Genomic DNA, 144,179 nt, shown 5'->3' with positions numbered 1-144,179 from the left:
GGACTGGAAAGAAGGCTGAGTGCCAAAGAATTGACACTTTTGAACTGTGGTATTTGAGAGAACTCTTGAGAGTCCCTTGGACTGCAAGGAGATCAAACCAGTCCATCCTAAAGGAAATCAGTCCTGAATATTCATTGGAAGGACAGATGCTGAAGCTGGAAACTCCAATACTTTGGCCACCTGATACGAAGAACTAACTCATTGGAAAAGACCCTGATGCTGGGAAAGACTGAGGCAGGAGGAGAAGGGAACAACAGGGGGTGAGATGATTGGATAGCATCACTGACTCAATGTATATGAGTTTGAGCAAGCTCTGAGAGTTCGTGATGTACAAGGGACCCTGGTGTGCTGCAGTCCATGGGGTCACAAAGAGTTGGACATGACTGAGCGACTGAACTGAACTGAAGACGCTGGTGCTACCATCCTGTATCACAAATGAGACTAGAGGCACAGAGAGGCTGAGCACCTTGCCCCAGGTCACACAGCTGGTGATACCAGAGCTGAGAACTGGTCCACTGTGGTTGAATCTGGAGTCTAGATGCTGTTATGACCTGAGGGAGCAGCAAAGACAGAGTGAGGGAGAAACAGATGGCCCAGACTTAGCCAGGCATACATGTATGCACACATATACACACATGTGCACATGACCTTCGCCTTTGAGGCTACAAGGAGTCAGAGGAAACCAGAGGGCAACCAGGAGAGGCCAAAGGAGGGTGGAGGTCTATTAGGAGGAAAGACCATACTTCCCAGGGGACCAGGGAAGTCCCTTCTTTGGTGAGTCTGTCTCAAGCCCTAGATTCCTCTCGCTGGACCCAGGAACTGACTGTGCAGTGACCTAACTGAGTTGACTCCAGACTTATGCCTTCCCAGTGGTTCAGCTCCCACTGGACCCTACTGCTCTCAGTAATAAGGGGGGAATGAGATATATAGTCTGGGCTTCAGATTTGTTTGGAGACAAAATTTATTAAAACAGGAGTACAAAAAACCCATGAAGGGAATTGGCATGAACATCTCCGGAACACTTAAGAAATCATCTGCTGTTTATCTACCTCCTCTCCTGTCATGAAAGTGGAAGGTCTGTTTAATCAATTAATTCTGTGCTCATCACACTCTTTCTTTTAAAAAAAAATGTATTTATTTGGCTGCACTGGGTCTTAATTGCAGCATGTGGGATCTAGTTCCCCAGTCAGGTATTGAACATGGGTGTTTGCATTGGCAGCATGATGTCTTAGCCACTGGACCACCAGGGAAGTCTCTCATCACAGTCTTGGGGAGTGTAACGGGTCACAGACCTCCTCTGAGGCCCCCTCAGAGTTGAAGTATGTGATGGCTACAGTAATCCTCCTGTGGCTAAGATGTGGTTTATTGGTAATGACTTACTCAACTTCCCTGCAAACATAGGGCTTCTCCCCTGTGTGTGTCCTCTGGTGTCTGATGGGAGTTGACTTCACACTGAAGCTTCGCCCACACTCCCTGCAAACATAGGGTTTCTCCCCTGTGTGTGTCCTCTGGTGCTTGATGTGACTGAAGCCTCACTCACACTCCCTGCAAACAAAGGGCTTCTCCCCTGTGTGTGTCCTCTGGTGTCTGATGGGAGTTGACTTCACACTGAAGCTTCGCCCACACTCCCTGCAAACATAGGGTTTCTCCCCTGTGTGTGTCCTCTGGTGCTTGATGTGACTGAAGCCTCACTCACACTCCCTGCAAACAAAGGGCTTCTCCCCTGTGTGTGTCCTCTGGTGCCTGATGGGAGTTGACTTCACACTGAAGCTTCGCCCACACTCCCTGCAAACATAGGGTTTCTCCCCTGTGTGTGTCCTCTGGTGCTTGATGTGACTGAAGCCTCACTCACACTCCCTGCAAACAAAGGGCTTCTCCCCTGTGTGTGTCCTCTGGTGTCTGATGAGAGTTGACTTCACACTGAAGCTTCGCGCACACTCCCTGCAAGCATAGGGCTTTTCCTCAGTGTGTATCCTCTGGTGTGTGATGAGACTTGACCTATCCTTGGAGTCTTGCCCACACTGTCCATGCTTAACTCTTATAATTCTTAAAACTCCTGCCCCCATACATAATTTGCCTGTGTCCTCTGTATTCACTTTCTGGCCTGTGCTGGGCTCTTACATCATTCTCTTGCTTACCCAGGTATCCCCCATTTGTCCTTTGGGTGAGTAGGAAGAGGCCCTTGAAACTCTCCTCAGCCTTACGCTTTTCAGCAAAGGTTGGGGCCTTTCCTTGACCTCTCGATCCTCAGGTTTGTCACTCCAGCTGTGTGGATCAGAATATTGGTGCTGATGATTTTGATTGCCTGGGCAGGAATCCTTTGTTTGGAGGCGGTCTCTTGCAGATGTTCTCAGGAGGATCTGAGAGGGGTGATTGTGTTCAACATGTTGGCTGAGAAATTTCTGACTGGAGAAGGCCAGGGAGCAGGAGGCACATGGGTGGATTTTGGGCTTTGGTTCTGCTGAAAGAGGAAGCTTTTGGTCAGGTAGCTGGTTTGTCATGGTAAAGCCTGCCCCACTGATCATCTTAGTGCTGACAGTGCAAGATCCGTCTCCCACCAAGTGCTCCTTTACAGTCCACTGTTCCATTCCATTCTTATTCTCTGCATCTTTTACAGAAATCCAGGAAGCCTGTGTCAAGGACCTTTTCTACAAATCCCCAGACTAGGGACCTTCCAGTAGCATCAGAGGCAGTGTCTCTCCTGATAGAGGTGGATCTGCAGGGACCTTTCCCTACGTATAAGTATCTGAAAATTCATGTCACAGTGGTCACAGGTATTTTATCGTACTGAGAGATAAGACTCTTGATGACTTAGGTGGAATCATCCTGAGTGGCTCCCTGTGAGGGGAAAAGGTCTATTTAAGTTAGGGGTGCTCAGCCTAGAGCTCTCTGAATATGGGAGGCAGCATAGGGGGTGATGCTTTAGCATGTGCAAGTAAAGCTGAATTTGAGGGTCCTCATTCAAAGAGCATCTTTTGTGTCTGGGTCTCTACCTGAAGTGGGATTCAAACTGGATGAGACCGAGTGGCCCAGGTCCCATAGACAAGAGGTCTCTGGTTCCTGCTGCCCCCATTGGTTCATGAATTGCTTCTCTCTCAGTTTTCCATAAATCATAAAATGAAGATGTGTTCTTTCTCAAGCCTCATGAGTATTCATACCTCATTTATTTAATTCAGTCTAGTCCATTTAACGGAGAAGGCAGTGGCACCCCACTCCAGTACTCTTGCCTGGAAAATTCCATGGATGGAGGAGCCTGGTAGGTTGCAGTCCATGGGGTCGCTAGGAGTCAGATACGACTGAGCGACTTCACTTTATTTTTTCAGTTTCCTGCATTGGAGAAGGAAATGGCAACCCACTCCAGTGTTCTTGCCTGGAGAATCCCAGGAACGGGGGAGCCTGGTGGGCTGCCTTCTATGGGGTTGCACAGTCGGACACGACTGAAGCGACTTAGCAGCAGCAGCAGTCCATTTAAAATGCACTAGGAAGTCCTATTTAAAAATACATCTCCATCCAGACTCTTCACAACCTGCTTGCTGCTGCTGCTGAGTCGCTTCAGTCGTGTCTGACTCTGTGCGACCCCATAGACAGCAGCCCACCAGGCTCCCCCGTCCCTGGGATTCTCCAGGCAAGAACACAGGAGTGGGTTGCCATTTGCTTCTCCAATGAGTGAAAGTGAAGACTCTCAGTCATGTCCGACTCTTAGCGACCCCATGGACTGTAGCCTACCAGGCTCCTCCATCCATGGGATTTTCCAGGCAAGAGTACTGGAATGGGTTGCCATTCTTCACGCCCTGACTCCCAGGCTTCTTTAGCCAGCCCACTGTCCCCTCTCGTCTGGCAATGAACTGACCTCTGAAGGGATTCCCCACTGCTGTCTCTTCCCAAAAATGAACCGAAGCATCATCTTAGAACAGAGAACATGCCACTTGCAGCTGAAAGCTGCATGGTTGTTCCATGTCACCCTGGAAGATTCCAGGTGCCTGCAAATGGACATGGGCCCTGAGGCTTCCATGTTCCATCCATCCTCCTCCGTCTCCCTCTGTACTTCTTCCTACAACCACTGGCATGGCCTCTCTTCCCAGCCCTGGGGCTATGGCACTGGCTGCTCCCCTGCCTTGACTCCATTCCCACAAGTGTTACCTCTGGAGAGACCCTGCCCCACCATCCTCTGCCACACCCCACTCGCTGCTCACACTAATCCGAGGTCCTTTTCCTGGACTGGTTTTTCTCATAGCAACCAGCAGCCTGTCTGGTATTAAGCATATGTTTCCCCAGAAGGTTGTTCTATCTATTTCAGGGCATGGCGCCCAGTCTGGCACAGAGTATGAACTCACATGACAATGAACTGAAACAGTGACTGAATGCAAATTAGTGTACACATGTCACTTAGAAGTGTGGAGGAAATGAGGAAGAAACAGCTAAAGGTGAGAGAGCTGGTAGGTGCTAGAAAATTTGCTTTCTGCCTCTAAGCCTTTCAGCAAAATGTGATGTCATGTATTTTTTGCATGACATATTAAAAATGAGAACAAAAAGTTTTAATATAATTTTTTCCTAAAAGTCATATGAAATGAATCAATTTCTGAGGCATTTTAATTGAGACTTGACTGACTTTACACTGGATTGTACTCGGCTTCCGAGCCAGACCAGGGAAGCTCCCTAAGATGGGGTGGGGTGCTTGAAGAGTGGCACTCACCTCTGCTGGCCATGAGCTCACTCTTCCACCTGCTGCCACACTTGATGCTGAGCTCTTGGCTGTACTTGTCCCCATACCAGACCAGCAGCTCACAGCCTGGCCTGAACACCGGGCAGGTTTGGTAGAAGATCTGCCGGTGACTCAGGAAGGCTACCAGGTTCTGCTCCTTGTCGTCCCGGGCACAGTTCACATACCTGGGGTTGAGGCTGGGAAAGAGAAACCACAAGTGATGAGTCCCCTCCACCTGTCAGACCTGATCCCGGCTCCTGGCCTTCAGCCTCTGAGGCCGCCACAGCCCCCACCACCCCTCCTGGGGACTTTCTGTTCACACTTTTGACTGCACCATGTGAATTTCTATCTCCAAATCCTATTTCCGGTCCTATTCCTGGCTGGAATGCTTTTCTCTTCTTACCTAATTAGCCATTTTCCAGAGCCCAGTTCCACATTTGTCTTCACCTGGACTGACCATAAGACTGGTGACCGCTAGCTCCTCTAAACTCAAAGTTCTCTTTCATTCCACAGAACTTGTTACTTCTAGGCTAGCATGCAATCCTTTGCACTCACCCCAGCCTGCCTTCTTTTCCGAGGCCCTCCAGTCTCCCCACATGCATACAGGGTCCCATTCACTTGCCAACCCCTTCCTGTGGAAACTTGGAGCGTGCTCTGACTTAGCTCGAGACACAGAACAGTAATATTCACTTTCTGCCTCCCCTGATGAAAGGCCCTCAGAGAAAGGTCCTGACCCCCATTCCTTCCCAGGCCTCAGGGCCCACTTCTCACTAGAGCTTAGCCTGGGGAGGTTGCTTCCCTCATGGGCTCAAGGTCCCTCATGTTAGGTTATCCTGGCACTGTACAGTTCTTCAAAAGTAGAAAAATTAAAGTTACATATTCCTAAAATCAATTGGTTAATTTCCATCTGAAGTGTATCCTCCAAAAGGACATGGGTTGTGTGATCTGCTTCAATAATGAACTCTACTGTTTTGGAACACAGAAAGTGGTTGGTAAGGGTCAGTTAGGTGAGTTAAAGTGTCCTTGGTGACTCCAGACTCCTCAAGTTGTTTTCAAGTACCCCAGTTTTGTTGAGCATAGAGACTTACATTTTGAGGGCATATACTACATTTTTATTTCTTTCATTCTATTATCTTTTGAAAGGAAAGAACATAGTATGGTGGAAAAAGAGGAAAGATGTGAAAGCTATTGAAGGAGGCTGGTTGAGAAGGAAAGGGGTGTGGGCTTGAAGGAGGAGCGATCTTCATACCTGCAGGCTCACTGTACTCACCTCATCCATTTGGCCCAAGATGTGTCCTTTCCATCCACATACTCATAGCAGTTTCTCCCTTTGGTGATCTGAGTGTCAGAAAAAGGGTTAAAAACTTTCTTCTCTATTTCTTTTTTGGTGGGAGGTAACAGAAGAATTATTTCCCTCTGCTATCATTAGTGCACTTCAGCCCGCATGAATTCAGTTGTCAGTTGTGACCACGTGGTAAGCTCCTTAATCATCACCTCCATGTCCGAGTCTGTTGGTGCACTCAGGGCAAGGACTCCACATGGGAGAAGCCACTTCTGTGTGCCTGTACCACTGTGCTCCCACCTCTCCTCTGATCTTTAGATAGAAGTCCCGTGTTCACACACAGTGCACACAGTACACAGGGCTGGCCATGTTATCCTCATCCACGTCCTCACATGTAGACATGAGCTCCCCCGCCACATGCACCAGTGATTGGAGGTCAGAGGACAGGTGATGAGGGGTGTTCTCACCAGCCAGGAGTATCCACTGTTGGCAGCCTCTTCATCGTCTATGATCTGGCCCTTGTAGGAGCCAAAGCGCGGGCCCAGCAGCAGATCAGACACCTCGTTCCACACTCCAAGTGCAGCCTCAGGGATGCCTGATGGTCTGATACTTAACCCAGCAGGCAGACTGAGGGCTAAGCGATTGGCATGCCCCTTTTCCACTGCACAGTCTTTTACAAAGGTCGGGAGCCCATGAACAGCACAGCTTTCGATGAAGTTCTGACACTTCTCACAATCTGGAGGCGAGAGCAACAGGGATGAGGGGAGGTATAGTGATGTTGCTGGTCATAAAGAACTTCAGAATGAACCGAGGTGCTCACGGCATTTGGCCTTGATCCTGTACCCCAAGTCATAAGAGGAAAGGGATGATTGGGGGACCAAATGGTGAGGTTTTATTATTGTGCCAAGGCCTCATAACTGCTTCTCTGTGAATGGGCCCGTGGTGTCCCTCACAGAGGTAGTTGTCATCCTGGGGCTCACTGACCTCTTGGAACACATGGCTTGCTCTTTCTCATAGACTGTACATCTTCACTTCATGCTCCTTTCAGATGGACCCATGGGGTCACTCACAGAGGTGGTCGTCGTCCTGGGGCTCGCTGACCTCTTGGGACACATGGCTCGCTCTTTCTCGTAGACTGTACATCTTCACTTCAGTCTCCTTTCAAATAGGCCCATGGGGTCACTCACAGAGGTGGTCGTCGTCCTGGGGCTCGCTGACCTCTTGGGACACATGGCTCGCTCTTTCTCGTAGACTGTACATCTTCACTTCAGTCTCCTTTCAAATAGACCCATGGGGTCACTCACAGAGGTGGTCGTCGTCCTGGGGCTCGCTGACCTCTTGGGACACATGGCTCTCTCTTTCTCGTAGACTGTACATCTTCACTTCAGTCTCCTTTCAAATAGGCCCATGGGGTCACTCACAGAGGTGGTCGTCGTCCTGGGGCTCGCTGACCTCTTGGGACACATGGCTCGCTCTTTCTCGTAGACCGTACATCTTCACTTCAGTCTCCTTTCAAATAGGCCCATGGGGTCACTCACAGAGGTAGTTGTCGTCCTGGGGCTCGCTGACCTCTTGGGACACATGGCTCGCTCTTTCTCGTAGACTGTACATCTTCACTTCAGTCTCCTTTCGAATGGGCCCATGGGGTGGGCCACAGAGGTAGTCGTCGTCCTGGGGCTCGCTGACCTCTTGATACACATGGCTCGCTCTTTCTCATAGGCCTGTGCATCTTCACTTCAGTCTCCTTTCTTCTGAGTTCTGAGTTGGAGAAGAGAAGCTGAGCAAGGCTGGTGGGGTCTGGAGAGTTAGATCCTGTTTGATCAGAAACTGTGATATCACCCACCTGTTCATCTGTATACTTTGTTAAAAATTTTTTTACATTTATTTAAAAATTTTTTATGTATGTATTTTTATTTGTTAATGTTACGTTATTTATTTATTGGCCGCACTGCATGGCATGTGGGATCTTAGTTCCCTGACCTGGAATGGAACCCAGCCTCCTGCAGTGGAAGCATAGAGTCTTAACCACCAGGAAAGTCCCTTCTCTATACTTTGTTTTTTCTCCCTTTCAGAGAGACTGAGGCTACACACTGACTTTAAAGATGCCCAGTTTAATATTAGCATCCTGTACTTCCTGTTAGTAGGTTTAATTTCCCAACGTCCTTACTTAGAAAATAGTTCACAGACACATCTACTCAGAAAATATATGTTGAGGGTACATTACAGATAAGGCATTGTGCAGAGGCCTGGGCATAAACAGTAACAAAGCATGGCCCTATTATCACAGCTGGATTTATTGAACAACTTCAATGTGTCAACACTTTTATATTTAACTTAATGCTTTCAAACACTTTTCAGTGTGTTTGAAAGCAATAAGAAGATTGCTTATCTTCACTTTACAGATAAGCAGTCAGAATCTCAGAAAATTTGTAAGATTTTCCTTTCCAAAGGCCACAGTGCTACCTTTAGGTCTCAGATCAATCCAGCTTAAACCCACACCTACCCAAAGTCTACCCTACATACCTGGGCCATAGTTATTAGCCTTTCTAGAGGAATTAGAGGAAGTGAAGTACCCAAATTATTTCCTCTTACCCACTTTTTGTCTAGGGTGCTATTCAGAGGTACTTGCTTCTCTGGGAGGGGGCACTGTATCTGGGCCTGCTTGGGGCCACTTGTCTTCAGCAATTTTGATGCTCCTGGCAATTCCTTCAAACTAGATTTGTTACTTACTAGTGCCCTGGACATTCCCTTCTGTGTGAGAGTCACATAGTAAAAGACAACATACATTTCTTTAGTTCTTTAGGACTTTATGAAATGTTTTCCCAAGCATGATTTTAGTTAATACTTTGACAATTCTTGGAAATATCCAGTGTTGCGAGGGGAGGAGGAGTGGAGAGGGGGTCTGAACACTGGAGTGTAAATAATAAGTGGGTAGTGAATCAAAACTAGAACTCATATCTTAAAGTTCTTTCCCTTCAACTTTCTCCATAAAAGTGAGAGCAAAGCAGGGGGAATAGCTGGAGAATCAACAAGGTCAGGAAAGAAGAGGGTAAGGGCTCAGAGAAAACTGGGGTGGGGGTGGGGTTTCTATTAAATAGTGCCCCTTTGATGAATGAGGAAGTGTGGAAAAGTGCAGAGGGGACAGAAAACATCTGGAAAATGAGGTGATGAAGCAGTGAGATTGGGAAGAGAAAAGACGATTGGCAGAAACATATATAGACAATAAAGAAAATAAGCTGAAAGTTGCAGATTGCCATGTCCTAGAGACAGTGTTTGGAATTAAAGTAGCTGGTCCCATCCATTCTGCTTGAATAAGGTTGTACAACTAGCTGGTTTTCCTCAGTTTCCTGATCCATAAATTGGTATACATGCTAATTCTTGATGTTATAGTGCACATGAAGTTTAATAACATTCAACAAAATATTCTGTGAGCTATTTGATACAGTATGAATGTGAGAGTCCATCCCTGCTATCAGTTTACCCCCTCAGCTGTCTCTGTATTTGAAGTCTTGCTCACAGATACTATCTTCAGCATTTCTTCACCTTCTTCCTCCTAGATGAATGTTTAAATGTGGAGTCACTCATTCAGAAAACATTCAGGGGGCCCTCAGGGGCTTTTAGCTCGGCCTGAACTTCTAAGAATTAACAGGTATGGGCTAGGCTCTCAAATCTTACGACACAGGGGCAGGCTAAACAAATGATTCTGTTCGGTAGTTAGAATAGGAAAAAGGAGTCCAGAATGGCGATGGCTAAAAGACAAGGAAGGGAAAAGCCCACGAAAACAGAACAAAGGAAGGTGTGAGGACCTCAGGTAGAACAAACAACACTCCTGGCTAGCCCAAATTACATAGGGCAGGCCCAGGGAGAGGAAAAAAACATATAAAAAGAGGAGCCAAAGGGCTGGAGGGTCTCTCTCCCCCCTGCGCTCATTCTCTCTCTCCTCTTTGCATCTTTGGGTCAGCATGCCCTCACGCCTCGAGGATGTATTTTCCTATTATTTTCTAAATAAAACTGAGCTGAAAAACAGAGCTGTAACACTGTTCTGTCCAAGAGCTATAACACGGTCTGTCTGAGAGCTGTGACATGCCGAGGGCCTTAACGTCCATTGCTTCAAATTTTTGTTGAGATGAGACAGAACCAAGTTTCCTTGCTGATCTCTTACACTCCCCTGACATCTATGGTGCTGTGACTTGGGTTTAACCTGGCTGAAACAACCTCAGCGCAGTCCCCCGCAAGAAGGAGGCCAAGCACAACAGGAGCCCAACTTGGCGAAAGCTCCTGAGGTAGAAGCGGAATGCGAAGAAAACCCAGCACAGGGGAAGTGACAAGAGGCCCATCGTACTGGAAACCGGGACAGCAAAAAACAAACTCAGCAGAAAGCTCACGCGACTCAGTCTCAGATTCCAGAAGACCTCCAGTTAAGGTAGGAGATCCTCGCTCCTATGGCTGGAGGGACATATGCCTAACAAACTCTTTAATTCCTTTATAGTCTCTTGTTTCTTGTTTCCTCACTCCCCCCTCCCCCCCACCTCCGCGAACAGGTGGGTGGCAGTGGGTGCAACTGACAGACTCTGGAGAGGCTACTCCTCAGCATGTCCCAAAGGCACTACCTGCTGAGCCCCAGTAGCTATTACCCAAGCCAGTGGGGGTTCTTCCGTCCTTAATCTTTTTTGTGCCAAGGATCAGGCCAGTGAAAGCTGTGAGCACAGGTCAGCTATTTAGCAGATTTTCCGGCAGGCTATGAATGGGATTCCTTGGCATATTTTCCCCACTGCTTTTTCCTCCTGTCCTTTAGCTCTCTCTCCCAGGACTTGGAGCCCAGCAAAAACCCAGGATGCCTGGCTTCAGGACCTAATGAAGCTCAGGCTCTGATGTCTCATTGCAAAAATTCAGTGAGAGACAAAGTGATAGGTAAGAGGTGGATTTGTTAAGGTTTAGAGAGAAGCACACTCTGCAGGGTGTGGGCTATTGCAGAGGGCTCTGGACGTGGAATGGGGCCTGGCTAGGTTTTGCCAGCTGATTGAATTAAAATGCTAATGAGTGGGAGGATCATCCCAGCCATTGGGGAACCACCCACTCCTCTGTCTTTTGACAGTGCCTTGGAGCTGTCCTGCCACCTCTGGGTGTGTCCTTTAGTTTACAGATCGGGGATTAAGGTTTGCTTGAATTTGACTTGTCATCTTGGACCCAGTTGATTTCAATCCGTTTATGTTATGCCCTTGTGCTATGTTATTCTTTCAAAGGTTGTGCCCTGTCCCCTTCCCTTCTGTTTCATGCTTTTTTCCTGAGCCCCATCCAGGCCCACAATGTTGCCTCTACAGTCTTCTGGAGGGACAGCTAGAAAATAGCTAGCCCTTGGGAGGGAAATACTGTATAATATCCAGTCCTTCTGGATATTCAGCCCTTCATCTTCCATGTTTCCTACAACATGTGCAACATCAGCATTTCTTAGTGAACCTGCTAGGGTGGGAGACAGGCAGACAATGCCTGCTAGAAGTCCATCAGTTGGCATTCCTTCAAAGGCAATTGGGCTTCCAGGGATAATGTTTGCCACTTTGGGAGTTAGCCCTGCAGGCTGTTTGGGCCCAAACTCTTATCACCCTTCTCCTAAAGTTATAAACATACCCCTGGATCAAATCTCCACTCCACTTTTATAGAACATCTGGTCTGTTGCCTCTTAACAAATTTGTTCTTAAGCCAATTACTAACTCCTACAATCAAGACCCTGCCCCCTTGTTGCTCCACGCAGTCTATAATTAAAACACCTTAATGCCCCTAACAGGGCCAGATAATCCACTCCTTTGTCATTACTTCTGTTATTACATAAAGTGGGTCTATGACAACAATGCTTACCAGGGGAGACACCCTTACCTGCTCTTATGGAGGACTAGGGGAAGAAATCAATGGCTTAAATCCCTTAGAGTAGTAAAAGGATAAGGCTTATGACTGTTTCACTGTTTCCCGGTCTCAGGGCATAGGCTTGGATTGCTTTACATCATGATATCTATTCCCGTCTGAACAAAATGAGTTAAAATTACAACCCCTTAATCCTACTCACCACTGGTCATGCTGGAGACCTTGGGGACGCCCAACTCCAGTCCGGGGGTCCCAGGAGGTCAACCTGCCTCCACCTGCCTAGGGGTCTAGTCCTTGAAAGGTGGTTACACCTCAACCTACTTGGGGATCCGCCAGTCCAGGGGTCCTGGGAGGTCGTCACGCCTTGATCTGCCCAGGGACCCAATTCTCCGGAGGCCAACCTGCCTCTACCTGCCCTGGGATTCGATCTCCAGGAGACTGTCATGCCTCAGCCTGCCTGGGGATCTGCACCCTGACCTGGGGATGCCTGGCTCTCAGGTTGCAAGACTACTGGGTAAGATAAGCTTCAGAAAGACCCATCCCTAAGGAAGTCCACCCATGGAAATAGAAGGAAGCCTATTACTTGTAGGACTGTGCCCAGTCTCAGCAATAACTCTGGAGCCCAATGAGTTAGTCTTCTGGAAAGACTAAAGAGGCCCTCCAAAAGTTTACCAATCTGCACTTAGACTCTTATGAGGGACAGGTGATTTTAAAGGACAAATTCCTGTCCCAATGTGTATCAGATATCAGAATAAAATTACAACAGCCACAGCAGCAGGACCCTGCTTCCTCTTTAAATGAGATGGTCCACACAGCCAGCAATACCTTTTATAACAGAGAACAGGAGAAGGAGGCCAAGGCCCAGGAGATGGAGAGAAGGAAAGACAAGGCATGCCCAGATGCTGGCCGCCCTCCAGGGAAGCCCTGTGGCAAACCCTGAGTCCTTAAAGGACAAGGCATGAGGCGAATGCCTAATCTGTAGACAGGTAGGGTATTGGGCCAAAGAGTGTCCAAACCGTTAGAAGTCTCCTAAAACGGTTTGCTACAAATGCCATCAACTGGGACATTGGGTGGCACTCTGCCCTCGAGACCCAAGAGCCTCAAGGTCAAGCGCCAAGCCTTCCCTCATGATGGTTCAACAGGACTGAAGCAGCCCGCTCCAGCCAGCCCACCTGTCACACATAACGATCACAGGGCTAGAGCCCAGGGTGCAACTGGATGTGGCAGGTAGGTCCGAGAACTTCTTGGTTGACATGCGGGCTACCTACTCTGTCTTGATCTCCTACTCCAGAGCCTTCTCCTCCCAAACCTGTACTATTTTGGGTGCTACAGGAAAAACTACTAAAAGATTCACCCGAGCACTTCTTCGTTGCTGGGATGGACAGATATTTTCCCACCAGTTTCTGGTGGTCCCTGAGTGCCCTACTCCCTTATTGGGAAGAGATACACTCACTAAACTTGGGACCACCCTTGTGATGGGAGGCTTTTCAGCCCCTAGAGCTCTACAGCTTCTGGTTGCTACTGAAGAACCCATTACACCCTCTCCAATAGAGAGGGACCAAAAACTATGAGAAGACAAAATTAACCCCCAGGTGTGGGTCGAGGAGACTCCTGGACAAGCTCTCCAAGCTGAACCGGTCATCATTGTTCTCTGAGATCCCACTCGGTTTTCCAACCGGAAACAAATATCCCCTCAGAAGAGAGGCTCGGGAGGGACTACAGCCCTTAATAAATAAATTCCTTGTTTGTGGGCTATTGGTACCCACCAATCCGCCATGTAACACCCCAATCCTCTCAGTAAAGAAGGATGGAACCTAGTGAATGGTTCAAGATCTCTGGATCATAAATGAAGCTGTAGTACCCCTCCATCCCACAGTATCCAATCCCTATGTAATCTTGGGAGAAATCTCACCCAGTGCCAAGTGGTTTACAGTCTTGGATCTCAAAGATGCATTTTTTTTTTTTTTTTTTGCATACCACTAGCTAAAGAATCCCAGTATCTTTTTGCCTTTGAGTGGGAGACCCCAGGAAAAAAACATCAACAGATGACTTGGACAGTATTACCTCAGGGGTTCAGAGATAGCTCCCACCTGTTTGGACAGGCCCTTAGCAGGATCTCCTAGATCTGGACCTGGGACCTAAGGGGAAAATATTATAATACGTAGATGACCTACTAATCTGCTCTCCAGATGAGAAAAATGTCCAACAACATGAAATTCAGGTTCTAAACCTTTTGGCAGAGAGAGGATATAAAATCTCCTGTGCTAAGGCACAGATGGTCGAGACAAAGGTCACTTACCTGGGAGTTCAGTCCAGGAGGCTGTCATCTGATCGGATACAAGGAATCCTCCAGTTGCCCTCCCCCACAGCTCGAAAACAATTGCAATCTTTCCTGGGGCTAACTGGGTATTGTAGAATCTGGATACCCAACTATGGTCTAATTGCCCAGCTTAAAGGGACAGGATGATTCAATCCCACTGATGTGGGGAACTCCTCAAAAGAAGGCAGAGGCTACACTAAAACAAGCCTTAACTCAGGCACCTGCCTTGAGGTTGCCAGACCCAGAAAAAGCATTCCAACTTTACGTCCATGAAAGAGAGGGAATAGCCTTGGGAGTGTTAACTCAAAGGTTGGGATCTGAGCGCCAGCCTGTTGCTTACTTATCCAAGAGGCTCGACCCAACTGCCCGAGGCTGGCCCCCCTGCCTTCGAAATCTTGAAGCTATTGCAATCCTGATAGAAGATGCTTTAAAACTCTCTTTTGGGGGCAAACTATTTTTACCAGCCACCAAGTGAAACAACTCCTAAATAGAAGAGGCCATTATGGATGTCTGATCAAAGAATCCTCAGATATCAAGTAGTGCTGATGGAAAGTCCAGGTCTCACTATATCCCCTTGTGAGGTTCTTAACCCAGCTACCCTCCTGCCTACCCCCAAGGGCTCTCTCCCCTTTCACTCTTGCCTAGAAACCTTGGACCACTGGACAAAACCCTGAGAGGGATTGGCGGAAGATCCTCTGACCAACCCTGAGGAAATCCGATACACTGATGGAAGCAGCTTTGTCTTGGATGGAAAAAGAAGAGCAGGATATGCAGGTAAGTCTCCAATTTTGAGACCATAGAGGCTAAGCCTCTGCCACCAGGTACTTCAGCCCGATCAGCTGAGCTCATAGCCCTGACTCGAGCTTTAGAACTGGGAAAAGGAAAAAGAGTAGCTCTTTACACTGACTCCAAGTATGTCTTTCTGGTGCTACATGCACCTGCTGCTGTTTGGAAAGAAAGGGGCCATTTGACCAACCGAGGGTCCCCAATCGAATATGGTGATCAGATTCTTAGGCTCTTGGAGGCAGTCCATATGCCCACTGAGGTTTCAGTCTCCCACTGTAAAGGACACCAAAAAGGGAGCACAGAAGTGGCACGAAGGAACCAAGCAGCTGATCAGGCAGCTAGGAGAGCAGCATTACAGGACGATGACCTAATAGGGGTGCCACCTTAGTTTCACAGACAAATTTGCCAGAAACTCCTTCATATACTGAAGGTGAAACTCTTAAAGCTAAGAGTGAGGGCTTTCAAGATCATATGGAGTGGTTGCAAAAGGAGGGACTCTGTTTTCTGCCTGGAAACCTCCAATGGAAGTTGGTTAACTCTTAAATGCCACCATTCATTTAAGGGAAAAGGCCCTCCAAAGATTACTAGAAAGGTCCTTCAGAGGAACAGGCTTCCAAATGACTAAGGCAAGTGGTCTCCTCTTGTCCCACTTGCCAATTAAACAACCCTCAAGGAGCTCGAAGACCCCAGCTGGCCCAGCCTGTCCAACGACGTGGGGCCTACCCAGGAGAGGACTGACAGATGGACTTCACCCAGATGCCAGTTTCTCAAGGGTATAAATACCCATTAATCATGATAGATACATTCACAGGATGGATTGAAGGCTTTCCTACCCGGACTGAGAAGGCTGAGGAGGTGGTAAAAAAAAAACTGCTCCATGAAATCACTCCACGATTTAATCTGCCCAGGTCATTACAAAGTGACAATGGGACATCATTTATTTCTAAGGTCACCCAAGGGGTCTCTAAAGCATTGGGCATTACTTATTATCTCCATTGTGCCTGGAGGCCTCAGTCTTCATGAAAAGTAGAAAGAGCCAACCAATTCTTAAAATCAGTGATAAAAAAGATAACCCAGAATACCTCCCTGGGATGGAAGCTATTTATCAATAGCTCTCCTCAGTACTCATGTTGCTGCTAAGGAACAGGTTGGTCTTAGTCCTTATGAGATGCTATATGGGAGACCTTTTGTTTATGTCAATGACCTCTTCCTAGATCCAGAGGCTCAGACCCTCCAGTCTTATACCACGGCCATTGGGCAATTCCAACAGGATATACGCTTGTGGGGTGTGAACCAAGACCCAAAAGATTATAAGGAGTCACCACTATATGCTCCAAGGACTCAAATCCTAATTAAAGTCTGGAAAGATGGGTCCCCAGAGGCTCAACTCCAGCCCACATGGAAGGGACCCTACCCTGTAATACTTTCTACCCCCACAGCAGTCAAGGTACCAGGACATGACTCCTGGATTCACTACTCATGAGTCAAGCTGTGGAAGAAAACAGAAGAGGACACTCAATACACCTGTAAGCCCCTGGGAGATCTCAAATATCAATTCAGGACTACCAATGAGTGCCATTCTAATGAGCACCCCAAAAATCTGGTTTCTGGGGATAGGATTTCTCAGGACAGCTCTAAAGAGCCAACACAGCTTGCCATGGGTTGAATCCAAAACAGGAGATAGATCTTCTGATCCCTGAACAAGGAGGGACTTGAGCCATCCTGGCAGTGGGAATTTGGAATTGGCTAATGCCCCTACTAGTCCTTGTTATGCCATATTGATGCTGCTTATGATTGTTCGATGTATTATCAATTGTCTAACCTGTTTTGTCTCTGCCCAGGTCAACAAGCTACAACATGCAGTGCCAGTTCAACAAAGATAGAAAGCACTACAGCTGACCACGGAAAATATCACTCACCCTTAGATGGACACCGCTATAAGGACTCTGAGGCCTGAGACTAGCAAGAGGGGGAGGCCCAATACCCCTCGCCGTCCCAGTTCAGCAGGAAGTAGCCAGAAAGACCGCGACGCCCCTATTCCCAAAGAATTGGGCCTCCCATCTCTTGAGGGGGGAATGTTAGGTAGTTAGAATAGGAAACAGGAGTCCAGAATGGCGGTGGCTAAACGACAAGGAAGGGAAAAGCCCTCAAAAACAGAACAAAGGAAGGTCCAAGGACTTGAGTGAGGACCTCGGGTAGAACAAACAGCACTCCTGGCCAGCCCAATTTACACAGGGCAGGCCCAGGGGGAGGAAAAAACATTAAAAAAGAGGAGCCAAAGGGCCAGGAGTCTCTCTCTCCCCGCCACGCGCTCATTCTCTCCCTCTCTTTGCGATTTTGGGTCGACATGGCCTCATGCCTCGAGGATGTATTTTCCTGTTATTTTCTAAATAAAACTGATTTGTAACACAGAGCTGTAACACTGATCTGTCCAAGAGCTATAACACGGTCTGTTTGAGACCCAAGAGCTGTAACATGGTCTGTCTGAGAGCTGTGACATGCCGAGGGCTTTAATGTCTGTCACTTCAAATTTTTGTTGAGATGAGACAGAACCAAGGAGACTACACTCCCCTGACAATTCCACGTATAAGAGTTGCCTAATCAGAGCTCAGAGGAAGGAGCTGTTTTGTCCTCTTTTTTTATTTATTTATTTATTTTATTTTAAATTTTATTTTATTTTTAAACTTTACATAATTGTATTAGTTTTGCCAAATATCAAAATGAATCCGCCACAGGTATACATGTGTTCCCCATCCTGAACCCTCCTCCCTCCTCCCCCCCCATTCCATCCCTCTGGGTCGTCCCAGTGCACCAGCCCCAAGCATCCAGTATCGTGCATCGAACCTGGACTGGCAACTCGTTTCATATATGATATTTTACATGTTTCAATGCCATTCTCCCAAATCTTCCCACCCTCTCCCTCTCCCACAGAGTCCATAAGACTGTTCTGTACATCAGTGTCTCTTTTGCTGTCTCGTACACAGGGTTATTGTTACCATCTTTCTAAATTCCGTATATATGCGTTAGTATACTGTATTGGTGTTTTTCCTTCTGGCTTACTTCACTCTCTATAATAGGCTCCAGTTTCATCCACCTCATTAGAACTGATTCAAATGTATTCTTTTTAATGGCTGAGTAATACTCCATTGTGTATATGTACCACAGCTTTCTTATCCATTCATCTGCTGATGGACATCTAGGTTGCTTCCATGTCCTGGCTATTATAAACAGTGCTGCGATGAACATTGGGGTACACGTGTCTCTTTCCCTTCTGATTTCCTCAGTGTGTATGCCCAGCAGTGGGATTGCTGGATCATAAGGCAGTTCTATTTCCAGTTTTTTAAGGAATCTCCACACTGTTCTCCATAGTGGCTGAACTAGTTTGCATTCCCACCAACAGTGTAAGAGGGTTCCCTTTTCTCCACACCCTCCCCAGCATTTATTACTTGTAGACTTTTGGATCGCAGCCATTCTGACTGGCGTGAAATGGTACCTCATAGTGGTTTTGATTTGCATTTCTCTGATAATGAGTGATGTTGAGCATCTTTTCATGTGTTTGTTAGCCATCTGTATGTCTTCTTTGGAGAAATGTCTGTTTAGTTCTTTGGCCCATTTTTTGATTGGGTCATTTATTTTTCTGGAGTTGAGCTGTAGGAGTTGCTTGTATATTCTCGAGATTAGTTGTTTGTCAGTTGCTTCATTTGCTATTATCTTCTCCCATTCTGAAGGCTGTCTTTTCACCTTGCTAATAGTTTCCTTTGATGTGCAGAAGCTTTTAAGGTTAATTAGGTCCCATTTGTTTATTTTTGCTTTTATTTCCAATATTCTGGGAGGTGGGTCATAGAGGATCCTGCTGTGATGTATGTCAGAGAGTGTTTTGCCTATGTTCTCCTCTAGGAGTTTTATAGTTTCTGGTCTTACGTTTAGATCTTTAATCCATTTTGAGTTTATTTTTGTGTATGGTGTTAGAAAGTGTTCTAGTTTCATTCTTTTACAAGTGGTTGACCAGATTTCCCAGCACCACTTGTTAAAGAGATTGTCTTTAGTCCATTGTATATTCTTTCCTCCTTTGTCAAAGATAAGGTGTCCATATGTGCGTGGATTTATCTCTGGGCTTTCTATTTTACAAGAATGAGCATTTGAAATCAGTTCCAGGTGGTAAGTTTCTACTACCTATGTGAAGTCCCTTCAGTTATTCTCTTCACATGTTGTTTTTCAGTCATAAAATCTGAGGCTTGTCAGAGTTGGGAGTTGATTCCTCTTTCTTACTGGAGTAGGAGGCTCTGAGGTTGGGGATCCTATCTCCTTCTTCATCTTGGACCACCTGCTCTATAAATTTCACTATGTATCTGTAAGCTTCCCTTAGTTGGGTATCTTAATAGATCCCTCACTTTAGCACAGCACAAAAGAACTGAGGTTGAAACCATCCTCAAATGAATGATATAAAGATGTATGAATAAGACAGTGTAAACTTTATAGAATTATGGAAGTTTTAAGCAGCTTGTAAGGGGTTTAGAGAAGGTGCTTTGGATTAGACTGCATGCACTACCAGTGATACTGTGATCTCAGGCGTATAATCAAACATTTCTTTACCACAGTTTCTTGGTGTATAAATGGTGATAGTTAGAGTACCTACCAATAAGTACTGTAGGATTAAGGTTTAAGTTTATTCAGGTAAAATGCTTAAAGTTTGAAATAACTGTGAAAATAATGTAACAATGCTGCTGCTGCTGCTAAGTCACGTCAGTCGTGTCCGACTCTGTGCGACCCCATAGAGGGCAGCCCAACAGGCTCCTCTGTCCCTGGGATTCTCCAGGCAAGAATACTGGAGTGGGTTGCCATTTCCTTCTCCAATGCATGAAAGTCAAAAGTGAAAGTGAAATCTCTCAAGTCATGTCTGACTCTTAGCGACCCCATGGACTGCAGCCTACCAGGCTCCTCTGCCCATGGGATTCTCCAGGCAAGAGTACTGGAGTGGGGTGCCATTGCCTTCTCGGAATGTAACAATAGACAGCCAATTATTGTTGCTATTCTTCAGTTCAATTCAGTTCAGTCGCTCAGTCTTGTCTGATTCTTTGTGAACCCATGAATTGCAGCACGCCAGGCCTCCCTATCCATCACCAACTCCCAGAGTTCACTCAAACTCATGTCCATCAAGTCGGTGATGCCATCCAGCCATCTCATCCTCTGTCATCCCCTTCTCCTCCTGCCACCCAATCCCTCTCAGCATCAGAGTCTTTTCCAATGAGTCAACTCTTTGCATGAGGTGACTTAAGTATTGGAGTTTCAGCTTTAGCATCAGTCCTTCCAAAGAACACCCAGGACTGATCCCGTTTAGAATGGACTGGTTGGATCTCCATGCAGTCCAATGGACTCTCAAGAGTCTTTTCCAACACCACAGTTCAAAAGCGTCAATTCTTCGGCGCTCAGCCTTCTTCACAGTCCAGCTCTTATATCCATTCATGACCACTGGAAAAACCATAGCCTTGACTAGATGGACTTTTGTTGGCAAAGTAATATCTCTGCTTTTTAATATGCTGTCTAGGTTGGTCATAACTTTCCTTCCAAGGAGTAAGTGTCTTTTAATTTCATGGCTGCAATCACCATCTACGGTGATTTTGGAGCCCCAAAACATAAAGTCTGCCACTGTTTCCCCATTAATTTGCCATGAAGTGATGGGACCAGATGCCATGATCTTCGTTTTCTGAATGTTGAGCTTTAAGCCAACTTTTTCACTCTCCTCTTTCATCAAGAGGCTTTTTAGTTCCTCTTCACTTTCTGCCATAAGGGTGGTGTCATTTGCATATCTGAGGTTATTGATATTTCTCCCGGCAATCTTGATTCCAGCTTGTGCTTCTTCAGCCCAGCGTTGGTGATGATATCAGACATTGTGCTAAAGACAGCACAGGAAGGCAGCAGACTCTAGGATCTCTGTGTATTCTCCTGTTCTTACCTGTGATTGGATTCATGAGGAGGATTTTCTTGTCAACAGGATTTGGGAAATACCTTCTGGTGTTTACTGTGCTTCACTCTGAAGGTCATCCAAGAAGGTTTACCTAAAAGATGATGAGAATCTGTTTTGGTTGGTAAATATTTCCAAACTCTGCATTCTAATTAAGAACACAGAATTCTGAGCCAGAGAGTGACAAGGACAAGGATTTACCAAAGGAGGAATAGTAAGTGATTTTTGTACCATCAACTATTATGCTTCCACTAGGAGCATCACACAGTTTTCTTAAGTTAAAAAAAGACAAAACTTCATCTGTGCTTCATCTGATAGTCATAAACTATCTAATAAATTTACTAGCCTTTCATGACTAAAATACTCAACAAAGTAGGAATAGAAGGAAGTGACCACAATATAATAAAAGTCATATATGAAGAGTCTACCTTTAACATCATAATCATCAGGGAAAAGCTGAAATCTTCTAAGATCAATAAAAAAGGCAAGGATGCCTGTGCTCAACACTTCTATTCAACATAATAGCAATCCTAGCCAGGGCATTAGTTTAGAAAAGGAAATAAAATGCTTCCAATTTGGAAAGAAAGAAAGAAAATTATATCTGTTCACAGAGGACATGACTTTATGTGTAGCAAAATCTTTAAAATTCCACAAAAAAACTTGCACAGAAACTTTCAGGGTACAAAATCAGCATTGAAATATCTTCCCATGCATATTTGAATGGAAAATTCATTGTTCACTGACCATTCCAAAATGGAAAATAAGCAAGCAGTCTTATTTATTTATTTTAATTTTATTTTATTTTTAAACTTTACAACATTGTATTAGTTTTGTCAGATATCGAAATGAATCCGCCACAGGTATACATGTGTTCCCCATCCTGAACCCTCCTCCCTCCTCCGTCCCCATACCATCCCTCTGGGTCGTCCCAGTGCACCAGCCCCAAGCATCCAGTATCGTGATTTTTTTAAAGCTATAGTCAAGAGCTAAGTTTAAATTTTTTTAAAAAATATTTATTTCTTTGTGCCAGGTCTTCATTGTGACATGTGAGGTCTTTAGTTGTGGCATGTGGGATCTAGTTCCGTGACCAGGGATTGAACCCAGGTGCTCTGCATTGGGGGTGTGGAGTCTTAACCACTGGACCACCAGGGAAGTCCCAACAATCTTATTTATAATAGCATCAAAAAGATGAAATAATTAGGAGTAAACTTAAGGAGATGGAAGGCTTACACACTGAAAACTACAAAGTATTGCTGAAAGAAATCTGACACAAGTAAATAGAAAGGCATTCCGTGTTTATGGATTTTAAGACAATATTATTAAGCTGTTCATCCTACCCAAAGAAATTTAAAGATTCAATGCAATTCCTATAAAAATCCCAATGGACTTTTTTTTTCAGATATAGAAAAATCCATCCTACAGTTAATATGGAATCTCAGAGGACCCCCAAATAACCAAAACAATCTTAGAACAGCAAAACTGGAAGCTGCTGATTTCAGAACATATTACAAAGGTTGAGTAATCAAAAGAGTGTATTGCTCAGTCATGTCTGACTCTTTGTGACCCTTTGGACTGTAGCCCACCAGGATTCTTTGTCCATGGTATTTTTCAGGAAGGAATACTGGAGTGGGTTGCCATTTCCTTCTCCAGAGGATCTTCTTAACTCACGGACTGAACCCGTGTCTCCTGCATTGAAGGTGGATTCTTTATCTGCTGTGCCATTGGGGAAGCCCACCGGTACAAAGACAGACTTATCAATCAATGGAACAGAAGAGGTAGCTAGAAGTAAATAAACTCTTGGATACATGATCTAATGATCTTCATCAAAGGTGTCAAGACAATGGGGAAAGCTTAAGCCCTGTAATGAATGGCACTGGGAAGCAAAATATCCACATGCAAGTAATGAAGCTCTTGCATCATGTAGAAAAATCAACTCAAAAATGTAAGACTTGAAATAATAAGACTCTTAGGGTGAAACGTCATGAATTTAATCAGTAACAATTTCTTAAATATGATACTAAGTGCATGTGTATTAATAACAAAATTAAATTAGACAAATGGAACTTATCAAGCTTAAAACTTCTGTGCAGCAAAGGAGACAACAGAATGAAAAGGATGGTAGAAAATATTTGTAAAATATATATCTGATGAGGGGTTTATAAGCACATACCTATAACAAGGCTGCATGTAAGCTGGGAAGAGAACTTGATTAACCATGATGGCACCCTGATACCGAACTTACATGCTCCAGAATTGAAAACAAGATCTTGAATAAATATATGCACATCTATGGTCATTGCAGCATTATTCACAATTGGCAAGATGTGGAAGCAACCTCACAGTTCACTGGCGGATAAACAGATACAGATTATATATAAAATATATACATAGTATACACACATCACATAATGGAATATTTTTCAGCCTTAAGAATGAAATTCTGTCATAAGTAATATATCGACATAATATGTTAATCTCTTTCCTATTCTAAGAGATTTAACCCAGTGACTGAATCTCTGTGAGCTTAGTATTAGAAAGTTCTTTGGTGAATTTATAGTTTAATTAAGGTGGCTTTAATTGCCCTTTCATTAAGAGTGTTTAGCAAAAATAATCATTTTTTAAAAGAATGATAAATTTTAAACAAAACTATTGAGAATTATACTGGAAAACCTATACATCCACCTTCATTCAGGCTTACATCAATACTCTGTCACAACCACTTCAGGTCTTTTGATTTCTATTTCAGAATTCAAAAATAAGATAAAAAAACTAACCAGCACACAGTGCAGCCACCTGCCAACCCTTACTCCTCTGGTGCTGAATTTGGTACTACTTATTCACATTTAGATTTTTTAATATTCTCCTTTTTTTTATTTGCAATATATATTTATTTATTTTAATTGGAGGCTAATTACTTTACAATATTGTATTGGTTTTTCGATACATCGACATGAATCTGCCACGAGTGTACTCATGTTCCCTGTCCTGAACCACCCTCCCACCTCCCTCACCATACCGTCCCTCTGGGTCATCCCAGTGCACCAGCCACGAGCATCCTGTATCATGCATCGAACCTGGACTGGCGATCCGTTTCACATATGATAATATACATGTTTCAATGCCATCCTCCCAAATCATCCCACCCTCGCCCTCTCCCAGAGAGTCCAAGACTGTTCTATACATCTGTGTCTCTTTGGCTGTCTCGCATACAGGGTTATCAATTGCCATCATTCTATATTCCATATATATGCGTTAGTATACTGTATTGGTGTTTTTCTTTTTGGCTTACTTCACTCCGTATAATAGGCTCCAGTTTCATCCACCTCATTAGAACTGATTCAAATGTATTCTTTTTAATGGCTGAGTAATACTTCGTTGTGTATATGTACCACAGCTTTCTTATCCATTCATCTGCTGATGGACATCTAGGTTGCTTCCATGTCCTGGCTATTGTAAACAGTGCTGTGATGAACATTGGGGTACATGTGTCTCTTTCAATTCTGGTTTCCTCGGTGTGTATGCCAAGCAGTGGGATTGCTGGGTCGTATGGCAGTTCTATTTCCAGTTTTTTAAGGAATCTCCACACTGTTCTCCATAGTGGCTGAACTAGTTTGCATTCCCACCAACAGTGTAAGAGGGTTCCCTTTTCTCCACACCCTCTCCAGCATCTATTGCTTGTAGACTTTTGGATCACAGCCATTCTGACTGCCATGAAATGGTACCTCATGGTGGTTTTGATTTGCATTTCTCTGATAATGAGTGATGTTGAGCATCTTTTCATGTGTTTGTTAGCCATCTGTATGTCTTCTTCAGAGAAATGTCTATTTCTTTGGCCCATTTTTTGATTGGGTTGCTTATTTTTCTGGAATTGAGCTGCAGGAGTTGCTTGTATATTTTTGAGTTTAATTCTTTGTTGCTCCATTTTTAATGTATAAATAATTATATATATAATATATATATATATGTGTGTGTGTGTCTGCTGCTGCTGCTGCTAAGTCACTTCAGTTGTGTCCGACTCTGTGCGACCCCATAGACGGAAGCCCAGCAGGCTCCCCCATCCCTGGGATTCTCCAGGCAAGAAGACGAGTGGGTTGCCATTTCCTTCTCCAGTGCATGAAAGTGAAAAGTGAAAGTGAAGTCGCTCAGTCGTATCCGACTCTTAGCGACCCCATGGACTGCAGCCTACCAGGCTCCTCCGTCCATAGGATTTTCCAGGCAAGAGTACTGGAGTGGGGATATATATGTCTTTCTATATATAATTTGTTTCAACAAAAGGTCTCATATTTATTACTGAGCCAAAGCACCAGTGCAGAAACACTGACACAAAGAGAAATAATTTTTTCAGTGAAACGAATGGATGCATTAATGATGTTTTCAGAGTGATATGGTAAGATGCAAGTGACCTTGACAGCACAAATATGTGTGCCACCTCATGTGTGGCTCCTTATAGACCTATAGCTTTGTTTTTCTGCAATGTCTTCTCTTGGAGTTGTATCTGGTTTTATTACCAGTTTTCATTAGAATCCATTAGGGAATGGCATGATTCTGCTTTTGTTTTTTGGTCAGGTATCACTTGATCCTGAAAGTCTTGTGAGAAGACATGGTGAGGAGCAGAGTCAACTGCACATAAAATGGCAGAGAAGGGGAGGCTAATTATTTTATGTACTTAAAAACTTCATATAGATAGTCTCACTGTATAATATACTGTTCTGCATCTTGCTAGTTTTCTGAAAATTGTGTTTTCTTTGCTAATGCCTGAGCTTCAGCTAAGACATAAACCCAGGTTGGTTTCAGGAAGACACCTCTAAATCCTCCTGGCCCCTCACCTTGCTGCCTTGGTGTCCGTTCTTCATCAGAATCCTCACTGTCATCTACCTGGGGTTTGATGACCTGCCTGCAGTGATGCATGAATGCTGGTCGAGTGCCCCTGAGACCCAGAAAGAAGCAAAATTTTTGCTCTAAGAAGGAAGAACAAAGCATAGAGGCAATGGAAAGTGTCACAAAGTCAGGGCAATTAGTAGGGCTTGGAGAATCTAGAACAGGGCAAGGGGTGAGCTGTGCACTGCCAGGGCCAGCCCTACATTGATAAAAAAAAAAAGAACAAAAATTTCCTCCAGGTTAGTCTCCACACAAAAGGAAACTGTGAGCAGATGTAGCCACCTAAGAGAGGGCCAAGTTACATGGAGACTGAAGACCTGTTTCATGTTTCCCAGGCTCACAGGCACCCAGAATTTCCTGTTACCTATAGTAATCAGTGCTTCACAGTTCCTTTTTGCATTCCTATAATGGATTTTTTCCCATTCTCCCATCTCTGCCCATTCTTCCTTGGAGAAGTATATGGAAATGTCTTTGAAAGCCTAAAGAAAATAATAGACTTCATCAGTGGCTTACTAATATAAGTCAGCCCTTAGAGCTGGGCCTTCTCCTCTACCTATGTGCAGGGAGTAGCCTGATGCCACTGGGTGTCTGTGAGACAGGGATGAAGACTTTCCTTACTGACTGCCGTGCTTAACTCAGCAAACACTGAGCATTTTCCTAACTCTCCCTGACACAAAACATTTGACGATGCTAGTATCCTGTTCTGCCCCACTCCACCCTACCTGTTCCAGACAGGGCCAGGCACTCCCATCCTGTGTATCTTCACAGAGAAGTTCACTCAGCAGTGCAGGCAAGCAGTCTATGGTCTTCAAGGGACCAGCTCCGCATCCTTCCTATAGAGCCGGCTTACAGCCTGGCTTTGCCACCTCCACCTCCACTCTGTTCTCCCAGCATCTCCCTCAGTGCTCTCCTCTGGGGATCTGTAAGGGTTCATGGCCTTGGGTGCCTGTGGAAGAAGATGCTGAGATAGCCCAGACCACTGTCCAGAGCCAGGCCTGTCTTCCTTTGAGTGTTTGGGGCAGGAAGGTGTGGGGAAAGTCAGGGTGGGGGGTCTTGGTGGGATGGACGAATCCTGACAGGCTGTGACAGACCACCCTAATGTGAGCTAGATTTGGTTTCTTTGGTTCCCCTACAACTTGGCCCCTCTGAGGAAAGGCACCAGGGGGGATGTGTCTGTGGGTGACGGAGGGAGTCCTAAGGAGACCTGGAAGTTCGTAACTGCTGGACTGATGTCAGGCTGAAGTTAGGGCTCTGTTCCAGTGCAGGACAGGGAATATTTTTCCAAGAAGGGGTTTGGTGGCTCTCTGCCTGGGGACTCTGGGAAAATCTGAGCATAATGTGTGTTCTACATCTAAGGGACAAATTGCTTGACTTGAGATCAGGGTCACAGGGCTGGGGGAACCGGGGTTCCTCAAACAAAGGGGATTGGGGGGGGTCTTTTGGCTGATGTAGAATGCGCAGGTTGAGAGAACTTGAGATCTCTGAGGCTGAGGAAATCGGGGGTTTCTCATAAAGGAGCTTTAGGTTTCCCTCCTACAGGATAGTTAGGGTCTTGAGGATGAAGGGATTAAGAGTTCCCAGGCTGAGGTCTTCAGGGACTCTGAGATTAGGGGCATTTGGTCTCTCTGCGGGTGCCATTTTTAGGGTGCCTCAGGCTGAGGGGAATTGGGGTTAGTTCAGGTATTTAGGGATCTCAGCACTAGGGCATTTCTTGTTTCTGTGGGTGAAGGGACTTGTAGTCCCTGAAGCAGACGAGATGCGAGCTCCCTTCAGGTTAGGACGTGGGTTCCTCAAAGCTGTCGGGATTTGGAGCCTTCCAGCCTGGAATTTGCAGAGAAGGCAATAGTAATCCACTCCAGTACTCTTGCCTGGAAAATCCCATGGATGGAGGAGCCTGGTAGGCTGCAGTCCATGGGGTCTCTAGGAGTTGGACACGACTCAGCGACTTCACTTTCAATTTTCACTTTCATGCATTGGAGAAGGAAATGGGAACCCACTCCAGTATTCTTGCCTGGAGAATCCCAGGGACGGGGGAGCCTGCTGGGCTGCCGTCTATGGGGTCGCACAGAGTCGGACACGACTGAAGTGACTTAGCAGCAGCAGCCTGGAATTTGAAGACGTCAGGCAAAGGGTTTACGAGGGCTTCGCAGGGCGCGTTCCTGTCAGTCTCCCCGCTGTCCTCCGGCGCTGGCCACCCCTGTCTGGCAAGAGCTCCGCGATAGGCGTCATCCAGTCCTCCCCAGCTGAGGCGAAGCGAAGGGCGAGCAGCTGGCTTGTACAGCCGCGTCAAGCACAAGCCACCAATCGGCGTTGCGACCGAAGCAGGCCAGCCAATAGGAGCCGGGGACGTGCGGAGCGCACAGAAGGTCCCGCCCCACCGATTGGGGATTGGCTGCTCTGGGTCCCGAGCTTGTCTCCGAGACCTCCAGCGCGCAGGCGCATCTTGGCAGGTTTCATAGCTTGTTTTCAGGCTGCTCCTGCTACTACTATAGTGACTATAGTGAAGTCGCTTAGTCGTGTCCTACTCTTTGCGACCCCATGGACTGTAGCCCACCAGGCTCCTCTGTCCATGGGATTTTCCAGTCAATAGTCCTGGAGTGGATTGCCATTTCCTTCTCCAGGGGATCTTCCCAACCCAGGATCGAACCCTAGTCTCCCGCATTGTAGACAGACGCTTTACCGTCTGAGCCACCCGGGAAGTCGCTTCAATCGTGTCCGACTCTTTGTGACCCCATAGACGGAAGCCCACCAGCCTCCCCCATCCCTGGGATTCTCCAGGCAAGAACACTGGAGTGAGTTGCCATTTCCTTCTCCGATGCATAAAAGTGAAAGTGAAGTCGCTCAGTCGTGTCCAACCCTTAGCGACCACATGGACTGCAGCCCACCAGACTCCTCCGTCCACGGGATTCTCCAGGCAAGAGTACTGGAGTGGGGTGCCATTGCCCTCTCCGTGTTTTCAGGCAATGCGTTTTAATCTTGCACTTGAAGTGGGCGGTGCTTCCTCAGGGTGGATGTTTTCATCCGGTGCCCTGAATTAGAATCTTGGCTCCAGGAGACTGTAGTCGTGCTCCTGAACTTTATCCTGGCCCACCTGTGCCCTACCTTGTAAAATCCAGTTTTGGCAAGAATTGTAGGTGATGAGTACTGTTTTATTCAGGTGACAACTGTGTAATTAACTAAATTATGAAACACGAGAGAAACAGCATTTGGTCAAAGATTTAAACGCAACGAATGAAATGGTAAGTATATTGGAAAAACGTGGAGGATTTTTAACCTCAAAGTAGAAGTGGCACTGATGAGTAATCTGTATGTTTAATATAGGTATTAAAAGTCTTCAGAAGTGAGATATAAATAAAACCCCAAAGCCCTGCCAGTGTTTTTCTATAGAACAAAGCATTGAATTGGATCTACAGAGGTGAGTTTTCTTGAGACCTACTGGCTTCAGAAGATAAAATAGGGACACTGTTTCTGGCCCTTACATATCTTTTCTCACAGAAAGATAACATGATTTCCATGTATTGGAAGCAAGATGACTGACTAGAAATTATCAAGTGGGGCTGTTACAGGTAGGGGACCACTTCTAGGGCTTGAAACTGGGCTCTTGTCTAACAGTCGGAAATGAATTGTGCTGACAAAGCAAGAGGTTTTATTGGGAAGCGGCACCTGGATGGAGAGCAGTAGGATAAGGGAACCCCAGAGAACAGCTCTGCCATGTGGCTCGCAGTCTCAAGTTTTATGGTGATGGGATTAGTTTCTGGGTTGTCTTTAGCCAATCATCCTGACTCAGAGTCCTTCCTGCTGGTGCACGCCTTGTTCAGCCAAGATGGATGCCAGTGAGAAGGATTCTGGGAGGTGGTCGGACATGTGGTGTCTCCTTTTGACCTTTCCCGAACTCTTCTGGTTGGTAGTGACCTATTAGTTCCCTGTTCCTTACCAGGATCTCCCATTGTAAATCAACTCATGCAAATGGTTATTATGGTACCTGGTCAGGGTGGGCGGTTTTAGTCAGTGTGTTTCCCCTAACAGGGCCACAAGTGCTGGTTGGGAGTCTGGATGGAAAGATGTTACTAGGAAAGGGGGTTTGCCTCTGGGTGGTGTTGAGCCGGAAGATACAACCCAGCCAAAGCTCATGGGAAGGAAAGGTGTATTACTTGCAGAAGTATGGAGAATGCCAGGGAGCTTTCCAGAGCAATGTCTCTCCGAATGGCAAAATTAGGGAAGCTTTAATCTATGGGAACAGGCATGTTGAGGTTTCCATTGTGGCTCAGATGGTAAAGAATCCGCCTGAATGCAGGAGACCGGGGTTTGATCCCTGGGTCAGGAAGATCCCCTGGAGGAGGGCATGGCTATCCACTCCAGTATTCTTGCTTAGAGAATCCCATGGACACAGGAGCCTGGTGGTCCATGGAGTGGCAAGGATTCAGACACGAGTGAGTGACTAAGATTTTCATTTTACCGGTATGTTCATGCAGGGCCTCTGCCCATGGCAGAGTCCAAGCTTCAGTTGATTGAAGTCTTGAGAGTCAGAACCAGTCACCATCAGCATGGATTACATTCCAGCTGATCTGGTCTTGATATAGGTATAGATATCTGTTCTTCATAATCTTTCCCCTTTTAAGTTATTACAAAATATTGAGTGTAGTTCCCTGTGCTATAGAGTAGTCATTGTTGTTTATCTGTTTTACTTTAATTTTTTTAAATGTTGATTTTATTTGTTTATTTTATTTATGTTTTTGGTTGTGCTGCGTCTTTGTTGCTGTGCACGGGTTTTCTCTAATTGCAGTGAGTGGAAACAATACTCTTCGTTTTGTTTCGAGGATTTCTTACTGCTGTGGCTTCTCTTGTTGTGGAGCACAGGCTTCAGGGCATGCGGGCTTCTGTATTTGCAGCACGTGGACTCAGCAGTTGTGGCTCCCAGGCTCTAGAGCAAAGGCTCAACAGTTGAATAAGAAGCCCTCACACTGCAATGAGAAGCCCCCGCTCTCCTCAACTAGAGAAAAGTCCATGCAGCATGATGACCCAGCACAGCCAAAAGTAGATAATAAGTAAATAAAATTATAAAACAACAACAACAGGAACCCACAAAAGTCAGAGCTGGTATCAGATAGCCTGGTAATTAGGTCTGGTTGTCTCTGGTTTATTGCCCTGTGGCCTTCTTTCTGAAATGCAAAAAGAAAACTACAAGGGGTGGTCTGCTGTAAAGGTAAGCACCAGGTTGTAAGTAGCATGGAGTTAAAGGAAAATAGGTGGAGGATGTAGCTCATGCAGTTAGGGGACAGAAAAGCAAATTTATTTGCAGACTACAGATTAGGAACAGTGAAGTAAAATCTAGGAGGGATCAGGCCTGCTCAGTGTTCTCTTTAATCTTCTTTGTTCTCAGGAAAGAAAAGAAAATCATTCCTCTTTTTTTCTTTTCACTGTGACATTGATGGATGCAGCTTAGACCAGAAGGAGCGGCCTTCAGGAGCCCAGCTTCATTTTCCTGTTTCTTTATAAAAGCACTGTAGCAGAGTTTGAGACACCACCAGGAGAAAAACAGAAGTTTAATAACTTGTATATGTCATGTGTATAAGGGAGCTACCCAGGAAACCTGAGTCACTTCCTGAAATGTCCAAAGCCATCACCTCAAATACCATTTCAGATAAAAATAAAAGAAAGACCTTGGGGAAGGCGGGGAGCCCATTATGACAGGTTATCATGCAAAACACAGTAAAGAAGCATATGATTGTTGCAGATTTAAGTCTGCATTGATAAGTTCTTTGGGTTTTAATTATCCTTCTATTTTTGGTGCAAAGAGGGTAAGCCCTTAAATATGAGATTTCTCTTTTGTAAATATCCTTCACAAAAGGGCAATCACTTCTTAGTTTTCTGAGATTCCTGTTTTTTTTTTTTTTTTTTTTTTTTAGACTGAATAATCCTTTTGCCAGATAGGCATATTTTGGGGTGGCATATTCTACTCACCTTGACATGGATATACCCTACTTTGCTTATGCATTCATCTGTTGAAGGATATCCTGTTGTGTTTTTTTTTTTTTCAAGATTTTAGCTATTATGAATAATGCTGCTGTGCATAATTCCATCCTTGTTTGAATTTGCGATAAATTTTCAAAGCAGTTGAGTCAATATTGAAATCATAATTGTTGGATTACATTGTTTAGCTTTGGAAAACACTGCCCAACTGTGTTATAAAGTGGCTGTATGTACATGCCAGCAGCAGTGAGGGAGACTTCTTTTTCCTCACCCTCCAGCAGTTGATATTGTCATATATATGGAGTTTAGCAGTCCTAAAAGGTGTGGTGTGATATCGCATGATTTTAACTTGTTATTCCTTAATAGTATGATGTTTTTAAAATCTAATTCTTGTAAGATATTTACTATCTATATATCTTTTTTGGCCAGGTGTCTGTTCACATCCTTACTGAATTTTTTATGGGGTTGTTTTAGAGGTCTTTATCTGTTTTGAGTCCAGACACTTTATTAGGTATGTAGTTTACAAATAGTTCTCTCCCAGTTAATGGTTTGTTTTTTGACCTTATGAATCAGGTCTTTCAGAGTAGAAATATTTAATTTTATAAAGTCCACAATATTTTTTTCTTTTATGCACTTGCTTTTTGTGGGCTAACCTCAAAGCTCATGATCTGCAGACCAAAGCCAAGGTCATGAAGATTTTCTTCTTTGTTTTTCAGTAATTTTGATAGTTTTGTATTTTAAAGTTTGTGTTTATAGTCATTTCATTTCATATGGTTTCCAGTTAATTGTTCTGTAACAATTTTGGAAAAGTCATGGGCCGTTTGGTTCTGTTTCCGTTTGATTTTCCCCAGTTTCGTGGAGGCAGCAGAACTGCCCCCAGGGGGCAGGGCCTCCGCTGAAGGTGAGGGTGGCTTGATCTGCGCTTTCCCATTGGCTGGCAGGGAACCTGAGCCCACCTCCTTGAGTCGCCCTGGGGATGTGCATTCTGCCTTTGGACTTGGCTCCCAGCACAGCTGATGGGAGTCCCATCTCCTGAGAACCTGCCCTGGCTTTGGTTTCTGGAACTCGAGGGTGGGGGTAGTCAAGTCCTTGCTAATGGGAGCCAGGATCCCTCAGGACCCACCAGGACTTCAGCTTTGGGACATTGTGGGGTCCGGTTCACTCAGACAGGAGCCTGGTCTCCTCAGGACCTGCTGGTAGGTGGTCCTGCTGAAGAAAAAGGTGAAGAAATGTGAGGAAGAGTGGGGGAAAGGTGCTTGTGTGTGGTTGACTGCTGAGGAGTGTCTGTCTTCAGAGGGCCGGGTGGGGAAGGACTTGGTGTGGAGAACCCAGTGTATGGCCAGTTTTGTGTGTGTGGTGTGGGCAAAGTACAGTGCTGCTCTTCAGCATGTGGTGCCCAGTTTTGCCAGCACCGTTTATTGAGGGGACTTTCCTTTCCCTGGTGTATGTCTTTGGCTCCTTAATTCTTGTGAGTTAACAAGAGTACCTGCCCTTAGAACTTTTCTGGGCTCTCTATCCTGGGCCTCTGGTCTGTGTGCCTGTTTTTGTGCCAAGTCCACACTTCTTTATGGTAGCTTTGTAATGTAATGTGAAGTCTAGAAGTGAGATGCTTCCAGCTTGTTCTCCTGTCTCAGGTTTGCTTTAGCTATTCTGGGTCCTTTGTGGTTCCTCACACATCTTAAGATTGTTCTGTTGCTATGAAAAATGTCATTGGAATTTAGGTTGTTGTTGTTTAGGCGCTCAGCCATGGCGTGGGTTGCCTTGCTCTTCTCCAGGGATATCCCGCACCTATCACCCTCCAGTTCTGCATGAGCTACACTCTGCATCTATTATCTTTTAATTTTATGCTAGTCACATCCTGATGCTTAACTTTACAGCACTTTCTCTGTTAACACCCCTTGTAGTTTGTTTTTCCCTCTTTGCATTAAGGAAAGAAAGATGTAGTGCAATCCACAAAAGACAATGGACCTAACTACTGGGACAGAATCCCAGACCCAAGTTACCTGAAGCCAGCCTATTGACTGTTTTGAAACAATGCAGAAAGAAAGAATACAGGATCCTTACATCTTTGCTCTTTATCTCCAACCTCTGACTGTGAGCCCCGACTATATCATCTCCTTGATTCCCCATGGCGGGGGCACAGTTCCTGAGGCACGGGCCTACTGTGTTCTCTACTTTGCCAGCTTGGGGATTAAAGCCATCTTTCTATTTCCTCCAAAAAAATTTATTTCCACAAAGGTGTAAGGATCATGTATTCTTTTTCCTTTTTGCATTGTTTCGAAACAGCCAATAGGTTAGTTCTGAAAAGAAGAAAACTTAGTTATCAATTCAGACTGTAGATTAGGAACAGTTAAAGTAGAAAGGGACTCAAAAGGCAAAAGAGAAAAAGAAAACTCTTATTTCACTGCAATGTAAGCAATATCTTTAAGCTTGCTGTTGTGGGAAATGGCCACAAGGAGGCAGGATTTCTTCATGCCCTACTCCTGTTACTGCAGTAACCAGAGCCTCAGGATTACTCCTAGGTCGCGGTTGTAAAGAGTGGCATGTGCCAGAAGAAACCATCAAAAGTTGTGTCTCATTAATCCTTGGTTTGTTTGTTTGTTTGTTTTTTCATTTAATGTTTACCTTTTTTTGGAGGATAGTTGACTTACGTGTATGTGATTAAAACAAGGTATGATATTACCACAGTACCTAAGGGGCTTCTGAGGTAGCTCAGATGTTAAAGAATCTGCCTGCAATGCAGGAGATGCATTTTCCATCCCTGGGTGGGGAAGATACCCCTGGGGAAGGAAATGGTAACCCACTCCAGTATTCTTGCCTGGAGAATTCCATGGACAGAGGAGCCTGGTGTGCTACAGCATATGGGGTCACAAAGAGTAGGACACAACTTAGTGACTAAACAACAACAACAACAATAATCCTGGCCTGGATTCTTACAAAAAACTGTGAATTGGTCTCTTCAGCCTTTGTATGTTCCAGTCCCCCACACTTAGACACCCTTGGATGCCTCTTCCCACGTGTCATTTTCTGCTCAAATATCTATAATGGTGGGACTCTATTGTCTGCTCTTCAGCATCCCTAAGGCCCAAATCTGCTCCCCTAAGAGTCTGTTATGCTCCAAAAAGCTGGCTCACTCATCATTTGTTAAGTACACATATTGCTTTCTCTTCTTTGGAGCTTTGTTTATGCCTGAAAATGTTCTCTGTTCTGCATTACTACTGTTAAAAACCTTACCTATCCGTTTCAAGCTTTAACCATGTTCATAATTCTAATTTCCTCCTACCATCTCCCCACTCACACCAGACGGCTCGCTCTTGAGTTCTCTTAACACAGTGCACTCCTTTGACCATTTCCTTCTTGTTTGTCTTTAATTATCTGCTGCCTTCAACCATTTTTCCACTTTCAACTGGATTTTAACCCTACTTTTGAAAGGGGATTACATTGTCCTCAGTTTTGGACCATCCAAACCTTCCATCACAATGCTTTGCAGGTCGTGGACATTCAGCATCCCTCACATTGGAGAGACAGTAACACCAAGTAGGAATGTATAAACTGTAGAGTCAGGTGGACAGGGATTCCAGTCTCAGGGAAATTTCTCAGTAGCTGTGAAATTTGGGCAAGGTAGTTAACTTCTTTGAGACTCAGATTCATTTTCTATGGGCATAGCATTGTATCTGATACACAGGAAAATACATGTAGAGTTTAACATTTATTAAGTATCTAATATATGGCAGTGGCAAGTGTTTGTTTCATAGAATTTTTCTTCTGGAATACCTTTAATTCCTTCTAACTAAAGACATTTTAACTCTCTCTTTTTTAGTCTTACTTATGCTTACAATAATTTGCCAGCAAGGCAAAATTGGCACAAAGAAAGCCATTTTATAGATAGACCTGATATTGTATTTACAATAAGGTCTATGTTTATTTTGAAAATACTGTGAAGTGAAAGTCGCTCAGTCATGTCCAACTCTCCAGGCCAGAATACTGGAGTGGGTAGCAGTTCCCTTCTCCAGGGGATCTTCCCAGCCTAAGGATCTAACCCAGGTCTCCTGCATTGCAGGAGGATTCTTTACTAGCTGAGCCACCAGGGAAGCCCTGAAAATACTGTAGTACTTGTCAATTAAATAGATTCACGTATATTTATTGAGCACCTGTTTAGCATCACTGTTGTAGGTATTGGGGATACTGCAGTGAATAAGATACAGCCCTTGCTCTCTACTTTCATTCTAATGTGTGAAGTGATTCCATAGACATCTAAGAAACATGGTGAAAAGCTTGTGTAAAATGGGGCCAAACCTGCTTTTTAGAATCCCAAATTCCATTTTTGGGTCATAAAACTCAATTGTTATGGCAGTTTTTGGGGAGTCCAAGAATGGTTACCTGGATTTTTATTAATCTTTTTTCTTTTTCCTTTTGTAAATTGAAGTGTAGTTGATATACATTTGTTACTGAGCCTTACCGCAGTAAAACCAACTACTGACACCTGGCTGTGGTAAAGGAAAGTGCAGCGTTTATTGGAAGGCACCATACAAGGAGTCTGGGACAGCTACTGCTTAAAAAGCCTGCAATTGCCAATGGGCAAGGTGAGGTAAGCCAAAGGGTACATGACCACCCCATGCACAATTCTCCAACTGGTTAATGGCGAGGTAACAGGGTGCATCACAGGAGTTAACTTAGAGTTAGGCATTGTCCTTAAGCATCATGGACTCAATGGACATGAGTCTGAGCAAACTCTGGGAGATAGTGAAGGACAGGGAAGCCTGGTGTGCTGCAGTTCAAGGGGTCACAGAGAGTCAGACTTGACCAAGCCACTGAACAATATTAGGCTCCAGTAGACCTGGAGGCTCGGTACTCTGGTCATGAAGTAGTGAACTAGTTAGCATCTTCCACCTGGAGGTTTTAGCATCTGTAAAACTACTCAGGAAATGTACTCAGCTGCTACCATCTAGGCACTTATCAGAGGAGCTAAAGCAGAGGATATGGGTGAGGGAGTCTGTCCCTGGGAAGGCAGCATTTGGTTTTGCTTGGGTACACATTATGCTACAGGTGTGCAATATCAAGAGTCACAATGTTTAAAGGTATACTCCATTTATAGTTGTAAAATATTGGCTATATTCCCCGTGTCTTGTAGCTTATTTTACATAATAGTTTGTACCTCTTAATCTCCTACCCTATAATGCGCCCCCCTCTTCTCACTGGTAACCACTAATTTATTCTCTAGATCTGTGAGTCTGCTTCTCTTTTGTTATATTCAGTAGCTCCTCATATTTTTTAGATTCCATTACAAGTGATATCATGCAGTATTTGTCCTTGTCGAACTGACTAATTTCATTTAGCATATGCAGGGTGTTTTGTTACCCAGGCTTTTAAAAGCTAGGACTCAAAGAAGCAATGTCGTGGAGGCAAGCTGAATATGTATTTTTTCCTCTGGTCAAAACTAGGTAAATCTTTAAGTCTTTGTGTGTGGCAGCTGGATCTGCGCTTTTTTCCATTCTATTCAACTAACCTAAAGTAGTTGTCAGGGAGTGAAAGTTGTTCCTTGCTGGCACGTTGACAGGAGCTCCCAAAACACTGACACCCTTCCTTTGTAGCCACTTAGGTGAGTCCTGTCCATAGCACAAGGGTGCTTAGTCCTCTGCGCCATCCTGGGAGCCCAGGTCGAGTATGGGGGGGCGCCCAGGTCGAGTATGGTGGGCGCCCAGGTCGAGTCGGGAGGAGCTGGGGGCGTGGAGGGCGTGGTTGGGGCGGAGCGCGGGGCGTAGAGGGCGTGACCTGAGTGTGGTGTGGGTGTAGTGGGCGTGGCCAGGGCGGAGCGCGGGACGTAGAAGACCTGGCCCGGGCGGGGCGAGCCGCAGTCTGAGTGCTCCCTGGAGCCTGCAGCATCTTACTCCGTAGAGGGTCGCCGTGAAGATTTCGAGGAGCCCAAGCCGTCGGCTGCCTCAGCATAAGCCCAGGCCGCCGCCGCAGCTCGAGTCCAGGTACACGCGATGGGAGGTCCCGCATCCAGGTGCTTGCGAGGCGGTTGCACTCCCCGGGCCGCCGCCTCTGCGCGCCTCCTACACCCTCCCGCGCCGGGGTCCTTGGCTTTCGGAGCTTCAGGCCGTAGTAGCCTGCCGCAGCTCCATCCGGACCTTGGCGTCGGCCCCCTCCCGGGACTCCTGCGTGCTCCGCGGCGCCCGAAAGCGGCCAAAGCGCCCCAGAGGCAGCCCCCTGCTGCAGATCTCCCACCTGAGCCTGGAGGCAAGCACAGAGGAGGGAGAGAGAGTCATAGTGGCATCACCTGGGCGCCCACCTTCTGCGCTGGGAGAGGCGTTCCGTGCCGCACCCCTCCTGGCCACCAGCTAACTCGCAGAGGAAGGGGAATGGATGCTGTTTGAGTATTTTCAGCTGTCTGCAAAGCTGGTAGATGCTGTTGTTACCCGCCAAGTCGAAGGGAATTCACTTCCAGCAAGACATTAATTAAATCTGTTCTCTGGCTATGAGCGTGTTTTTTTTTTGTTGTTAAAGTTTTAATTTTTAATTTTGGCCATGCAGCGCAGCTTGTGGGATCTTCTGTTCCCCAACCAGGGATTGAACCCTGGCTTCTGGCAGTGAAAGCACTCAGTCCTAACCACGGGACTACCAGGAAATTCCGTCCCCTCCCTCTGCCTTTTTTTTTTTTTTTTAAAGAGTTAGATCATTTGCAGTGAACTTTGAGTGATGGTTTTAGTTATTGAATTAGGGTGGAATTAGTGGTGATGGGGAAAGAGTTCGCAGGGTGAAAAAATAGGAATACTAATAATAATAGAAAAAGAGGAGGAGGAGGAGAAATAACTTTTCTTTGCCGTTCATTACTTGCCAGGCACAGTTTTAAGCTCTTCTATTGATTTGTTTCCTTGGATGGTAAGGATGGGAGTTTACTGAACTCCAAGATGGGCTGAAACACAAGTTGTGAGAATTGAGACATCTGGGAGGAGGGATGGAGATGAGTCATAGTGAAACGGGGATAAATGATGAACCAGGGAAAAGAAGGAAATCAGGAGAGTGGAAATTTGAAAAAAGATCTCGGGGTTGGGAATGGGGATAAAACATTCAGAGTACATGGAGTAGCTGATTTGAACTTTGAGATTTCTGTTGTCAGGGGTAATTGGAGGATAAGAAAAGAAAGAAAAGATTTGAAGGGGGTGTTGTATTCAGTGATAGTAAAGCTGGAAAACCACAGGAGAAAACTGCTAAGATGCAGAGGAGAGGAAGATGGATCAGGCAATGCAGATAGGTTTGAGGGGATGTCACTGCTGCTGCTGCTGCTAAGTTGCTTCAGTCGTATCCGACTCTGCGACCCCATAGACGGCAGCGCACTAGGCTGCCCCGTCCCTGGGGTTCTCCAGGCATAACACTAGAGTGGGTTGCCATTTCCTTCTCCAATGTGTGAAAGTGAAGTCGCTCAGTCGTGTCCGACTCTTAGTGACCCCATGGACTGCAGCCCACCAGGCTCCTCCGTCCGTGGGATTTTCCAGGCAAGAGTACTGGAGTGGGGTGCCATTGCCTTCTCCGGGGGATGTCACTAATGGAAAACAAATTCAGAACATGGACTCTGTAGGGGGCTAACTAGGCAGACATCATGAAAGTCTGTCTACTGACCTGGCTTGCATGGAGCTCTGGCAGAACCACTGTAAGTGTTCCTAAGCCAGGGTAGAGTTGAGCTGTGGTTGGCTCGTGGGTGGGAGAGTTGGTTGACAATCAGACAGGGAGGAGACATATAGGTGGGTTTGATTTATCTGCTTTTAACCCCTTGCTAGTTGTAAATGAGAGACCAGCTTTTTATGTGTGTGAAATGAGTATTAATTAACAGCAGGTAGCTCTGACTCTTATTTTCTTAAACTGAGAGCATCAAAAGTCCTTTTGCAATGACCTGCATTATCCCCAGGAAGCTCCATAACTCATGTCCCCAAGCCTTGCTCCTTGTGCCAGGAGGTTTAGTGGGGCTGACTGGCAAGCCCCTCAGGAAAGCCTATGGAGTTCAATGCTGACACTGCATTTGGTGCCACTGTTTAAGCCATTTCACTGTGTGTAAAGGTCCATTCATTTACTCTAATGTGTACTTTCCAAAGCTTTTATGAGGTGGTCTCTTGAGATTTCTTATTCTTCCAGGGGTTGATGCAAAGTAGTTTGGAATATATCCAAAAATCAGTAAGTGGAAGAAACTCCATAGCTGTCATTTTTTTTTTTAACAATCTTTTATTTTAAATTGGAGGATGATTACTTTATAATCCTGCAACGGTTTCTGCGATACATCAACATGAATCCTCCATAGGTATACATATGCCCTCTCCCTCTTAAAAACCTCCCTCCCCATCCCACCCCTTTAGGTGTCACAGATTGGGTTCCCTGTGTCATACAGTGAATTCCCACTGGCTGTCTATTTTACGTATATACAATGCTACTCTCTCAATTCTTCCCACCTTCTCTTTCCCCAACTGTGTCCACAAGTCTGTTGTGTATGTCTGCGACTGCATTGCTGCCCTGCAAATAGGTTCATCAGTACCATCTCTCTAGATTCCTATATGTGCGTTAATATACATTATTTGTCTTTCTCTTTCTGATTTACTTCACTTTGTATGATAGGCTTTAGGTTTGTCCACCTCATTAGAACTGACTCAAATGCATTCATTTTTATAGCTGAGTAATATTGTGTTGTATATTTGTATTACCACTTCTTTATCCATCCATCTGTTGGTGGACATGTCCTAGCTATTGGACATACTATAGGACATGCTTCCATGTCCTAGCTATTTTAAATAGGGCTGCAATGAACACAGAGGTACATATCTTTTTCAGTTATGGTCTCCTCAGAATATATGTCCAGTAGTGGGATAGCTGGGTCATATGGTAGTTTTTTAAGGAATCTCCATACTGTTCTCCATAGTGGTTGTATCAGTCTGCATTCCCACCAAGAGGGCGAGAGTGTTCCCCCTTTTCCACACCCTCTCTAGCATTTATTGTTTGTGGACTTTTTGTGGATGGCCATTCTGACCAGTGTGAGATGGTACCTCATTGAGTTTGGATTTGCATTTCTCTAATAATGAGCAATGTTGAGCATCTTTTCATGTGTTGATTAGCCATCTGTATATATTCTTTGGAGAAATGTCTATTTAGGTCTTCTGTCCACATTTTGATTGGGTTGTTTGTTTTTTCTGGTATTGAGCTTCATGTGCTACTTGTATAGTTTGGAGGTCAGTTCTTTGTCAGTTGTTTCATTTGCTGTTATTTTCTCCAATTCTGAGGGTTGTCTTTTCACCTTGCTTATAGTTTCCTTCATTGTGCAAAAGCTTTTAAGTTTAATTAGGTCCCTTTTTTTTTATTTTTGTTTTTATTTCCATTACTCTAGAAGGTGGGTCATAGAGGATCTTGCTATGGTTTATGTCAAAGACTGTTGTGTCTATGTTATCCTCCAAGAGTCTTACAGTTTCTGGTCTTACATTTAGGTCTTTAATCCATTTGGAATTTATTTTTGTTTACTTTGTTTTTGTTTGGTGTTTATGGTGTTAGGAAGTATTCTAATTTCATTCTTTCACACATAGCTGCCCAGTTTTCCCAGCACCACTCACTGAAGAGACTGTCTTTTCTGTATTGTATATTTTTGTCTTCTTTGTCAAAGATAAGGTGCCTGTAGGTGGGTGGATTTATCTCTAGGCTTTCTATTTTGTTTCACTGGTCTATATTTCTATTGTGCCAGTACCATACTGTCTTGATGACTGGAGCTTTGTAGTGAAGTCTGAAGTTAGAAAGTTTGATTTCTCCAGCTCTATTCTTCTTTCTCAAGATTGCTTTGTCTATTCAGGGTCTTGTGTTTCCATACAGATTGTGATATTATTTACTCTAGCTCTGTGAAAAAATACCATGGGTACTTTGATAGGGATTGCATTGAATCTATAGATTGCTTTGGGTAGGATAGTCATTTTCACAATATTTATTCTTCAACCCAACAACATGGTATATCTCTCCATTTGTTTGTTTTGTCTTTGATTTCTTTCATCAGTGTCTGAGTTTTCTGCATACAGGTCTTTAGGTAAGTTTACTCCTAAGTATTTTTTAAATTAAATAATTAATTTTAAAATGAAACAAAGATGAATATTTGTAATGATAAAAGGAACAATTCACAAATAAGGTATTCATCATAAACTATCAGACAGCTAACAACAAAGAAACAAGGATACACAAAGCAAAAATCAGAAGAAATATAAGTGAAAAGAAAAAAATATACAATCATAGGCATATTATCATTTTGCTGAGAATATTTTATCAAGTGCAGAAAAAAGTAAGAAGCATCTTGAATTATGTCATTAATAATTTAAATATAATGATTTCTATTTATATTAATCTTATAGCCTACACAAATAAATTTCAAATTTTGTATCTCATACGTTGTTATTAGGTGTCCATAGGGCATTTTGAAAAACTAGCCAAAATAAGCTGACTAAATTTGAAAATGTGAAATTCTTTTTTTTTGTAATTCATTTATGCCAGTACACTTATTATTGGTTTTGAAATTTCCATTATATGTTATTGTAAAATATTGACTACAGTTCCCTGTGCTATACAGTTAACCTTTGTTGCTTGTTACATGTCTATTTTTTAATTAGAAATCGAGCATTCTATTCATAGTCAAACAAGTGGAATCAAAATGTCATAAATTTTTTAGTTAGGCAAAAGTTCATAAATTTTCTAAATATATATATTATGCATATTATTAATATGTATGCAAGGGCTTTTCTACTATGCTTGATAAAGGCTTGAGAAAGAATATCAGAAAGAGAGATAGAAAAATTGGAAAACATAAAGTGAATGAAATAGGAGCACTGAATATGAAATAGAAAAATTAAACCAAACTAGATAAAAGTAAAAGATCCTGATATAGTCCAGGGGCTTTTAAACATGGCTGCTCATTAGAAATATATCTGGAGCTGTGCTGAAAAAAAAGCAGTATATGGGCATTTGTATTTTTCAAAAAATCCCAAGATAATTCTGATATGCATATGGATTTTCAAAAGTGATTACAGGTTTTTCTATTAAATGGTAGTTTTGGTGATACAGAATTCTGTTATTTTTCTGTTTACCAGTCCTGATACAGTGGTATTAAGTGAGTGATCACGATGATGTGATCACTCACCTAGAGCCAGACATCCTGGAATGTGAAGTCAAGTGGGCCTTAGGAAGCATCACTATGAACAAAGCTAGTGGAGGTGATGGAATTCCAGTTGAGCTATTCCAAATCCTGAAAGATGATGCTGTGAAAGTGCTGCACTCAATATGCCAGCAAGATTTGGAAAACTCAGCAGTGGCCACAGGACTGGAAAAGGTCAGTTTTCATTCCAATCCCAAAGAAAGGCAATGCCAAAGAATGCTCAAACTACTGCACAATTGCACTCACCTCACATGCTAGTAAAGTAATGCTCAAAATTCTCCAAACCAGGCTTCAGTAATACGTGAACCGTGAACTTCCAGATGTTCAAGCTGATTTTAGAAAAGGCAGAGGAACCCAGAGATCAAATTGCCAACATCTGCTGGATCATGGAAAAAGCAAGAGAGTTCCAGAAAAACATCTATTTCTGCTTTATTGACTATGCCAAAGCTTTTGACTGTGTGGATCACAATAAATTGTGGAAAATTCTGAAACAGATGGGAATACCAGACCACCTGACCTGCCTCTTGAGAAACCTGTATGCAGGTCAGGAAGCAACAGTTAGAACTGAACATGGAACAACAGACTGGTTCCAAATAGGAAAAGGAGTACGTCAAGGCTGTATATTGTCACCCTGCTTATTTAACTTATATGCTGAGTACATCATGAGAAACACTGGGCTGGAAGAAGCACAAGCTGGAATCAAGATTTCCGGGAGAAATATCAATAACCTCAGATATGCAGATGACACCACCCTTATGTTAGAAAGTGAAGAGGAACTAAAAAGCCTCTTGATGAAAGTGAAAGTGGAGAGTGAAAAAGTTGGCTTAAAGCTCAGCATTCAAAAAATGAAGATCATGGCATCCAGTCCCATCACTTCATGGGAAATAGATGGGGAAACAGTGGAAACAGTGTCAGACTTTATTTTTTTGGGCTCCAAAATCACTGCAGATGGTGACTGCAGCCATGAAATTAAAAGACACTTACTCCTTGGAAGGAAAGTTATGACCAACCTAGATAGCATATTCAAAAGCAGAGACATTACTTTGCCAACAAAGGTCTGTCTAGTCAAGGCTATGGTTTTTCCTGTGGTCATGTATGGATGTGAGAGTTGGACTGTGAAGAAGGCTGAGCACCGAAGAATTGATGCTTTTGAACTGTGGTGTTAGAGAAGACTCTTGAGAGTCCCTTGGACTGCAAGGAGATCCAACCAGTCCATTCTGCAGGAGATCAGCCCTGGGATTTCTTTGGAAGGAATGATGCTGAAGCTGAAACTCCAGTACTTTGGCCACCCCATGCGAAGAGTTGACTCATTGGAGAAGACTCTGATGCTGGGAGGGATTGGGGGCAGGAGGAGAAGGGGATGACAGAGGATGAGATGGCTGGATGGCATCACTGACTCGATGGACGTGAGTCTGAGTGAACTCCGGGAGTTGGTGATGGACAGGGAGGCCTGGTGTGCTGTGATTCATGGGGTCGCAAAGAGTCGGACACGACTAAGCGACTGAACTGAACTGAAAACTGGAGTGTCTGTTTCCCCCAGTCCTGTGGAAGTCATTGTAATCAAATCCTGCTGGCCTTCAAGGTTAGACTCCCTGGGCATTCCCAGTCCCTTTGTCCGATCATTAGGTTGGGAAGCCTGACCTGGGGTTCAGAACCTTCCCAACAGTGGGAGAACTTCTTTGGTATTATTGTTCTCCAGTTTGTGATTCACCCACCCTGCGGGTATAGGACTTGATTTTATTGTGATTGTGACCTTCCTACCATCTTGCTGTGGCTTCCTCTTTGTCTTTGGACGTGGGGTATCTTTTTTTTTTTGGTAGGTTCCAGTGTCCTCCTGTGGATGGTTGTGATTTTGGTGCTCTTGCAGGAGGAGAGTGCAAGTCCTACTCAGCCATCTTGAACTGGAAGTCTACTCCTAAGAATTGTATTCTTTTTGTTGCAATGGTGAGTGGGATTGTTTCCTTAATTTCTTTTTCTGATTGTTCATTGTTAGTGTATAGGAATGCAAGGAGTTTCTGTATATTAATTTTATATGTGACTTTACTGTATTCATTGATCAGTGCTAGTAATTTTCTGGTGGTATCTTTAGGGCTTTCTATGTAAAGCATCACGTCATTTATGAACAGTGAGAGTTATACTTCTTTTCCAATCTTGATTCTTTTTATTTGAATACTAGTGGCAAGAATGGGTACCATTGTTTTGTTCCTGATTTTAGAGAAAATGCTTGCTGTGTTTCATTTTTATTTCAAAAGTAACTAAAAAAAAGCACAATGGAGCAAAATATCCTAATATTGATGGCCTCATTTTAACAGCAGAGACATGAAAAGAGGGCTTTCACCATTGAGAATAATGTTTGCTGTGGATAGACCATATATGGCCATTGTTTTGTTGAGGTATATTCCTTCTGTGCCTACCTTCTGGAGAGTTTTTTTTTTTTTTTTTATCATAAATGGGTGTTAAAGTTTGTCAAAAGCTTTTTCTGCATCTATTGAGATGATCATATGGTTTTTATCTTTCAGTGTGTTAATATGGTGTATCACATTGACTGATTTGCATATATTAAAAAATCCTTGCATCCTGGGATAAACCCCACTTGATCATGATGTATGATCCTTTTAATGTGTTGTTGGATTCTGTTTGCTGGAATTTTGTTGAGGATTTTTGCATCTATGTTCAGTGATACTGGCCTATAACTTTCTTTTTTTGTGGTATATTTGTCCAGTTTTGGTATCATAGATTGAGTTTGGGAGTTTTCCTTCCTCTGTGATTTTCTGAAAGAGTTTGAGCAGGTTAGGTGCTAGCTCTTCTCTAAACTTTCAGTAGAATTCGCCTGTGAAGCCAGCTGGCCCTGGCCTGCTGTTTGTTGGAAAAATTTTTTATTATAGTTTCAATTTTCATGTTTGTGACTGGTCTGTTCCTATTTTCTATTTCTTCCTGATTCAGTTTTGGAAGGTAAAAAGTTTGTAAGAATTTGTCTCTTTCCAGTTTGTCTATTTTATTGGCATATAGTTGCTCATAGTATCTTATTGATCCTTTGTATTTCTGTGTTATCTTTTGTAACTTCCCCTTTTACATTTGTACTTCCTCTAACTTCTCCTTTCTCCATTTTATTGATTTGCATCTTCTCCCTCCCCCCACCCTTTTTTTCTTGATGAGTCTAGCTAACAGTTTGTCAATTTTGTTTATCTTCTCAAAGCACCAGCTTTTAGTTTTATTGATCTTGGCTGTTGTCTCCATTTCTTTTTCATTTATTTCTGCTTTGATCTGTATGATTTCTTTCCTTCTAACTTTGGGGTTTTTTTGTTTGTTTGTTTTCTAAGTGCTTTAGGTGTAAGATGAGATTGTTTATTTGGTAGTCTTTCTTGTTTCTTGAGATAGGTTTGTATTGCTATAACCTTCCCTAATAGTATTGCTTTTACTGCATCCCATAGGTTTTGCATTGTTGTGTTTTCATTGTTAATTGTTTCTATGCATATTTATATTTCCTTTTTGATTTCTTCAGTGGTCTGTTGGTTATTGAGAAGCATGTTGTTTAACTTCCATGTGTATGTGTTTTTTTAAATAGTGTTTTTTTTTTTTTCTTCCCTGTAGTTGATGTCTAATCATATTGTTGTGGTCAGAGAAGATGCTGGAAATGATTTCAGTTTTTAAAAATTTACCATGGCTTGATTTGTGGCCCAGTATCTGATCTATCCTGGAGAATGTTCCATGTGCACTTAAGAAAAAAGTGAAATCTATTGTTTTTGGATGAAAACAAATATCGATTTGTATATATCGATTAGGTCCAACTAGTCCAGTGTATCATTTAAAGCCTGTGTTTCCTTATTTTCTGTCTGGATAATCTGTCCATTGGTGTGAGTGGGGTGTTCAAGTCCCCCGTATTATTGTGTTACTGTTGATTTCCCCTTTCATAGTTGTTAGCATATTGAGATGCTCCTATGTTGGGTGTATATATATTTATAATGGCTTTGTGTCTTGTAACGGTCTTTAAATTTTTTTTATCTGAGATGAAATTGCTACTCCTCTTTCTTTTGATTTCCATTTGCATGGAATATCTTTTTCCAGCCCCTCACTTTCATTCTGTATGCATCCCTGGGTCTCAGGTGGGTTTCTTGTAAACAGCACACATAGGGGTCTTGCTTTTGTATACATTCAGCCAATCTGTACCTTTTGGTTAAAGCATTTAGCTCTTTACATTTGTGGTGATTATTGGTATGTATGATACTGTTACCACTTACTGTATCATTTTGGATTTGTTTTTGTAGGCCTCTGTTTTTGTGTGTTTCCTGTCTAGAGAAGTTCCTTTAGCATTTGTTGAAGAGCTGGTTTGGTTATGCTGAATTCTGTTAGCTTTTGCTTGTCTGTAAAGCTTTTGATTTTCTTTGAATCTGAATCCAGATCCTTCTGAATCCAGATGGCTGGAAAAAGCCATCTTGGTTGTAGGTTTTACTCTTTCATCACTTTAAGTATGTTCTGCCATTCCCTTCAAGCCTGTAGAGTTTCTGTTGAAAGATCAGCTGGTAGCCTTTGGGGCTTGTGTTCCCTTGTATGTTGTTTGTTTCTTTTCCCTTGCTGCTTTTAATATTTTTCTTTGTGTTTCATTTTTCTTAGTTTGATATGTGTCTTGGCATGTTTCTCCTTGGGTTTATCCTACATGGGACTCTTGGGCTTTGTGGATTTGGGTAGCTATTTCCCTTCCCATTTTAGGGAAGTTTTCAACTATAGTCTCCTCAAATATTTTCTCATGGCCTTTCCTTTTGTCTTTCTCTTCTGGGATCCTTATGACTCAAATGTTGTTATGTTTAATGTTGTCCTGTAGGTCTCCGAGAGTGTCCTCATTATTTTTTATTCTTTTTTGTTTATTGTGCTCTGTTTCAGTTATTTCCACCATTCTGTCTTCCAGCTCACTTATGCGTTCTTTTGCCTCAGTTACTCTTCTGTTGGTTTCCTCCAGTGAATTTTTTGCCTTAATTTACTTATGTTTAGTTGAAGGATAATTGCTTTATGATATTGTGTTGTTTCTGCCATAGATTAACATGAATCAGCCATAGGTAAACATATGTACCCTTCTGCTTAAAAACCCCCCTCCCACCCCTCACCCCATTCCACTCCTCTAGGCTGTCATAGAGCCCTGGTTTGAATTTCCTGAGTCATACAGCAAATTCCCACTGGCTGTCTATTTTACATATAATAGTGTGTATGTTTCCACACTACTCTCTCCATTCATTCCACCCTTTCCTTTCCCATGCCCCCGTGTCCATAAGTCTGTTCTGTATGTCTTTGTCTCCATTGCTGACCTGCAAATAGGTTCTTCAGTATCATCTTTCTAGATTCCCTATACATGTGTTAATATACAGTATTTATTTTTCTCTTTCTTACTTTACTAAGTATAATAGGCTCTAGGTTCATCCACTTCATTAGCACTGACACAAATGCATTCCTTTTTTATGGCTGAGTAATATCCATTGTACACATGTATCACAACTTCTTTATCCATTCCTCTGTTGATGGACGTTTAGGTTGATTCCATGTCCTAGCTGTTGTAAATAGTCCTGCAATGAACACTCGAGTACATGTGTCTTTTTCAACCATGGTTTCTTCAGTGTATTTTTTATTTCAGTTGTTGCATTGTTGATTGTTTATTCTTTAATTCTTCAAACTCCTTGTTAAACATTTCTTGCATCTTCTCTATCCGTGCCTCCATTTTCTTTCCAAGATTTTGGGTCATCTTTATTTTCATTCCTCTGAATTCTTTTTCTGGGAGATTGCCTATTTCCTATTCATTTGGGTTGGAGAAGGGTTCTTTATTTCTCAGTGCTTCCATTTGTTAGTTTCTAATTGAAAGCAGAAAAGAGACAAATATAATCACTGATCATTGATGAGAGTCTTTCCCAAACTCACCTTATTTGAAATTTCTGGTACCATCACCACTAGGATCATCCTCACCATTAAGATTAAAAAATCTCTTTCAGATAAATTTTCCCAAGATCATGTCATGATGTTATCTCCTAATTCATGTGTTCACAAACATCTTTTGCATTGAAAAGAGAAAGTGCCAGGATAATCAATATTGCTTTCATTATGCAAATAAAAGTTTTATAGAGATAAGGTTGTATGGAGATGAAATTAACTGTGACAGTTCAGGAGGAGTTTTACAGGAAAAGAAGATTAACATGTTAGGTCTTCAGTGGCTATCTTCACTGATGTGTATAATGTTGGACAAAATGAAATCCCTATGTGCCCAAGCTCAGTGGAGGAATGTTTATTGAGCCATAGAAATTTGAGTAGGGCATGTCTCTCTAGTTTATGACAGCCCATTTTCTTTTCTCAGTGTGAGGATAAATGGGTCTGTTCTTGTCTAAATTGGAAGTCATGTTAATTGTTCTTTTTGATTTTTTTATTATTTATTTTTTGTATACTTGTTAAGAAACTTGTATAGAAAAAAACGTGTTACCTGTTCTAAAGTAAGTTGCTATTATTCTTCAGGCCATAGTAGACTATAACATTTTATTTTTTTCAGATATTTATGTGTACGAGAAAAGGGATGATTTTATATAGAGGGAGACCAGATCAAACTTAATTTACTGGATTCTTCTACAGAGGCTAAGATGTGCAATCTTTTACTGCCCAAAAGTTCTATTTTCAAGCTTGATTTCCTTTTGAATGATTTTTGCAATGATAATACAGAAAAGTTATTTTGTGTATTCACTTTTTTCTTCTTTTACTCAAAGGAAACAGATGTCTAACAAAAATGAGTTAAAGCTGAGCTACAGTGCAAAAAATAGCACTTAGCACAGCAAAGGGAACATTGGAAACAGAAGGAAGAGGAGAGGAAAAAGGACGATGAGGAGTGGAAAATGAAGGAAGAGGAGTGGAGAAAGATGAGAGAGGAGAGGCAAAAGAAGAAAGAGGAGAGAGAAATGAAAGACATAAGTACTGGGTGCTGCAGTGTTGTAGGGGGAAAGGAAAACCACTCGATTCCGAGAGGCTGGTCAAATGGATAAAGAGAAGCCTGTAAAAGAATGCCTTTATGATACCTGAATAAAATGAGTGATGTCTAACATACTCAGAGTAGTAAGGGCATTGCCATCTGCTGTGTACTGGTCAGGTACCACATAAATTTTAGATAACCTTTGGTCTAGAGGTCCCCAACCCCAGGTTTACCCCAACCCCAGATTTCAACAGAACTCTGAAAATGGTCTGCGATATCTCTGTGTTTCACCATCTCAGATCCCTATGCTTGACTTGGGAATAGCAGTGTGCAGTCATGAGGTTTAAAGAAGTTAGTCTTATAAAACACTCAACAATACCTGGGATATAGTTGCTCCTTAATAAGTGTGAAGAATCTGCCTGCAGTGTGGGAGACATGAGCTCAATCCCTGGGTCAGGAAGATCCCCTGGAGGAGGAAATGGCAACCCACTCCAGTATTCTTGACTGGGAAATCCCACGGACTGGGGAGCCTGGCCAGCTACAGTAAATGGAGTCGAAAAGAGACATGTCTGAAGTGACTAATACTAGTAAGTGTTAGTGTCATGGGAAGGTTTTAGAAAAACGACTGGCCACAACATTTTAGGAGGAAAACAGAAAATGATGCAGTGGACTACCATGATTTCCTGAGTGTATATTTGTCAGAGTAAATAAGAAGTCTGGGTCTGCTGAAGGGAGAGCTCTATTTCTCTCCCTTAGTGAGAGTGGGGATAGTATAGCAGACCCTGCCATAGGAGACATGACATCTAGAAGAAATGTTAGTGATCTTCCTTTGAGGCCCCTCTTCATGCCAGCAAGGCAGCAGAGACCCAGAGTGGAAGTGGAGCTTTTCTGCCTGCAAGACCTGAAATCCAGGACTCTGCCTTTTTTTTTTTTTTTTTTTTTCTCATCTTTAGACAATTTAATAAGCACACTATAATGGAAAAGTCATTCTTTCTAAATCTTCTCTCAATTTCTCTCACAATTTCTAAAGAAATTATAAACTATATTCTTTTTCTGTTATATTCTAAAATCTTTTTTAAAATTTTTTACTGAAATATGGTTGTTTTATAATGTTGTGCCAATCTCTGCTGTACAGCAAAGTGACTAGCTATACACATATAGACATTCTTTTGTATATTCTTTTTCATTATGGTTTATCACAGGATTTGCATTATAGTTCCCTGTGCTATACATTAGGACCTTGTTTATCCATTTGGAATGTAGTCATTTGCATTTAGCAACCACAGGCTCCCAGTCCATCCCTCTCCCTCCCCTGTTCCTCCTAGCAATCACAGTCTGTTCTCTTATGAGTCTGTTTCTGCTTTGTAAATAGGTTCATTTGTGCCATATTTTAGATTCCACATTCAGTGATATCATGTTATTTGTCTTTCTGACTTATTTAGTATGATAATCTCTAAGACCCTACATGTTGGTGCAAATGGCATTATTTCATTTTTTTAATGATGGAGTAATATTCCATTGTACACAGATACCACATCTTCTCTATTCATTCATTTGTTGATGGACAGTTAGGTTGCTTCCATGTCTTGGCTACTGTGAATAGTGCTGCTATGACCATAGGGGTTCATGTATTTTTCTGGATTATAGTTTTATGTTGGGTGTATTCCCAGGAATGGGATTGCTGGATCATATAGTAATTCTACTTGAGTTTTCTGAGCAAACTGCATACTGTTTTTCATGGCAGCTGCATCAGCTTACATTCCCACCAGCAGTGTCAGAGTGGAATCCAGGACTCTTGGTTCTCAGTTCAGTGCCTTTCTGTCATAGCATGTTTTTTTCCCTTCTATCTCAATCCAAAAATAGTTTATTTTTTAATTCTCCAATTTGTTGTGACAGTGTAGAAATAGCCCACATCTTGTACAAAAACCAGATGCCACATGAGTAGTTTTCTAAGCAGGACCGTTTGTATAGTGTGATATGCTATGTGTACAGACAGCAGACCTGCTTCCCTCCTCAAGAGTTTTTCTTTAAAGGATGAAAGAATGTATTTTGAAGACTTACAAGCTAAGTGCTATTTCCACTATAAGGCTAAGAGACCAAGGTAAAAAGATGTTTTCTAACAAATTATTTTTTAGTAAAGTAAAACATAATTGCATTGCCCTCTATCCTCCTGGCATTCTCTTGGTACATTACGCTTTGACTGATGCCATGGTTCATTTGCCCTTGACAGTGAGCATAATGCTTTTCTTTGGAGATATTTGCTGTTGTCCATGCCATTTCCTTCCCTAGATCTTCCTGACCCATGGATCGAGTCCAAATCCCCTGCATTGCAGGGAGATTCTTTATCATCTGAGCCACCTGTGCCTTTCTGCATAGGACATACATGATAGAAAGTTACAGAAAGTTATAGATAATATGCCTTAAGTTTATTCAAAAGGAAAAGACTAGACAGATCTTTTTCTGTTCCCTGTATATGAACTTCATTAGAACTTCTCATGTTCATTACCACCAGCACCCTGCTGTCCTTGAAAGGATGAAGAAAGGTCAGATTTTGTTGTTGTTGTTGCTGGAATATAGAAATGGTTTTGTCATGAGCACCGGCACTGGGTTGCTGGTAGTTTAGATGGTGGTGTTGTAAAGGAGCTTTCTGAAGCGGGTATAGCTGGTGGGAATGTCCCAAAGAGTATATAAATCTTAGATTCAACAGCTATAGAATTACAATTTCCAAAGGCAGAACATTTATTCATTGAACACATTTCTTATTATTTGAGCATTGACTTCTAGATGTGAGGATCTAATGGTAAACAAAGTAAGCATGTATCTGCTCTCAGGGAAGCTGACAGTCCGGTTATGGCTTAACTCTTCACTGTCGCATGTGAACTCTTCACATGCTATTCCATATTGGCTTCCTTGGGTTTTTTTTTTCCCCCTTTTGTATTCAGTAGTGACAGTGGTGATTCCCTTTTCTGTCATCCCCCTGCCCCCTTTTCCTTCATTCCTTCTTTCAACTTTACGATAGGTGAATGTTGATATAGATCCTTACTCTGCGAGGTCCTCCTTCTTATTTTAGTTCTGTCTTTGCCTCTGTTGTATGCATAAACTTTGGAACTTTGTTAGTTCAAATGTTAAAATTGGGAAAGTGAACATTCATATCTTCCAAGATTAAACTGCCGTTTCAGAATTCTTATGGATTACATGAGAGAGCCTGCTTCTTCTACCTTATCAATCCGCATAAAGGGAGTTTCTCTGATGACAGGTAGTCTTAAATACCTGGGTGTATTCTAAGCCTGTGCTGAATAGTAACAGAGCCCAGCACTATGTGCAAAGATGTGTTTTGCTTGTGGTCAGGGTGTAGGTATACCATCTGAGAGTCAAAGTTGCGTGAACTCGTTCTGCTTTAGATGCCACCATGGAAATTATGCTTCACTGCTTGACAATGTACTTTGCACTCCCGAAAAAGATAATGGGTCTGTTAGGGAGTCCAGTTTGCCCCTGGGGAGGAAGGTGTGACTAGTAAGTGGATAATTGGCTTTTGACCACAACAGCCTCACTCCTGGAAACACACAAAGCCTTGTTGTGAGGTGGCTGCATGTCAAATAGAATGTTACGTGTTTCAGATGTGGGGCAAATGCTTTAAGTTGTAACTGTGTTATGAAAAAGAAAGAAACCTGAGTATTTAATTCCACTCCCCACCCCCCCAATTCCACTAGTAACCTTCTTTAACCTGTATTTTGACTTGTTTCTATCCTATAAAAAGACAAACCAAGCACAGGATGTTACTGTCAGAGGCTTACACACATGTGTTTTTAAGGCAGTGTATTCTTAGTGGGAAAGAATGTCTCTCTTCAAACTAACTTTCTGTTTTATATTTTTCTACATGCATAATTTTCTCGTTTGAATTAATATGTGTAATGAAAGCCTAAGAAAATTAGAGTTAAGTAACATTACTTACACAGTATTGTTCATGTGTCTTAATAAACATAATTTGGATTTGGCATAATCCCAAATGTGAGCCATCAATATTACAACACACACTCATCATGAACTAGTAATATGTCTTCCCAGAAGGGACATGGGATCTAAAAAATACCAGGCAGAATTTTTGTTTAAAATCCACATCCCAGTTAGAAAATTTTTATCTCGACGGTTTCTTCTGAAACTCAGCGAGGAAAACTCTGGTATCAGGGGTAGAGACAGGAAAAAGCCTTCAACCCAAAGAAAAGTACTGGATTAGTAATTACTAAATGGAGCAGTTACAATGTTTTTTATCCTTTCTACCCACGATTATATCTATTTAGGACTTTTGCCTGGTCTCTGCAGCCATGCATTTATCATTTTCAGTTTCATCCAGGAAAAGCATACTTTTAGCTCTGTTATGCACTTTTCTCTCTGGCATTTACTTTTGTAGGCTGATACACAGCAGACGAAAGAACAAGTTTAGGATGACTCTGACCTGGATTATAAACACTGAGAGACAGAGGCCCTGCTGCAAAGTATGGCAGTCTGTCTGGAGCTCCCTCTAGGTACTTCAGAATGCTTTGTGTTACTGTTTTCTCAGATTTGACTTGCGTGTGATGTACCATGGGCTTCCCTGATAGCCCAGCTAGTAAAGAATCTGCCTGCAATGCAGAAGACACTGGTTTGATTCCTGAGTTGGGAAGATCCGCTGGAGAAGGGGTGGGCTACCCTCTCCAGTATTCTTGGGCTTCCCTTGTGGCTCAGCTGGTAAAGAATCCACCTGCAATGTGGGAGACCTGGGTTCGATCCCTAAGTTGGGAAGATGCCCTGGAGAAGGGAAAGGCTACCCACTCCAGTATTCTGGCCTGGAGAATTCCATGGCCTGTACAGTCCATGGGCTCACAAAGAGTGATTGTACTATGTCCAGTGTTTACTGTTCTTTTACATCTTTTTTTGTTTTCATATTTTAAGAAATACTTTGGCTTATGGTCCAGGTATATTTGCTTTTGAAATTGAGGGGCAGAAGGAGATAGGAGGACAGATTGTAGAGTTGCTGGCAATTTGCTGTTTATTGGCTGATGCCCTGGTCAGCCTTCTCTATTGTGTTACTATTAGAGTATCTTATACTTGTTAAATGATTGATGTTGTTGTTCACTTGCCCAGTCTGGTCTGACTCTTTGCGACCCCATGGACTGCAGCATGCCAGGCTTCCCTGTCTTTCACCATCTCCCAGTTTGCCCAAGTTCACGTCCATTGCATTGGTGATGCCATCCAGCCATCTTATTTTCTGATTCTCTCTTCTCCTTCTGCCCTCAATCTTTCCCAGCATCAGGGACTTTTCCAATGAATTGGCTATTCACATCAGATGATGTAAATAAATGAGTTACCCCATGGTAAATTCAAGAAATCTTGAATAAAAATGTTGTTTTTCATTTCCATTGCTGAATCCCAACCTCTCTCTGCCAGTGTAAATACTGTGAATCTGGTTATGAATTTCATAACCACCACAGGCATAGAGTGATGAAAAATAGAATGCTCAGTAGGAAATTTGAAGGAAAACTTAAAATGCTGACAGATTAGCAGCTAATTAACATGTTTAAATTTCTTTGACTCTGCTATATATCTTGGCTTCATTGGCATCTTTACTGCAGCACCCTTCTTCTAACTCATTATCCATTTCCTCATTTTATCCAGAGTTTGGATATTGAGCTATTTGTTTTATTTATGTTGAAGGTAACTTGTTCATAATATGTTTCTTATGTCACTTAACCATATATCGCTCATGGATAAGCTATTTTTTTTTCTTTATCCATTTGCTTTTCATACATTTCAGAGTAATCCTAGGATGTCTGTAAAACTATATGATATCCAATATAGTAAAACAAAAGCTTTAAAAGTAATACATACAAATAAAAACAGTATCAGATTTCCTTTTATAAATGGTTCATCTTTTAATTCCATCATTGGCTTTTATATTAAAATAAATTTTCATTTATTTCCATAATTACTTAAATTAACAATAAAAATTATCCTGTCTACAATAAAATGGTGTTCATATCAATATAAATAAGAAAAAGCTATATATAATAATAATATAAATTATTTCTGAATATCATTCAATACATACACACAAAACTAAAACACCATGGAAAAGCATTTTAAACCTCAGTTTTTAGTAGGTAAAATCATATCTATAACAATGGTATCATAAACACCAATGAGATGTTGATTGTTTTGTTAGCTTCCTTGTGGTATGGAAGAGGTAAGCTGTGGGATATTTGAGTGATGGAGCTTCTTTGAGGAGCTGACAAGCCTTTTTATTACTTAGTTGCAAGTGATAACATATTAGACACTGTTCAATTATATTTTTGCTTCAAAATAGTCTTTGAAGTTCTGTTGCAATGTGAACACTGGTTAAACACAACAGTAGAATATCTTCTCCCCTAACCTGCATAATGGAGAAGGAAATGGCAACCCACTCCAGTGTTCTTGCCTGGAGAATCCCAGGGACAGGGGAGCCTGGTGGGCTGCCGTCTATGGGGTTGCACAGAGTCGGACACGACTGAAGTGACTTAGCATAGCATAACCTGCATAAAGCCAGCAATTAAGCCTTAAGAGTAAAACAAATGAAACATCCTTAAACCATGATCAAATTCTGAACTATCCCTGCATCTCTGCCAAAGGGCCTGGCTAGGGTGGACCCCATTTTCAATTTTTATCCATGTCTCTGACCTACCTTCTGACTTACTGCAGAGGGTAATCAGTGGATTAATTGTAGAACCACATGAAAATTCCTGGTATCTTAACAGATCCGCCATTGTGTTATAGGATTTAGACAGAATAGTTAAACCCTTTACCTTATGAAATAAAGGAAATTGCACATGATTGAAACCAAATGGGAATCTGCACTGTGTACTGAGGTTTCTTTCTGCCCATATGTCTTCTTTGGCATGTATGATACTGAAAAGCCATTTTCCTCTGGCCTGGAGCCGCCTTAGCTGTTTGGTGTAGCTTCTATGTGAAGGACATTTGGCTTGTATTTGAAGGATAGAGAAAAAAATGTATTTGCATTTTCTTTAGTGTTTTCCTTTTCTTACTCTTGTTGTCAGATTTCCAGCCTGCGCTGACCTTGATCTGTGAGCTTGTTTCTCCTGTCTGCAGAATGGCTGTTCACCTAGGTGCACACGGCGGTGCTTTCTAGAACTGCCAGCTGCGAAGGAACACAATTCCCAAGCACAGTAAACAGCACAAGGGGATGAAACTAAGTGTAGAATAAAGCAGCCTGGCATTTTGCTTTGTTTTGAAAGAGATTTTTAAATGACTGGGTTCAATATTTACCCTTGTCTCTGTCACTTAGTCTCTCAGCACATGCAGTTTATCCATGGATGATAGACTTCCCTCCAAATACAGACATAAAACAGATTAGCTGACTCTCCATGACTGTTCAAAATTGCTTATAATCACTTATTTCATAATCTTTTAAAATTTTATAGACACCTCGTCTTATGTTTTTTACTAGGTCACATCTAGACTAACAAAATAAAGTGGAGAATTAGAATTATCTGGATAGTTGATGCTAGAGATGGATTTGCCTTGAATTATCTGGGTAACTGCTTTGATTTGCCACTTTACTTTGTTAAGGTGGACATGGCCTTTGAATCTCTAAGTTAATTCTGTCTAAACTCATTTCAAATTTTAATTTCCAAAATATGAAAAATGCACTTGACTGTTTTCCTTTTCTTTCCTCTTTTTTTTTCAGTTATCTCAGTCTCTCCTGGCTACACAAGCACTTTAATTTGGGCATGGCTGTTTTGATTTGTCTCACACTGCTCTTTCCCCCAGTGTGGTCACTGAATTTTTTAACATGGGATTCCTGTTATTTTCATTATTTAGTCCAAATCCCTGCATCTGTATCCTCGAAATCAGTGATCACTCCCAGTGAAGCTGGAAGCCAGGACTCAGGAGACTTGGGACAATTAACATGGTAAGAACTGTCCCTTCCCAAAGGCCATGATGGGATAGTCAATAATACAGAATGCTCAAAAGGCCTGAAAAGCACACCATTCTGTTGTACATTGTTAACTGTGCATGCCTCTTCACCTGTCAGTCATTTATGGTTATATTTATGGTGGACTGCTGTTTTTGGTGGCATAGCATCAACTTTGAACCCTGGAAGTGATAAATTTATATATCATTCTCCCCTGAATGGGCTAATTAAACCCCATGTGTCTTGTTTGACAAACACAAACATACTTTTTAGCTTAGGTCTTAAAGAGAGCAGGGAAAGACCAAAGATGAATGGACTATATATTCAGTTCAGTTCAGTCGCTCAGTCTTGTCCGACTCTTTGCGACCCCATGAATCACAGCACGCCAGGCCTCCCTGTCTATCACCATCTCCTGGAGTTCACTCAAACTCACGTCCATCAAGTCAGTGATGCCATCCAGCCATCTGTCGTCCCTTCTTCTCCTGCCCCCAATCCCTCCCAGTATCAGAGTCTTTTCCAATGAGCCAACTCTTCGCATGAGGTGGCCAAAGTACTGGAGTTTCAGCTTCAGCATCAGTCCTTCCAAACAAGACTATATATTCAGCTGCTCATTATTCTACTTTGGTTTTGGTTTCCATGTGAATCTTTATTATGAGAACCCAAGATGTTCTAACCCTAAATTTAATTTTTCAAAAGTCTTAATTATTTGCTCAATGTGAAGTGAAATGAAAGTCGCTCAGTCATGTTTGACTCTTTGAGACCCCATAGACTGTACAGTCCATGGAATTCTCCAGGCCAGAATACTGGAGTGGGTAGCCTTTCCCTTATTCAGGGCATCTTCCCAACCCAGGGATAGAACCCAGGTCTCCCACATTGCAGGCGGATTCTTTACCAACTGAGCCATAAGGGAAGCCCAAGAATACTGGAGTGGGCAGCCTATCCCTTCTCCAGCGGATCTGCCCCATCCAGGAATTGAACCAGGGTCTCCTGCATTGCAGGCGGATTCTTTACCAACTGAGCTATCAGGGAAGCCTATTTGCTTAATAGAGTTGGCTAATTTGAAAACTCAGTCCCCAAAGTGTTTTTATTGTCATTACTAATTGTTATAATCATCAGGATTGACTGCTCTGTTTTTTGTCAATTGCCAGATTTTTTATTATCGTAGGTATATTCCAGGATTATGTAATTCATTTCTCAAAGCGGGAATAGACATTCTCTAATTTGACCACTGAGGGGACATCCAAAGTGTAAAAATGTGATAAGAGAAAGGAGAAGGCTCATAAATAGGTGTGGAGTCATGAAAGCTTCCTTAATCCAGGTGCCTTCAGCAGGATCCCACGTGCTGTGCCCATGGGCAAGAGGTAGAGGTGAGTGGGCAGTGGAGCCTCTGGCAGTAGATTAGCAAGCACTCCCTTGATAAAGTCAGATGTCTCCTCACCGCTCAGGCTGGTTGAGCTCAGGTGGGAACAGGGACCTAGTTTTTCCAAATCTTTTCATTTTTCATGAGAAGCTAAAAATTCAAGTATTTATGCTGCTGCTGCTGCTGAGTCGCTTCAGTCATGTCAGACTCTGTGTGACCCCATAGATGTTAGCCCACCAGGCTTCCCCATCCCTGGGATTCTCCAAGCAAGAACACTGGAGTGGGTTGCCATTTCCTTCTCCAGTGCATGGAAGTGAAAAGTGAAAGTGAAGTTGCTCAGTCGTGTCCAACTCTTCGCGACCCCATGCCCATGGACTGTAGCCTACCAGGCTCCTCTGCCCATGGGATTTTCCAGGCAAGAGTACTAGAGTGGGTTGCCATTGCCTTCTCTGAAGTATTTATGCAGTAGTCTCTTAAATGTTAAAGACTTGTTAGGAGGAGTAATGGGTTAGATTTGGCTCGAGTTGGCACTTTTTGGCTTCTCTCTTTGACTTTGAATTTTCAAAATATCTTAAAATATTTTCATAAAGTTTCAATGAAAGAAGCATCATCACAGCCCCACCATTCTAACAAATCTGTCTTTGGCTTGTCCATGTACCTTCCAACCTTTAGCTGCCCACATGCATTTCTTGCTACCGTATATGTTCTTGGAGAAGAAGTATACAATTCTGCATTTTTATCTTTTCACTTAACACATTATTGTAAGCATGATCTTCTGTCGTTTTCAGAAAAGTCTATGTGATTTGGGGAGATAAAAATATAGAAACGGGAGTAGTATTAGCTTGTACTACAGGGGTTTTTGCTTTCTGAAACCAGCATGTAAGACTGAGATGGTCTCATCAGTATCTGCCTGTTGGTGTATTTCAGACTTGAGTCTTTGGTTTTGACAGGGCCTTTTGAAACCTGTGGACACTGCTTTCAATTTGATAAAAGTGAATGTAGAGGCTCTCGTGGGCACCAGGCTGGTTTATATTAGTCGCCTTTGTGATTTGGGGTAGCACACGTTTTCTGTCTTTTTTTTTTTCTTGAACAGTTCAGAAGGTCATTGAGGGGGAAAAAGGCATAATAACACTGAGTGATGCTTAGTGTCAAAGGTGCCATTGGTACATTTAGTGCTATTACTGACTTCATAGTTGATGAGCCCGTTTGGAGACTTCTAGAGGAAGCTGACGGGTGCTACTAGCACTCTAGGGACAACAGCAGTGTTTCCTTCTGAGAGAACTTCATTTCTTTCCCCTTACGTGATATTTTTACTTAACCACCTTGGAAGAGGTGCTGTCTACTCCCATCCTACTCAGACTCCACAAACTCACTTCAGTTCTCTGTAGGAATGTTTTGGCAAGAGTAGGCAACTAGAAGTCACTGAGTATATATATCTTGCTAAGTGCAGATTTCATAAAAATGCGAGGCAATTGACATTGAGGAAATGATGATTTTTTAGAAAAATTGAGCACAAAGTTGGCTCAAGGAGAAGGCATTAAGAATAGCTTAGTAAATCTTGTCCCTGTTTTGAACTTAGGAACATTCCGTGCAAATTTATGTTTTTGTTTCCATAATATATATATGAGAGTTCAATTTCAGAAGAATGTTATATTTCAGTTTTTAAATTCCACTTGAAATGCCTTTTTCTGTAGAAGAAACATCTTTGAAAATAGTTACTATTAACTCTAACATTTCATAAAACATGAGACTGAGAGAAGAGCTTGGTAATTCCTAAGAATATAACTCTGTCATCATAAATGTGCATATTTGTGTAGAATTTGGACTTTTTGAAAAATGGAATATCTTTCAGACGATAACTCAGAACCAAATCAACACGTCTGGTTCTACCTAAAGGGTACACATAAATTCTGTCATTCATTTGCCAAAGTTTCAAACCAAAATTGCAGTTTCTTTTCAGAGCCAAAATTGCCAAACATTTCTCATATAAACCCTGGAAGTGGGGCATTTGGAAATTGTAATACTTAATATGCCCTTTTATTAAAAAAAAAAAGGTTAGTGCTTTAAAAATATCAAGTATAACAAAAATTTCTTTTATTGATTTTTAAGAGCAGTTAAGTAAATTTGCTAAATTGAGTGAATAGATAGTAGATATATTTAATAATTTTTCAATTATACCAGTATGATTTAATTTCTAAACTTGAGTGTCATAATTTGTGTTCCAATTTCTGCTTCTGTTGTTACAGCCTACTTCTCATCTATAGTTGACACTTGTGGTACTTTTCTCTTTCTTGTAATTAGTTTTGATAGAACCAGTTAATCATTTCTCATTGAAACATACTGAACAAAGAACATTTCTTGGGTTTCAAAAAAGTCTATTAATAAAAAAATTTGAAAGACTGGTCTTACATATAAATATCAACGAAAACATTCTAAACATACTATTTGCAACTGGAATCCAAAGCAATATTAAGAAGATAGAATGTTATGCTTAATTGGGACGGATTCAAAAATTCGAGGATATTTTTGTACAGGAAGATAAGTTACCTTAATTCAGCACATAAAAAAGTCAGAGAGGGAAAAGTAAACATTTGCAGTATATACTGAAATGATACTTTCAAAATATAAACATCTGGTCTCATATTTTTAAACTTAGTAAACTAAGAATAGAAATGTTTTTCTCAGAATGATAAAGAATATTAATTTCAAACCAGAAGCTTACATCTTTTATACATGAGAGTGAAGTGTTGGCACTTTATAGATCTTAAAGAAAAATTGCTTACATTTAGTTGAATACATGTCTCTCTCCTTCGGGAAATGACAGGTTCCTTAAGAGCAGGGAGTGACATTTGTAGTTCTGTCCTATAGTAGGTATTTGTTAAATGTTTGTTGAAAAAATCAAGTATCATCCTACTTTTTACAGATGAGGGCACTGAGGTACAGAGAGTAAGTAATTTTCTCAGGTTCACACAGGTTGTAGCTACAGTGCTAGGATTGAACCAGGGCAAGTTGATGCAACTTTCCCCAGTCGATACTTTAGCCCTGCATCATCTCTAACAAAGATTGCCATATGATACATGACCTACTCCATATGGCTATTGCTTTAAACAAATTAATATCTGTAAAGCACCAGGAAAGGAGTCTGGTATATATTGAGAATGTGTGAGTTTTAGCTGTTACTGTTTGATTCATCCCTACCCTTAATCCCCAACCTTCAGATACTCAACCAGAAATGAATCCATTTAAGTGATAACCATTCAGCCCACATTTATTTTTCTTATGCACAAGGATGCCACACTAGGGCTCTTCTCGTGTTTGACGAGATTCCTTAGGCTTCCCAGTGACAAAGCTAAAGCAGAGACTGCACTGGCCGGTAGAAACTAGGCGAGTAGTGACATCAGAAAGTTCACCAGGGCACAGCCTATGCATTGTCCCAAACCTGATACAAGAGGAAAACTTTCAAAGATAAAATATGTATTGATGTGATAACATATTGTGGAGTCTCTTATTACAATAACATCCATCCCATAATAGCCTTAACATAATAGTTAGAGGGAAGATGACTGATGTTTGTCTTTTGTGACAAGAGGACTGGGTGGAAGGAGAGTAATACAGTGATACAGTTTATTTCTATCTTCCTTTTGGACCATCTATGGCCTTAACACCATCCCTCAGTTCTACTTTCCGATCAGTCAGGGACACTCAAGCTCCCCTGCATTTTATTTGTAATAGTCTCTTACTATAGGAACAATATCAATTCATTTTATACAATTAGAAAATATAGACAAACAAAAATTAAAAAAATCATATTCCTACAATCAGAGAATATGCACTCACACTCTTAATAGCTTAGTGTATATTCTTTCACACAATATATATGTCATCATGTAAATGACAAATGATATCATACTGTACAAACTGTTGAACTTGCTTTTCTATTCAAGTATCTCTATTTTTCATTTCAGTGCATTTTCATCTTATCTAGTGTCTGTATCATCTATACATTTCCCCAGTTTTTCCCAACATAATCCTATTATATTTAAAATTAATTCCTGTTCTTTCTCTGGAGAGGTGGGGCCCCCCTAAAGGGAACTTTACAGAAGTATGCAGTGAGTGGATTGAGGGAGGGTCTTTCTGGCTTCCAACTTCACTAGGTACACTCTAGATCAGAGTTGGAACAGATGTCTGCTATTCTCTGCTCTTCAATTTGAACATTAGGCCTCCATACAGTCAATATTAAGCCTTATGTAGACACAATACTTTGGGTAAAATTCAGATATTTGATAAACTCTGCCTTTCCCTGATCTCCTAACTGTTTAGTGAACTATGAACTCAAGAATAAGGCAATTAGAATAATGTATCCATGATCAACTTGTATTGGCTGCACCTATTCATCACTTTTGTCTCGTGATTTGAGGAGAGGAAAATGTGCTCAGGGGCCACGTGGGCTTAATGCCCAACAGAAAGTCCTTAGGACCTGCAACTTCATCCACAGTTGGGACTCCATTGGATTCTCTGAAACTACATGTACCTCAGATTATTTTTATCTCTTTTTGGTGGAAACATTGCTATCTTTTAAGGTGCTCTGATGAATCAGAGGCTAAAGGGAAAACCTTAAGGAGGTTATAATAAAGATGAAAAGGTACGGTAATGCAAAACCTTGGGGGAAATTTAATAAGACTATTAAGATTTTGTATATATGGAATTGCTTGAATGATCTTTATGTAAAGAGCAGTTGACAGATGCTCCCAGCTAATTGGGCTTCAGGGAGACTGAAATCAGTGGATTCAAGGCTGATTAGAAGCCAGTCTCTTTGGAAATTAAAATAAAGTGTGTATTACTGGGTTTTATCTTTATGTAGCACATGGACTGATGAATTAAAAACTGTTGCTGTCCTGTCACTCTGTCTCAGGCAGAGAGCACTGTGGATACCCATAGGGTTACAGTAACAGTTGGAGCATCTGCTTTTAGCAAGGGGTTGCTGAACTTCTTCTAGAGAGACTGCTTGCTTGACCACAGGTCCTCTGTGGTCAAGATCTGGGGACATACACGCTTGCTGTCTGACAGGAAGTCTTATTTATTTATTTTTAAATTCAGCTCAGATGGACTTCCTGTATGGCTTAGTGTGGCCCATGTCTGAACTCCAGGTTAGGGTTTTGCTGTTGGCCAATGGAGGGAAGTTTCTCACACAGTAAATTAAGAAAAAGGCTTTTTAAAAAGTTTTTAACAGTAAATACTTCATTGTTCCAATTTTATTCCTGACATCAGAAAATCTTGATCATCATCACTGCCCATCCAAAGTAAGGAAATCCTTGAGGTTGGGAAGCAACATCAATGATTCTGAAAGATTGAATGATATGATGGATTTCTAAATGTCCTTATTATTCAGTGTATTACTTTTGGAAATGGCATTTAGAGAAAGTTTGGGGATGATACTCTTGGAGATGATCTGTTTGGCATGATGCTCTCATTGGCCCAAACCATTTTGTCCAATTAGTGACTAGTGATTTGTTCGATAGAGAAGACACAAGCAACAAGAATCCAGGAAAACTGTAGAACTGGGAGGAGCTCAGTACCCTACCCTCAGGGGGGTCTCTCCACCCTAAATAGAAAGAAGAAGAATGAAAATGGGCTCTGATGTGGTTGCTTCAGGGATCAATAAAAGTTGCTAAGCTCATTTGCAGAGAAGGTTACTGGACTTCTCTTTTATTTCTCAGCACAAGCTAGCAGTATGGTAGTCATCTTTCCTAGTTTAATGGAAAAATAATTGACGTATATCACTCCTTAATGTGCACAGCAATCGCTCTTCAATATGCACAGCACGATGGTTTGATTTACATATATTGTGAAATGATCTTCACAATAGGTTCAGCTAACATGCACTATCTCATGCGTGCTAAATCACTTCAGTCATGTCCTACTGTTGGTGACCCTGTGGACTGTAGCCCGCCAGGCTCCTCTCTCCATGGGATTTCCCACACAGTGCTGGAGCGGGTTATGATGCCCTCCTCCAGGGGATCTTCCTGACCCAGGGATCGAACCCACAGCTTTTATGTCTCCTGCATTAGCAGGCAGATTCTTGACCACAAGCACCATTGTCTCATATGGATGCAATAAAAAGAAAAGAAAAAACATTTTCTTCTTGCAGTGAGAACTCTTGGGCTTTACTTTCTTAGCACCTTTCCTGTATGTCATATAACAGTGTTAGCTTTCATCATCATGTTGTATAGCATAGCCCTAGTACCTAGTAGTAGAAATAGTACATATACTTCTGCTTTATTGACTATGCCAAAACCTTTGACTGTGTGGATCACAGCAAACTGTGGAAAATTCTGAAAGAGATGGGAATTCCAGACCACCTGACCTGCCTCCTGAGAAGTCTGTATGCAGGTCAAGAAGCAACAGTTAGAACCGGACATGGAACAACAGACTGGTTCCAAATTGGGAAAGGAGTATGTCAAGGCTGTATATTGTCACCCTGCTTATTTAACTTATATGCAAAGTATATCATGTGAAGTGCCAGCCTGGATGAAGCCCAAGCTGGAATCAAGATTGCCGGGAGAAATATCAATAACCTCAAGATTTGCAGGTGACACCACCCTTATGGCAGGAAGCAAAGAACTAAAGAGCCTCTTGATGAAAGTGAAAGAAAAAAGTGAAAAAGCTGGCCTAAAACTCAACATTCAGAAAACTAAGATCATGGCATCCAGTCCCATCACTTCATGGCAAATTGATGGGGAAACAGTAGAAACAGTGACAGACTTTATTTCCTTGGGCTCCCAAATCCCTGCAGATGGTGACTGCAGCCATGAAATTAAAAGATGCTTGCTCCTTGGAAGAAAAGCTAAGACAAACCTAGACAGCATATTAAAAAGCAGAGATTACTTTGCCAAAAAGGTCTGTCTAGTCAAAGCTATGGTTTTTCCAGTAGTCATGTATGGATGTGAGAGTTGGGCTATAAAGAAAGCTGAGCACCAAAGAATTGATGCTTTTGAACTGTGGTGTTGGAGAAGACTCTTGAGAGTCCCTTGGACTCCAAGGAGATCAAGCCAGTCAATCCTAAAGGAAATCAGTCCTGAATTTTCATTGGAAGGACTAATGCTGGTATGGATGTAAGAGTTGGATTATAAAGAAAGCTGAGTGCTGAAGAATTGATGCTTTTGAACTGTGGTGTTGGAGAAGACTCTTGAGAGTCCCTTGGACTGTAAGATCAAACCAGTAATCCTAAAGAAAATAAGTCCTGAATATTCATTGGAAGGACTGATGCTGAAGTTGAAACTCCAATACTTTGGCCACCTGATGTGAAGAATTGATTCCTGGGAAAAGACCCTGATGCTGGGAAAGATTGAAGGCAGGAGGAGAAGGGGACAACAGAGGATAAGATGCTTGTATGGCATCACTGACTCAATGGACATGAGTTTGAGTAAGCTCCTGGAGTTGGTGATGGACAGGGAAGCCAGGCGTGCTGCAGTCCATGGGGTCGAAAAGAGTCGGACACGACTGAGCAAATGAACTGAGTACCTGATTATCTTACAACTTGATTTTGTACCTTTTGACCACCTTCATCCAGTTTCGCCTACCCCCACCCTTTTCCTCTAGTAACCACAAGTCTGATCTCTTTTTCTATACATTTGTTTTTTTGCATTCTACATATCATTGAGATTATACAGTTTTGTCTTTTTCTGTCTGATTTATTTCACTTACCATAATGTCTTCACAGTCCATCCATGTTGTCACAAAGAGGAGGATGTCCTCATTTTTTGTGGTTGAATAATATATATTTGTGTGTGTACTACAATTTCTTTATCCATTCATGCATTGACATCAGCATATTCAACATAGGCTTTCTTCAATGCAGAAGCGAGTCTGAAAATTCTGGGACCATGTGATGGCGTCATGCCATCCAAGACTGAGTTCTTCACAAGTGGCTTGTAGAGGTGAAGAGAGTCGGGCAGACATGCCCTGATTTATTCTCTCATTTTTTTTTTAAAAATAAAGAAAGTAAAAGCTATTTCTTAGAGAACCAACTTGCTCTCACACTTCTCACCTATCTTCAGAAAAGGCAAATAGGGACTGTTTATTTGTTCAGTTGTTCATCACATTCATTCAATAAGTAGTGGAGAATTCATTGTACAGCACAATAAGGGCTAGACCTCCAAGGAGAGCAAAGATCAAGGAATTCTTCTAAATTTCCAGTAAATTGACATATTTAACTTGAAGCCATCTAAAGAAATGTTTCTGTGAAATTACAGCTCTCAAATATTTGTACTCAAAGAGGTGAGCAATAATGTAACACCCCACTCCAGTACTTTTGTCTGGAGAATCCCATGGACGGATGGTGGGCTGCAGTCCATGGGGTTGCTAGAGTCAGACGACTGAGTGACTTCACTTTCACTTTTCACTTTCATGCATTGGAGAAGGAAATGGCAACCCACTCCAGTGTTCTTGCCTGGAGAATCCCAGGGACGGGGCAGCCTGGGCTGCCGTCTATGGGGTCGCACAGAGTTGGACACGACTGAAGCGACTTAGCAGCAGCAGCAGCAGCATGGGAGAGGTGCTTTTGATTCACTACTACTGTACCTAGAGTTTTGACACATATTAGGTCCTTTGTAAATAGGGGAGGAGAAAAGGGGGGAGTGCAGTGTAGACTGTATGTGAAGGGAAATGGAGGAGGAAGAGGAAGGGTGTGGGGTATAGACTGTATTGAAGGGAAATGGAGGAGGAAGAGGAAGGGTGTGGGGTGTAGACTGTATTGAAGGGAAATGGAGGAGGAGGTGGTGGAGATGGAGGAGGGTTGTGGGGGTTGAATGCATGTGAAGGGAAATAGAGGAGGAGGAGGAGGTGGAGGTGGGTGTAGAAGCATGTGAAGGTGGCCATAGGAAAAGAGATCTGCATCTGGGTGGCAAGTATGGTCTTTTAGATAGCTGAGATTCCTGGCTCCTGTATCTGGTGGCTTCTATTGAGTTTACTTGGCAGCTTATTAGAAACACATACCTAAGGCACAGGTCTGAGTTGAGGTCTGGTCACAGCAATTTTATGATGCTTTCGGGGTTTGAGGACATGTTTGGGGGAACCATTGATCTGATAAAAAGGACAGAAGGTCTGAAGGAGGATTGTCACATACAGAAGGAAAGATGTACAAGATGAGGAAGGGTGAAATGGCTTTGATGTTACATACTGATATAGCCAAAAAGCATGTGAAAAGTTAAGACTTAGAGTTCAAGGATGTTGAGGACTGGAGTTATCTTTTGCAGAAGATATGTGGACATCTTTGGGATCACCTACAGTTAGAGTATAGAGGTGAGAGGAGAAGAAATAACTCTGGTTGGGGGAGTGTCTGTCTTTATGGGGATGGAAAGAATAAGGAGCCTTCCAAAATTATAGCGAGAGGCAGAAACCACACAGAGTTTTAGGGTCAGGAACACTGAGAGAAATACCATGCTATGAAGGAGCCAGTGGTCACCACAATCATAGAGATCAAGTGTGAGAAACAGGAACAGACCTTGGGATTTGGTGACTTGGTCATCATTTTCACCATCATCATTTCTGTTATTACTGCTTGTGCTATTTTATTAATATTTCCCTAGGCTGAGTTCCTAGAAGTGAAGGGAGTTCTAGAGTAAATGTTGTGTTTGATTCTTGCGCCATGTTGGCATACTGCTTTCCCAAAGAACTTAGTCATTTAAAAATGCCACCAGCAGTGGATGAGAGTACCTCAGCCACATTGAGCACCAGCATTACAAATGACAGTTCTTAATTACTGCCTTCCAAGTATTTATCACACATCTCTTTCTTATAACCAAAACCAAAAAAAAAAAAAAAAAGTTAAGAGCAAAGATGCTCTTTAAAGGAAGAATATTAAGGCGGCCTACTCTGGAGTCTAAAAATGATGGGAAGAAGAGTGGAAACCACCACTGTGCTGCTGAACAAGAAATTAACCGCTCCTCTGAGAGCAAGGTTACACAACACAGACATCATGTCTCTTACTCCAGGTTATACTTTCAACAGAGGGCCAAGGCTTGTTTTGCTTTGTTTGTTTGGTTTGACTTTTCACTTCCCTTTATCTAATCAAGTGAAGCTGAGCAAATAAACTTGAGCCAATGAGAATTTTATAGGAGACTGGATAGTGATGATTAGTAAAAGATTTTAAAAAACTTCTGTTCGTCTCTCAATAGGTCACTGCTAGTTTGAAGAATTTTGATGTTTTGCCTATTCTTTTTCTTTAAAAGAAATATTGAAAAGCAGATGGTTCCCTAAATTACAAACTGTTACATGGTAGGCCTTTTTAGATAAGATGCCAGAGGCTGTATTGTTTGGCGTATTTAGGGTCAAATAAGTGAGTGATCCAGAAAAGGCGATGGCACCCCACTCCAGTACTCTTGCCTGGAAAATCCCATGGACAGAGGAGGCCGGTAGGCTGCAGTCCATGGGGTCGCTCAGAGTCAGACAGGACTGAGCGACTTCACTTTCACTTTTCACCTTCATGCATTGGAGAAGGAAATGGCAACCCACTCCAGTATTCTTGCCTGGAGAATCCCAGGGACAGGGGAGCCTGGTGGGCTGCCGTCTATGGGGTCACACAGAGTCGGACACGACTAAAGCGACTTAGCAGCAGCAGCAAGTGAGTGATCATTTTCCATGGTGCGGTGAGCTTCTCTACCTAGAGTTTTGAAACTAAGTTGAGAAATGTGACCTTAAACAGTGTGTCCAGAACTGCCAATCCATTCATGGGAGCATGGAGCCATGGTAATGTCAGATTAGCTAAGGAGTTACTGAGTTATTCAGGATCTGTGCAAAGAGCAGCTTCTGTATAAAAGAGCTCTTGTAGAAGTATTTTAGGGAAGTTGAAAGCCTCTATTCCAGTGTTGTGTAAAGGGATAGCACTTGGATCCGCCAAGATATGCAGACCCTAAGGCTGGCCCAGGAGAGACCCAGAAGTGGGGACATAGTTGGAGAACATACCTAAGGGGAAGGTCTTTGCCATGGAAGGGCCACACCTTCTGGCCACACTTTCTGGACTAGCTAGGGCTGGGAACAATTGTGCAGTACTCAGATCACTTCAAGCTAAGTTTTGAAAACTGAGAAGGTTCACAGTAACAATACTTTTAATTAAAGGAAGACCAGGTCATCTGTCCCAGGCAACCAAAACCTACCCAAGGGCCCATACAAATGATGAGGAGTGAGTCATGTTTTACTGTCAGAGATAATCTTCCAATCTACTATTTTAGAGAATCAGTTTAGAGCACTCATAAGTCTGCATTCCCTTGATTTTTTTTGAAATAAGTATAAGCTTTATGATAATCAGTGAGAAAGATAAAAAGTAGAGCCACTACTCTGTGCCAGGCACTGAATTAAATACTTTATGAATATTAGCTTCATTTAATCTTCACAACCATTCAGTGATATGTACCCATTTTGCAAATGAGAAACATGAGGGGTTTGTCTCTTGTCCAAAGCTTTTACATACCATGTGACTGCTAAGGGACAATGCAGGGATTTGAACCCAGTTTCTCTGAGCATGTGGCTTAACCAGTATGCTGTGCTGCTTCACTAGCTGGTTTCAATTTTCCATGGTGGATTACCAGATGAAACTGGCTGGTCACCCAGCAAGACAGGCCAACAGCTTATGCTTGCATGTTATGAGCCAGAGGCGTGGAATCCCTGGCTGCAAGAGTAGGTTTCTCTTCACTGGACTTTGGAGAGCTTTGGGTCTCACTGATGCCCTTGGATGTCTAAACTCCAGGGTGATCTCTCCATGCCATATGTGAGCCCAGTTTGAAGGGATGAGGGAGCATCACCACCCCATGCTTCCTTTCCGTCTCTTTGCCTGAGATAAAGATCAGCCTCTTGGGGCCTCAGAAAGATGCTCTGGGCTATTAGATAGCAGGAGAGACTTTGCCTCAAGCAGTCCTGGGGTGTCTGCAGATGCTTCAAGAAAGACCCATTTCAGGAAGATAAGCTTACTTCTCTGATCCAGGGAGAATTTAAAATAATACTGAATTTCTTCCTCTGAAACCTTGAGCCTTTTGCCTCGTTGGTGATTTTGTTTCTAGTACCTTTCGTGTGTTTTCCCCTAATGCTGTGTGAGAAGGTTGCGAGGGAGTTCTGGGTCCCCAGCCTGACCCTCCTGTATGTTCTGTGGTCCAGACATCTGAGTGAGGGAGGGCACATGGCCCAGGCCTGTGTGGAGCGTAGTGGGGCTGCAGAGACAACCCGGTGGGCTTGTTCTCTAAACCAGCCTTTGTTTGTTTTTCTTCAACCCTGTGCTCATCTCAGGTTTCACCTCAGTTATTTTAATGATTCATAGAAAAGAAGAAATTTTTGTTTTCCTAGAACGCTTGGGAAAGTATACATGAAAATCCCTAGCTGTGGTATGTATTTTCATTTGTTTTATTATTACTGTGTACTGGAAAAAATATAATGTCTGTGTCATTACTAGTAATAACTTTTTTTATTAAATGTTTTTATTTTTTAATTTATTTTTTAATATAAATTTATTTATTTTAATTGGAGGCTAGTTACTTTACAATATTGTATTGGTTTTGCCATACATCAACATGAATCTGCCACAGGTGTACTCGTGTTCCCCGTCCTGAACCCCCCCTCCCACCTCCCTCTCCATACCATCCCTCTGGGTCATCCCAGTGCACCAGCCCCAAGCTTCCTGTATCATGCATCGAACCTGGACTGGCGATTCGTTTCACATATGACATTATACATGTTTCAATGCCATTCTCTCAAATCATCCCACCCTCTCCCTCTCCCACAGAGTCCATAAGACTGTTCTGTACATCTGTGTCTCTTTTGCTGTCTCGCATACAAGGTTATCGTTACCATCTTTCTAAATTCCATATATATGCGTTAGTATACTGTATTGGTATTTTTATTTCTGGCTTACTTCACTCTGTATAATAGGCTCCAGTTTCATCCACCTCATTAGAACTGAATCAAATGTATTCTTTTTAATGGCTGAGTAATACTCTATTGTGTATATGTACCACAGCTTTCTTATCCATTCAGCTGCTGATGGGCATCTAGGTTGCTTTCCTGTCCTGGCTATTGTAAACAGTGCTGTGATGAACATTGGGGTACACGTGTCTCTTTCAATTCTGGTTTCCTCAGGGTGTATGCCCAGCAGTGGGATTGCTGGGTCATAAGGCAGTTCTATTTCCAGTTTTTTAAGGAATCTCCACACTGTTCTCCATAGTGGCTCTACTAGTTTGCATTCCCACCAACAGTGTAAGAGGGTTCCCTTTTCTCCACACCCTCTCCAGCATCTATTGCTTATAGACTTTTGGATCACAGCCGTTCTGACTGCCATGAAATGGTACCTCATGGTGGTTTTGATTTGCATTTCTCTAATAATGAGTGATGTTGAGCATCTTTTCATGTGTTTGTTAGCCATCTGTATGTCTTCTTTGGAGAAATGTCTGTTTAATTCTTTGGCCCATTTTTTGATTGGGTCATTTATTTTTCTGGAATTGAGCTGCAGGAGTTGCTTATATATTTTTGAGATTGTCAGTTGCTTTGCTTCATTTGCTATTATTTTCTCCCATTCTGAAGGCTGTATTTTCACCTTGCTTATAGTTTCCTTTGTTGTGCAGAAGCTTTTAAGTTTAATTAGGTCCCATTTGTTTATTTTTGCTTTTATTTCCAATATTCTGGGAGGTGGATCATAGAGGAAACAGGATAGTCCCCTAAAGGTCCAGACAGAGCAAAATGGTGTGTGGTGGGAGGGGATGTTGGGGATTGGGGGGAATGGGGGTGGAGGATGGAGCTTGTTTTCTGAGCCTGGACTTCTGTCTCCTACCATTGGCTTTGGTTCTTCTTGTTCTCAGGCCTTCATACTGGGACTGATGCTGTTGGCTTCCCTCATTCTTTGGCATCCAGGTTTGGAGAGGAACCACACCACTGGCTTTCCTGGACCTCCAACTTGTAGACAGCAGAGCAGCTCTGGGACTTCTCAGCTTCCAACATCATGTGAGCCAGTCCCACCTAAAAACTCTTTCTCTAGCTGTCTATATGTACCCTGGGATTTCTTTGGAAGGAATGATGCTAAAGCTGAAACTCCAGTACTTTGGCCACCTCATGCGAAGAGTTGACTCATTGGAAAAGACTCTGATGCTGGGAGGGATTGGGGGCGGGAGGAGAAGGGGACGACAGAGGATGAGATGGCTGGATGGCATCACTGACTCGATGGACATGGGTCTCAGTGAACTCTGGGAGTTGGTGATGGACAGGGAGGCCTGGTGTGCTGCGATTCATGGGGTTGCAAAGAGTCAGACATGACTGAGCGACTAATCTGATCTGATCTGATATGTACCCTATGGTTTTTTTCCTCTGGAGGATACTAATAGAAATGCTTTTTATTTTATTTTTAATTAGAGGATAGTTGCTTTACAATATTGTGTTAGATTCTACCATAATATGAATCAGCCATAGATATACATATGCCCCCTCCTTCTTGGACCTCCCTCCTCTCAGGTTGGTTTATTTATCTTCCTTGGTTCTTATCTTGTCACAACAAAAATATGGAGCAATGGACCAAAATGTATAGTACAACAGACAAGTGAAAGCTCAGTTCACCTTAAGCATACAGAGCTTTTATTAGGCTGACATTCCCCAAAAAGTCCTTCTCATCCTTGCTGTCAAGCTGTCTCGGCTTCCTCCAGTCCCCCTCCTTTTGGTTATGCCTGGTGCAAAGTAGGGCTTGTACCCACTACCAATCAATGAAAGGGAATATAAATGGGCATACGCTCAAGGCCAATTGACAATTTCAAGTTGTATAACAGCAGGCTGTGTTGTTTATGTCTTCCCATAAGTCCATCTGATATAATTAGATGTAGAATATTCATGAGCTCTTGATGCACTCCTAACTGCCTAAGGTTATTTGGAGAAGCCCCTGTGGTCATTTTGTATGTACTGTGTGCCTAGGGCCTTGTTCAGGAATTGAAAAGTTTCTATGGTTATTTTGTAGCATATTTGTGAGCTCTCCTGGGTGCATCTGGGATGGAGTTTAGAGATGGCTTGCATCCTTTCAGCCAGGCCTCCTCTAGGTGCTCATGTCTAACTTTGTACCTGACACTCTCACCTCCAATCCCATCCCACCCCTCTAGGCGTCACAGAGCACCAGATTAGAGGTCCCTGTGTCTTACTGCTAATTCCCATTGGCTCTCTGTTTTACATATGGTAATGTGTTCAGTGTTACTCTTTCACTTCATCCCTCCCTCTTCTTACCCCACTGTGTCCACAAGTCTGTTCTCTGTGTCTGCGTCTCCATTGCTGCCCTGCAAATAGGTTCATCAGTACCATCTTTCTGGATTCCGTATATATGCTTTAATAGATGATACTTGTTTTTCTCCAACAACTTATTTCACTCTGTATGACAGACTCTAGGTTCATCCACACCACTGACTCAAATTCATTCCTTTTTGTGGCTGAGTAATGTTCCATTGTATATATGTATTAATACCAGAACTTCTTTATCCATTCATCTGTTGATGGACATCCAGGTTGCTTCCATGTCCTAGCTGTTGTAAATAGTGCTGCAGTGAACACTGGGGTACATGTGTCTCTTTCAATTATGGTTTTCTTAGGGTAGGCATATGACCAGTAGTGGGATTGTTGTGTCATAGGGTAGTTTATGGAGCTTTCCAAGTGCCAATGCAGGAGACAGAAGAGACGTGGATTTGATCCCTGAGTTGGAAAGATCCTCTGAAGGAGTGCATAGCAACCCACTCCAGTATTCTTGCCTCGGAGAATCCCACGGACAGAGGAGTGTGGTGCCCCAGTCCATAGGGTCACAGAGTTGAACATGACTGAAGCAACTTAACACACACACCTGGTAGTTTTATTCCCAGTTTTTATTTTTATTTTTTTTTGAGTGATAAACTTTAATGACTCAGAATGTCATGCTGTCAAATTGCAACACGTTGAAAACAGATTTATAGCATTTCAAAGGCTTCTGATGAAAGGAGCCTGCATGCATGCTCAGTCATGTCCGGCTCTTTGCGACCCCCTGGACTGTAGCCCACCAGGCTCCTCTGTCCATGGAATTCTTCAGGCAAGAATACTGGAACGGGTTGTCATTTCCTCCTCCAGGGGATCTTCCTGACCCAGGGATCAAACCTGCATCTTCTGCATTAGCAAGTGGATTTTTTTTTCCCATATTCTTTTTTTTGTTGTTGTTAATTTTATTTTATTTAACTTTACAATATTGTATTGGTTTTGCCATATATCAAAATGAATCTGCCACAGGTATACATGTGTTCCCCATCCTGAACCCTTCTCCCTCCTTCTGCCCCATACCATCCCTCTGGGTCATCCCAGTGCACCAGCCCCAAGCATCCAGTATCATGCATCGAACCTGGACTGGCGACTCGTTTCATATATGATATTATACATATTTCAATGCCATTCTCCCAAATCATCCCACCCTCTCCCTCTCCCACAGAGTCCAAAAGCCTGTTCTATACATCAGTGTCTCTTTTGCTGTCTAGTATACAGGGTTATTGTTACCATCTTTCTAAATATTCCCAGTTTTTAAAGGGATTTCCATGCTGTTCTCCATAGTGGCTGTATCAATGTACATTCCCACCAGCAATGCAAGAGGATTCCTTTTATTCCATACCAGCTCCAGCACTTATTGTTTGTGGATTTTTTGATGATGGCCATCCTGACTGGTGTGTGGTGATGCCTCATTGTAGTTTTGATTTGCATTTCTCTAATAATGAGCAATGTTGAGCATCTTTTCATGTGTTTATTGGTCATCTCTATGTCTTCTTTGGAGAAATGTCTATTTAAGTCTTCTGCCCACTTTTTGATTGAGTTGTTTGTTTTTCTGGTATTGAGCTGCATGAGCTACTTATATATTTTGAAGATTAGTCCTAGAGATGCTTTTTAAATTTTCAAATTTCTAGATTACTTTCCCCTTAAATTTATTTTGTCAGATTGAGATTGAGGTCACAATGCTTTTTGAGTCTGTCTTATATAGAGAGACTGAAATATTCTTTGGTGTTTGGTAATTTTACACTATTATATATTTGGTAAGAATACTAATGTATTTTCTATTAATAGATAAAACCTAGCTTAACTAATTAATCTAACATTCCACAGATTGTCTTTCTAATGTCACCTGTTGAATGGATGGGCTATAAACTAAAATCTCTGATGAAGTGTGTTTTCTCAAGTTCTCTTTGTCTTTTCTCAGCAGACATTGAAGGATAGGGTGGAATGATATGGAGGTTTAATCCAGTGGAGATTATCTGATCATGGTGAATAAATTGCTCAGAGTTACTTCCATAGTTAACCCTCTTTAATTTTTCCACTGTCAGTAATTGGGTCTTTTTAGTGTCAACTGAAAAAAAATGCACAACTTGAAAGTTGAGACTTATGTTTTATCTGGTGGGCAAAGCTGAGAACTACAGATAACTGAGGACTGCTCCAAAGAGGCAAGGAGGGAACCAGGATATATAGAAGTTTCTGCAATAAAAACCACTTAGTTGGAACATGAAAAGATTGCTGTTAATAAAATAAAACCAGATGTCTGAAGGTAAGGAATTTAGCACTTTTCTGTGTATGGGATGATGCTCTCTGAAAACATTCCTTTACTATACACCTCAGCCATCTGGGGCCAGTAGACTGTGTTTGGCATCCTGAGTCTCCTCCAGGTACCCATCGTAGTGGCAGCGGCGGCTTCCATTAGATGTAGCCCAGTGTATCCCCAGGTCATCTGACTTCTTTGCAGCTCATGGGCTGTAGCCTGCAAGGCTTCTCTGTCCATAGGATTTCCTAGGTAGGAATACTTGAGTGGGTTTTTACTGAGAAGTGCCATTCCCTTCTCCAGGGCATCCTCCCAGATCAGAGATTGAACATGTATCTCCTGCATTGACAGGCGGGTTCTTTACCACTGAGCCACCAGGCTTACGTAAATCATTTTACAGATATAACAGTCTATTACATGCTGATGATAACTTGATTTTTAACCTCTACCTCCCCTCTCACTTTTTATGTTTTTTTGTCACAGTTTACCTTTTTATATCATGTATTAATTAACAAATTTTATGGCTATAGTTACTTTTACTACCTTTGTCCTTTAACGTTTATATTAAGAGTTAAATGATTAACACACAACCATATTCAGTATTAGAATATGCTGAATTTGGCTACATGCTTATCCTTATCTTCTTTATCTACCTGCATCCTTTGTTTTCATAGGAGTATAATGCCCTTTCATGGCAACTTGAAGAACTCATTTCAGTGTTTAGTGCTAATGAACTCCCTCTGCTTTTCTTTGTTTGGAAAAGTCTTTACCTTACCTCATTTCTGAGAGGAAAATTTACCAGGTAAAGTATTCCTTGTTGGCATTTTCAAGAGTGTTTATTAATATTATATCTACCCATTCTGTTCACCCGAAAACTTCCTGCTGAGAACTCAGCTTCTAGGAGTACCCTCATATGAGATAGACTTTTTTTCTGTCTTGTTGATTTAAAATTCTACCTTTATCTTTTATTTTAGACAGTATTATCAAAAAACAGGACAAGATTGTTTTGTATTGAAATTTTTGGGTAACTTTTAGCTTTATAAACTTGGATATCAAAATTTCTCGCCAGATTTGAGACGTTTTCATCCATTATTTCTTTAAATATGCTTTCTGACTCTTGTCTCTCTTCTTCTGAGACCCTAATACTTCTTAAAATGTTTTTTAATCTAAGGGATTTTTAATCTAAAATCTAATCTAATTTTTAATCTAATGTTCTTAGTCTAAGGAAATTATAGAATAATTCACAGATTTTCACTCTTCATTCATCTTTCTTCTTTGAATGAATGATTTCAAGCTCCTATCTACTACTTCACAAGTTTTCTTCCCCTTGACCCATTCTGCTGTTGATGTTGTCTATTGCATTTGTAATTTCATCCACTGTATTCTTCAGCCTAAGAATTTGTACATTTTTTTTCACAATGTTTTCTTTCTCCCTACAGAACTTCTCATTTGTTCATGTATCATTTTCCTGATTTTGGTGAATTGTTCTATGTTTTTTTTGTAGTTTATTGAGCTTCCTTAAAACAGCTGTTTTAAATTATTGGGTAAATTGCAGATTTCCATTTCTTTGGGGTCATTAGACACAGTTATTGTGTTCCACTGATGGTCATGTTTCCTTAAAGTTCCTTTTTTAAAAAGATTTTTTAACTGAAGTATAGTTAACATACAGTATTATATTAGTTTGGGGTGTACAGCATAGTGATCCAACATTTTCATGTATTGTGAGTTGATCACCATTAAGTCCAGGAGCCTTCTGTCATCATACAAAGTTACTGCAGTTTTACTGACTGTATTCCCTATGCTGTACATTACATCCCAGTGACATATATTTTATAACTGGACCTCAAATTTTCATATTCCTTGAAGTCCTGTGTTGCTGTTTTCACATCTGAAGAGGAGTGACCACTTCTAGTCCTTACTGGCTGACTTCAGGAGAGAAACACCCTCTGTGGGCTGTGCTAGGAATTCTCACATCTTTATTGTGGGGACGCCTGCTCCACACCTCCTCTTGTGGCAGAATGCTGACGCACACATACCCTCTCTGGATCCTGCCAAGCCTGGCTGAGTGCTGACAGAAAGGGATGCTGAATGGTCCAGCTGGTGGTTTCTCCCGGGCCTGCTGACTCAGGTAGCTTTCTGTTCAGGCTCCCTTACTCCCCAAGTGTGTTCTCACAGCTCTCAGCATGTGCACAGGGAGGCAGGGGGCGTCAGGTGGGTGCTCTCCAAGAGACGAGGTGTTGAGGCAAGGAAGAGATTTTAATCTGGGAGCCAGCTGACTGGGAAGATGGCAGGCTTGTGCCTCAAAATAGCCATCTTGTCTGGGCCTGGTTGCCAGGATCTTTTATGGATCAGAGATGAGGGGGAGGTGAGGAAACAAAGTAAAGACTATTCAGTCTTTGCAAATGTCCCCTAGAATGGCAACCCTTAGGCAGGGGAATGTGTTAGTTTCACTTCCTTACAGTCCTTCACAGGTGGGCAGCTCAGGTTATCTCCCTGAGGCAGGCCATTGTGTATAACAACAAAAAAGGGTTAAAGTCACAGAAGCAGATCCAGTGTAAATTTAAAATGAACCCTTCTCCATCACCCTTAGTCCTGAGTTGTCACCTTGGGGATTGTGGGGGCAACAGGGGAAAAATCAGACCATTTCTCATACCCTCCTCAATGGATCCAGCATCTGATTTTCTGTCCAGCAGCGTGCTGGCACCCACCGCTGGACTCCAGGCCTCCCACAAAGGCTGTCTAGTCTGTGGGTGTTTGTCCAAATCAGTTTTCTTTCTGGGAAGATAGTAACCTGTTCCACCATTTTGATGATGTTGCCCCTCTGCCTTCTGATTTTTGTTGAAAACTGGACATTTGAGTGCAGCAATGTGGTAACTCTGGAAATAAGGGTCCCACTCTTCCCCAGGGTTTGTTGTTTACTGATACTGGTTTTGTTCTAATTGTTCCTCCGTGCTGAGGACCAACCTGAGATGTAACCTGAAGATCTTCTCAGGTCTTTTCTAAGACTTTGGCTTGTGTGGTCGCTTCCTATTTTTCCCCATATAGACATTTGTTTTTGAGTTACTGTCCAGTATCCTTTATGCAGGGCAGGCCTAGTGTTAAACAACTCTCTGTTTTGCCATCTACAGGATTCTTTGTTGACGTGTTTTTCCTTCAGGGCTTTAAATCAACCCACTGGAGACACTGTCTCCTGGTTCAAACTTGGGAAAGGAGTATGTCAAGGCTGTATATTGTATTCTGCGTATAAGTTAAATAAGCAGGGTGACATTTGAAATGCTGGGCTGGATGAAGCACAAGCTGGAATCAAGATTGCTGGGAGAAATGTCAATAACTTCAGATATACAGCTGACACCACCCTTACGGCAGAAAGCAAAGAACTAAAGAGCACTTGATGAAGGTGAAAGAGGAGAGTGAAAAAGCAGGCTTAGAACTCGACATTTAAAAAATGAAGATCATGGCATCTGGTCCTGAAGGAGGAAACAGAACAGGTTCCATCTTGAAAGCAGGACTCCATCTTGGATGGGACTGTGGACTTTGAGCTATATGCCCTGTATCTATGAAAACAACATACAAACTGGAAAATCAGACCGGATGGATGACCCCCAGGGCTCATACCTAGACACTCTGTTGCCTAAAAAAATACCCTAATTATCTGTGTAACCAAAAAGAATCATAAATTCTATTATGCTTATTGGGGTATGACCACAGGCATATTGATAATTGTCCACTGTTAACTACCTAGGCTTAAGGCATATGAATCACAGGTTTGAGGCATATGAATCATGGGTTAACTTTGATTGTATCTTTCTTTTCTTTTGTTCAGACTAGTTAGAGAATTTGGGGAGGTGGGTTTGAGCACGTACACTTAGGGTATATAAGGTTTTCACAAAAACTGGTCAGGGTCCTTGGCTAAAAGGAGACTCGGCCTTGGGCCCACCAGTGTAATAAATTGCAGTCCACTATCTGCATGTCCTTTTGAGTGAGTTTGATTCCTGGAACGCAAGGCTACAACATTTGGTGCAATGGCTGGGAAATTCCTCACTTGAGAAGACAAGTCCCATTTGGGACTACTCTGAGGCCTTGAGGCTTGAATCTTCTAGAGGGGGGAGGGTGCCTCGCCCTTCTGGAAGGATTCCGCTTCTCAACTCCCAGACCTTTTACGTTTAGCAGGTGGTGGACGCAGCAGGGGAACTGAGTGCTCAGGTGAGGAGGAACCCACCTGGCAGGGTGGAAGAGGGGGCCTGATCACTCCGCTGGGAGGGACTAGAAGGGACACAGACCCACAGGAGCCTGAATAGGCAGGTGGCAGCGATTGCTTGGTACACAGGTCAATGAGTGTGTTAGGGCTTAGGAAGGAAATTTGTGAAGGTCATTTAGGAGGTGGTGTCCATGCTGTCTTGGGGAAATTATTACCAAGCAATTGCCAGGGGATTTTTAGGAGAAGAAACTTGGTCCTTGTGTGCTCGTATTCTACCCTCCCCCAGGAGGTGCCCTATCTGCTGCAAAACCCCCGATCCCCTCAAACTAGTTAGGTAGAAAGAAAAAAGTATATCAGTGAGTATGAATTGGCCTTTCCAGGAGAAGCCTGGGATGTGGGGTATCTAATCGATCTGTGTTTTCATCCTCACCCAATTAAGCCCACCAGGACAAGGGCATCTAAAGGAAAGGGGAGAAGCGGTTGTGGATGCTGTGGTGTTCTGGTTTAAACGAATAAGGCTACAAGAAAAACAATGCCTGACTCCCCCCCACCCTCTGGGACTTAGCAGGTAAAGCCCTCCTTGACCCTATTAGACGAGAGGCAGACTGGCAGTTTAAGTGTTTCATCGAGTGGAATACCAAAAATACCTGGGATACCGAGTGCTTCTCGAGCCAAAAAAAAAAGGAAACATCAACGAGAATGTAGGAAAAATGGGAGGAAACGGATCTAAGGCAACTGTACTAGAAACTATGATCAAAAACTTCAAAAAGGGATTTGACAGAGACTATGTGAAGAAGGCTGAGCGCCGAAGAATTGATGCTTTTGAACTGTGGTGTTGGAGAAGACTCTTGAGAGTCCTTTGGACTGCAAGGAGATCCAACCAGTCCATTCTGAAGGAGATCAGCCCTGGGATTTCTTTGGAAGGAATGATGCTAAAGCTGAAACTCCAGTACTTTGGCCACCTCATGCAAAGAGTTGACTCATTGGAAAAGACTCTGATGCTGGGACGGATTGGGGGCAGGAGGAGAAGGGGACAACAGAGGATGAGATGGCTGGATGGCATCGCTGACTCGATGGACGTGAGTCTGAGTGAACTCCGGGAGTTGGTGATGGACAGGGAGGCCTGGTGTGCTGCGATTCATGGGGTCGCGAAGAGTTGGACACAACTGAGCGACTGAACTGATGGGACAAAGATGACGCCCAGCCAGCTCTGCACTCTGTGAGGTCGAGTGGCCCGCAATGGGAGTCGGTTGGCCACCAGATGATACCATGGACTTAAATTTAATAAAGACAGTCTATGCCATAGTTATGGGAAAACCTGGACACCCTGGTCAGTTCCCATACATAGACTCTTGGCTAGAGATAGCCCAGGACCCCCCACATGGGCCCGGTTTTATATCCAAAATGGGGAGGGGAAGATATTAATGGCTCAAAAAATAACCAAAGATGAAAAGGAGATCTTACATGATCCAGAGAGGGAAGAACTTTGCCCGCCACCATACTGGATGATGATCCCACCAACCAATGTTCCCACGGTGCCGAGAGCCTGCCCACAGGGAACTGACCAGAGGCTGGTAAGCATCCCAGAGCCTCCACCCGTCACCAGTCTTCCTGACAGCCCCACAGGTTGTAGAGCTGCCATTCCGGCAAGGTGTTGAAGGAGCAACAGGCTACAACCCACCGGATTCAACCACCGCTGACATCATACGCCCCAAGCTCTATCCTCTGCTCCCTGTAAGTACTTCCAAACAAGGGGAGGGAGACTTTGGAATTAAGCAGAGACTGCGCTTTGCCAGAGAGCCGGAGGGAAAGGCACCACTACAGATGCCTCTTAGAGAAGTCCAACAACGCCCCCGTGCAAGGGGAGGACGGTAATTACCATCAAGCTCCTGTAGCTTATTACTACCAGCCTTTCTCATCAACTGACACACTAAATTGGCAAAAGCATCCCCCCTGTTACTCAGAAGAGCCACAAGGTATGACTAGATTGATGGAAACCATCTTTCACACCCATCGACCAACAATGGGATGATGTCATGCAATTATTGACATCTCTCTTCAGTACTGAGAGATAGGATTAATATGGAAGCAAAAAAATGGTTATGAAAGATGGTTCCAGAAGATGTTACAAACCCAGAAGGGTAGATAGAGCAAGCCTTCCCCACTGATAAACCTAATTAGGACCATAACACAGAAGAAGGGCGGATTCAATTAGACAGATATCGGACAGCCATTATACAAGGGCTGAAGAGGGGAGCCCGTAAGCCAATGGACATGTCAAAACCTGCTGGGGTAATTCAGAAGGGGAATGCATCACCTGAATTTTATAAGAGGCTCTGCGAAGCCTATAGACTTTATACACCTATAACCTGGAAGCTGCGGGCTCAGATTGTTGTAAACTCGGCATTCATCTCACAGGCATACCCTGATATTAAGCAAAAGCTTCAAAAGACAGAAGGGGTGCTGTCCATGTCCAGCTCCCAGTTAATTGAAATAGCAGACAAAGTGTTCCGGAACAGGGACACAAATAGAAAAGAAATATGAAAAGAGATATAAAGAGGAACAAAAAAGAACAGACCAGAGATCTGCAATGCTAGCTGCTGCCCTGGGAAAGTCTATCTCGGGCCCTCCGGAAAAACCTCCTCCTGCCCCAGGGACAAGACAGACCTTCAACCGGTCCCAATGGAGGCCCCGGGCCCCATTACAGCCCAAACCAGTGTGCCCGGTACCGAGGTTTTGGCCATTGGAAGAATAAGTGCCCTAAGGCAAGGAGGGAAGAGAAAGCTCCCGCAGTTGTGGGACTTGCCGACTTGAAAATTAAATAGGGCTGCTGGGGCTCAGAGATACCAGGTCCCCGAGAGCCTGTGGTAACCTTAAAAGTGGGGACCAAAACATTGACTTCATGGTGGATACAGGAGCAGAACTGTCAGTAGTAACAAAACCTGTGGCACTATTACCCAAAAAGACTACCGCTATAACGGGTATCAGGAGAAGAGATGATTAAATCGTTCTGCCAGCCCGGAAAATGCCAGATAGGGGCACACCAAGTGATTCATGAATTCCTCTACATTCCTGAGTGCCCAGTACCCCTGTTGGGAAGAGACTTGCTCTCCAAACTAGAAGCACAAGTGACTTTCTCCCCTGAGGAGAGGCCCACCTTCTGGGTGGGCACTATGACTTATTGCTCTCTCTCTCAATACCCACTCCAAGATGAGTGGAGGTTGCATGAGCCTCCGAAGGAAAAACCAGGTGGGCCGGAAGAACTTGAGAGAGAGCTAACTCAATTATTCCCTGAGGTCTGGGCGGAAGACAACCCCCTCTCCCCACAGGCTGGCTAAACATTAAGCCCCAGTGATAATAGAACTCAAGCCAGGCACCATTCCAGTTAGAAAGTGCCAGTACCCGCTACTGATAGAGGCCCGGGCCCGCATACTACCCCACATCAATAGATCGGAACAAGCGGGTGGGCATTCTAGTAGAGTGCCAATTGGCTTGGAATATGACAATCCTGCCAGTCAAAAAAGGAGGAGGACAGGACTATAGGCCTGTGCAAGATCTCAGGCTAGTCAACCAGGCTACTGTGACTTTATACCCCACTGTTCCAAACACCTATACCTTACTTAGCCTCCTCCCACCGAGGACTAAAGTTGATACTTGCCTAGATCTCAAGGATGCCTTTTTCTGTATACACCTCACTCCAGCATCACAGCCCGTTTTTGCCTTGGAATGGGAAGATCCAGTCGGGGGAACCAAACAACAAACAACCTGGACTCGTCTCCCACAAGGGTTTAAGAATTCCCCAGCCATCTTTGGGGAAGCCTTGGCTTCTGACCTGGACTCATTCCATTCAGAAGAGTATGGTTGTTGGCTCCTACAATATGTGATGACCTGCTAATGGCTGCCAAGACCAAGGGAAAATTCTGGGAAGGGACGAAAGCACTGTTCCAACTGCTGATGGAAGCAGCTTACCGGGTGTCGAAGAAGGCACAGATCTTCAAGGAGGAGGTAAGGTATCTGGGGTTTGTTTTAAAGAAGGGCACAAGGTTATTAGAACAGTTCAGAAAAGAGGTGATCCTGAGAATCCCAACACCTAAGACTTGTTGGCAGGTCCAGGAGTTTTTGGAAACTGCTGGGTTTTGCAGAATCTGGATTCCAGGATATTCCCCAATGGCCCAGCCTTTATATGAATTCCTGACAGGGCCTGAGGAGAATCTGCCAAATTGGACTGAAAAATAACAAAAAGCCTTTGATGAATGAAGGTTGGCAATTATATCAGCCCCCGCTTTAGGGCTGCCAGACCTTGCCAAGCCATTTACTCTATATGTAACTGAAAAAGACAAAACAGCAATGGGAGTGTTAACTCAGACTGTGGGGCCGTGGGACAGGCCTGTAGCCTCTCTTTCAAGGCTGCTTGACAGTGTTGCCACCGGGTGGCCCAGATGCCTGCAAGCAATGGCCGCAGTTGCCCTACTAGTACGAGAAGCTACTAAACTGACTTTAGGCCAAGATCTGGTCGTAAGAGTCCCACATGAGGTCAACACACTCTTAGGAGATCCCCACAAATGGCTATCAAACTCCCTGATTATTCAGTATCAAGGGCTGTTATGTGAAAACCCTAACCTCTGTATTGAGCCTTGCCAGACTTTAATCCCAGCCACATTCCTTCCGGTGGGAGAAGGTGGATCTTCTCATGACTGCGGGGAAGTCTTGGAAGAGGTCTACGCTAGCAGACCCGACTTCCGAGACCAACCGATTCTGGACCCTGATTGGGTCCTATATACTGATGGCACTAACCTGATAAAACAAGGACAACGGCTGTCGGGTTACACCATAGTCACAGAAAAGACTATCATTGAAGCTGGCTCCTTGACAGAACACTGGTCTGCTCGACGAGCTGAGTTATGGGCCTTGATTCACGCACTCCAGCTGTCAAAAGGCAAGAGAGTAAATATCTTCACCGACTCCAGGTACGCTTTTGCCACAGTACATGTACATGGGGCTCTGTATAAGGAGAGAGGCCTTTTGACAGCTAGTGGAAAACATACCAAAAATAAGGAAGAAATTCTGAGCCTATTAGATGCTATCTGGGAACCAGAAAGTGTTGCAGTCATACACTGCCGAGAACATCAGAAAGAGGATACCCGGGGAAACCCAGGCTCGGGGAAACAGACTGGCAGATAAGATCACTAAACAAGCAGCCGAGGGCGTGGGGGTGACAAGCGAGCCCCTGTTAAAGCTCTCATATTGGTGGAGCTGCCTGAGCTAACGCTGGACTCTCCAAAATACAATGAAGCCCAGAACCAACGAGCCAAAGCAGAGGGGCTATCAAGACTGAAAAGGGATGGTGGGAATTGCCAAGTGGCAAATTACTGGTACCAGAGGCGCTGGCACCCACTCTGGTAAGCCAGACACACCAAGCGACCCACCTAGGCCATGATAAACTGGAAGAGCTCATTCGAAAATATTTCTTGGTTCCCCACTATGTGGGACAGAATCTCAGAACTGCAGTGCCTGCTCCCAGGTCAATGTTGCCTTTGGGCACAGACAGAAACCTCTGGGGATTCAGCTAAAAGGCAGGCTGCTCTTTGAACACCTGGAAGTGGACTTCACTGAAATGAAACCTTACTGACACTACCATTACCTGCGGGTCGTGGTATGTACGTTCTCGGGATGGGTAGAAGCTTTTCCTGCCTGGACTGAAAGAGCATCAGAAGTAGACCGGTGCCTGCTTCGGGAGATAGTTCCCAGATTTGGATTTCCTACCAGCATTGGATCAGACAATGGCCTGGCTTTTGTAGCTGATTTAGTACAAGAAGTAAGCAAAACTTTAAACATCAAATGGAAACTACACACTGCAAACAGGCCCCAGAGTTCTGGGATGGTGGAATGGACCAACGGAACACTTAAAGAGACACCCTCCAAATGCATCATAGAGACTGACTGCTCCTGGGTGGACTTGGTTCCAATGGCTCTACTCAGACTTAGGATGACCCCATGATCTCATGGTTACTCTCCATATGAAATTGTATATTGGAGACCCCCTCCCATAATAAAACAAGTGTCAACCAATTTGCCTCAGGTAACAGGGGATGGGATTTCGCGGCAGATGGAACTGGGTAAGGTAATAAATCAGGTAACTAAGTTTGTACAAGAAAGAGTGCTGTTCCCTTGGAGGAACAGATTCATGAGTTTACGCCTGGTGACCAAGTATGGGTCAAAGATTGGAAACATGATTCACTAGCCCCTCGGTGGAAGGGCCTATACTGTTACTCTAACTACCCCTACTGCAGTTAAAGTTGCAGGTATTGCCCCTTGGAGCCATCATACGAGGGTGAAGAAGGCTTACCATGCAGACCCAGAAAACACTGAGTGGACTACACAGAGGGACCCCACTGACCCTCGAGGGACTAAGATCATCCTTAAGAAGAAAGAAAAGAAGATCCCAGACGAGCCCCTTCAGGATGAAGCCACATAATCAACTCCTGCTGCTTGTCCTCATCAACATGATTTTGAATTTAACTTCAACTCAGGACAATGTTTTCATCTTACGGGCACATTCCTACATGGACTTCCACAACACCTCCAACTGCTGGGTGTGTGGGGCTATGCCTCTGTCTGTGATGGATGGACTTCCTTGGAGGTGTCACCGCTCTGCCAAGGAGATTTTAAACCACTCTGCTCTTTTCTGGGACGACAAAAAGAGACCTTCCTTTCTTTTGTCAATCATAATCTCTCCCTGCTCTCTTGGTGTAAGACAGACCTATAGTCAACAGACTCAGTTCATGGGGTTATTTTTTGTGTAAACACCAGTTTCATAGAAGTAACAAAAACCTATACCTCGTATTTAAAGAAAAAAAAAAAATGCTCCCTGACCAGCAAGGGAGGACAGGCCTCTAGGTATGTTGAACAATTCTACCAAGTTTGGGATGAATATTTCTGGATGACCCCAGAAAAGGGTCAATTAATTACTCCCGCCGCTATATGCTGGGAACAGAAAGAACAAGGGTAGGGTTTGGTGACCATCCCTTAGACCCAAAAGAACTAAAATAGGGGTACCTATCCCCCGAACAATGTAAACGAACATTTGAGGTCACATACCACCCCAACCAGTCCATCCACTGGCCAGGCTCTGATTGGAAATAAAACCCTGGAATCCGCTAGGTGGCGCCCAATGGAACCTATGGCTTTGGGGGCCTAATCTTTGGCCTTGGTTACCAGTCCGCTGGGTAGGCCGCTGCACACTGGGATTCACTTTTGCCCATGGCAGCATAAAGCCTAACCTACAGCAAACCCCAGTAAATCTACCTTATATACATGCTATGTGGACAAGGTCTGTGTTTCAATGGCATGAGTAGATTGCTGCCTTATTTGTACCTTCTATAGGGACAACAGATATTATGATTAAAGTAGAGGCCTTGACTAATTTCACAAAACAGGCCCTCCTAGATAGTGCTAAAGCCATCCAGGCCTTAAAAGAACAAATCTAAATGAGAAAAGTGGTAATTCAAAATTGAATGGCTTTGAACATGGTCACAGCAGCTCAAGGAGGGACCTGTGCTATAATGAAGGTTGAATGTTGTGTATATATTCCTGATTTATCTGGCAATGTATCAGCTGCTTTAGATGACATGAAAAACTGGGTAAAAGCAATGTCAAATGAAAACATTCCTTTCTGGACTTTGGTTCTATCTTGGGTGAAGGGTGATTGATGGAAAACTATATTTACCATTGTTATAGTTGCCTTGATAGTTCTGCTTTGTGGACCCTGCATTTACAATGTATTATGAACTTTGTAACCCAAAGGTTGGTGTCGTTCTCCCAAATTGGCGGTCAGAGAGCCAGGGTGCAATATATCCCTGTGAGTGATGCTCATACTATGAGTTAAGAGCATCAAGACGGGGAATGAAGGAGGAAACAGAACGGGTTCCATCTTGAAAGCAGGACTCCATCTTGAGCTGGACTGTGGACTTTGAGCTATACACCCTGTATCTATGGAAACATACAAACTGGAAAATCAGACCCCCGGATGGAAGAGCCCCAGGGCTCATACCTAGACTCTCTGTCGCCTAAAAAAATACCCTAATTATCTGTGTAACGAAATAGAATCATAAATTCTATTATGCTTATTGGGGTATGACCACAGGCATATTGATAATTGTCCACTGTTAACTAGCTAGGCTTAAGGCATATGAATCACAGGTTTAAGGCACATGGGGTTAACTTTTATTCTATCTTTCTTTTCCTTTGTTCAGACTAGTTTCAGAGAGTTTGGGGAGGTAGGTTTGAGCACGTACACTTAGGGTATATAAGATTTTCACAAAAACTGGTCAGGGTCCTTGGCTAAGAGGAGACTCAGCCTTGGGCCCGCCGGTGTAATAAACTGCACTCCACCGTGCACATTGTCCTTTTGAGTGAGTTTGTTTCCCAGAATGCGTGGCTATAACAGTCCCATAACTTCATGGCAAATAAATGGGGAAATAGTGACAGAATTAATTTTGGGGGGCTCCAAAATCACTGCAGATGGTGACTGCAGCCATGAAATTAAAAGATACTTGCTTATTGGAAGAAAAGCTATGACCAACCTAGACTTCATATTAAAAAGCAGACATTACTTTGCCAAGAAAAATCTGTCTAGTCAAAGTTATGGTTTTTCTAGTAGTCATGTATGGATATGAGAGTTGGAATATAAAGAAAGCTGAGCACTGAAAATTGATGCTTTGGAACTGTGGTGTTGGAGAAGGCTCTTGAGAGTCCCTTGGACTGCAATGAGATCCAACCAGTCCATAAAGGAGATTAGTCCTGGGTGTTCATTGGAAGGACTGATGCTGAAGCTGAAACTCTGATACTTTGGCCACCTGATGCGAAGAACTGACTCATTTGAAAAGACCCTGATGCTGGGAAGGATTGAAGGCAGGAGGAGAAGGGGATGACAGAGGATGAGATGGTTGGATGGCATCACCAACTCACTGGACATGAGTTTGAATAGGCTCCGGGAGTTGGTGATGGGCAGGGAGGCCTGGCGTGCTGCAGTCCATGGGGTCACAAAGAGTCAGATGCGGCTGAGCCACTGAACTGAACATTTTGTAATGAGGCGAACACCACGTTTCTCCTGAATAGTATCAGCTGCTTCCTACTTACAGAATGCTATTAATGTATTAATCATACGCAGAGGAGTACTGCTATGTACGATTTGATGCTGAGCAGCCTTTCAGAGGAACACGGGTGTAATAACTTGGTGATGGTTGTCACTGATGTACTCATTTCATAAAACCTTAATCAATATCCTGAGGGATTCTGAAAGAAATACATACCAACCTAATATCACACTTGAAAAACAAAAACTTGACCGAAAAGGATAATTAATCATTAAATATTCTAAACTCACCTTTCCAAATCAAGAACTTTTACATAGAAGAGCTTTAAATTACAATGTCAGCCATGGCTAAGATGGTGCTTTCAGTGGGGGTATATTATTTTAAGATAATGAAAGTAGGCCAGCACTAATGATGGTGATGTTTTCTCTTGCTCTAAGCCAAACCCTGTGGTTATTTGCCCTCCTTTCTCCAAGGCATACACTGTAGTAGTTCCATCTAAGGACACCCCAATGAGCTGTGCACTATACTCTGTGGATGTTGGAGCCTACTGATCCAGTCAGCCTGACTGGAACCATCACTTTGCTGTTGAGAATTTTTTTTTTTTTTTTTTGCACAGCCCCATTTCTTTTTAATCTAACAAAAGAACAGCTTGCTTTAACAAGTAATCTTTTTCTTGTCATGATGAGCTTATTGTCAGGAAAAACAATTTGTCTCACAAAATAATTTGAATCACAAGCAAATTTCCCATACAACTAGTGAGAAAAGTCTATGTGTAAGTGATGTTTCAGCAACAGTCATTCATTTCAGTTATGGCTACACTATATTTTTGTGGATAAAAATAAACAGCCTCTTAATTATCTGCAGTTAGTAGGTAAACTGAAAAAAAAAAAAAGTGATATCTTTAAGTGGATACTAAATCAAGTTTGAAAGGCAACTCTAATGCAAAACTTGTCTAAGAAGCAAAAATAAATTGGTTTTTCCATTAAAATCAAAGCCCCCAGGACTTCCCTGGTGGTTCAGTGCCTAAGACTCCACGTTCCAACGGGGGCGCAGGTGTGATCCCTGGTCAGAGAACTAGATCCCATGTGGCACAGCTAAGACCCAGCACAGCCAAACAAATAAAAATGAACAAATAAAGAAAATTGAAGCCGCCCCTCCACCTGACCCCCAATCAGAATGGGAGAAAGTGCAAGTCATGTGTCTATTCAGGGACTTGTATCCAGAATATGTAAACCCTTATGGTTAAATAGTACATAGGCAGATAAAATAACTAAAACACTGGCAACCAATTTGAATACACATTTCTCAAAGACATAAAAATGACCCACAAACAAATGAAAAGATGCTCAATGTCATTAATCATTAGGGAAATACAAATCAAAACACTTCACAACCTCTAGGATGGGTCAGACCGTAATGACAAGAAACAAGTGGAGGCAAAGATGTGCAGGAATTGGGACACTTGTCCTGTTTTGGTGGGGAAGTAAAGATGCTAAGGCTGCTGCAGAAAACAGCCTGGCATCGGGTAAAAAAACAGTCGTTCATTGGGTAGTTGAAACATGGGGTTACCACAAGGTTCAGCAATTCTACTCCAACGTATGGGCAACAGAACTAAAAAATACATTCAGACATAAATCTATACATGAATGTTTATACCAGCATTATTCCCAATTGTCCAAATGTGGAAACAACCCAAATGTCCATCAACTAGTTAAGAGACCAACAAAGTATGGTGCATTCATACAGTGGACTATTATCTTGAAAACATTATGCTAAATACAAGAGGCCATTCACCAAAAGACACATATTGAATGATTGTATTTATATGCATTATCCAGAGCAGCCAAATTTATACAGACAGTAGAGTAGTGGTTGCCTAAAGCTGGAGGCTTGGGTGAGGAGGAGGAGTGGCTGCTGAGGGGCCCCGTTCAATTTTAGGGGCAACAGCAGTGTCTAACATACACTGTGGTGATCACTTCAGTATCACCCCCCCCATTTTTTAATAGTAAAAAAGATTAAACCCTTGACTAATATGTATGCATTAAAATGGTGAATTTTATGAGTTCTCACTCTCATTCTTAAGCATAACTGAGAAAATAACTGCACATTGCATCTGATTTCCTAGGGCAGCAGCAGTGGTAATAATGTGCAGAAGCGGGGCAGTGAGAGGCAAGGATGGAGTTTGGGGGTGGGAGGGAGGGAGACGGGACACAGCATCCCTGTGTCCCGGTACAGGGACCTGAATGGAGGTCAGCCTGGACCTGAACCTCCGGCTCTGTTTAAAATAAGTAACCTAAAAAAATAAAAATAAAACTTTTTCTTAAATGTGTTTTCCTACTGACATTTCACTCTGAATATTAGATTAAAATGCACATTTACAAATTCATACTAAGTGAATAATTATTGCTTTCTGGCTCCCTTAAATTTCCTCATGACACACATGCCTATGTAAGGTTTGCCAGCCTTCTGACATCTGCTCTGCCCACCAGTTGAGACCATTTTAAAATTCTTTTAATAATTATTTCTGGTTACTCCTGACATACCTGAGCAAACCAATCCAGAGACCCAGCAAAGCTGTACTGTTGAGTCTCGCTGAATGTATCCACTCAGTACTGTAGTCAAACTGTGTATGTACTGCATTTTATATCACTAATGTTAGGGAGATCTTTAGTTGAAATTATTAGAAAATTATCCTTTGAGGACCCACCTTTACTTGCCAGTATCACCTTTTGTCCTGAGCGTTCAAATACTTCAACTGGAGTTGAAACCCAGTTGTAATTTAACAGCTGTGTGTCTTTGGGGGTTTACATCAACTCTGTTCATCTCAGTGTCCTATGTAACTGTGTTGCTACACCCCCTTCCCCACAAGGGCTTCATTACAGGAGACAAGGTGAAGTGAAAAGACCAGCCATGGGCTCTGCACTCATCCTCCTCAAGTCTAGTGTCACTCTGCTTTTTCTATCTTAATACATATTGTCACTACAAAAATTAAACAGGCAGGCTTAGTACTTTCTAGGGGTGTGTGTGTGTCCAACTCTTTGTGATCCCATGGGCTGTAGCCCACCAGGTTCCCCTGTCCCTGGAATTTTCCAGACAAGAATACTGGAGTGGGTTGCCATGCCTTCCCCTCCATGGGATCTTCCTCACCCAGGGATCAAACCTGGATCTCCCACATTGCAGGGAGATACCGTTTGAGCCACAATTTACACTTTATTGAAGAGCTTGAAAAGTAGTGATGAAGTCCAGGTGGGTGAACCTATGATGGTGGAAAGACACCTGGGAACATAGCACTTGTGCTGTGACCTGAGCCGTCTTGACTCTAATTCGGCATCTCATTCGGCACCTCCATCTCATTTGGACAGTCGGGAGACAAACCCAGGTGTTGCTTATAGTTGTACCACGGCTTTTGAATGTAATTCTATCCTAAAGGTAAGATCCGTGGATGTAACAAAACAACAATAAGCCAAAACTGCATTTTAACTATATTCCTTCAGGAAATTATGAAAGTTCAGAATTAAAAAGCTTACCTTGTTTATATAGCAACTAAGGACCTTCAGATGCACTGGGTTTTATTCTTAAAGATGGGAACAGGGGTTTCATTCCTGGCTGGTTTGGGACAACACTCACCAGGGCTCAGAGGGGAGTCTGAAACACTTTAAACAGCAGATCATTTTCTCAAGCACGTTTCTGCCTGTAAGCAGTTCCTGCCGTTCTGTTCCCCACAACAGGATGGGGAGTTGGACAGCTACTGAGGGCCACGGAGTCCCACAGGGACCTCCATACATGATGGAAACCAGGCTGTGATCCAACAGCCAGGAGAGCACACTCATTCCTTTAAATCTGCCCCACAGTCTTCTGTTATGAGGATAAAGTCCAACATGAATTGTCATCCTCTTAGGGTCTAGGCTGACAATCTGGTCTACTCTTCCTAACTCCCCACCTGCCATCTCCCCCTCATTGTTCATCAGGGAAGTTAGGAAACACAGCCCTTCAGAGTTCACAGAAACACTCCAGAGTGAAAATTTTATATTCTGTGTGTTACTTTGTAAGTTGGAATCCATTTTGGCTTTCAACTGAATGTGAGAATTGCAAAATATAAAATCTTTAAAAATCCAGTTAAATTCTGCCTAATTTACTCATTTTGTGGTGGTGGAATCTCATATTTTATGACAAAGGAGGAAGCAAATTTCCTTTCCGTAACTGTATGTGGTGAAACACTTAAATCAGTCAAAACAAGTGGATATAAAAACCCAACTCAACCCAACCCAACAAAAAAAGCCACTTGCGCTATCTCTAAACTTACAAATTGATCTCTATATATTTGAAATCATTACGTGAAAAACGTAGGCTATGGAGCCAAATGTCAAAATGGTGTCTTAATCTTCCTGGTATTTTCAGAATGCTAACACCAAAACTGTGGTGCTAGAGAAGACTCTTGAGAGTCCCTTGGACAACAAGGAGATCAAACCAGACAATCTTAAAGGAAATCACTGCTGAATATTTATTGGAAGGTCTGATGCTGAAACTGAAGCTTTGACCACCTGATGAGAAGAGCTGACTCACTGGAAAAGATTCTGATGCTGGAAAGATTGAAGGCAGGAGGAGAAGTGGGTGACAGAGGATGAGATGGTTGGATGACATCACAGACTCAATGGACATGAGTTTGAGCAAACTCCAGGAGATAGTGAGACTTCCCTGGTGGCTCAGATGGTAAAGCATCTGCCTACAATGCAGGAGACCCAGGTTCAATCACTGGGTCGGGAAGATCCCCTGGAGAAGGAAATGACAACCCACTCCAGTACTCTTGCCTGGAAAATCCCATGGATGGAGGAGCCTGGTAGGCTACATTCCATGGGGTCACAAAGAATTGGACATGACTGAACGACTTCACTTTCACTTTCCAGGAGATAGTGAAGGACGGGGAAGTCTGGCATGCTACAGTCCATGGGGTCACAAAGAGTTGGACACAACTAAACGATTGTACAACAATGATATATGTATATCTTTCCATCCAAAAGCATAGTACACACTCTTTTCAAGTGTGCATGGAACATTTTCTAGAATACATAACATGCTAGGCCTCAATACAAGCCTTGATAAGTAAGAAAATGAAAATAATGTCAATGATCTCTTCTAACTACAACACTATGAGACTAGAAATCAGAAAGAAAACTGAAAAAGGTACAAATCCTTGGAGGCTAAACAATATGCTACTAAACAGCCAATGGGTCACTGAATAAGTTAAGAGAGGAGTAAAATTAATAAAAATACCTGGAGACAAATGAAATGATCCAAAAATGGGTTGCAGCAAAGGCAGTTCTAAGAGGGAACTTGTGATACAGGTTTGCCTCAACCTTATGCCCAAAGGAATAGAAAAAGAATAAAGGAAATCCAAGTTGAGAAGAAAACTATCAGATAAGTGAATAAAAAATTGAAAAACAGATAAGGTCAAGGAAACAAACAGCTGGTTTTTTGAAGAGTGAAACAAAACTGATAAACCTTTAAACGGACACCATCATGAAAAAAAGGGAGGGCCCTAATAGATTTAAAAAAAAAAAAAAACAAATGAAAAAGAAGTTATAAATGGCACCACTAAAATACAAAGGATCATGAGAGACTACTATGAGTAACTATACATGTGCTGCTAGAGCTGGACGCTGCCAGTGGAAGAAAAGCACTAGAAAAAAATTTTAGTCATTGATGATTTGGCTGTTATGCAGATGCCCCAATCAAAAAAGGCTGCTGAAACTTAGAAGCTGATTTTGTCAGAGTGTAAGTAATGCTCAACATTCTCCAAGCCAGGCTTCAGCAGTACGTGAACCATGAACTTCCAGATGTTCAAGCTGGTTTTAGAAAAGGCAGAGGAACCAGAGATCAAATTGCCAACATCCGCTGGATCATCAAAAAAGCAAGAGTTGCAGAAAAATATCTATTTCTGCTTTATTGACTATGCCAGAGCCTTTGACTGTGTGGCTCACAATAAACTGTGGAAAATTCTGAAAGAGATGGGAATACGAGACCACCTGACCTGCCTCTTGAGAAATCTGTATGCAGGTCAGGAAGCAACAGTTAGAACTGGACACGGACCAACAGACTGGTTCCAAATAGGAAAAGGACTATGTCAAGCCTGTATATTGTCACCCTGCTTATTTAACTTATATGCAGAGCACATCATGAGAAACGCTGGGCTAGAAGAAGCACAAGCTGGAATCAAGATTGCCGGGAGAAATATCAATAACCTCAGATATGCCGATGACACCACCCTTATGGCAGAAAGTGAAGAGGAACTAAAAAGCCTCTTGATGAAAGTGAAAGAGGAGAGTGAAAAAGTTGGCCTAAAGCTCAACATTCAGAAAACTAAGATCATGGCATCTGATCCCATCACTTCATGGGAAATAGATGGGGAAACAGTGGAAACAGTATCAGACTTTAGTTTGGGGGGCTCCAAAATCACTGCAGATGGTGATCGCAGCCATGAAATTAAAAGACGCTTACTCCTTAGAAGGAAAATTAGGACCAACCTAGATAGCATATTAAAAAGCAGAAACATTACTTTGCCAACAAAGGTCCGTCTAGTCAAGGCTATGGTTTTTCCAGTGGTCATGTATGGATGTGAGAGTTGGACTGTGAAGAAAGCTGAGTGCTGAAGAATTGATGCTTTTGAACTGTGGTATTGGAAAAAACTCTTGAGAATCCCTTGGACTGCAAGGAGATCCAACCAGTCCATCCTAAAGGAGATCAGTCCTGGGTGTTCTTTGGAAGGAATGATGCTGAAGCTGAAACTCCAATACTTTTGGCCACCTGATGCGAAGAGTTGACTCATTGGAAAAGACCCTGATGCTGGGAGGGATTGGGGGCAGGAGGAGAAGGGGACGACAGAGGATGAGATGGCTGGATGGCATCACTGACTCAATGGACATGAGTTTGGGTAAACTCCGGGAGTTGGTGATGGACAGGGTGGCCTCGCATGCTGCGATTCATGGGGTCGTGAGAGTTGGACGCGACTGAACTGAAGATGCCTTTGGAAAATTCTGCCTTCCTCTTAGATGAATCTTTACAACTTGTAGTCTTGTGTGCGGAGATACCCCATGTCCAAGAGCAGAGAAGCCCCAGCAAGACAGTAGGCGTGGGAGCGGTGCCTGTGCAGAGCTGGAGTAGGGCTTTGAGGAGATGCCCTACGTCCAAGGGCAAAGAAGAAGCCCCAGCAAGATGGTAGGAGGGGCAAAATCGTGTTTAGAATCAAACCCCATACCCGCCAGGGATGCTTAGAGGGCGCAAACAAACCTTGTGTGTATCAGTACCCAGAGATCACACAGAGACTGAGACAGAACTGTGTTTGAGTATCTCCTGTGGAGGTACAGCTCAGCAGTGGACTGCCACAGGCGCAGGGGCTCTGGGTGCAGCAGACTTGGGTATGGCATAAGCCCTCTTGGAGGAGGTTGCCATTAACCTCACCATAAGAGCTGCCAGAACTTACACAGGACTAGGAAATAGACCCTGGTAGGGCACAAACAGAACCTTGTTTGCACCAGGACCCAGGAGAAAGGAGCAGTGACCCCACAAGAGACTGACCCAGACTTGCCCATGAGTGTCCAGGAGTCTCCGGCAGAGGTGTGGGTTGGTGGTGGCCTGCGGCAGGGTTGGGGGCACTGAGTGTAGCAGTGTGTGCATGGGATCTTTTGAAGGAGGTCACCATTATCTTCATTACCTCCACCATAGTTTGGCCCCCGGTAAATAACAGAAAATAACTCTCTCAAAGAGTCGGACATGACTGAGCGACTGGACTGAACTGAACTAAATAACAGAGAGGCAACACAGCCCCACCCATCAACAGAAAATTGGATTAAAGATTTACTGAGCACGGGGGCCATCAGAACAAGGCCCAATATCCCCCTCAGTCAGTCTCTCCCATCAGGAAGCTTCCATAAGCCTCTTATCCTCCATCAGAGGGCAGACAGACTGAAAACCACAAGCACAGAAAACTAACCAATTTGATCACATGGACCACAGCCTTGTCTAATTCAGTGAAACTATGCACCATGCCATGTAGGGCCGCCCAAGACGGATGGGTCATGGTGGAGAGTTCTGACAAAACGTGGTCCACTGAGAAGGGAATGGCAAAACACTTCAGTATTCTTGCCTTGAGAACCCCATGAACAGTATGAAAAGGCAAAATGATAGGATACTGAAAGAGGAACTCCCCAGGTCAATAGGTGCCCAGTATGCTACTGGAGATCAGTGGAGAAATAACTCCAGAAAGAATGAAGGGATGGAGCCAAAGCAAAAACAATACCCAGTTGTGGGTGTGACTGGTGATAGAAGCAAGGTCCGATGCTGTAAAGAGCAATATTGCATAGGAACCTGGAATGTTAGGTCCATGAATCAAGGCAAATTGGAAGTGGTCAAACAGGAGATGGCAAGAGTGAATGTCGACATTCTAGGAATCAGTGAAGTAAAATGGACTGGAATGGCTGAATTTAACTCAGATGACCATTATATCTACTACTGTGGGCAGGAATCCCTTAGAAGAAATGGAGTAGCCATCATAGTCAACAAAAGAATCCGAAATGCAGTACTTGGATGCAATCTCAAAAATGACAGAATGATCTCCGTTCATTTCCAAGGCAAACCATTCAGTGTCAGAGTAATCCAAGTCTCTGCCCTTACCAGTAATGCTGAAGAAGCTGAAGTTGAACGGTTCTATGAAGACCTACAAGACCTTTTAGAACTAACACCCAAAAAAGATGTCCTTTTCATTATAGGGGACTGGAATGCAAAAGTAGAAAGTCAAGAAATACCTGGAGTAACAGGCAAATTTGACCTTGGTGTACAGAATGAAGCAGGACAAAGGCTAATGGAGTTTTGCCAAGAAAATACACTGGTCATAGCAAACACCCTCTTCCAACAACACAAGAGAAGATTCTACACATGGACATCACCAGATGGTCAATACCATCTGAAATCAGATTGATTATATTCTTTTCAGCCAAAGACAGAGAAGCTCTATACAGTCAGCAAAAACAAGACTGTGAGCTGACTGTGGCTCAGATCATGAACTCCTTATTGCCAAATTCAGACTTAAATTGAAGAAAGTAGGGAAAATCACTAGACCATTCAGGTATGACATAAATCCTTTATGATTACACAGTGGACGTGACAAATAGATTCGAGGGACTAGATCTGATAGAGTGCCTGATGAACTATGGATGGAGGTTTGTGACATTGTACAGGAGACAGGGAGCAAGACCATCCCTGTGAAAAAGAAATGCAAAAAAGCAAAATGGCTGTCTGAGGAGGCCTTACAATAGCTGTGAAAAGAAGAGAAGCTAAAGGCAAAGGAGAAAAGAAAAGATATTCCCATTTGAATTCAGAGTTCCAAAGAATAGCAAGGAGAGATAAGAAAGCCTTCCTCAGCGATCAATGCAAAGAAATAGAGGAAAACAACAGAATGGGAAAGACTAGAGATCTCTTCAAGAAAATTAGAGATACCAAGGGAACATTTCATGAAAAGATGGGCACAATAAAGGATAGAAATGGTATGGACCTAACAGAAGCAGGAGATATTAAGAGGAGGTGGCAAGAATACACAGAACAACTGTACAAAAAAGATCTTCACGACCCAGATAATCATGATGGTGTGATCACTCACCTAGAGCCAGACATCCCGGAATGTGAAGTCAAGTGGGCCTTAGGAAGCATCATTACAAACAAAGCTAGTGGCAGTGATGGAATTCCAATTGAGCTATTTCAAATCCTAAAAGATGATGCTGTGAAAGTGCTGCACTCAATATGCCAGCAAATTTGGAAAACTCAGCAGTGGCCACAGGGCTGGAAAAGGTCAGTTTTCATTCCAATCCCAAAGAAAGGCAATGCCAAAGAATGCTCAAACTACTGCACAATTGCGCTCATCTCACATGCTAGTAAAGTAATGCTCAAAATTCTCCAAGCCAGGCTTCAGCAATACATGAACTGTGAACTTCCAGATGTTCAAGCTGGCTTTAGAAAAGGCAAAGGAACCAGAGATCAAATTGCCAACATCCGCTGGATCATCAAAAAAGCAAGAGAGTTCCAGAAAACATCTGCTTTATTGACCATGCCAAAGCCTTTGACTATGTGGATCACAACAAATTGTGGAAAATTCTTCAAGAGATGGGAATACCAGACCACCTGACCTGCCTCTTGAGAAATCATCTGTATGCAGGTCAGGAAGCAACAGTTAGAACTGGACATGGAACAACAGACTGGTTCCAAATTGGGAAAGGAGTATGTCAAGGCTGTATATTGTCACCCTGTTTATTTAACTTATATGCAGAGTACATCATGTGAAATGCCAGGCTGGATAAAGCACAAGCTGGAATCAAGATTGCCAGGAGAAATATCAATAACCTCAGATATGCAGATGACCACCCTTATGGCAGGAAGGGAAGAACTAAAGAATCTCTTGATGAAAGTGAAAGAGGACAGTGAAACAGTTGGCTTAAAACTCAACATTCAGAAAACTAAGGTCTTGGCATCTGGTCCCATCACTTCATGGCAAATTGATGGGGAAACAGTAGAAACAGTGACAGACTTTATTTTTCTGGGTTCCAAAATCACTGCAGATGGTGACCGCAGTCACGAAATTAAAAGATGCTTGCTCCTTGGAAGAAAAGCTATGACCAACCTAGACAGCATATTAAAAAGGAGAGACATTACTTTAGCAAAAAAGGTCCGTCTAGTCAAAGCTATGGTTTTTCCAGTAGTCATGTATGGATGTGAGAGTTGGACTATAAAGAAAGCTGAGCACCGAAGAATTGATGCTTTTGAATGGAGGTGTTGGAGAAGACTCTTGAGAGTCTCTTGGACAGCAAGAACATCCAACCAGTCCATCCTAAAGGAAATAATTTCCTGAATATTCATTGGAAGGACTGGTGCTGAAGCTGAAACTCCAATACTTTGGCCACCTGATGCACAGAACTGACTCATTTGAAAAGACCCTGATCCTTGGAAAGATTGAAGGCGAGAGGAGAAGGGGACGACAGAGGATGAGTTGGTTGGGTGGCATCATTGACTCAATGGACATGAGTTTGAGTAAACTCTGGGAGTTGGTGATGGACAGGGAGGTCTGGCATGCTGCAGTCCATGGGGTCACAAAGAGTCAGAAAGGACTGAGTGACTGAACTGAATTGAACTGATACATTAATAAAATAGACAAGCTAGTAGAAACAGACAAATCCTCTGAAATGTACAATCTACCAAGATTATACCAGGAAGAAATAGAAAACACTGACAGACCAATTGCCAGTACTGAGAGTTAACCATAATTTAAAACTCCCAACAAACAGAAGTCCAGGACCAGATGTCTTCATGGGTGAATTCTACTAGACCTTCAGAGAAGAGTTAATACTGACCCTTCTGAAACCATTCCACAAAGACTGCAGAGAAAGGAATACTTCTGAACTCATTCTGAGGCCAGCATCACCCTGCTGTCAAAACCAGACAAATAAATCTCATAATCAAAAAAGTTGCAGTCCAGTAACATGGATAAACATAGATGTAAAACCCTCAATGAATTAGCAAGGAAACCCAGGGATTCATTAAAAGGACCACACATCATGATCAAGTGAGATTTATCTCAGGGATGGAAGGATGGCTCAGAATCCACCTATCAATGTGATACAACACAGTAACAAATCAAATAAAAACCATATTACTATCTCAGTAGATGCAAAGAAAGCTTTTGACAAAGGTCAATAGCCGCTTATGATAAAACCTGAAAGTGAGTATAGAGGAAATATACTTCAGCATAAAGACCATGTACATAAGTGCACAGCTAACAGACTCAGCAGTGAAAAGATAAACCATTTCTTCTAAGATCAGAAACAAGATAAGAATGTCCACCTTTGCCACTATTATTCAATACAGTTTTGAAAGTCCTAGTGGCAGCAATCAAAGAGAAAGCAATAAAAGGAATCTAAATTGGAAATCATGTTTCATCCATCTGAAAGTGAAAGTTGCTCAGTCGTGTCCGACACTTTGCGATCCCATGGACCATGGAATTCTCTGGGCCAGAATACAGGATACTGGGCTTTCCTTATAGCTCAGTTGGTAAAGAATATGCCTGCATTGCAGGAAAGCCCGGTTCGATTCCTGGGTCGGGAAGATCTGCTGGAGAAGGGATAGGCTACCCACTCCAGTTTTCTTGGGCTTCCCTTGTGGCTCAGCTGGTAGAGAATCTGCCTGCAATGTGGGATGCCTGGGTTCAATCCCTGGGTTGGGAAGATCACCTGGAGAATGTTACTCACTCCAGTATTCTGGCCTGGAGAATTCCATGGACTCTACAGTCCATGGGGTCAGACATGAATGAGCGACTTTCACTTTCACTTCAAATTGGAAATTAAAGTGTCACTGTTTCCAGGTGAAATGATACTATACACAGAAAATCCCAAATGACTACTAGAGCTCAATGAATTTGATAAGTTTGCAGGATACAAAATTAATATACAGAAATCTATTGCATTTCTGTACACTAACAAGCTATCAGAGAAATTAAGGAAATAATCCCATTTACAATCACATAAAAATTAAAAAAGAAATAACTAGGAATAACCTCTGGAGAAGGAAATGGCAACCCACTCCAGTACTCTTGCCTGGAAAATCCCATGGATGGAGGAGCCTGGTAGGCTGCAGTCCGTGGGGTCGCTGGGAGTCGGACACGACTGAGCGACTTCACTTTCACTTTTCACTTTCATGCATTGGAGAAGGCAATGGCAACCCACTCGAGTGTTCTTGCCTGGAGAATCCCAGGGACGGGGGAGCCTGGTGGGCTGCCGTCTATGGGGTCGCACAGAGTCGGACACGATTGAAGTGACTTAGCAGCAGCAGCAGCAGCAGCAGGAATAACCTCACCTAAGGTGGTTCAACATCTGTACTGAGAAAACTAAAGACTCTGGTGAAAGAAATTGAAAACACCACAACTATATGTAAACACAGACCATGTTCTTGGATTGGAATAGTCAATATTGTTAAGCTGACCATACTACCCAATGTCACCTGAGATTCAATGCAATCCCTATCAAATATCAATGGCAGTTTTCAATGACTGGAACAAACAATTTTGAGATTTTTATGGAAAAATGAGACCTTGAATAGCCACAACAACTTTAAACCTGAAGAGATCCCATTCCCTGACTAAAGACAGTACTACAAAGCTGGTCGAAGCAGATAACACTGGCCCCAAAAGGACACACAGACCAATGGAACAGGACAGAGTCTAGATAGAAACCCATGCACTTACAATCAATGAAGGATACGAGAATATACAACAGGGAAAGAACATGTCTTCAGTAACTGGAGGGAAAATTGGACAGACATGTAAAAGAATGTAATCAGAATATTCTATAAGAACATGTACAAAAATAAAATCAAAATGGATTAAAGACCTAAGCTTAAGACTAGAAACCACAAAATTCCTAAATGAAAACATAGGCAGAATATTTAATATAAATCATAGCAATAGTATTGTATCTGTCTCCTAAGAGATACAAAAGCAAAACAGAAACATATGGGAACTAATTAAACATAAAAACTTTTGCACATCAAAGGATAACATGAAAAAATGAAGCAACAACATGCTGAAAGAGAGAAAATATTTGCCAATTATATGACCAGTAAGGGTTTAATATCCAAAGTATATAAAACAGCTCATACAACTCAGTCAAATAAACAACTAGATTAAAAAATGGGCAGAGGTCCTGTTGGTGATGTTCTACTGAACAACTCAGTCATGTCTGACTCTTTCCGATCCCATGAACTGCAGCATGCAAGGCTTTTCTGTCATTATCTTCCTGAATTTGTTCAAACTTCTGTACATTGAGTCAGTGATGCCATGGAACCATCTCATTCTCTGCTGAGCCCCTTATCTTGCCCTCAGTCTTTCCCAGCATCAGGGTCTTTTCCAATGAGTCAGTTCTTCCTATCAGGTGGCCAAAGTATTGGAGCTTCAGCTTCAGCATCAGTCTTTGCAATATTCATGCAAATATTCAATGTTGATTTCCTTCAGGATTGACTGTTTTGATCTCCTTGCTGTCCAAGGGATTCTTGATAGTCTTCTCCAACACCACAGTTGGAAAGCATCAATTTTTCAGTGCTCAGCCTTCTTTATGGTCTAACTCTAACATCCATACATGACTGCCGGAAAAACCATAGCTTTGACTATTCAGAACCTTGTCGGCAAAGTGATGTCTCTGGTTTTTGATACTCTTCTAGGTTTGTCATAGCTTTCCTGCAGAGGAGCAACTGTCTTTTAATTTCATGGCTGTGGTCACTGTCCCCAGTGACTTTGAAGCTCAAGAAAATAAAGTCTGCCACTGTTTGCATTTTTACCTATCTATTTGCCATTGGTACCTCAACTCAAAAGGCCTGGGGTTCCATTACAGACAGCTGCCTTCAAGAAATGTCCTGTGGCCAGAACTGGAGGAAAAAAATTGCAAAAAGAGCTGATGTTCAGGAAGCCAAGCACAAAAGATAACTTGTCCTTACAACTTCTAAGGAAAATATAAAAAAAGGAATAATCAGACTCAGATCTCTTCACCAAACAAGATGCTCAGCATCCCTCAAAGCTTCAGGAATTCCAATCAAAAGGACAATGGGGAAGTAAATCGCAACACTCACAATGGCCAAGGTCACATCGGCAGGCAATAAATGTGGGAGAGAGGCTGGAGGAAAAAGAATCCCTTTAGACTGTCAATGTGAACAGACATTGACAGCAGCCAATAGAATGGACACTCTCTGAATGCCTGAAAAACTATCAAGTCAGGCTAAGCCTAGGATCTGACATTCCCACACCTTGGTCTATATCTTGAGAACACCATCGATCAAAAAGCACAGACACCCAACAAACCTCCAGAACTGCTTCCTTCCAGTAGCCAAGACACATAACTATCAAAATCTCCAATGACAGATTAAAACTTAAACAAGATATAGTATACATATCCAGTAGACTATTTCTCACTCATAAAAAACAGACATTGAAATTAGGGAATTATAACACTAGAAGACACAGGGATAGACCTTGAAGGATCATAGACAAAGGGAATTCAGTCAGGCGAAGGAAGATCCTGGTATATGAGGACTCACTAGGGCAAATGAGAGCAGACGTACAAGTTAACAAATTGACACCCCAGAAAGAGACTGAGAATTCAAAGTCAGACAAATGGTTTTGGAATAAATAAATAGAGGGCCTGGAACCATAGTGGGTAAGAACCTAAAGCGACAACAAATCTGTAATGTAATAGATCATCCACATGGATCTTCCTACTCCTTCCTTCCTTCCTTCCATCCACATAGATGCAGAAATCTGTATCTCTAAGAGACAATCCACAAAAATTATCTCCTGTCTCAGTTCACTTCACTTCAGTCGTGTCCAGCTCTTTGCAACCCCATAGACTGTAGCACGTCAAGCTTCCCTGTCCATCACCAAATCTGGGAGCTTGATCAAACTCATGTACATCAAGTCAGTAATTCCATCCAACCATCTTGTCCACTTCTCCTCCCGACTTCAAACTTTCCTAGCATCAGGGTCTTTTCCAATGAGTCAGTTCTTCTCATCAGGTGGCCAAAGTATTGGAGCTTCAGCATCAGTCCTTCCAATAAATATTCAGGACTAATTTCCTTTAGGATTGACTGGTTTGATCTCCTTGCAGTCCAAGGGACTCTCAAGAATCTTCTGCAACACCACAGATCAAAAGCATCAAGTCTTCAGTGCTCAGCCTTATTTATGGTCTAACTCTCACATCCATACATGACTACTGAAAAAACCATAGCTTTGACTATATAGATCTTTATTGGCAAAGTAATGGCTCTGCTTTTTAATATGCTGTCTAGGTTGGTCATAACTTTTCTTCCAAGGAGCAAGCATCTTTTAATTTCATGGCTGCAGTCACCATCTGCAGTGATTTTGGAGCCCAAGAAAATACAATCTCTCACTGTTTCCATTGTTTCCCCATCGATTTGCCTTGAAGTGATGGGAACGGATGCCATGATCTTTGTATTTTGAATGTTGAGTTTTAAGCCAGCTTTTTTACTCTCCTCTTTCATTTTGATCAAGAGGCTCTTTAGTTTCTCTTTGCTTTCTGCCATAAGAGTGGTGTCATCTGCATATCTGAGGTGATTGATATTTCTCCTGGCAATCTTGATTCCAGCTTGTGCTTCATCCACCCTGGCATTTACCATGATGTACTCTGCATATAAATTAAGTAAAAAGGGTGACAATATACAGCCTTGACGTACTCCTTTCCCAATTTGGAGTCAGTCCGCTGTTCCATGTCCAGTTCTAACTGTTGCTGCTTGACCTGCATACAGAATTCTCAGGAGACAGATAAGGTGGTCTGCTATTCCCATCTCTTGAAGAATTTTCCACAGTTTGTTGTGATCCACACAGTCAAAGGTTTTAGTGTAGTCAATGAAGAATGACAATCACAATTACAGAAACTAACCAAATTGATCACTTTGATTACAGCCTTGTCTAACTCAATCTCCTATCTACCTGCTTTCTAATCACAGGGAAGTGTATCCGAGTTAGAAAATACACAAGGACGTGGTGCTAACCACTCTGCTCAACCTTATTAGGCAAAGAGTCGCAAAAAACCATAGAGATACCCCCATAGATGACTTAATACCTGCCTGAATCAGGCAGCTGTGCTGTGACAAAAATCACACTATGGCAAATGGAAGACTCTGCAGGTAGTATTGGCAAGATGTTAAAGAAAACGGAAGGAAAGCAGTGCCTACTGTATTCTGTGCGACCTCCCTGATTTGGGATGCTGTCCCATCCATGGAGGCTGAGCTGGCTTGGGTCCCACTGGTGAACCGGGGTGGGGTAGACACAGCCTGGCAGGGTGCCATTCACTGAACAACTTTTAAAGGTCTACTGTGTGCTATGTCTGGCTGGGACAAGAGTCCTGTGTGGCATCAAAACCCCGAGGAATTTCAAGGCAAAATTCAGCTGGCTTCAATCTCTGCTGGAGTTGGGGACCCCAGCTCAAGCCTCCTCCACCCTGGGAGTGCCAACTCCTAGCACTTAAGCAGCCTCTGCAGTGTACTGTGGATCCTGAAGGGATTACTCTGCATGGTCCCTTTGTGTATGAAGCTTTAGGGGGAAAAGGAGTGAGGCTCAAGCATTTCTCTGTTTGCTCAGGCAAATTTCACTCTGTTTCACAGCCCAGGAAGCCAACTTGCCCTCAGGCTCTGCCCCGCCCCCAACCAAAACAAAAAAACAAAAAAACGGGCATCAGAAAGTGCTGCCCCCTTGTGGACATATTCTGTAACTACCACTTGATCACCCTTGCTTGCAGGCACCTCAATTCACAAGGCCCGGGGTTCTGATAATGACAGCTGCCCTCAAGAAATGTCCTATGGCCGGCACCTGAGAAATAAATTCCAAACACAGCCAAAGTTCGGAAAGCCAACCGCCAAAGGTAAATTCTCCTCACACCCTTTAAGGAGAAGAAGAAAAATAAAAACAGACCACCCAAACCTCCCCTATCAAACAAAAGCTCAGCATCCCTTAAAGCTGCAGGAATGCCGATCAAAAGGAGAATGGAAAATCAAACCCCCAAACTCACCATAGCCAGAGTCACACGTCTACAGGCAATACGTATAGGAGAGTATCTAGAGGAAAAAGAATCCCCCAAGGCTGTTGGTGGCAATACACACTGGCAGGAGCCAGTAGAATGGACAGTCTCGGATTGCCTGAAAAACTAGGAAGTCAGGCTAAGTCTAAGATCTGACATTCCTTCACCTTGTCCTATATCCTAAGAACACCATCCATTAAAAAGCACAGGCACCCCAACAAACCAGCCCTGCTTCCTTCCTATTAGCCAAGGCAGGCAGCCTGCAAACTCCCTAGAGAGAGGTTAAACCTTCAACAAGATACGGTACATACATCCAGTAGGCTGTTTCTCACTCATAAAAAATATACACTAAAATTAGGCAATTATAACACCGAGAGACACAGGGATGTATCTTGAAGGATCACAGGCAAAAGGAAGTCAGTGAAGAGGAGAAAAGTCCTGGTACCTGAAGTGTCATCTAGGTCAAGTGAGAGTTTCATACAGGTCAACAAATGGACATATCTAAAAAGACTCAGAATTCAAATTCAAAAAAATTTTTTTTGAAAAATAAAGGGCAGGGACTGGAATGAATTAGGGGGTAAGTACTGAAAGTGACAACAAATCTGTACCTGTAATAAATCATCCATGGATGGTCCTCATTCTTCCTACCTTTCGTCCACATAGACTCAAATCTATACAAAAAGGGATAATGCACAAAAATTCTTTTCTATGTTCCTGCATTCGATTCCCAGAAAAATGTATCTGAGTCAGAAAATGCACAAGGACATGATGCTCACCACTCTAATCGAACTCCTAAGGCAAAAAAGGGCCAAAAAATCAAAGATACTCCAAAGATGACTTAATACCTGAATCAGGCAGCTGTATGGTGACAAAAGTCACAGTATGGCAATTGGACAATGCTGCAGGTAGTATTGGCAAGATGTTAAACACACACACACACACACCAGTGCCTACTGTATTCTGTGAGACCTCCCTGATTTGAGATGCTGTCTCATCCCTGGAGGCTGAGCAGGCTTGGGTCCCGCTGGTGAAATGGGATGGGGTAGACACAGCCTGGCAGGGTGCCCTTCATTAAACACTTTTTAAAAGTTCTACGTCTGGCTGGGACAGGAGTCCTGAGTGGCATCAAAACCCCAAGGATTTTTCAAGGCAAATTTAGCTAGTTCAATATCTGCTGGAGCTGGGGATCCCAGCTCAAGCCTCCTCCCTGGGAGTGCCACCTCCTAGCACCTAAAAGCCTCAGTAGTGTACCATGGACCCTGAAGTGATTAGTCTGCATGGTCCTTTTGTGAGAAGCTTTAGGTTGGGAAGTGGCGAGGCTCAATCCCTTTCCTGTATCCCCAGGCAACATTCCCTCTGTTTCACAGCCCAGAAAGCCAACTTGCCCACGGACTCTGCTTTGCCCCAGGAACCAAAGATGGGCATGGAAAAGTGCTGCCACCATATGGACATTTTCTGTTACTACACCTTGATAAACCTTGCACACAGGCACCTCAATTCACAAGGCCTGGGGTTCCGATAATGACAGCTGTCCTCAAAAAATGTCCTGTAGCTGGCACCTGAAATAAATTCCCAAAACAGCTGAAGTTCAGGAAGCAAACTGCCAAAGGTAAACTGTCCAATAGGAAAAGGAGTATGTCAAGGCTGTATATTGTCACCCTGTTTATTTAACTTATATGCAGAGTACATGATGAGAAACGCTGGGCTGGAGGAAGCACAAGCTGGAATCAAGATTGCCGGGAGAAATATCAGTAATCTCGGATATGCAGATGACACCACCCTTATGGCAGAAAGTGAAGAAGAACTAAAGAGCCTCTTGATGAAAGTGAAAGAGGAGAGTGAAAAAGTTGGCTTAAAGCTCAACATTCAGAAAATGAAGATCATGGTATCCGGTCCCATCACTTCATGGGAAATAGATGGAGAAACAGTGAAAACAGTGGCTGACTTTATTTTTCTGGGCTCCAAAATCACTGTAGATGGTGACTGTAGCCATGAAATTAAAAGACGCTTACTCCTTGGAAGGAAAGTTATGACCAACCTAGACAGCATATTAAAAAGGAGAGACATTACTTTGTCAACAAAGGTCCATCTAGTCAAGGCTATGGTTTTTCCAGTGGTCATGTCTGGATGTGAGAGTTGGACTATAAAGAAAGCTGAGCTCAGAAGAATTGATGCTTTTGAACTGTGGTGTTGGAGAAGACTCTTGAGAGTCTCTTGGACTGCAAGGAGATCCAACCAGTCCATCCTAAAGGAGATCAGTCCTGGGTGTTCATTGGTGGGACTGATGTTGAAGCTGAAACTCCCAATACTTTGGCCACCCGATGTGAAGAACTGACTCATTTGAGAGGACCGATACTGGGAAAGACTGAGGGCAGGAGGAGAAGGGGATGACAGAGGATGAGATGGTTGGATGGCATAACTGACTCAATGGACATGAGTTTGGGTAAACTCCGGGAGTTGGTGATGGACAGGGAGGCCTGGCATGCTGCAGTTCATGGGGTCACAAAGAGTCGGACATGACTGAGCAACTGAACTGAACTGAAATTGTTCATACACAGTTAAGGAGAAGATGAAAATAAAAAAAGAACAGACACATCAACACCTCCCCTGTTAAGCAAGAGGTTCAGCATTCCTCAAAGCTGCAGGAATGGCAGTGAAAAGGACAAAGAAAAGTCAAATCACAACACTCATAATGGCCAATGTCCCAAGTCTACAGGCAATAAATATAGGAAAGTCTGGAGGAAAAAGAATCCCCCAAGGCTGTTGGTGGCAATGCACATTGGCAACAGCCAGTAGAATGGACAGTCTCTGAATGCCTGAAAAACTCTCAAGTCAGGCTACATCTAGGATACCCAAGAACACCATTGATTAAAAGGCACAGGCACCCCAACAAACCTCTAGCACTGCTTCCTTCCAGTAGCCAAGATGGGCAGCCTGCAAAATCCCCAATGAGAGATTAAAATTAAACAATGTGTGGTACATACATCTGGGATTATTTTTCACTCATAAAGACACTAAAATTAGGGAATTATAACACTGGGAGACACAGGGATGGATCTTGAAGGATCATACATAAAGGGAAGTCAGTCAGGCAAAGGAATATCCTGCTTATGAGCTCTCATTTAGGCCAAATGAGAGCAGACATACCAGGCAACAAACTGACATCCCAGAAAGAGAATCTGAGAATTCAATGTCAAACAAAAGTTTCCAGAAAAACAAATAAGTAAATAAACAAAGTGAAGGGCTGGGTCCAATTAGAGGGTAATTATCTAAAATGATAACAAATCTGTACCTGTAATAAATCATCCACATGGATTCTCCTTTTTCATCCTTCTTTCCATCCATCCATCCAGACAAATATGTAGCTTTAAGAGATAAGGCACCTATATATAGAAAACTATAAAACCCTGATGAAAGAAATCAAAGATGACACAAATAGATGGAGAAATATACCAGGTTCATGGGTCAGAGGAATCAATATAGTGAAAATGTGCCGGGGTCCAGCCCCGGCTGATCCAGGGTATTCGAAGCGGGGACGGCGTCGGCGACCTATTTAATTATTTATTCATCAAAGATATAAAGAGTAATAGAATAAGGATAGCTCAGTGAGGAAATTCAGTGGAGAGAAGAAGCTGAAATAAGGATAGCTCAGTAGGAAAATTCAGTGGAGAAAAGAAGCTGAAATAAGGATAGCTCAGTAGGAAAATTCAGTAGAGAAAAGAAGCTGAGTGGCTTGGTTTACGCGGAAAATCAATATAACCCGTGACACCAGGTTAGCTCTGACCACGGAGGCCGCAGGCGCCCTCTCGAATAGCGGAAGGTGCCCCACCTTAGACACCCTCTCGAGTGGGTCTTAGAAGCCCAGGCAAATAAATGGTCGCAGAGGACATCCGCGCTCCAGATGGACGCTCAGCCGGAAGTTAAAGGGAAGAATGACATGGGGAGACCAAGTTTCAGTGAACAAGGCCCGCACTTTATTTTCTAAAGTAGTTTTTATACCTAAAGGTATGCATAGAGGATAATGGGGGAAGGGGTAGAGCCATGCAGCAAGCCAGGCTTTCTTCCTTATCATATGCAAAAGTTCAGGTGATTGACATCATCTTCTGGCCAGGAGGCCTGTTAACATTTTAAGAAACTTATCTTTCTCTAAAGGTGATTATTCCAAAGTCAGGCGCCAGCCTTCCAAAAAGCATTGGACAAAGCTGCATTTTACATTTCTATACACCCATTATATCAATCAATACACTGCCAAGAACACAGTAGGTAAGGAGTATGGAGACTTAGCAGCAAACATTGGCCCAACAAGTGAAAAACCCTTCACCAATACAATTTCTAATCAATCTCTTAACTACTTAAAGGAATCTGTGTTTAGGCAGTTTAGAACATCTCCTGCCTCTCACAGTTGGGAGGCTCTGAACAATCACATGTGGCCGGAAAAACCCATTCAGGCAGGCTAGAGGATTTCCAAAGGAGTTTGTAGGTTGAAACACTGTCACATCCAAGAATTATTAACTGGAGCTGTAAGCTAACTCTTTTTTCAGAGAGAGGTAGGGGGAGACAGCCCCCCGTAAAGTCAGAGGTGTAGGTGAAAGCACAAAGCAGAAAGTAGGCAGACTCTGGTTTTGGGGGTAGATGCTCGAGAATTTCCAGGGGGACTCCTGAGGCTCGATCCCGCCTTTGCGTATGCCGAGCCTCCTTCCTCATGACCTTTGTCATGGGCGGAGTTCCTCACGCTGGCTCCAGGCAGTGATAGAATTCCAGTTGAGCTATTACAGATCCTCACTCAATATGCAATATGCCAGCTCCCAGCAAAAATGAGTATACTACCCAAAGCAATCTATAGATTCAATGCAATCCCTATCAAGCTACCAATAGTATTTTTCAGAGAACTAGAACAAATAATTTCACAATTTGTATGGAATTACAAAAAACCTCGAATAGCCAAAGAAATCTTGAGAAAGAAGAATGGAACTGGAGGAATCAACCTGTCTGACTTCAGACTATACTACAAAGCTACAGTTATCAAGACAGTATGGTACTGGCACAAAGAAATATAGATCAATGGAACAGAATAGAAAGCCCAGAGATAAATCCACGCACCTGTGGACACCTTATCTTTGATAAAGAAGGCAAGAATATACAATGGAGAAAAGACAATCTCTAACAAGTGGTGCTGGGAAAACTGGTCAACCACTTGTAAAAGAATGAAACCAGAACACTTTCTAACACCATACACAAAAATAAACTTAAAATGGATTAAAGATCTAAATGTAAGACCAGAAACTATAAAACTCCTAGAGGAGAACATAGGCAAAACACTCTCTGACATAAATCACAGCAGGATTCTCTATGACCCACCTCCCAGAGTAATGGAAATAAAAGCAAAAACAAACAAATGGGGCCTAATTAAACTTAAAAGCTTTTGCACAATGAAGGAAACTACGAGCAAAGTGAAAAGACAGCCTTCAGAATGGGGGAAAATAGCAAATGAAGCAACTGACAAAGAATAAATCTAAAAAATATACAAGCAGCTCATGCAGCTCAATACCAGAAAAATAAACAACCCAATCAAAAAAATGGGCAAAAGAACTAAACAGACATTTCTCCAAAGACGACATACAGATGGCTAACAAACACATGAAAAGATGCTCAACATCACTCATTATCAGAGAAATGCAAATCAAAACCACAATGAGGTACCATCTCATGCCAGTCAGAATGGCTGCTATCAAGTCTACAAACAATAAATGCTGGAGAGGGTGTGGAGAAAAGGGAACCCTCTTACACTGTTGGTGGGAATACAAACTAGTAGAGCCATTATGGAGAACAGTGTGGAGATTCCTTAAAAAACTGGAAATAGAACTTCCATATGACCCAGCAATCCCACTGCTGGGTATGAAAGAGACACATGTACCCCAATGTTCATTGCAGCACTGTTTACAATAGCCAGGACATGGAAGCAACCTAGATGTCCATCAGCAGATGAATGGATAAGAAAGCTGTGGTACATATACACAACGAAGTATTACTCAGCCATTAAAAGAATACATTTGAATCAGTTCTAATGAGGTGGATGAAACTGGGGCCTATTATGCAGAGTGAAATCAGTCAGAAAGACAAACACCAATACAGCATATATATATGGAATTTAGAAAGATGGTAACGATGACCCTGTATATGAGATAGCAAAAGAGACACAGATGTAAAGAACAGACTTTTGGACTCTGTGGGAGAAGGCAAGGGTGGGATGATTTGAGAGAATAGGATTGAAACATGTATATTATCATATGTGAAATAGATCGCCAGTCCAGGTTCAATGCATGAAATAGGGTGCTCAGGGCTGGTGCACTGGGATGACCCTGAGGGATAGGATGGGAAGGGAGGTGGGAGGATGGTTCGGGATGGGGAACACATGTACATGTGAATGTATGGCAAAAAACCACTACAATATTGTAAAGTAATTAGCCTCCAATTACATAAATTAGTTTAAAAAAAAAAGAGATAAGGCACAAAAATTCTCTCTCATTTACCTGCTTTCTATTCCCAGAAAAGCATATCTGAGTTAGAAAATGCATGAGGACCTGATGCTCACCACTCTGCTCGACCTTCTTAGGCAAAGAATCCCCCCAAAGCATAGAGATAGCCCCAGAGATGACTGAATGGGGTGGCTGTGCTGTGACAAAATCACACTGTGGCAAGTGGACGATGCTGCAGGTAGTATTGGTAAGATGTTAAAGAAATGGAAGGAAATGGTGCCTACTGTATTCTGGGCTATCTTCTGACTTGGGATGCTGTCCCATCCCTGGAGGCTGAGCAGGCTTGGGTCCCAATTGTGAACTCGCGTGGGGTAGACACAGCTTGTCAGGGCTTCATTTAACACTTTTTAAAGTTCTCCTGTGTGCTCCATCAGGCTGGAACAAGAATCCCACATGGAATCAAGACTCCAAGGAATTTCATGGCAAAATTCAGCTGGCCTCAGTCTCTGCTGGTGCTGGGGATTCCAGTCCAAGCCTTTTCCCTGGGAATGCTGCCTCCTAGCACCTAAGCTGGAGAAGGCAATGGCACCCCACTCCAGTACTCTTGCCTGGAAAATCCCATGGACAGAGGAGCCTGGTAGGCTGCAGTCCATGGGGTCGCTAAGAGTCGGGCACGACTGAGCGACTTCACTTTCACTTTTCACCTTCATGCATTGGAGAAGGAAATGGCAACCCACTCCAGTGTTCTTGCCTGGAGAATCCCAGGGACAGAGGAGCCTGGTGGGCTGCCATCTATGGGGTCGCACAGAGTCGGACACAACTGAAGCGACTTAGCAGCAGCAGCAGCACCTAAGCAGCCTCGGCAGTGTACTGCGGATACCGAAGAGATTACTCTGCATGGTCCCTTTGTGTGAAGCTTTAGGAGAAAAAGTAGTGAGGCTCAGTTCAGTTCAGTCACTCAGTCGTGCCTGACTCTTTGCGACCCCATGAATCGCAGCACGCCAGGCCTCCCTGTCCATCACCAACTCCCGGAGTTTACTCAAACTCACGTCCATCGAGTCGGTGATGCCGTCCGGCCATCTCATCCTCTGTCGTCCCCTTCTCCTCCTGCCCCCAATCCCTCCCAGCATCAGAGTCTTTTCCAATGAGTCAACTCTTCGCATGAGGTGGCCAAAGTACTGGAGTTTCAGTTTTAGCATCATTCCTTCCAAAGAACACCCAGGGCTGATCTCCTTTAGAATGGACTGGTTGGATCTCATTGCAGTCCAAGGGACTCTCAAGAGTCTTCTCCAACACCACTGTTCAAAAGCATCAATTCTTTGCGCTCAGCTTTCTTCACAGTCCAACTCTCAAGCCCTTTCCTGTTTGCTCAGGTAAATTTCACTCTATATTACAGCCCAGGAAGCCAACTTGCCCTCAGGCTCTGCTGTCCCCCAGGAACCAAAAGTGGACTTGAAAAGTGCTGCCACCTTGTGGGCATTTTTTGTAACTACAACTTAGTCACACTTGCACACACGCACTTCAATTCACAAGGCCTGGGGTTCCAGAAATGACAGCTGCCCTCAAGAAATGTCCAATGGCTGTCACCTGCAAAATAAATTCCAAACAAGGCCGACGTCCAGGAAGCCAACTGCCAAAGGTAAATTGTCCTCACACCCTTCAAGGGGGAAAAAACAAATGAAGAACAGACATACCCAAATATCTCTTCTCAAAGAAGATGCTCAGCATCTCTCAAAGCTGCAGCAATACCAGTCAAAAGGACAGCAGAAAATTAAACACTCACCCGGCCGACATCAGAAGTCTGCAGGCAATATATACAGGAGAGAGTCTGGAGGAAAAGAGTCTCCCAAGGCTGTCAATTTTAAAGCACATTGGCTGCAGCCAGTAGAATGATCAGTGTCCGATTGCCTGAAAAACTATGAAGTGAGGCTAAGTTTAGGATCTGACACTCCCGCACCTTAGCCTGTATCCTGAGAACACCATCAATTAAAAGGCACATGCACCCCAACAAACCTCCAGCACTGTTTCTTTCCTGTAGCCAAGACACAGGGTCTGCAAAATTCCCGGTAAGAGATGCAACCTTCAACAAGATGTCGTACATACATCTGGTAGACTGTTTCTCACTCATAAAAAACAGACACTAAAATTAGGGAATTATAACAATGGGAGACATAGGGATGGCCTAGAAAGATCAAAGGGAAAGCGAAGTCACTCAAGAGGAGAAAAATCCTGGCACAGGAGGTCTCATCTAGATCAAATGAGAACTTCATACAAGTCAAAAAATGAACATATCTGAAAAAGACTCTGAGAATTCAAACTCAAAAAAGCTGTTTCAGAAAAGTAAATAAATTAAGTGCAGGGACTGGAACAAATTAGGGGGTAAGCACTTAAAGGGACAATGAATCTGTACCTGTAATAAATCATCCATGGATGATCCTCATTCTTCCTACCTTCCATCCATAGACTGAGAAATTTATAGCACTAAGAGATAGGGCACAAAAAATTCTCCTCTATATGACTGCATTCTATTCCCAGAAAAGTGTATTTGAGTTAGAAAATGCACAAGGACATTATGCTCACCACTCTAATTGAAATTCTAAGGTTAAAAGCCCCCCAAACCATAGAGATACCCCGAAGATGACTTACTACCTGAATCAGGGGGCTGTGTGGTGACAAAAATCACACTGTGGCTGTAGGAAGTATTGGCAAGATGGAAAAAAAAAAAAGGAAGGAAAGCAGTGCCTACTGTATTCTGTGAGACCTCCCTGACTTGGGATGCTATCCCATCCCTGGAGGCTGAGCAGGCTTGGGTCCCACTGCAGAACTGGGGTGGGATATACACAGGTGTGCTCTTCATTAAACATATTTTAAAAGTTCTACTGTGTGGTACATCTGGCTAGGACAAGAGTCCCGCATGGCATTAAAACCCTGAGGAATTCCAAAGCAAAATTCAGCTGGCCTCAATCTCTGCTGGTGCTGGGGACCCCAGCGCAGGCCTCCTCCTCCCTGGGAGTGCTGCCTCCTAGCACCTAAGCAGCTCTGCAGTGTACTGTAGACCCTGAAGGGATTAGCCTGCATGGTCCCTTTGTGAGAAGCTTTAGGTGGAAAAAGTAGTGAGGCTCAAGACCTTTCCTGTTTGCTCAGGCCAATTTCACAGCCCAGGAAGGTAATTTGCCCTCAGGCACTGCTTTCCCCCAGGAACCGGAGGCTCTCATGAAAAGTGCTGCCGCCTTGTGGACATTTTCTGTTACTACAACTTGATCACCCTTGCACACACGCACCTCAATTCACAAGGCCTGGGGTTCCGATAATGACAGCTGCCCTCAAGAAATGTCCTGTGGCTGGCACCTGAGAAATAAATTCCCAACACAGCCGATGCACAGGAAGCCTACCGCCAAAGGTAAATTGTCCTCTTGCCCTTTAAGGAGAAGAAAAGAAAAAAAGAACAGACACACCCAAACCTCCCCTCTCAAACAAGATACGCTCAGCATCTCTCAAAGCTGCAGCAATGCCAGTCAAAAGGACAATAGAAAATTAAACTGCAGCACTCACATGGCGAGCCTCAGAAGTCTTAAGGTAATATATACAGGAGAGAGTCTGGAGGAAAAAGAATCCCCCAAGGCTGTCAATTTTAAAGCACATTGGCTGCAGCCAGTAGAATGATCAGTGTCTGATTGCCTGAAAAACTATGAAGTGAGGCTAAGTCTAGGATCTGACATATCTGAACCTTGGCCTATATCCTGAGAACATCATCAATTAAAAGGTACATATACCACAACAAACCTCCAGCACTCCTTACTTCCTGTAGTCAAGACACGCAGTCTGCAAAATCCCCGGTGAGAGATTAAACCTTAAACAAAATGTGGTACATATATCTGGTAGACAATTTTTCACTCATAAAATATAGACACTAAATTTAGAGAATTATAACACTGGGAGAAACAGGAATGGACCTTGAAGGATCATAGGGAAAGCGAAGTCAGGAGGGAGGGAAAAATCCTGGCATATGTGGTCTCATCTAAGGTCAAATGAGAACTTCATACAAGTCAACAAATGAACATATGTGAAAAAGACTCTGAGAATTCAAACTCAGAAAAACTGTTTTTGGAAAAATAAATTAAGTGCAAGGACTGGAACTGTTGCAGGAAGGGGGACCCCTTCCGGGGCCTGAAACTGGACTCTTGTCTAACACTCGGAAATGAATTGTCAGAGGAGACACGTGCTGACAAAGCAAGAGATTTTATTGGGAAGGGGCACCCGGATGGAGAGCAGCAGGGAAAGGGAACCCAGGAGAACTGCTCTGCTGGGTGGCTTGCAGTCTCGGGTTTTATGGGGATGGGATTAGTTTCCGGGTTGTCTTTAGCCAATCATTCTGACTCAGAGTCCTTCCTGGTGGTGCATGCCTTGTTCAGCCAAGATGGATGCCAGAGAGAAGGATTCTGGGAGGTGGGCAGACATGTGGTGTCTCCTTTTGACTTTTCCTGAACTCTTCCGGTTGGTGGTGGCTTATTAGTTTCATGTTCCTTACCTCTTGTCGTAAAACAACTCACGCAAATGGTTACTATGGTGCCTGGCCAGGCGGGTGGTTTCAGTCAGTGTGCGTCCCCTAACAGAATGAATTAGGGAGTAAGTACAGAAAGCACAACAAATCTGTACCTGTAATAAATCATCCATGGATTATCCTCATTCTTTCTACCTTCCATCCACATAGACTCAGAAATCTATAGCACTAAGAGGTAATGCACAAAAATTATTTTCTATGTTCCTTCTATTTCCAGAAAAGTGTATGCATTAGAAAATGCATGAGGATGTGATGCTCACCTCTCTAATCGAACTCCTAAGGCAAAAAGCCCCCAAATACTATAGAGATACCCCAAAGATGACTTAGTACCTGAATCAGGGTGCTATGGTGAAAAAAATCATACTGCGCTAAATGGAGGATGCTGCAGGGAGTATTCGCAAGATGAAAAAACAGAACAAAACAAAACCAGAAGGAAAGCAGTGCCTACTGTATCCTGTGAGACTTCCCTACTTGGGATGCTATCTCGTCCCTGGAGGCTGAGCAGGCTTGGGTCCCACTGCTGAACTGGGGTGGGTAGATACAGCCTTGTGGGGTGCCCTTCATTAAACCCTTTTTAAAGTTCTACTGTGTGCTACAGCTGCGGATACAAGAGTCCCACATTGAATGAAAACACGGAAAATTTCAAGGCAAAATTCGGCTGGCCTCAATCTCTGCTGGTGCTGGGGATCCCAACTCAAGCCTCCTCTTCCCTGGGAGTGCCACCACCTAGCACATAAGCAGTCTCTGCAGTGTACTCTGGACCCAGAAGGGAATAGTCTGCATGGTCTCTTTGTGAGAAGCTTTAGGTGGAGAAAGTAGTGAGGCTCAAGCCCTTTACTATTTCCTGAGTAAAATTTTATTCTATTTCACAGTCCAGGAAACTAACTTACCCTCAGGCTCTGTTTGCCCACAAGAACCAAAGGTGGGCATGAAAAGGTAGATGTTTTCTGTAACTACAACTTGATCACTCTTGCTTACAGGCACCTCAGTTCACAAGTGCCGGGGTTCCATAAATGACAGCCACCCTCAAGTAATGTCCTGTGGCCAGCACCTGAGAAATAAATTCCAAACACATCTGATGTTCGGGAAGCCAACCAACAAAGGTAGTTGTCCTCACATCCTTTACGGAAAAGAAAGAAAAAAACAAAAGACACATGCTACCTCCCCTCTCAAACAAGATGCTCAGCATCCCTCAAAGTTGCAGGAAAGCAAATCAAAAGGTTAATTAGAAAATTAAATCGCAACACGAACACAGCCAATGTCAGAAGTCTACAGGCAATAAATACAAGAGTGTGGAGGAAAAAGAATCCCCCAAGGCTGTTGGTGGCTATGCACATTGGCATCAGTCACCAGAATGGACAGTTTTCAAATGCTTGAAGAACTATGAAGTGAGGCTAAGTCTAGGATCTGACATTCCCGCACATTGGCCTGTATCCTGAGCACACCATCAATTAAAAGGCACATGCACCCCAACAAACCTCCAGCACTGCTTCCTTCCTGTAGCTGAGACACGCAGTCTGCAAAATCCCCAGTGAGAGACTAAACCTTAAACAAGATGTGGTACATACATCCGGCAGACTATTTCTCAGTCATAAAAAACAACACTAAAACTAGGGAATTGTAACATGGAGACACAGCGAGGGACCTTGAAGGTTCATAGTGAAAGCGAAGACAATCAGGAGGAGAAAAATCCTGGGATATGAGGTCTCATCTAGGTCGAATGAGAATTTCATGAAAGTCAACAAATGAACATATCCGATAAAGACTCCGAGAATTCAAACTCAAAAAAAAAAAAAAAAAAAAAAAACTGTTTTGGGAAAATAAATAAATACAGTGTAGAGACTTGAGTGAATTAGGGGGTAAGCAGCGACAGGAGCAACAGATCTGTGCCCGTAATAAATCATCTGTGGTTTATCCTCATTCTTCCTACCCTCCATCCATATAGAGTCAGAAATCTAGAGCACTAAGAGTAAATCCAGGGAAATTCTTTTCTGTATTACTGCATTCTATTCCCAGAAAAGTGTATTTGAGTTAGAAAATGCACGAGGACGTGATGCTCACCCCTCTAATAAAAATTCAAAGGCAAAAAGCCCCCACAAACCATAGAGATACCCCAAAGATGACTTAACACCTGAATCAGGCATCTGTGCGGTGACCAAAAGTACACTATGGCAAATGGACGATGCTGCAGGGAGTATTGGCAAGATTGGGAAAAAAAAAAAAAAAAGCCAGAAGGAAAACAGTGCCTAAGTATTCTGTGAGACCTCCCTGACTGGGTTGCTATCCCACCCCTGGAGGCTGAGCAGGCTTGAGTCCCACTGCAGAACGGGGCTGGGGTAGACACAGCCTGGAAGGGTGCCCTTCGTTAAACACTTCTAAGTTCTACTGTGTGCTACGTCTGGCCGGGTCAAGAGTCCCACGTGGCATCAAAACCCTGAGGAATTTCAAGGAAAATTCAGCTGGCCTCAATCTCTGCTGGTGCTGGGGATCTCAGTTCAAACTTCCTCCCTCCTGGGAGTGCCGCCTTCTGGCGCCTAAGCAGCCTCAGCAGTGTACAGTAGACCCTGAAGGGATTAGTCTGCATGGTCCCTTTGTGAGAAGTTTTAGGGGGGGAAAGTAGTGAGGCTCAAGCCCTTTCCTGTTTGCTCCTGCAAATTTCACTCAATTTCACAGCCAGGAAGTGAACTTGCCCTAGGCTCCGCTGGACCCCAGGAAACAAGGGTGGGCATGAAAAAGTGTTGCCGCCTTGTGGACATTTTGTGTAACTACAACTTGAAAACCCTTGCTCACAGGAACCTCAAGGAAATGGCAACCCACTCCAGTGTTCTTGCCTGGAGAATCCCAGGGACGGGGGAGCCTGGTGGGCTGCCGTCTATGGGGTCGCACAGGGACCGACTCTGTGCAACCCCATAGACGGCAGCCCACCAGGCTCCGCGGTCCCTGGGATTCTCCAGGCAAGAACACTGGAGTGGGTTGCCATTTCCTTCTCCAATGCATGAAAGTGAAAACGCTCAGTCGTGTCCGACCATTAGCAACCCCATGGACTGCAGCCTACCAGGCTCCTCCATCCATGGGATTTTCCAGGCAAGAGTACTGGAGTGGGGTGCCATCGCCTTCTCTGCATAAGGCCTAGGGTTCTGTTAATGACAGCTGCCGTCAAGAAATGTCCTGTGGCCGTCACCTGAGAAACAAGTTCCAAACACAGCCGACATTCAGGAAGCCAGTCGCCAAAGGTGTCCTCACAGTATAACTGGGGAAAAACAAAGAAAGAAAGAAGAACAGACACACCCAAACCTCCCCTCTGAAACCAGATGCTCAGGATCCTTCAAGCTGCAAGAATGCCTGTCAAAAAGACAAAAGAAAATTATATTGCAACACTCACATGGCCAACCTCAGAAGTCTACAGGCAATACATACAGAAAAGAGGCTGGAGGAAAAGATTCCCCCAAGGCTTTGGTGGCAATGCACATTGGCGGCAGCCACTAGAATGGACAGTCTCTGAATGCCTGAAAAACTGTGAAGTCAGGCTAAGTCTAAGATCTGACATTCCCTCACCTTAGCCTGTATCCTGAGAACACCACCGATTAAAAGCCACATGCACCCCAACAGACCGCCAGCACTGCCGCCTTCCTGTAGCCAAGACAGGCAGTCTGCAAAATCCCCGGTGAGAGATTAAACCCAAACAAGATGTCATACTTACATCCGGTACACTGTTTCTCATGCCTAAAAACTGACTCTGAAATTACGAAATTATAATACTGGGAGACACAGAGATGGATCTTGAAGGATTATAGGCAAAGAGAAGTCAGGCAGGCAGAAGAAGATCCTGGTATATGAGGTCTCATTTAGGCCAAATGAGAGCAGATGTACAAGGCAACACACTTACATCCCAGAAAGAGACTCTGAGAATTCAAAGTCAAACACAAGGTTCCAGAAAAATAAATAAATAAAGTGAAGGGCAGGGTCTAACTAGGGGGTAAGTACCTAAAGCGACAGCAAACCTGTACCCATAATAAATCATCCACATGGATTCTCCTCGTTCATCCTTCTTTCCATCCAGCTGCTGCTAAGCTAAGTCACTTCAGTTGTTTCTGACTCTGTGCGACCCCATAGACGGCAGCCCACCAGGCTCCCCGGTCCCTGGGATTCTCCAGGCAAGAACACTGGAGTGGGTTGCCATTTCCTTCTCCAATGCATGAAAGTGAAAAGTGAAAGTGAAGTCACTCAGTCGTGTCTGACCCTCAGGGACCCCATGGACTGCAGCCTCCCAGGCTCCTCCGCCCGTGGGATTTTCCAGGCAAGAGTACTGGAGTGGGGTGCCATTGCCTTCCATCCATCCAGACAGATAAACACATAGCCTTAAGAGATAAGCCACCAAAAATTATCTCCCATCTATCCTGGTTTCTATTCCCAGAAAAAGTGTATCTGAGTTAGAAAATGCTTGAGGACGTGATGCTCACCACTCTGCTTGACCTTCTTAGGCAAAAAGTCCCCAGAAAGCATAGAGATACTCTCAGTTCAGTTCAGTTGCTAAGCCGTGTCCGACTCTTTGTGACCCCATGAATCATAGCACACCAGGCCTCCCTCTCCATCACCCACTCCCGGAATTCACTCAAACTCACATCCATCAAGTCAGTGATGCCATCCAGCCATCTCATCCTCTGTCGTCCCCTTCTCCTCTTGCCCCCAATCCCTCCCAGCATCAGAGTCTTTTCCAATGAGTCAACTCTTCACATAAGGTGGCCAAACTATTGGAGTTTCAGCTTCAGCATCAGTCCTTCCAAAGAACACCAGGACTGATCTCCTTTAGGATGGACTGGTTGGATCTCCTTGCAGTCCAAGGGATTCTCAAGAGTCTTTTCCAACACCCATGAACAGTATGAAAAGAGATATCCTGGAGATGACTTAATACCTGAATGGGGTGGCTGTGCTCGACAAAATCACACTGTGGCAAATGGACGATGCTGCAGGTAGTATCGGCAAGATGTTAAAGAAACAGAAGGAAAGCAGTGCCTACTGTATTCTGGGCTACATCCATGACTTGGGATGCTATCCCATCCCTGGAGGCTGAGCAGGTGTGGGTCCCAATTGTGAACTTGCATGGGGTAGACACAGCCTGGCAAGGTTCCCTTCATTGAACAGTTTTTAAAGTTTTCTTGTGTGCTCTGTCTGGGTGGGACAATAGTCCCACATAGAATCAAGGACCTGAGGAATTTCATGGCAAAATTCAGCTGGCCTCAACCTCTGCTGGAGCTGGGGATTCCAGCTCAAGCCTTCTCCTCCTTGGGAGTGCTGCCTCCTAGCACCTAAGCAGCCTCTGCAGTATACTGTGGATACTGAAGGGATTACTCTGCATGGTTCCTTTGTGTGTGAAGCCTTAGGGGGAAAGAGTGGTGAGGCTCAAGACCTTTCCTCTTTTCTCAGACAAATTTCACTCTGTTTCACAGCCCAGGAAGCCAACTTGCCTTCAGACTCTGCTTCCCGCCAGGAACTAAAGGGTCTCATGAAAAGTGCTGCTGCCTTGTGGACATTTTTTGTAACTACAACTTGATCACCCTTGCACACACGCACCTCAATTCACAAGGCCTGGGGTTCCGATAATGACAGCTGCCCTCAAGAAATGTCCTGTGGCTGGCACCTGAGAAATAAATTCCCAACACAGCAGACGTTCAGGAAGCCTACTGCCAAAGGTAAATTGTCCTCACTCCCTTTAAGGAGAAGTAAAAAAAAAAAAAAAAAAATAGAACACACACCCAAACCTTCCCTCTCAAACCAGATGCTTAGCATCCCTCAAAGCTGCAGCAATGCCAGTCAAAAGGACAATAGAAAATTAAATAGAAACACTCACATGGCCAACCTCTGAAGTCTGAAGGCAATAAATACAGGAGAGAGTCTGCAGGAAGGCTGTCAGTTTTAAAGCCCGTGGGCTGCAGCCAGTAGAATGGACAGTCTCCAAATGCCTGAAAAACTATGAAGCGAGGCTAAGCCTAGGATCTGACATTCCCACACCTTAGCCTGTATCCTGAGAACACCATTGACTGAAAGGTACCTGCACCCCAAAAAACCTCCAGCACTGCTTCCTTCCAGTAGCCAAGACATGCAGTCTGCAAAATCCCTGGTGAGAGATTAAACCTTAAACAAGATGTGGTACATACATCTGGCAGACAATTGCTCATCCATAAAATATAGACACAAAAATTAGGGAATTGTAACACTGGGAGACACAGGGAGGGACCTTGAAGGATCATAGGGAAAGCAATCAGTCAGGAGGAGAAAAATCCTGGGATATGAGGTCTCATCCAGGTCACGAGAACTCCATACAAGTCAGCAAATGAACATATCTGCAAAAGACTGAGAATTCAAACTCACAAAAATCTGTTTCAGAAAAATAAAATGCAGGCACTGGAACAAATTAGGGGGTAAGTACTGAAGGGACAAGAAATCTGTATGGGTAATAAACCATCCATGGATTATCCTCATTCTTCCTACCTTCCATTCACATAGATTCAGAAATCTATAGCACAAGTGATAATTAATTGATAATTAAGTGATAATCCACAAAAATTCTTTTCTATGTTCCTGCATTCTATTCCCAAAAATGTGTATCTGAGTCAGAAAATGCACACGGACATGTTGCTCACCTAATTGAATTTCTAAGGCAAAAAGCCCCCTAAAACCAGAGAGACCCCAAAGAGGACTAAGCACCTGAATCAGGCAGCTGTGTGGTGACAAAAACCACACGATGGCAAATGGGCAATGCTGCCGGTAGTATCGGCAAGATGGAAAAAAAAAAACAAACAGAAAGAAAGCAGTGCCTATGGGATTCTAGGCTACCTCCCCGACTTGGGATGTTATCCCGTCCATGGAGGCTGAGCTGTCTTGGGCCCCAGTGCAGAACTCATGTGGGGTAGACACAGCTTGGCAGGGTGCCCTTCATTAAACACTTTATAAAGTTCTCTTGTGTGCTCTGTCAGGCTGGACAAGAGTCCTACGTGGCATCAAGGCCTCAAGCAATTTCATGGCAAAATTCAGCTGGCTTCAATCTGTGCTGGAGATGAGGATCTCAGCTCAAGCCTCCTCCTCCCTGGGAGTGCTGCCTCCTAGCACCTAAGCAGCATCTGCAGTGTACTATGGATTCTGAAGGGATTACTCTGCATGGTCCCTCTGTGTGTGAAGCTTTTGGGGAGAAAGGTAGTGAGGCTCAAGCCCTTTCTGGTTTGCTGGCAAATTCCACACTATTTCAGAACCCAGGAAGCCAACTTGCCCTCAGGCTCTTCTGTCCCCCAGCAACCAAAGGTGGGCATGAAAAAGTGCTGCCGCCTTGTGGACATTTTCTGTAACTACAACTTGATCACCCTTGCTTACAGGCACCTCAATTCACAAGGCCTGGGGTTCCAATAATGACAGCTGTCCTCAAGAAATATCCTATGACTGGCACTTGAGAAATAAATTCCCAACACAGCTGACATTCAGGAAGCCAACTGCCAAAGGTAAATTGTCCTCACACCCTTTAAGTGGGGGGAGGAAAACTCCCCTCTCAAACAAGTCCCTCAAAGCTGCATGACAATCAAATGGAGAATAGAAAATTAAGTGGCAACACTTAACGGGCCAATGACAGAAGTCTACCCACAATAAATACAGGAGGAAAAAGAATCCCCCAAGGCTTTGGTGGCAATGCACATTGGCAGCAGCCAGTAGAATGGACAGTCTCGAAATGCCTGAAAAACTATGAAGTAAGAATAAGTTTAGGATCTGACATTCCCATGCCTTGGCCTATATTCTGAGAACACCATTGATTAAAAGGCACAGGCACCCCAACAAACCTCCAGCTTCCTTCCAGTAGCCAAGACATGCAGTCTGCAAAATCCCCAGTGAGAGGTTCAACTTTCAACAAGATATGGTACACACATCTGGTAGACAATTTCTCATCCATAAAATATAGACACAAAAATTAGGGAATTGTAACACTGGGAGACACAGGGAGGGACCTTGAAGGATCATAGGGAAAGTGATCAGTCAGGAGAAAAATCCTGGGATATGAGGTCTCATCCAGGTCAAACAAGAACTTCATACAAGTCAGCAAATGAACATATCTGACAAAGACTCTGAGAATTCAAACTCAAAAAACTGTTTCAAAAAATAAAGTGCAGAGACTGGAACGAATTAGGGGGTAAGCACTTAAAGGGACAACAAATCTGTACCTGTAATAAGTCATCTATGGATGATCCTCATTCTTCCTACCTTCCATCCATATAGACTCAGAAATCTATAACACTAAGAGATAATGCACAAAAATTCTTTTCTATGTTACTGCATTCTTTTCCAGAACAGTGTGTCTGAGTTAGAAAATGCACAAGGACGTGTTGCTCACCACTCTAATCGAACTTCATAGGCAAAAAGCATCACAAACCATAAAGATATCCCAAAGATAACACCTGAATTAGGGGGCTGTGTGGTGACAAAAATCACATGATGGCATTGGACGACGCTGCAGGGAGTACTGGCAAGCTGTTAAAAAAAAAAAAAAAAAGGAAGGAAAGCAGTGACTGCTGTATTCTGTGAGACCTCCCTGACTTGGGAAGCTATCCCATCCCTGGAAGCTCAGATGGCTTGGGTCCCACTTCTGAACCAGGGTAGGGTATACACAGCCGTGCCCTTCATTAAACACATTTTTAAATTTTACTGTGTGCTACGTCTGGCAGGCACAAGAGTCCCACATGGCATCAAAACCCCAAGTAATTTCAAGGCAAAATTCAGCTGGCCTCAACTTCTGCTGGTGCTGGGGATTCCAGCTCAAGCCTCCTCCTCCCTGGGAGTGCCACCCCCTAGCATCTAAGCAGCCTCTACAGTGTACTGTAGACCTTGAAGGAATTAGTCTGCATGGTCTCTTTGTGAGAAGTTTTAAGGGGAAAAAGTAGTGTGGCTCAAGCCCTTTCCTGTTTGCTCAGTCCAATTTCACACTGTTTCACAGCCCAGGAAGCTAACTTGCCCTCAGGCTCTTCTTTCCCCCAGGAACCAAAGGTGGGCATGAAAAAGTAGACATTTTCTGTTACTACCACTTTATCCCCCTTGCACACAAGCACCTCAATTCACAAGGCCTGGGGTTCCATTAATGACAGCTGTTCTCAAGAAATGTCCTGTGTCCAGCACCTGAGAAATCAATTCCAAACTCAGCTGATGTCGAGGAATCCAACCATCAAAGGCAAGTGGTCCTTACACTCTTTGAGGGGAAAAAAAAAAAAGAAAAAGAACACCCAAACCTCCTCCTCAAAACAAGATGCTCAGAATCTAATTGCTGAATGGATGCAATGAAAAGGACTTTGGAAAATCAAATCGTAACACTCACATGGCCAACATCACGAGTCCATAGACCTTAAGTGTGGGAGAAGTTCTGGAGTAGAAATAATTCACCTGGGCTGTCCTTGGGATTAGACTGGCAGCAGCCAGTAGAATGGACAGTCTCCAAATACCTGAATTAAACTGTCAAGTTGGCCTAAGCCTAGGATCTGACATCCCTGAACCTTGGCCTATATCCCAAGATCACCATTGACCAAAAGGCACCCGCACCCCACCAAACCTGCAGCACGGCTTTGTTCCAGTAGCCAAGACACGCAGGCTGCAGAATCCCCAATTAGAGATTAAAGCTTAAACAAGATGTGGCACATTTATTTGGTAGGCTATTTCTCAGTCATTAAGATTTGTCCCTGAAATGAGGGAATTAGGACACTGAGAGCCACAGGCATGGAGCTTGAAGGATCACACACAAAGGGACTTCAGTCAGGAAGAGGAGGATGATGGTATGTGAGGTCTCATCCAGGTCATATGAAAATAGACTTACAAGTCCACAAATTGATAACCCAGAAAGAAACTCTGAGAATTCAAAGTGAAACAAATGGTTTTGGAAAATAAATAAGTAAAGTGAAGGGCCTGGAATGAATTAGGAGTTCTTTACCTAAAGTGGCAATGAATCTGCATCTGTAATGAATAATCCCTGGTGCCTGAACAGGCTTGGCTCCCATTGTGAACTGGAGTGGGATTGAGACAGCCTGGTAGGGTGGCCTTCACTGAGCCCTTTTTAAACCTCTACTGTCTGCTTCACTCTGGCTGGGACCAGATCAGAGTTGGATCAAGTCCTTGAGGATCTTGGAGGCAATAGTCACCTTGCTTCCACTTTTCCTGTTGCTGGGGTTCCCAGCTTGTCTCCTTACTCACACTGTAGCCTTCTAGGCACCTTAGCCCGCTCAGCTGGGTGCTACGGCCCCTACTGGGATTAGTCTAGTTAAGGTTAAGGGTGTGAAGCTTTAGAAGGAGGAAGGACTGGGACGCAAGCCATTTCGTGTTTGCTCAGGCACATTCCGCTCTATTCACAGCCCAGGAAGCCAACTTTTCCTATGGCTCCGTCTGCCACAGGAACCAAAGGTGGGCTTGAAAAAGTGCTGCTTCCTTGTGGACATTTCCTGTAACTACAACTTGATCACTCTTGCTCATAGGCACCTCAATTCACAGGGCCTGGGGTTCCATTAATGACAGCTGCCTTCAGGAAAGGTCCTGGTGCAGGGATTGCTGAATAGATTCCCAACACTCCCAACTATCTAAAAGCCACTCACCACTGGCAAATTTTTCTCACACTCTTTAAGTAGGAATTTATATAAAATACCACACTGTCTCACAGGATAAGATGCTCGGCAGTAATTAGGAGTGCTAATTCCCACTGTTAGTGGGAATGTACATTGGCAACATTCTCTATAAGGGATTGTCTCCACATGCCAGGAAAAAAAAAAAAAACTATCAAGAGAGCTAAACCTAGAATCTGAACTCATATTTTCATAAATGAAATATAGAAAATAACATTTTCACACCTGGAAATACATACCCTTATTTCTCACAGGAAATACAAAAATGTTATTTTCTTATATGGATACACCTATATTTTAATACAAGTAAAATAGAAAATTTGATTTTCATGTATGAACATATGCACCCATAATTTCATATAGGAAATATAGAAAATTAGATTTTCTTATAAGGAAATATGCACCTATAGTTTCATATAGGAAACAGAAAATTCAATTTTCATATATGGATATATGCACCCATGTTTTCTTACATGATATATAGAAAATTCTATTTTCATGTATAGAAATATCCACCCATATTTCATAGAGGAAATACAGAAAAGATTGAAATAATGCCATTTTCAGCAACACAATCCTGGAGGTAATCAAAGTGAAGTCGGAAACACAAAAACAAATACCGTATGATATCACTTACATGTGGAAATTAAAATACGACACAAATGACCTTACCTATGAAAGAGAAACAGATTCACAGATATAGAGAGCTAATGGGGAAAGTGACGTGGGCGGCTAAGGTAGGGGTAGAGGATTAAGAGATACAAATCACTATGTATAACATAAATTAGCTACAAGTTTATAGTACACAGCAGAGGGAAACATACACATTATTTTGCAATAACTTTCAATGGAGTAGGGTTTGTAAAAACATTGAATCACTAGGTTGTACACGCAAGGCAAGTATAGTAATGTAAATTAACTGTATGTCATTTAAAAAAACAGTTGATGGCTAGCTACAAACAAAAAAAACAATCAACAGGAGAAAATAAGCAATATAAAGATGGGAATTTTTCAAAACTAAAAGATTCCATCAAGAAATTAACTTTGATGAGATTTTTAAAAATCACATAAAGTAGATTTACTCTTTTCATTTTTGCTTCACAAAGAAACAATTAGTCAAGTTAGTCTAACTACAGGGTAAATATTTTTTTTTAAAGTTAAGTTGCTTTTTTCAATGTTCTCTGAGAAAACCCTTTTTTTAATCATCATTTTTGATGCCTACATTTTGATTTCCGTTCACAATGCCTTAAAATAGCAGTCATTGAGCAATCTTCTTGTTTCAAATGAAGATTTTGGTGCGTACCAAGAGGCAAGACAGTACACTTGGGTTACAAAAGTTAAGTCTTTAAAAGCATTACTCAAAGGCACAATGATTTCCATTATGGTCCCTGGACTGGTATCCGCAAATCTAGTAAATCAGAAGCTCCGGAACTGCCGTCTGACAATTGCAGTTAATACACTGTCAGGTGAATCTGAGGCAGTGAGGCACACGCAAGTCTGAGAGCTACTGCCCTACAAGTCCAGGCCAAACTCACGATTTGCCAACACAAAGTTGTAAGAATTTATGTTAGTTATAGTAAAATGCTGATTCTTTAAAGAACAATAACAAAGGAGTTCACATTACACAAGTGTATATCCATCTTTCACATGTAAAATATGGAAACTTCTATTTGTAAATATGAATATGTACCCATATTTTCATATATTAAAGACAAAATTATGTTTCATATATGTTAATCTGCCCCATATTTCCACACATGAAATACAGAAATGATTAAAATAATGCCATTTTCAGGAACAGGAACCTAGATATTATCATATTAAGTGAAGAGAGAAAGCAAAGGCAAATACCATATCACCTATATGTGGGATGTAGCATGTGACACAAATGAACTTATCTATGAAACAGAAACAGGCTCACAGATGCAGAGCACTAAGACTTACCAGTGGGCAGAGGGAGGAGAGAGGGGCCAGCCGGGGCAGAGGATTAAGAGATACAAACCACTATGTATAAAATAAATAAGAAACAAGGATACACTATACAGCAGAGAGAAATATGGCCAGTATTTTGTAATACCTCTAAACAGAGTATATTACATACAAATATTCAATCACTATGTTGTATCCCAAAACAAATGTAGTAATGTAAATCAACTGTACTTCAATTTTTAAAAAATAGTTGCTGGCTAGCTATAAACACAAAAAATAATCAATAAGAAACAAAGTTAGCAAAATAAAAATGAGAAATTTTCAAAAATAGAAGACTTCATCAAGAAACTAATTATGTGATTTTAAAAAATCACATAAAGTAGGTTTACTCTTTTTATTTTTGCTTCACAAAGAACTGATTAGTTAAATCAAGGCAATTAATCTAACTATAGGATAAATTTTTTTTAACTTGCTTTTGTTTCTCTTCTGAGAGAGCACTTTAATGTGCTTTCATTTTGAGTTCAGTTCAGAATGCTCTAATGAAGAAGTCACTTACCAATCTTCTTATTTCATATGAAGACTTTTGTGAGTATTAAAATGTAAGACAGTATACTTGGGTTAGAAGAGATACATTAAATAAAAGTCATAATGATTTTCATTATGATCCCTAGACTGGTATGTGGAAATCTACTAAATTAGAACCTCTGGCTCTACAGTCTGACAATGTGAGTTAATAAGTTGTTGACTAAAAAATATAGTCACAACCTGAAAGCAGAGAGTTATTTTATTTGGGGGGAATGTTTGGGACTCCGAGCCCCAGATACAGCATCTCAGTAGCTCTAAGGAAACGCTCCGAGGAGGCTATCGACAAGTTTGCAACAAAGGGAGCAGGCAGTCTGAACTGAACCTGAAGATCAGGTATCTGGGAATTCAGCATTCTATGTATGCAAAGATGCAAGCCTCTGGGTCACTGAATTCATTCCCGTCATATGCACCTCAGCTGTCTGGGGCCAACCCTGTCTCCTTGTTCAGCTTGCTTCTTGCATTCCCCCAGTTCCTCTGCAATCACCGTGGAGGGTGGCACCATTCACTGGATCGGAGTTTGGGGAGCTCTTATTGGAGGCCAGAGATCACTGCTGGCTATGACGTTACTTGTTTATTAACATGGCAGGAGACATTTTCATTTCACAAAACTGTCCAGGTGATTCTGAAGCACATTGAAGTTTGAGAGCTATTGCCCTGCAAGTCCAGGTGAAACTCATGATTTACCAATACAAAGTTGTAAGAATTAGTATCATTAGAAGTTAGAGTAAAATCCTGCTTCTTTTCTTGAAAAAACAATAGCAAAGGAATTCACTCTACAAATGTACATACCCATATTTTCATATATGAAATATAGGGAATTCTACATGCATGTATGAAGTATGCTCCCATATTTCCATACATGAACTATAGGAATTCTACTTTCATGGGTAAAATATGCCATATTTTCATACAAGAAATATAGGAAATTCTACATGCATGTATGAAATAACCCCCATATTTTCATATATGAAATATAGAAAATTCTTTCTTCATGTATGAAGTGTGTCCCTATAATTTCACACATCAAATACAGGAGATTCTACTTTCATGTATGAAATATGCCTCTACATTTTCATAGATGAAACAAAAAATTCTATTGCCATAGATGAAAATCTGCCCCCATATTTCCATATATGAAATTGAAAAGTCCATATTTCATATATGAAATTTGCACCTATATTATCATACATGAAATATAGAAAATTCTATCTTAATATATGAAATATGCACATGGCTTGGGCTTCTGTTTCATCCCTGGAGGCTGGGCAGTCTTGGTTTTCATGGCTGCACTGTGGTGGGGTTGAAACGACCAGACAGGGTGCCCTTAATTTAGTGATTAAACCTCTACTGTCTGGTTTGATCTGGCTGGGACCACAGTTCCTAGTGCATCCAGAGAATGGTGTCCTGACCATCTGGCTTTGAGGACCTTGGAAAAGTCACCTAGCCTCTAGGTCTCCTCGTGTTGGGGTTCCCAGCTCAAGCTTCCTTACTGAGAGTGCAGCCTCCTAGGCACCCCGGCTGGGTGTTGCGGCCCTGGCTGGGATTAGTCTGGGGTCGGGGTGTGAAGCTTTAGGGGGAAGAAGTAGTGAGACACAAGCCCTAAGTGTTTGCTCAGGCACATTCCACATGAATTCACAGCCCAGGAAGCCCACTTTCCCTAAAGCTCCGGTTGCCTCAGGAACCAGAGATGGGCATGAAAAAGTGTCGCCACCTGTAGACATTTCCTTTGACTACAGCCTAACCACCGGGGCTTACTGGCACCTCCAATTCACAACACTTGAGGTTCTCTTAATGACAGCTGCCCTCAGCAAAGAGCACTGAAGAAACGAATTCCAAACACAACATTCAAGTCAGTTTCAAGTATATCTCAGCATATTTACAGAAATCTGTAGCTGTCATAGATAATCCAAAAGGATTGCCTCCTTCCTTACTTCCATATATACACAGAAATCTGTATCTCTAATAGATACTCAAGAAGGACCTGATGTTCAGGACTTGGAACTGTGCTTAACCTTTTGCAATAACCTCTATGGCAAAATAATCCAAAAAAGAACAGGTATGCTGTATATACATGTCATAACTGAATCCAGCAATTGTACACTGGCAACAAGCACAAATCAGCAAGCACAAATTGACTATACTCCAACATAGCATTGGCATGAGATTAAAGAAAAGGAAAAAAAGCAATGCCTAGTTTACTCCCTGCAACCTCCCCAATTAGGCTGCTATCCCACCCCTGGAGCCTGAGCAGATGTGTGCCTCGTGTCTGGACTGGGGTGGTCGAGACAACCAAAATTTTGAGAGAGATGGGTAACCCTGAGATTTCGGCCCACTACATACAATAGCCAAGACAGGGAATCAAGCTAATTGTAGAAACACAGATGAATGTACACAGATGATAGGGTACATATACACAGTGCAATAGTTCTCAACCTTAAAGAAATAGGAAATAAGGCCAAGCATGGCCACAGGAAAGAAAGTAGAGATGATCATTCCAAGTGAAGTAAGGGAGACAGGGAGAGACAAATATCGTATGATATCACTTCTGCTGCTGCTACGTTGCTTCGGTCGTGTCCGACTGTGCGACCCCATAGACGGCAGCCCACTAGCCTCCCGCATCCCTGGGATTCTCCAGGCAAAAATACTGGAGTGGGTCGCCATTTCCTTCTCCAATACATGAAAGTGAAAAGTCAAAGTGAAGTCGCTCAGTTGTGTCCGGCTCTTAGCAGCCCCATGGACAGCAGCCTACTAGGCTCCTCCGTCCATGGGATTTTCCAGGCAAGACTACTGGAGTGGGGTGCCATTGCCTCTAGGTGTAAGCTAAAAGATGGATACAAATGAACTTCTTGCCTGGAGATACAGCCTCACAGACTTAGAAAATAAGCTTTCGGTCACTAATATACAAGGATGTGTGGCATGGAGAAGTGAGCTGCTTCAGACTAGTGTATGCATACTAGTATTGATAACATAAATGTCCAGGACCCTCTGTAGGACGCAAGGAAACTTACTCCACACTCTGTAATAACCTGTATGGAAAAAAATACATCTATGTATTAAGAAAAGTAAAACAAGTTGTGGTAGAAGGAAAAGGGAACCTCCCCCCTCCCAAGATTGTAATTCACCTATATGAGTGCTAAGTTGCTCAGCTGTGTCCGGCTCTTTGTGACCCTATGGACTGTAGCCCTCCACCTCTTATGAGATTCTCCAGGCAACAATACTGGAGTGGGATTCCCTTCTCTGGGGGATTTTCTCAACGCAGGGATCAAACCCACATCTCTTTGTATCTCTTGCATTGGCAGGCAGATTCTTTACCACTAGTGCCACCTGACTCCAGTTCAAATAATGGGAGAGAAGCAGGAAAAATGAAAAAGAAATGCTAACTCTACATCCCTCAGGACATAGTGACCGAGGCTGGTGTCACACACCTGGCGAGTCCTGGGGCTGAGGGAGCTGGGGGCATGGGGCAGGCAGTGTGCCTCCACAATGGACCTGGAGAGCCTGTGGCCTCAGCAGAGTGCTGAACCTCCAAATACAGGCAGAATCAATTAAGAGGTTGGAATTAACACATACACGTTACTATATATAAAATAGGTAATCAAAAAGCACCTACTGAATAGCATAGGGAAGTTTATGAACACACTCTAATCACCTGTAGGCAAAAAACAACCCAAAAGAGAATAAACATCTATGTATTAATATAACTGAACTGGGTTCCTGTAAGCCTGAAACGAACACAACATCAGAAATCAACTATATTCCAATAAAAAACAACAAGGAAATTGCAGGGGGAAAAAGCAATGCAGCGTGAAGGAGTTCTGCTGCCTTGTGTAAAAACACCATGAAGAGCTGAACTGCTGGGCATTTAATATTCAGGAGGATCCAGGTTTTTGTAGCCGTTCAGTGGCGACTGCATGGACTGCAGGACGCCAGCCTTCCCTGTCCTTCAATAAGCAAACTTCACCGAGAGTTTGCTCAAACTCATGTCTGTTGAGTGGGTGCAAACCACTGCTGCTGCTGCTAAGTCGCTTCAGTCGTGTCGGATTCTGTGCGACCCCATAGACGGCAGCCCACTAGCCTCCCGCATCCCTGGGATTCTCCAGGCAAGAACACTGGAGTGGGTTGCCATTTCCTTCTCCAATGCATGAAAGTGAAAAGTGAAAGTGAAGTCGCTCAGTCGTGTCCGACTCTTTGCGACCCCATGGACTGCAGCCCACCAGGCTTCTCCGTCCATGGGATTTTCCAGGCAAGAGTACTGGAGTGGGGTGCCATTGCCTTCTCCTAGTACAACTCAATTAAAAAAACAAAAACCCAACTCAATAAAAAAAATCAGCCAAAGACCTAAGTGTGTATTTCTCTGAAGATGTCATAGAGATAGTCATAAAGAACATGAAAAGATGCTCAGCATCCCTAGTTCTTTGGTGGTTTGTGGTTTAGTCGCTAAGTCGTGCCTGACTATTGTGACCCCATGGACTGTAGCCTGCCAGGCTCCTCTGTCCGTGGGATTTTCAAGGCAAGAATACTGGAGTGGGTTGCATTTCCTTCTCCAGAATATCTTCCAGACCCAGGAATTGAACCCAGGCCTCCTACATTGCAGGCCAATTCTTTACCAACTAAGCTATGAAGGAAGGTTCCAGTTCTTTAAGAAAGGCAAATCAAATGATCACACTGATCAGATCGGCCACATTGAAAACCCACAACAATAAATTCTGCAGAGGGTGTGGAGAGAAAGGAATCCTCCTACACTGTTGGTGGGAATGTAAATCGGTATATCCACTAGGGAGAACATTATGGAGCTTCTTTTAAAAACTAAACAGAGAAGAATCCAGTGATACAGCTACCCAGAAATCCCATACCTAGGAGTAGATCCAGAAAAAACCAAAATTTTAAGACACCTGCACCCCAAAGAACATGGCAGGACTGGATACAATGGCCAAGACAGGGAAGCAACTTATATGTACAAGTACAGATGAATGAATACAGAAAATGGGGTAAATATACACAATGCAATATTGCTCAGATATAAAGAAGGATGAAATAATGCCATTTCCATTTAGAGGGAAGAAACTTGAGGTGATCATACTGAGTGAAGTAAATGAGACAGGGAAAGACAGATAATATAGAATATCACTTCAATGGATAAAAATGAACTTCATTACAAAAGACAAACAGATTCACAGTCTTAGGAACTTACAGTTAGCAAAATGCAAAATTGGGGACAGGAAGTAATTAGCTGGTACAGCTCAATGTTCACACCTTAAAACAGGTGCTGTTTTTGCTTAGTTGCTCAGTTATGTTCTTTTTGACTCCATGGACTGTAGCCTGCCAGGCCCCTTTGTCCATGGGATTCTCCAGGCAAGAATACTGGAGTGAGTTGCCATTTCCCCCTCCAAGGGATCTTCCCAAACCAGGGATCAAACCTGTGTCTCCTGAAAGTCCCCTGCACTGCAGGTGGATTCTCTACCACTGAGCCAGCAGGGAAGCCATAAAACAGGTGCTGAAGGGCTGTTAATAGTCACAAATTTGACAGGGCTTTAAATGACACCTGCCCTCAAGAAATGTCCCGGGGTAAATCATCAGAAAAGAATACCAAACAGGACCAAGTTTCAAGAAGCCAGTTTCAAGAGGTACACTGTACTCACAAGGTATAAAATAGTAAAAGCACATGGAAAGGTTACTCCACATCAATCACTATTAACAATGCCAATCAAAACTATGATAAGGTATCACCTCACACGGGGCACAGTAGCCATCACTGAAAAGATCTACAAAGAATAAAGATAAAATAAATAAGGAAAATAAAAGATCTGCAAAGAATGTATGGAAAATGAAATCTTCCTACAATCTTGGTGGGAATGTAAATGGTGAAGCCACTATGGAAAACAGCATGGAAGTTTCAAGGAACACAAGACATAGAGGTATCATATGATCCTGCAATCCCACTCATGGGCTTAGGTCTAAGAAAATCACCATTCAAAACAACATGTGCACCTTGATTTTCAGGGCAGCACTATTTATAATAAGCCCTAGAATCCACCTGAGGACTATGAGGACATCTATACACTAGAATACTGCTCATCCATAAAACAGAACGAAACAAGGATACTGTCAGCAGCATGGATGGACTAAGAAATTATCATACGAAGTGAGGTAAGTCAGAAAGAAAAAGACAAATAACATGAGTTATCACATACAGGTGGAATGTATAAATTCATACCAATGACCTAATGTACAAAACAGACTCACAGCCTGAGAAAATCTGATTATGATTATCCAAAGAAAGCTAGAAAGGAGGGATAAATTAAGAATTTAGGATTTAAATACACGCGGATCAAATTGATAATCAAATAGGACCTAGTGAATACAACAGGGAACTCTACTGAACAAACTGTAATAATTTATATGAGAAAAAAATAGGAAAAGAATAGATACACCTTTATGTAAAATCAAATTCCTGTACAACTAAAACTAACAAAACAATGGAAATCAACTTGACTCCAATATAAAATAAAAATTAAATTACAAATTAAATTACCTGAGATCCATCTAGGGGACACCAGACAGTGGTGACCCTGTGGATTAGACATGTGATATGCAATGACATTAATATGATACCACCAAAGGTTTTCACTCAGCAGAACACAGAGCAGCCACTTGCTCAGAGGTACCTGGCCTCGTGTGCATGTGACAAGGTGAAAAGAAAAAGGACCACAGGCTAATCAGGGCAACACCCTCAATTCCCAGATGTTGGGGATCTCCGAGGGGACCAGGCACACTGCAGGTAAAGAGCCGATATGGGGTCTCTGGGTACAGAATCCTGACCCATGAAGATGGGGTGAGACCCACACAATCCCCAAACCCCGCACCCAGGGTCACATAACCCTTGGTTAGGACACCAGTATCTGCTGGTTGGGCCTCTAAAGTGGGAAATGAGTGGGTTCCTGTAACCTCCTGTGCAGGGGTTAATAGCTGCCTGTTGCTCTGGCTAAGCCATGAGAAAATCATCATGGGAAAAGAATAAAAGCAAAATACAGCAATACAACATAACCCAAATAAAAGTACACCGGGTTGGTCAGTTGGGGTTGTCATGCCCTGCTAGGCTAAGGAAAAACATAGTGTGGACTTTGGAACGCTGGGTCAGCGCAAATTCAGAACACTGCTTGTGCACACACTAAGATGTTTTCCCAAGGCTTATGCGGGTCTGTGACCTCCAGCTAGGTGATAGCCCTTGCACAAGAAAATAACAAAGATAGTTTAAAGTAGTCAATAAAATGGAGAACGTGACTGGGGACACAGGAGGTTGACTTCATCATAGCATGACAGACACTTTCTGCTTGCCAAGACACTAAATAAAAGTGATGTGGCCGAGGAACAGGGCTCTTGACCCAGGAGGTCTTGAGTCCCCCAGTCCCATCTTTAAAACTTTAATTCCGTCTCTAGCTTCTTTTTAAACTGTGTGTCAACCACTTTTGATCCCTACCTGCTGCGCTGGCCGCAGCACTCCCGGGATGGTAGAAAGAAGCGTGGGGTCGGTCTCCTCTCCCCACACTTGTCCCAGAGAAGTCCTCCTCTCTTCCCTTTGGTTCTGTGTGATATTTACTGTTTTTCACAGCTGTCATGATAATGTTGAGCACACTACCTTGGTTCTGGCAGGCTCGGTTTTTCCTTGTCCCACTGAGGTGTAGAGAAAACACACCATGCACAGGGCTGGAAGACGAGGTCCAGGTCTCTGCTGAGTAGGGACGATCTACCAGGAGGAGATCACAGCAGCGACCTCACCTGCTGCCCATTGGCCTTTTATGCCCTGTAATCAATTGCCCAGATAAACCTGCTCCCTTCCCACCATGCTTGTCCTGGTAAATGGGAATAACTACCAGGTAGGCCACCTAAGGAGTCTCCAGGAGCCCCAGGGAGGGTGAATCTTGAAGGGATAAAGGAGGCAAACAGGCACATGTCTATAAAGTGAATGGCATAAAGCATTAATTCCTAAACACAAATGAAACTCACATGTATTCATCCCTTTTTCTTAGCTTTGTGTGTGTGGGGTCTCCCCGTACACGTGATCCTGACCCATGGAGATGGGGTGGGACTCACACAGCCCCCAGACCCCCAACCTGGGGTCACACGTCCTCTTGGTCAGGACACCAAGGCTGTGGTTGGCGGACTCACAATGTGTAAACAAGCCAGGTCCCTGGGACCTCTGGGGACCCTAGAAAGAAGTGTAGGAATCATCTCCTCTCCCTACAATTGTCCCTGAGAAGTCAGGCCCCTCCTGTTTTCGCTGCGGTTCTGTGTGATTTTTTGCTGGTTTGAAAGCTCATGCTAGAGTTGAACACACTACCTCGGTTCTGGCAGGCTCTGTCTTTCTTGTCCTGCTGAGATGTTGAGAAAATAGAAGAGCTGGGCCGAAAGACACGGGGCAGCTCAGTTGTCTTCGGAGGAGAGAGTTGACTGGAAGGAGAGCACAGCAGCAACCTCACCTGCTGCGCATTGACTTTTTGCCTGATTCCTGTGCCCTGGAACCAATTCACCAGGTGCGCCTGACTCCCTACTCAACCTGAATGTGCTGGAAAAATTGAAATAATTACCAGGTAGCCCACCTGAGGAGTCTCCACGAGCCCCAGGGAAGGTGAACCTGGCAGGGAAAAGACTATGAGCCCGACTGCAGCACTGAGTCCCGGGAGGGCCATGGAAGCCCACTCAGAGGAGAGCACGGTTCCCCACAGAAGCCCACCTCAGCTCGAGACCCCAGACATCTAAGCACTGACGTTCAGACAAAGGCACGGAGTTTTCCAGGACAGAGGCCAGGCCAGGTCTCCACCCAGGTCACCATGTCCTCGTGCACAGAGAACACTGTCAAGTGTAAATGTTCTCATTTTACAAAGTATGCAGTCCCATCTAAACATCATCAGTGTAGGCAGGACTTCAAAAGTGAAAGTGTTTGTTGCTCAGTCATGTCCGACTATTTGTGACCCCATGGACTGTAGCCCTCTCCAGCCTCCTCTGTCCATGGGATTTCCCAGGCAAGTATACCAGAATGGGTAGCCATTCCCTTCTCCAAGGGATCTTCCTAACTCAGGGATCAAACCCAGGTCTCCTGAATTGCAGGCAGATTCTTTATTGTATGAGCCACCAGAGAAGCCCATAGACAGGATTTCAGTTCAGTTCAGTTCAGTTCAGCCGCTCAGTTGTGTCCGACTCTTTGCGACCCCATGAATTGCAGCATGCCAGGCCTCCCTGTCCATCACCAACTCCCGGAGTTTACTCAAACTCATGTCCATCCAGTCGGTGATGCCATCCATCCATCTCATCCTCTGTCGTCCCCTTTTCCTCCTGCCCCCTTTTTTAGAGAGGTCTGAAACTACCACGTATAATAGACAGAGGTTGGTCAGGTTTAAACTAGCTTAAAGCTGCTCTCCCAGGAGGCATAGGTCACACACAGGCAGGGTCTCTCATCGTTGGATAGGGGACTCACTTGCATGTGGGAACTAGGATGTACAATTCTTAAAAAGAAATCATCACTGGGCTCCCCACTTCACCCACATCAGAAAACTGAAAGAACCTTTGTCATTAAACACTTCAACAGGCAAAACAAACTGTTACCAATATCTGGCCATGTGATGATCAGGATCCAGGGGACAGCCAGGGATTTCTTAGAGTTCAGCCCAGTGTCCTATAAAGACAAACAGGAAGTGGCCTGATTCCATCATCCCAGGCTTCCAACAGGAGGCAGTCACATTGGAAGCCTTCCAGAAAAGGATATTCTTTATCAGAATAAAAATATATTGTTGAAATTGCAAGCACACTAGTTACTATTTGCCAACCTAAAATATTCTTAAAAGCTTGGCCACCTGATCTGTGCAGTTCCCATTGATTCCTTTGTGTTCAGATTTTTTGGGTAGAAAAAAGTCATCATGTCAAATTAGTTTCTTCTAATTCTGTTATTTGCTATTTTATGAATGAAAGGTCACACTTGAAAAAATATGTAAGAAAATTCCTACAAAAATTAGTGAGTCAAAGAGCCCATAAAACCATAGCTTTGACTAGATGGACCTTTGTTGGCAAAGTAATGTCTCTGCTTTTTAATATGCTGTCTAGGTTTGTCATAGCTTTTCTTCTAAGGAGCAAGCATCTTTTAATTTCATGGCTGCAGTCATCATCTGCAGTGATTTTGGAGCCCAAGAAAATGTGAGAGTAAAAGCTACTGGTTTTTCCAGTGGTCATGTATGGATGTGCAGGTTGGACCCTAAAGAAAACTGAGCACCGAAGAATTGATGCTTTTGAACTACAGTGTTGGAGAAGACTCTTGAGAGTCCCTTGGGCTGCAAGGAGATCAAACAAGTCTTTCCTAACAGAGATCAACCCTGAATATTCATTGGAAGGACTGATGATGAAGCTGAAGCTCCAATACCTTTGGCCACCTGATGCAAAGAGCCAACTCATTGGAAAAGACCCTGATGCTGGGAAAGATTGAAGGCAAAAGGAAAATAAGGCAGAGGAAGAGATGGTTAGATGGCATCACCAAGTCAATGGAAAAAAATTTGAGCAAACTCCGGGAGATAGCAAAGGACAGGGAATCCTGGTGCACTGCAGTCCATGGGATCACAAAGAGTCAGACACAACTCACCAACTGAACAACAACAATAACAACGTGAGAGTAAGTGTTTCTTGTCAGATCTGCAGCTGTTTTGCACAAGTTGGTTTAGAATACTATCCAACATAGATCATCTCTAAGTCTGGTTAAGCATGTCACTAGTGCGTGAATCAAAAGGTGATGTATTCATTCCAGGAAGGAATGGAATGTTACTTTGGACAGTCTATAAAACTTATACATAATCCACTCAATATTTCAAATAATAAAACATTTATCTGAAATTTAGAGCCTCTTGGAAAGTTGTATTCTATCTATGAAAACATTTCCTCTGTCCTTTCTGTGAACTAAGGCTTCCCTAGTGGTTCAGATGGTAAATAATCTGTGTGCAATGCAAGAGACCCAAGTTCGATCCTTGGGTTGGGAAGGTCCTCTGGAGAAGGGAATGTCAACCCATTCCAGTATTCTTGTCTGCAGAACTCCGTGGACAGAGAAACCTGGCGGGCTAGAGTCCATGGGGTCACAAAGAGTTGGACATAACTGAGAGACTTTCACTTTCTGTTAATAATTTTTCACAGGAATAATATTTTAACTCCTCAGTTGCTGATGTTATTACCAAGATAACCTTGTCCTTGTGGATGAGGGAGGTGGAGTTGATTCATTGTGATTGCTCTCTGGTCAAATGACTCTCCCAATTTCTAATCATGTCCCTACATTCAAAACATTTCTTTTTATATCCATCAAAATCCACTCCTCATATCTTCATGTACACCAAATAATAGATAACTGGTAAATTCAGATTATATTAAACAGTCTTTCCATAGCTTTTCCCATATCAATTTAGTCAGAACATGGTGAAGCAGGGAGAAGGGTTGAAATTTTACATGATTTATAAGGCCCCTAAAAAAAAATTAGACAGAAATCCTAGCCTTTACTGGCCTATATGGATGAATTATCATGTGTCTTTTTTATGAAATTGCAAGAAATGACTAACTAGAGTTGCAACAAGTTGGAGTTATGCTTGGAATGATGTGAGTTGAAACAGGTAGGATGAGGGCATATGAAGATGTATGGGATGATACATACTTAAGGGGGTAGCAACAAGTACGTATCCATAAATTGATAAGGTATACTTTGTAAACAAAGATTAAACAGTTAACTTTTTTTCACTACCTGACCCTTCCAGAATTTGCCATCGTCACTTGAATCCCCTGTGGACTTCATGGTTTATTGCCACCAGATTAAAAGTAGTTACATGAATCCTGATTAGATTTGTTCCCTTTGCTTTGAAATTGCTTACGTTTCTCTCTCATAGTATGATCTTCTAATTGCCAATATCCATATCATTTATTTTGTCTACTTTATAAGATTGTCTATTGCATTGTCCACTGTATAACCATCTTCCATGTATATAGATATTTATATGTCTATGTATATAAGTATCTATATATGTATTTATAATAGATATTTACATCTGTATGTACATAGATATTTATATTTCTCTTTATGTAGATATTTCTATCTCTATGTAGCCAGGCATTTATATCACTGTGTACCTAGACATTTACATCTCTATGTACCTAGATATTTATATATTTATGTTCCTAGACATTAATTTCTTTTCCATGGGGATGGTCTTGATCCCCGTTTCCTGTACAATGTCACGAACCTCCATCCATAGTTCATCAGGCACTCTATCTATCAGATCTAGTCCCCTAAATCTATTTCTCACTTCCACTGTACAATCATAAGGAATTTGATTTAGGTCATACCTGAATGGTCTAGTGGTTTTCCCTACTTTCT

General features: G+C 42.9%; 2 long non-coding RNA genes and 1 pseudogene across 16 annotated transcripts; 1 reads left to right on the top strand and 2 right to left on the bottom strand.

Annotated features, from left to right (window-relative positions):
• Positions 1–25,360: 25,360 nt before the first annotated feature.
• LOC123330864 lies at positions 25,361–25,510 on the bottom strand (annotated as a pseudogene).
• Positions 25,511–28,532: 3,022 nt separating this feature from the next.
• On the top strand, positions 28,533–80,011 carry LOC123465196. 14 transcript variants are annotated; one of them, XR_006640334.1, is made up of 9 exons: positions 28,614–29,025; positions 29,108–29,201; positions 36,183–36,344; positions 44,741–44,864; positions 57,703–57,793; positions 72,995–73,136; positions 77,373–77,500; positions 78,565–78,826; positions 79,827–80,011. It is a non-coding gene; the product is annotated as an uncharacterized LOC123465196 (long non-coding RNA). The 14 variants fall into 14 exon arrangements; XR_006640329.1 differs by lacking the exons at positions 77,373–77,500; positions 78,565–78,826 and adding an exon at positions 28,533–28,578 and having other exon boundaries at positions 28,944–29,025; XR_006640338.1 differs by lacking the exon at positions 77,373–77,500 and having other exon boundaries at positions 79,856–80,011.
• A 38,615-nt stretch (positions 80,012–118,626) lies between these two features.
• LOC123330723 lies at positions 118,627–140,788 on the bottom strand. Of its 2 annotated transcripts, XR_006546803.2 has the most exons (4): positions 140,127–140,788; positions 139,425–139,532; positions 119,531–119,691; positions 118,627–118,685 (listed from the first exon to the last, which is right to left on the bottom strand). It is a non-coding gene; the product is annotated as an uncharacterized LOC123330723 (long non-coding RNA). The 2 variants fall into 2 exon arrangements; XR_006546802.2 differs by lacking the exon at positions 140,127–140,788 and having other exon boundaries at positions 139,425–140,101.
• Between the last annotated feature and the right edge of the window lie 3,391 nt (positions 140,789–144,179).

This window comes from Bubalus bubalis, chromosome 20, assembly GCF_019923935.1.
Source record: "Bubalus bubalis isolate 160015118507 breed Murrah chromosome 20, NDDB_SH_1, whole genome shotgun sequence".
NCBI classification, from domain to species: domain Eukaryota; kingdom Metazoa; phylum Chordata; class Mammalia; order Artiodactyla; family Bovidae; genus Bubalus; species Bubalus bubalis.
Note: the sequence above shows the minus strand (reverse complement) of the source record. Positions and strands in the feature narration are given on the sequence as shown.